This window comes from Argopecten irradians, chromosome 1, assembly GCF_041381155.1.
Source record: "Argopecten irradians isolate NY chromosome 1, Ai_NY, whole genome shotgun sequence".
In the NCBI taxonomy this organism is placed as follows: Eukaryota; Metazoa; Mollusca; class Bivalvia; order Pectinida; family Pectinidae; genus Argopecten; species Argopecten irradians.
This window is the reverse complement of record NC_091134.1, coordinates 38,392,583-38,507,387: the sequence shown is the minus strand read 5'-3', so window position 1 is coordinate 38,507,387 and position 114,805 is coordinate 38,392,583. Positions and strand designations below refer to the sequence as shown.

Below are 114,805 nucleotides of genomic sequence, written 5' to 3'. Positions count from 1 at the left end.
TGAAGAAATCAGTCGTTATAGTAATGGAAGATGCGATGTGGCGGCCACAGTGTCTGTCTTTAGGGTAGAATATCTCGATTCACCATTCTATAATTCTACACGACATTCTCTGTAGTATCAGTATAACAAACATGTCTTTAGCATGCCGAAGTCACGTGCATGTGGCCTGGACTTGTTGCTGACATTCCGTATGAATATGCCGATCTATTTATGCGACTCAATGACAAGTGATGCACGGAAACCCGTTTGTGCCGATGAACTAGTGCTAGATGGCTTATGATTTAGTATGGTTCATCATTTATTAACTTAAAATATGGACTGATACGGATCATTGCTTAGAATAAATTTCATATGACCTTTTTGTCTTTTCACAAGCGGAGCCTTTTTGTAAGATTCACAAAATGTGTAAATGACAATACCAATTGGTGTCATATAAATGTCATTGACTCTTTGAGAAGGAGAACGACTTTGTAAGTGGTTTCATTAGATGCACATATCTAATTAATTTGTAAGTAAGCTTGTATTCATATCTGTAAGGGAGGGGGGGGGCGTAAGTGATCGGGGTTTTCTGTTTTACAAACATCTTACGTTACATTTCACTATATATGTATACAGACATATTATGGTACTATCTCGATCATCCTATCTTAATTATAAATTACTGAAATTTGAATTGCATATGACTGCATTTTACCTTTCAATTTAGTGAAAGTGACTCCATCAAATAAATGTAAATTGTATATGGCCGCAACCGCAAACTAAATTTATTTCCATTCTCAATTTTTGAGTAATTTCGATATGTACATAAGCTAACCAATTAAATTGCAAAATTTTTAAATTAGAAGCTTCTTATGTTTATCCGCGAAATTATCCGGCTATGTGATATGTCAAAACGTTCAATTTCAAAATACCTATATAGATAACTTCGAAAACAATCGACATAGTGCCAATTGATCAACAATTTAATTTTATTTATCGGTAAGTTTTCGATTGATAGAAACCCCATCCTTCGTATGTTGTCTACAATATTGGTGATACATTCTCTAACAAAATTGTCATCACTATAGCTTCACGTTGTCCATAGTGGATTTGTTATTTACGAGTGACGACTGGTGCTTACAAAATCCATTGTTGTTCGCAAGTATAACAATGGGCCTTCAATTCTACTTACTTTAAGTCGTGTTTGTAGAACATACCACAATAGCTATACAATGTTATGTAACGTTGGTTTTACTAAATAAGATGTTAACTGGCCGACGTCTACGTAACATTAGCAGATATTGTGTAGAGGATTTAGACGTAAAGCAATGTAGTATATACTAAAGATTGGTCTGTCTATTGTTGCTGGAGAGTCACGGTACAAATATATTACGTGTATGTATAAAACCACAATTGTAGGTGAAATGGTGTCAAATCAACGATTGATCTTGTATTCAACATTTAATGCCAGATACTGGGATTTGGTGAGAAGGCAATAAAAACTAAAACAAAGTTAAAAGACATATTCAGTGTCAGCTTTGTCTACGAGATCTGTTTATCATCTTTGAAAAATAACTTAAAGTAGACTTCTTTCAGGATAAAAACGAATACAAAACAAAAACATCAGTGGTCAGAATATAATCTTTCCCGGTTAAAAATATCTTCTGTTATAAACTGTACATGTGGTCAAAATCAAGTCACCAAAAACTGCTAACCATCATTATCATGAGTCTATGGTTATGAGGTTGGGAGGCGTTGTGGCGTCACTGTGATGGCAATGCATATCTTCAGTGTGTAACATACCAACAGATTGGCATGCCTCGCGTATTGCTTGTTGTCAGCAACTTAATTAATATACACGCTGTGTCTGCGTCCTATAGAAGTTGTTAATCGTGATCACCATCATTTTACATAATGATACAAGACGTTCTAATACCAGACCTGTACCTCTTGTGGGCAAGTAGACGTCAGATGTTATACAACCGGCACTTGTATTATAATTAGTAGGTACTTTCGTACTTTCAATAAATAAATAACTGCAATGTGTATTATAAAATGACCTCCGACTTTCTCTGGATACATGTCATTAATGTGTTATGCTATACAATATCATAACTATAATTGTACAGCGTATGGAGACGTGATTTTACCGTGCAAACGTAAGAATGGTGAGAGTCAGTGGATACTAGGTCCACATATTTCAAGTATCTGCAACTGTAATTAATGGCCATGGCCAAATGACGCTTGCTCCTGTGGAGTGCCATTATAACTGCTCTGAATCGGGTCGAAAAGGTAGCTAGATTGGTATAGAACATACGACTGAAGTGTTCCCAGAACCTCTGTATTCGAGGCCTAACCTCCAAGTACTTGGAACAGAATGTGTTTTTCGCTAAAAATATACTTTCGGAAAATCGTTTTTCAACATACAAAAAAAATCACGAAAATAAAGGAAATCAGATATGTTACCATTTTGAAATTATTTTCCATTTATGGCAATATTTGAACTATATGAAATCATATACATGTACATATATTATAGTAAAACCAACTTTAGAAACGTATAATAATTTGAAATTGCTGTATTTTCAGTTTATTAAAGAAAAAATATCATTCATGTACTACGAAAATGGTTCTTAATATTTTGAACTTTGTCAGTAGCCAGTAGCACCTTTTCTTTTTAGATGCAAACATTTCTAAAATCTTACCCTAAACAATGTCAGCTTATGTTTTAACCTTGACATTGATGCATGACAGATACTACATTCACTATAAAAAATAAATCTGCAGGACAAAAATCTTAATTTTTAGACCTACTTTATAAAACTAGCAGTAAAACTAAGAAATTAAAGGTTTTGAGCAATCAAATTGAGATGGAAAATTCATCACACTTTACGATTGTACCTAAAATGTATCCTCCATCTGGTTCCTTTATGGAAAAAAATAAAAAATAACATTATCAAATTATGATCGAGGTGAAACTTCAATTTCTTTTCTTCGTTTAATATTTGCCGAAGGATTTCTCGATCCGATGAGTCACCAAATATATGCATTGTTGATGCTTCGTATTATGGACCAGTATCAAAAGTTAAATAAAATAAACCTTCAAACAAAACGAGTTTCGATATCTAAACACTAAATGGTATTACATAATTATAACTATATTTTGCATAAAGTAACATATCATTATGACTTCAAAATAGCCTTGAATAAGCCAGTGATCAACTTTGAGTAATCATGTAATATAGAGAGGGGAAGAAACTTTTTTTATTTTTAAATCATTTATTATCAAATCCCATTACAAAACATTTTACCAAAATGAGTATCAATTGTATTCTTGATCATCACAACCCAGCAAAATGGCTGTTACATGATCATAATTATGCAATATCCCTTTTTTCTGTGTGTTGATTTCAACTAATAATTTTTTTGCAATATGTGTAGTTCTCATAAAGTTCTTGTTAAACAGTAATAATATCAACAATTTTGGCTTCAAGGTTGGCCACTTAAGCAATAATTTTTATGTTTCTGATTATTGTGAGGGTCAAGAATAACTTTTCCCCAAATTTTGATTTCTAATAAAAACTTTTTCTTGTATAACACAAATTCACATCTGTTCGAAAAACAGAGAAAACACGTTATTGCAACTGTTTTGATTTAAACCCGCATTTACTGGACAATTTTACATGGTAACAAATTGCTACAGATTTGTTTATTTTTTAACGTTACTTTATTTACTTCTGAATTTCAATAATTTAACACGGAAATGCCGCCAAACCTTAATTTTAATAAGTAGTTTTTAAGCTAAAAAATCAAGATGGAAATTCAATCATGACCATAGGTGCAATATTTAAGTAAATACAAACAAACTGAAATGATACAGTTATATCAGCCTACTAAATGACTTTTGACGTTGGTCATTGCAAGATCACTTGGTCATTGTTCTTATACACGTAAACATTACATTGCTAATCTGACCACCATGAACATTTTCAGTTGATGACATTTTTGAAATGGCATTATATCCCATTAAACAACATACTTAATATGTTTATGTAGCAAACCTTTTGATAAATTATATTCTTATGTATGTACCTTTTTTAAAATCAGTATGGACATGTTTACATCATTCTCAACACCGAAAACCAAATTCATATCGACAAAAATCGAAATTCCACTTACATGCTTTGTCTGTAAAAAATATCACAAAATTAATGATTTCGAGAAAATAAACTGAAATTGAACATTCACTTTAATATTTTATTGAATGTTCAGTTACCCAATCCATTTTCACAAATCACAGCGGAAACATACACAAACGATTTTACAATCTAACGAGACATAAAGACATTTTTATAACTTATTTTTATTCAGTTTTTCATTTGCAATACATATCATATAATCATTCCCTTTTAATCATTCTCACTGTTACCATCCTCATACAAAGTACTATCTTCATCCTCAACATTTCATACATCTTCATATCATTATCAGATCTCCAAACCACATCCATCATTTGAATTCATTCACTCAGCACTCACATTATATCTTCATCCATTAATACCTCAGCACTAATATTACTGTGATCTTCACATTCAATCACCATTGTCATCTACCTTACACACTATCTTTCATTTTCACAATTATTTTTCTTTTTGTAAGGATTAAATGAAGATTTAAGTTATATATAACTTATGGTTTAAAAGTCGATAGATATGTTTATTGATAAAATAAATAAATGTGTATTGCACTTTTAATAGACAGGAAATGAAAACAAAGAAGGACAAAAAAAGATGAGAAGAAAATAGATAACAAGAGAGAAAAACAAAAGAGGGGAGGGTAGCCAAGGTTTTTTTCCTTGAAACATACTGATATTTACAATTGTATTGTTCAAACCTTGGGACTTGACCTATTTCGGTGGTTTTCGTGTACAATGTAATCGAATTTACACCAAACATATTGGAATGTAAGAATTACACCAACCTAACTTCTTTTATAGTTTTGAATATTTTAATCTATGAGTCACTTGTAAGAATGAATAACTGACATAGGAGATGACATAAAAACACTATCTCAAATTTTGATTTCTTGACAGGCGTTTTTCTGTTGGAACACAAACTAAAATCTGTGCATTAAATAATTATTCGAAAAACTACTAATCTATACTCGCTTGAAATCGGAAGACTTTGTATTGTACTTAGTGTTTACGATTAGATACAGGAGATCATTTTAGTCTATAAATAGCTGACAAGCACTGTCAGAAGTGCGTCACTCGTGCATCACTTATGTTAAGACATAATCTCTCGCTTGCTTGCTTCTTCTGACATTAAAATCTACTATTAGAGCTAACACAGAATTTTGCGGCCCCATACATTGTTGATTTCAGTCAAAGGGATGGACATGTTTGTTATATTGCAAGATAAAATCTTCTGGGGAAGCTACATTTAATATCGAACAGGTAGGTGTACCTATGATGGCCACGATCTAAATATATCTATTTACGTCATAGTCACGTTATAGTTAATACTGTTTTGTTTCTCCATAACAATAAGATAATCCAATACAGTGTGTGCAAATGTTAATAAATTTATGAATCATATATTTTGTAACGTTCTAAATGGTCGTTTAAAATGTCATGATGATCTTACAGAAATGTACTGCTGCAATCATGGTTTTAAACATCGAAATATCAAGCTACTATTTTTAAAAAAAATTATCGAATTAGCACATCAAAGTTTAACTTATTTTCTCAAAATGTCTCGAGTAAACATCTCAAAGGATAAATGATATGTAAATAAGCATAAAACGGTTATTTCCATTGATATTAGTTAGAATTTTTCAAGATATTACCTCGAAATAAAATACTTATATCCATGTAATTGTATGACCTTGGCCTAAGGATAAAATAAATGCATAAATATCTTTCATTTTTTCGGACGACAATTTGTTAATGAATAGATTTATTCCCACTCATTTACATGCCTGAACTATCTATGCAGTGCATAAAGTTCAACAGGTCAGCTTCGACTTGACCTAATCTCGGGTTTGGAGCCAATTATATCTGTTTAATCTGGTCTGTCAACCATTTACAGGCATGTTCAGTAGATTTACCAACTTTAGAGATATCGCGACTAAACAAATATAGGAGGTTATTTAGTTTAATATTCAAGACAAGTCTAATGTATTCCATGTCATTTACAAAAATTTACAAAATTTGTTGATGTGGAGTAATGAAGTTACTGTATTAAAGTAATATGGAACTTTACGTTTCAGAGTCAAGATATTAGGAACTTTGATTTAATTATTTAGTGCGTGATTTAAGAATATCTTACGGACATGTAATGTGGAACGAAAATTTTGATCAATAGCGCTGTATGTATTCACACGAATAGCCTTGGCCAGTATCAGGCTATGTGTATAGTAAATAGTGAGTGTCATGCCACTCTGGATAAATTATCGAAAGAAAGGATTGACCTAATTATGATTCAGTATACTGAGAAATCAATGAAACAGATTTCCTTTACGATCATAATTGTCGCTTCATTACATGTAAAGGTTTGGGTGAAGTCAATATTATTACGGGTAACAAGTTTTAAGTCTGGGGATTTTCATTCACTTTACACAGGTGGCTATATATAATGTCACCCGTAGTGCTAGCATAAGTGACGGATGGGCCTGCCAGTAGTCCCAACACACCAGTCTGTAATTTACTTATCAAAAGCCAGCAAGATGATGTTGGCCCCAATTATATAAAATTTTCAACGCAAAGCTATCATTATTTATCATTGATTTCATAATAATGACACTTATCACACTTTTGTCTTTGATAATGGACGTTTTGCCCATACTAAACTGGGGTTGTCCGCGCCGTCATATCACATTATGACGTCATAATTTGATGTCAGCCCGGGCCGATATCAAATTATGACGTCATAACGTGATATCAGCCCAGGCTGATATGAGTTATCGGCCCGAGCTGATATCACGTCATCCTGTTTTTCCATCCGGATCTTTTCCATTTGAAAATAGCTCGGATAAACGTATTGAGAAAGATATCAGAAATAAAATAAAAAAATAGTCTATTTCATGATGATTGGACATGAAATTTTGTCGGATTTTGTAGGATCAGTTCAAAACGAGTTATGTCCTCATTGTCGAAAACGAACCATCGCCATTTATGTTTTATTTGCTAAAATTCATATTCAAAATCGTTCATTTAACTGGTGATTATAAATTGTAAATATATATGTAATGAAACGCTTTCCACTATTTCAATATTAGATTACCTAAAGTTCGTGATGACCAGTTAAAATATCATTGTTAATTTTATTGAGGTAGAAACTGCTCAATCCGTTACAGTGTATAACAATTTTTTAAATTGTAAAAAAATATTAGGGCCTACTTCTTTTTTTTCAAAATGTGTGATAAAAAGGTCATGATATGACAATTTTGATATATCACTCTTTATCAGCCCTTGACCTGATATCAGCTCTCGGGCCTGCGGCCCTTGGGCTGATATTGCGGTTTCGGGCTGATAAAGGGTGCAATATCAAAATTGTCATATAATAACCTCTAATTCTTCAAAAATTGGGATTTGGTATTTATTAATAAATTGGTATTGGTATTTCAGTGAAATTGTAACTAAGGGTAACACTACATATAGCCACCAGTAAATGAAAATCTGCAGACTTAAAATTTGTTACCCATAATAGGTTTATTGTATTTAAGTTCCAATGACAGCATTGCTGTAACGAATGCTTGTGTTGTTGCTGTGTTGACCTCCAAGAAATATAAATGGCGTGGAAATGATTTGTTTGAGGAAAAAAACTGACCAAGGATATGGCCATTTCATTGCATAGGGCTCGGAATCTTACAAATCTAGACCAACACTTCATTCGAGCAAACTTGCCATCCATTTATTTATTTATATTTATATATATATATATATATACAATAGCACTTAGGCTATTTGGTTACCATTTTCCCCATCTGACCTAAGTTGGATATTAAAATTGAGAAAATCTTACAAATATCACAAAATAGAGATTGGGTTAAACACTAATCAGAACCTAATATTTCGACCAAAAGAATCACCATTTGTAACAGAAAACACTTCGGAGCTTGTGATACACCCACCAATGTTGGTAACATTTAGAGTACAGTGAGCGTATTATATGCCTCTATATGACAGTGATTTAAATTATCAGCAAGTGGGAGTGTAGCATATAATGAATCGAACGACAAACTTTGGTTCATGAAGCTAAATTTAAGTTTCCCGTAATAACGCTATTTTTTTTTCTTCCATCAAAATGGGCCCAATCGCCATTCGGCTTTCGTACAAATACATGTAGGTAAACAATAGGCTTGGAATTTGACTAACCTCGGCCTGTTTTGGGGCTACGATATGTACAGTAAATCATATTTATAATTTAACACGCGAGCTGCTTACAATATTAAGCAGAACGGTTTGACCGATACCTATCTAAATATGTCTTTGATTTATGTATGGATTCATATTAGTACATACGTAGACACAGTCAGCCTAACGTGGAACGAAGGGAAGGATTTTCTGACTGGTGACTATATAATGTAACCAGTAGTGTTAGCATAAGTGACGGGTGGGCGGGTATGGTAGTCCCCAAACAAGTCTAGCTGTAATAGCCAGCATAACAGTTCTCTGGTTTGACTGGCTACTATACCGAATTAAAAACGCAAACTAACCTAGTTTGTCCATTAACATGGACAGCTAGAAAAAGAGAAAGAGTGGGGGAGGGGGTTATCGAATCATCCTGGCGTTTGACGTGGTTGTTAATGTAAGCTTTTATGAAATCATCCTGGCGTTTGACGTGGTTTTATCAAATCACCCTATCGCTTGACGTTAAAAGAATTACCCTGGCGTTTGACGTTGTTTGTTAAGGTTTAAATGAATCACTCTGGCGTTTGACGTTGTTAGTTAAGGTTTAAATGAATCATCCTGATGTTTGACGTTGTTGGTTAAGGTTTAAATGAATCATCCTGGCGTTTGACGTTGTTGGTTAATGTTAAAATGAATCACCCTGGCGTTTGACATTGTTGGTTGAAGTTTAAATGAATCATCCTGGCGTTTGACGTTGTTGGTTAAGGTTTAAATGAATCATCCTTCTTGACGTTTGACATTGTTGGTTAAGGTTTAAATGAATCACCCTGGCGTTTGACGTTGTTGGTTACGGTTTAAATGAATCATCCTGGCGTTTGACGTTGTTTGGTAAGGTTTAAAAGAATCACACTGGCGTTTGACGTTGTTGGTTAAGGTTTAAATGAATCACCCTGGCATTCGACGTTGTTGGTGAAGGTTTAAATGAATCATCCTGGCGTTTGACGTTGTTGGTTAAGGTTTAAATGAATCACCCTGGCGTTTGACGTTGTTGGCTACAGTTGAAATGAATCATCCTGGCGTTTGACGTTGTTGGTTAAGGTTTAAATGAATCACTCTGGCGTTTGACGTTGTTGGTTAAGGTTTAAATGAATCATCCTGATGTTTGACGTTGTTGGTTAAGGTTTAAATGAATCATCCTGGCGTTTGACGTTGTTGGTTACGGTTTAAATGAATCATCCTGGCGTTTGACGTTGTTTGGTAAGGTTTAAAAGAATCACACTGGCGTTTGACGTTGTTGGTTAAGGTTTAAATGAATCACCCTGGCGTTTGACATTTTTGGTTGAAGTTTAAATGAATCATCCTGGCGTTTGACATTGTTGGTTAAGGTTTAAATGAATCATCCTTCTCGACGTTTGACGTTGTTGGTTAAGGTTTAAATGAATCACCCTGGCGTTTGATGTTGTTGGTTAAGGTTTAAATGAATCACCCTGGCGTTTGACGTTGTTTGGTAAGGTTTAAATGAATCACACTGGCGTTTGACGTTGTTGGTTAAGGTTTAAATGAATCATCCTAGCGTTTGACGTTGTTGATGAAGGTTTAAATGAATCATCCTAGCGTTTGACGTTGTTGGTTAAGGTTTAAATGAATCATCCTGATGTTTGACGTTGTTTGTTAAGGTTAAAATGAATCACCCTTGCGTTTGACGTTGTTGGTGAAGGTTTAAATGAATCATCCTAGCGTTTGACGTTGTTGGTTATGGTTTAAATGAATCACCCTGGCATTCGACGTTGTTGGTGAAGGTTTAAATGAATCACCCTGGCGTTTGACGTTGTTGGTTAAGGTTTAAATGAATTACCCTGGCATTCGACGTTGTTGATGAAGGTTTAAATGAATCACACTGGCGTTTGACGTTGTTGGTTAAGGTTTAAATGAATCACCCTGGCATTCGACGTTGTTGGTGAAGGTTTAAATTAATCATCCTGGCGTTTGACGTTGTTTGTTAAGGTTAAAATGAATCACCCTTGCGTTTGACGTTGTTGGTGAAGGTTTAAATGAATCATCCTGGCGTTTGACGTTGTTGGTTAAGGTTTAAATGAATCACCCTGGCGTTTGACGTTGTTGGCTACAGTTGAAATGAATCATCCTGGCGTTTGACGTTGTTGGTTAAGGTTTAAATGAATCATCCAGGCGTTTGACGTTGTTGGTTAAGGTTTAAATGAATCACCTTGGTGTTTGATGTTGTTTGGTAAGGTTTAAATGAATCACACTGGCGTTTGACGTTGTTGGTTAAGGTTTAAATGAATCACCCTGGTGTTGACGCTATTGGTTGAGGTCTTATCGAATATTGTGCTATGCTTTTATCCAGAACAACTAACAGATTTCTGCATTAATGCAAGATTTTCACTGATGTGAATTTGATTTTTTTTTCGAATAAAGTTACTTGACTCGTCACGAATGGTTTTACGAATTTTCATGGATAATCGGGCTTCTATTGTGAACAGACCACTTTCAATTTTTATTTATTTTCATTATCAATATCGCTTGTATTACATAGTGGCCATATGGATGATATGATATTATTATTTTTCAAACATCATGTATTATCACTGCAAGTTAGTATATATATATGCAAATGTTACGAGATTGGAAAGATTATATAAATGAATAAGTGAATACACAATGAGGTGGCGGTCGTATTTGAAATATAATAGCAATCTTGATAGAAAAAGACAACCTCGATAATTAATATTTTTGTTACACAAATGACTATTGATCTTGTATAGTGCATGTTTCATGTATATTCATGATAATTAAAACCTGGCTGTGATGTCATCTATTGTTATAGCTTGAGGTATAGTCGGAGCAAAGTCTACTATTATCACCTACTACTGTGGAATAGTTACCTTTTGCTGTGGACTTGTTTGTGAACTATTCCACGGGAAAAAAGTAACTATTCCACACTTGAAGGTGAATGCAGTGACTTAGGTACGGTGAACATAACTTAGCATGTAATCAGAAATACATCCTCATAAATTAAATCCTCGGAGAGTTGGATTAAAGATTAACCCATGTACTTGTCAACGTTGTGGTGATCGCAGTATTTGTAAACTTATTTTCATAATACCGATATACGTACATTTGGATATATATGTAGACAGTTTTCATCACTTCATTACAAAATGAATTTGATTGGTTCATTCACAGACACTTTATCCATAACCCAAAAAAGAATGCACTTGAACAAATCCAGAAGAGACAAGATTAAATCCCATGAGACAAATGCAGAATTTTTCAAAATGAAATTTTTCCATATTTGTATATAAGAGTCACTTCATATTCCTTAGAAATAGCATCAATCACACAAATTTACATCCCAACACCTTTCAAGAAGATAATAATTCCCAAGGAATACTTTCAAAAAACACACTCTTTTTGCAACATGATTTCACTATTTTGTGTATATATCCAAAACATTGTTTTAATTATCATGAATATACATGAAACATGCACTATACAAGATCAATATTCATATTTGTAATAAAAATATTAATTATGAAATTTTGTTGTTGTTTTCGTTGCATGGGAAAAGATTTTTACCCAAATCACTTCCAATTCATATCCAAAAATCATCACTACTGGATATACAGAGCTACGTATTTATGATCCTCCATGTTGAACAGCGAAAACTAAACTGAGTGAATGTTTCAGTGTGAGTACCATATAGTAACTGTGCATGGATCTTTCAAAAAAGCATGAAATCATGATTCTTGTTTTCCGAGTGAGGTAAATAAATAATAAATGAATCATGAATAGGTCTCAAGGTTTAAATAGCTAGTAATGGTTTACCTGGAGCTGTGGAATAGTTAAACAATACCCAGTGTAATAGTGAAGAGGACCAGTGACATTCAGTGCCATGTTTTAAGTATGAGAAACACCTCAAACTGTGGAATAGTCAAGATAATGAATAGTTGGATATGAATAGGAAGTGATTTGGGTGAAAATCTTTTCCCATGCAACGAAAAAAAATCATAATTAATATTTTTATTACACAAATGACTATTTATTTTGTATAGTGCATGTTTCATGTATATTCATGATAATTAAAACATGGCTATAATGTCATCTATTGTTAAAGCTTGAGGTATAGTCGGAGCAAAGTCTACTATCATCACTTACTACTGTGGAATTGTTACCTTTTGCTGTAGAATAGTTTGTGAACTATTCCACGGGAAAAGGTAACTATTCCACAATTGAAGGTAAATGTAGAGACTGGTGAACATTTTTTAGCAAGTACAATGTAGTCAGAAATACATCCTCATCTATTAAATTCACAACCCAGGTACTTGTCAACGTTGCCTGATGTATGATATATACAATTTTCATCATTTCATTCCAAAATAAATTTCATCATTTCTTTCAAAGCCACTGTATGAACAAATCCAAAAGACAGAATAAGATTAAATTCAATAAGACAAATACTGAATTTTCTGCCAAAATGATATTGCAGATGCTTGACATGATTTTTGAACATTATTTTCCCATATTTCTTATATCCAAATAACTTCATATTCCATAAAATGGCATATATCAATAGATAGAACATGCAAATAGGATAGAGTATTCCAAGACACAGCCAAGAGTCTAAATTATGTACCCTGTTGGTGTAAGTGGTGAAACGGCGTTATCTTAACAAATGACATTGATTTCTGTATAGCTACAGTAATCATTTTGAGAATTTCAATGTGTTCTAGAATAAAGTTTAGCTGCAAGTTGTAAAATGCTGATAGCCATAACAGTCGAGATTAATTTCTGCAGCAATATATTTTTACTGCGATGAATATGCACAATCAGTTTAACTTCTAAATGAGAAAATGCAGAATCGTGATAAGTTTAGATGCCAAGTGGAGTAAATGTACTAGGCTATAAAGGTTTTGGTTTAAGGTGAGAAACAACCATTACTGATTTCTGCATCAATGTTTGTTGTGGTGGATATATTTACATTTTCACTACACACCCACTATATTACTATACCAAACTAATGTGGTATCAACCACTGCCGTCTGCTCATTTTGACGTCGTGTCGTGTCAGTGGTCTCCATAGTTTAATAGTTTAAACGTATTGATTGTCAAAAACGTATGACAAGGAATTGGGTACTAGTTATTTTAAGACCTTTTCCCAAAATCCAACAAAGTGAATACATAAATATACGTGTGGCTTAGAGGGAAAAAAGGATAATTTTTTTTCTAAAACCTGCTACTGGACCCTATGTAATTTTGTACCTGAACAAATAAATTTTCATTAATTTCATCAGACAAGTTTTCGCTTTGATTAAACATTATATTTATATCAATGGAAACATTCACTTTTATCAAGAAGCCAGATTTTATAAGTTGTTTCTCTGTCTGGTATAAAGTAGACATTCGAAAAAGTAGTGAAAAGAATTTCAACATGGATATCCACATGGACAAGTTGGTTCTCCACTAGTCCTACCAGAAAAAGATCATACTGGAATGGATTACTTCGATGTCCGAGTCTGGTATGATTCAAATTTCGTTTGCCTACATATTTATTTATAGATATTTATGAGGGGGGTTTTGTCGGTTATGATCAGAGTAATGCTTGCTTAAATGACCGAAGTGTAGGAAGAGACTAAATCTAAATCATTTCATAAATGGAGTGTTGATGAAAGAAAAGAACAATTAGTTGATGATAGGCGATAAAAGGGTATTTCATGATCTTCACCATTTCTCGTTACATACTGACAATGCTGAGTAGACCTACTGTTGGTGGTAATAATGTGTATAAATATTCGGGAACAAGGTCATTATTCATTTTATATAAAAGAGAAAGTTTACGACGTTTTCGTCTGAAAGATAATTTTTCGAGACCGCTCTCAAAATATAAGAAATTGTTTCTAGTATACGATGGTAAACCAGTTATTATTCTGGCTGCTAGTAATTTAGTTTTTCTAGTCTTTCAGATTCTGAATTGGTACAACTGTCCCATAATTCACAGCCATACTCAATACTCATCAGGCAATATTAAATGTTTTATAAATTAAAAAAGTCACGATTTAACACGAGTCATTTTAAGTTTTCTCATGACATTTATTTTTTTGTTATATATTTTAAAATTTCGTCGATATCATCTCATTTCGCGTCAAAATTCAAAGATACGCCTAAGTACCTGTGTTTTTCAATGAAATCTAAAAAAGCTGTTGTCAAAAGACAATTCTATCACTTCGTCTACTTCATTAGAATTTGTAATAAAAAACACGCGTTAGCGCGTTGGTATTTAGCACGTTGGTAAGTCAAAGACCCAATATAGACTAATATATAGAGATAATATTAGTCTTTATAGTGGGTCTTTGACTTACCAGCGTACGTGCTAAACACCTATGGTTAGCCTACTTCATTATGTCACTTTCCAAGGCAACTTACTCCCATTGCCAACTGACACAGTTTAATGGTTAAATAGGATTTTACTGGTTTCTAAGTGAACATTAAAACACGAACTACTCTCGAGAACAATATGCTTTTGGTTATTTCATAATATTTCTTTTCATTTTTTTTTTTTTTGGCATTTCATTTTCCGTGTCAATTAAAACTGTATAGTGAAAGTTTTGATTATTTTCATATTTCAGAAGCTGAATGTTACCAGAGATTTTATTAGATCTCTGATGTCACACACATATAAAAACATTGTATGTCTTCCAACGTTGTTTATTAATGCGAATGTCATAGCGTGAATGAGGTCGAGGGGAACGTAAGATGCTTTTTAACAGTACATAATCGAAGGCCGCCCATGGGTTACTATCATTGTTCAAATGGAGACAGTTCTGATAGTCCAGGAGTGGATTTAACGACAGTTATACCCTTGGAATGTCGAGGATGATAATTGTATATAGGCCTTCGAAATAAAATAACTCATCAGCTAGTAGCTACGAATCATACATGTATATGACGCTGACATTTGGTATGTTGTTTTTTTTTGTTTTCTTCAATTTTCAACATCAAAAATCAAATCAACACATCAATTAACATTAATTCGATTTGTTTTATTCAACATACGATACACAATGAAGCACATGTGGAAATATAGAGTTTATATATCAGGTCGGTATTAAAATTATAATACTAGCATGCATAAATAACTTTGACTTGACTGCTTTTAAGATGTTGTCCGAAATTTCTTTGACATTTTTTGTTTTGTTTTATCTTTCACTTTCAAGTTTTGGTAGTTCAGCAAAGCACTTGGCCTTACATGTTGTATATGAGCTATATTAGACTAGAGTGAATTCGGTAGAAACCGGCTCAAACCGGCTGTCACTGCATGGTAGAGCCTATACGAAAAGCTATACCTTTTGCCTCCATTATAGAACATCGTTAAACAAATTTTAACTTAGATTTTGTTTTATAAGTCAGAAATGAAAAAAATGTAATATTGGCGGGTTACTGTATACAGAGATTTGCATTCATATACTGTACTTTGTGTAACAGACATGGCTTCATATATGTATTGTACTGGATTATAGATCTGAGTTAAGTCCTAAGTTATTATTTATCAATCCCAAAGATAACCGATTATAATTGTTTATCATGCTCATGGGTAACATAAGTAAACTGACCACTGGAATGCTCAAATATAGTTCGATATCGAGCTACAGAATAAATGTATCCGCAATCAGGCCTATAACAGGTTTGAGGACGATGCTGTTGCAGAGTATGATTGGAGATATATTACACATAAACAGTTTATTCAAATCATTAAAATTATTCAAGATGTTTAAGCTAATACAAAATCTTCGGAAACAAATTCGGTGTTTACGTGATCTCAACACGCGAGACGATGGATAAAATTTGGTATTTACAATACCACACGATATTCGATGGCAAAATAAACAGGTTTTCGAATATTGTCCCAACATTTTTCTAACGCCAGAAATATTTTGCTGATCTTTTTACATATATGACATTGTTTTCAAAACAATTTCTATGAAACTATTTAATTTCGTGGGAAATTATACTTTGGGTTCAACGCTAAATTTAGATCACAGATGCATTATGGGATATGGGTATATAAAGCTCCCGCTATCAACTTGTACAAGCCCTAAGCCACGATGAAGGTTGTTGACGATTACGAAACAACTTATACTATAAATGCTGCCATCACACAATTGGATAAGGACATATCAACAAAGCTTAAGGTATTTATTTGAATATGTTTCACTTTAATACCGTTTCTATTTGTTTACAATATTTTCTTTTTCGATTTTTTAATGCATGTTCACTGCCGGCTTTGTGCCTGGCTTGGAGACTGAGTCCCCGACAATGTCCAGTCTTCCAATCACAGATGTTCTGGTCGTATTTTCTTCGTCGAAACTCCATAATTTATCTAAATTCATCAATTTGATACAATCACGGTAACACATGTCCAACTTGAGCACCAGTTTGGTGAATTTTCACCGTTCAACTACTATGGCATGTGGAGTAGTGCGATAGATTGTGCGTTCCTGTCGACGGCTGAACTGGCAAGAAATCAAAAGTGGTGCGCAAAGGAATATATACCCTTGAATGACGTCATTTGTCTATTGCTAGCTTAGCCAATGATAGGTCGGACCACCTCCGCTCCACCAATGAAATTGGTTCTCATTGTATAGTCTATTTCATACAAGTCAGCTAGAATTTTTACTGTTATATAGTCTATTTCAGAATTATGATACTCTAAAGTAATTATACAAGGGAAATAATCTGATTTTACAGAAACATATATATATGTATACGTATCTGGTTTTTAATACACATTATACAATAAAATAGGTTAGAATATTAATGCATATTTTGTTAAATAAAAAATTACTTTAGAAAGTTATTATTACTATAGACTCACTAACATTAAAATTATATTTAAGAATTGAAATGAAATAAAGAAAAATAATTTATTGATAATTATATTGCTAAGCAAAATACTTACATATCTAAAATTACGCATATCTGAAATTGCGCACATCAACCATTATTCAGAGTTCTATGCACAGTTTAAAGTGAATAGTCGGGCAAAGAAAACCAGTCTAAATGCGTTCATTGGCCTTCCAAAAGTTCTCGCATATTAATACGACGGCCAAGTTCTGCTTACGTTTCCCAGTTCTGACCATTAAAGTAAAGAAAAGTTGAAAGCATTGAAAGCCAGGCTGCGTGTAAATGTAACCAAGGACATAGTCAGCCGGGAGGACATTTTAGAATTCCTATACTTTAAATTAATTTCTTCGTACGCAGACAGATTTTGGCGAGAGATTTTATTTTTCCATTTCATAAGAAATTATACTGGATACATTCACACCATTTTTACCGACTTTAGCCATCCTTGCCCGACTGTTCACTTTAAGGTTTTTGGTAACCTGGCAAAAGTCTTGTTATTTCATTTCCAAAATAAAGATGCATGTTTTTTCATCAATGAAAATAAATGTCTGATGTTGAACACTATATCTTTGCAATTTCATGTTTTAAAACAACAATTTTTTATCTGGATTTTTGAAAGAAAAAAAACACCAACTCTGTGATTGAAGGTTTTCGTTGTCTAAAAAAATTGGGTCACAGTAATATTTGATCTTGGGAGTCAATAGTTACCACGCTCCCGTACAAACAACAGCAAATCTCTCGGCAAAAATGAAAATAAAACCTTAACTATTGTAACTAACGTTAGAATAATCATTGGCTTGTCATAAATTTAAAAACAATTTAAAATGCTACAATTTTAGGTTAAAATTACTCTAGATTTTTACATTTTTCAACATTTTTTCAGATCCAAAATACTGGCCAGTATATTTTTTTAGTTTTATCCTGTTCATGTTACATCATTTTCCTAAGCCAATGCAGTTCATCGCAGGTTTAGACTGACCAAACCAATTGATTTGGATCTGTTTATATTTGGTTTTTATTATATAATAGTAATAATACCTTACAAAAAATTAACAGAGCTGTTTCTTTGTATGTATGTTACAGGTGAATGGCCACTATGATAAGAACACCAGACGCAAATCAGATGGAAACTGTTCTTCCTCTGGGACGTCTCCAAAACAGGGACGCAAATGTGGACGCCCTGCCAATCCTGTCCCACGACATAAGAGAGATTCCCACATCAAGGCAGAATATAAACGCAGAGACAAAATTCAGGTTTGCATCGTGCCAATTCGGCCGATATGCTTTTATCTTTCTTTGTATTATATGCTGGTTTAAAAAGTGATTTTGTATGGTTAAGTGTGATAGGTAGAAAATTGAAATAACAAGCTATTTCTCTTCCACTCTTTATTGGCGGGAGCGACGTCACATTAATGGTCTCTAAGGAAAAACTGAAGAGTGGTTGCTGCATATAAACACATTAGCTCATTTTCCAGCCTTTGGGCAATGCAAACAGGAAATTGAACCGGAATGATAGTTGATATGGTCACTCATTGGTCAGTGAGCCTGTTATCCTATGTAAGAAATTAAGTGCAAATGATGATTCAATCAGGTAGGTGAACAACAGGTGGGTCTACCAAAGAGTAATTAAAGACATCAGTATTTTGTTATTAAACTTTTATAAAGATTGATTAACCTTGTCAGATATTAAATTGTAATGGAGTGAGTCCGAGTGAATGAAAAACCTGTTTAAAATTATTCAATGGTTCGTTTGTTGACTGAAACAATTCTAACCCCACCAAAAAAAAAAAAGGCTAAAAAGTTTCATTTATTACATTATATAGCTATTGTTATCTTGTAATAGATGCATATAAATATATAAAACAGGGACTAGTCACTTATATTCCTTTCCTGAGGAATCATCAAAAAAAAATGGCAAACGTACTAGAGGAAGGTCGTCAAGTTTTATTATCATTTGACATTATTTGTCCACACGGTTGGAATTACTACTTTGTCCCATATTACCAATTTGATGTGATTCATATCCTACCCACTTGCGTTTGAAGGGATCCCGTGTCATATGGAAAATCCTGTTGATAATACTTCTTATGCACCACATGTTATTCTGATATATTTTACCGGACACTGTGAATTTATCTTGCAATTTTAATATATACACACATACACAAATTACTGAAATTAGTGGTACTCTACAATCGGAACACTTGGATTGTTTTAAACAGGTTTGTTTATTCTAGTCGCTTGTTGCATGAATTGTTGATAATACTGACAATATTTACCTATCTGGATAAATGTTTTATTGTGTTTTACCATTGTTGTTCATCTGGATAGTTGCTTTTTCTTACAGAAAGGATTTGATACCCTGAGAGAGTTGGTTCCAGCCCTGGAAGATTGTTCACCAAAAGAAAGCAAGTCGGCCATGCTGTGTAAAAGTAGGTAGCTTTTAGAATTCTTTTTTATTGTTTTTTTTTTTTTTTTTTTTAATGTTTTAGATAGTGTTTTAAGTTTTCCTGTTTCCCTAGAGTAGGGTCTGTTAGGGAATCAACAATACAATCATTGCAATCCTCTTTCCATGCCTCACGCCTGCATGATAATTCCTGTGCCAGAGTTAAGGGGAGGTAAATCCTTAGTAATGGGAGGTTACATTAAAACTTGGTATGAAAGAGAGGTAACTCCTCTGCAAGGGATAAAGTGAGGGAATTCTGGCATCTGTCACTGCCCTGTAGATGGCCTTGCTGCTGTGTTGTTGACTTGTGGAAAGAGAACTGTATGTGTTGTTTATTAGTCTAGATTAGGTATAAGTCGACACCCCCTGTTTGTGTGGGGGTGCCCTCACCCAAATTTCTGACACGTCTCCATATTGTAGCTGCCATGTACTGCTGCCAGGGTAGGGCCGAGTCTAAGGCTCGACAAGACGAGATCAGTGTCCTTCGGCAAGAAATACAAGCCTTGGGGTCTGACATTCAGTAAGTCCTGAAACTTTATAAATAATGTGTAAAGTTCGTCATCAAACCACATGATATTGTATTTTAGTGTAATGTTATTTTGAATAATCTTTTGATAGTAACTTCACTCTTCATTAATATTACAACCATTTCTTATCACTTTCAGGTAAACTTCAATCAAAGTGTTGGATTGGATCAACTTTAAATTTGAATTTACTTTAAATTCAGGTTTTCTTTTTCTAAACCATAAGTTTAGAAAATGCATGTAAAATGCTGTATTGGTTTATTTTCAGATTTGATAATTTTGAATTTATTGATTTGAAGGGAAATACGACATCAACAGTCATCTCTGTTGTCAGAAACTGTGGTAGGTTTCTATTGTAATATGTATTGTTTAAGTTGTTGCTTTGTTGTTTATTCTTTTGTTTCACTTACAGATTCATCAGGAAACTTATAATGGTAATTTGTATATGTGTTCACATTAATAATGATTTTCTCTTTAATAGGTTGTTACATGTGAATGTAATATTTATATATGTATATATATATCCTAATGCATTCCATATGCTTGTGTTTGTTTTATTTCAGAAACAAAGATATATCCTTTTAAAAAGTTTTTATTATTTATTAGTAAATTTTGTAGATGTGGCATGCTTACATACTCGTTTTGCTTTGAAGCTATATAGTTATGAGGAAATCCTACCACAGTTTTTCCGTAAATCAGTCTACATATATCCAACACTTTGGTAAACTCCAGTGATTCCTCATTACAGAGAGTTGTTTGTGTACATGAAAACGTGTATACAGAATCCAAATAAAAGATGACATGATCACATTTTTGATCTCAAAACATGATATACAAAACAAAACATCTTCTTAGAAAATGAGGAATCACTTTTCTTCGTTAGAGAATATTCTGTACAAATTGCTCAAAAATTGTCACATTGATAAAACATTTAAAATGTTCGAAACCTTTGAGGCTAGATTTGTTGTGATCAGGGTACACAGTACAGAATATTTGTGTAAAGAGTAAGCTTGATACATAAATGGACACATCTAAAACATCTAATGTTGTTATTTTGTAGTGCACTACAGAACCGTCTGCCAGCCGCAGGATTAGACAACCTGGAGACACCTAAGTATGATATGGACAAGCTGTATGCAGATTATGTTCGTGATCGCACCTCCAAGAACTGGAAATTTTGGATTGTATCCTTGTCTTGATTTCAGATCAATAATAAACTTGTAGCTTGTTAGTTAAGATAAACAGCAATCAAATTTGTAAAACTATTATATCAGTTAAAGCAGTTTAATAAATTATCTACCAGAGCACCACCTGGTGGCAATATAGCACTAGTAAGGGGAGGTCGTCGATCATACACAACTTAGACATTCGAACAAACTGGGTTTCATTTTGTGAAAGATATTCTTTAAGTATGATAAACCTAATCCACATAGCTAAGTCTGTTAATTTAGCAAAACCTTAGTACTTTCTTCATCAGATGCTATAATTATTGCTTCACAAACAAAGAATTTTGATGTTGATTATAAGAACTGCGGTAAGAGCATAGCATACATATAAGTTGGTTGCAGGTAATGTTATTGGCGAATCATAAAATTGGATTTGCTTTCAAGATGTTAAAAAAATAACCATTTGATTTTGATATAACAAGTGAAATTGATTTACAGAACTTAAATGACAACTATACAGTAAGTCTGGATAAGAATTTTACAAAGTTAATTAGTAATCACTTCAAAGATGCTCCACCAATGACAAATGGTATTTTTTCACTATCAAAATCAGGAGCAGACAACTTAGTATTTTTCAGTGAAGAAAGTTACTTACTTAACACCATTATCACCATTGAAAAGTTTGAGATTCTAATTTTACTTCAAGTTAAAAATATGGGGAAAAATAATTGCGTCCGGAAAAAATTCTGTGGCACTATATCCTTTATGGAACAAAGAACTGATTGCATATGAATAATTTTATATTATTTTTGTATAAATTAGACATATTTATACACTATTTAACACCAATTGTTGTTCAAATGATGAATACCATTTATGTTTTGTCGGTGTTGGAGCATCTTTAAATGGGTGAATTTGAAAACAAGTGACTCGGTGGATATTAAGATTTTTCGACACATTGCCACTTGTCATCCACTTCAGGGTCACAAGTTTGAATCCCATGTGGGGCAGTTGCCAGGTACTAACTACTGGTTAGTGACTTTTCAGATACTCCAGCTTTACAGCCCACCTCTCAAATCTGATCCCGGCTTTAACTAATCAAATCAAAGCATAAAATAGACCACTACCAGTTACTAAAAATGCTTTCCTTAAGTGTACACAGTTCAGCTTTATGATGGAACCGCTGTATAAGGCATACAAAAATATGACCGCCTCAGCCACCAGTGAGACACTTGTAAAGGCAGTGATGCAGTGGGCAACTGACCGTTTGTCCCTCACCAGTCTAAGACCAGGTTTGTATAGTGGATTAATCAGCAAACCTTTATATCAAATTTACTTATTAAAAACTGTCATATGGTTAAATTTCACTGTTTCATCCGTACACCCTACTTGATTGCATTAAAGTGTATCTCCTGACTTGCCTATTTAAGCTTCTGTGCTGTATTAAACCTCAAACGAAGTTAAAGGATTTGCTAATTTTTAGACACTGATCATGGTTGGGTGGTAAATATTGAAGAAACATGCACTAAAATTGTACAATGATGTTTTTCAGGAATTCTTAATTCCTTGACAAGCTTGTGTAAGAAGACCAGCATTATGACCAAACCTGAGTGCCTTAGAGAGGAAGCATTATCAATTTCACAGGGGATCCCCTTCTCTGCTCCGACAAGTCCATCAAAACCACTGACCCCAGTGTCCGCCCCAAGTCCAGCGGTATCTCCTGGTCCTGCTGTGGTACATCATTCATCCATCATGTCTGCACCAGCGATGCAAGATGGTATGGAAATGTGGAACTCACTGGACCATCAAGATCAACAGGATGACTCCACTGCTAGCATCATAGATACAATCATGGCTGAAAGTGAGATTCCTACATCTACTCACCTGACAATCGATCACATGTTGTGCGACAGTCTTCTTGACAGCCTGGCCAAGCAGGTTGACATTCCCGATAACTTACCTGACCTTGTTCACTTTCTGCCTTCCACCTCTTTAGACTCTCTAACGCCCTCGCACACCTTGGAAGGAGTTTTATCAACACAATCAATGAGCAGTACTGGGGTATCAAACCATCATTTCACACAGGCTGTGAACTTGGTAGAAATGTCCGAAGCTCTGTCGAGTATAAGCTATAGTGTGATGGACTCGTGCAGTATGGTGATGACATCAACCAGTGAGGTCTCTAGCATCAACTGTATGTCTACAGGGAAACAGTTATAAGTGTTGGCTGGGTGTTAGTTCAAACACCCTGGATGAGAGAGTTGTCTTAGAGAGATATGGAAGCATGATCAATTTATGGAAGTGAGATTGCAAGGCAAAAAAAGCTTATATTTTCCTGGTGAAAAGGTAGCTATAGAGTGAAGTATGGGTGAAATGCACAAATTGAGTTATATAAAAGAAAGAGTTTTATTTCTAGGAGAAAAAAAAGTATGCATTGAGAAAAACATACACATAGCTGAGCTTTAATGTAGTAAATATGAGGGAGAAAGTATGTTGTGGTACAAATGACGATGTGTGATTTCTGAGTGAAGACTTTTGTGAAAATACAGTATAATGAAACAACAGCATAGCATCAGGTGATGGTATTTATCCTCGAAATCAAATGATAAAACTATGTTTCTCATTATTGGTGATTATGTTTTAAGTGTTTAACAAACCGACGACAAATACCTTGGGCATTTTCGAGTAAAGCATACCTGGATCAATCAGTGTCACTAGTATAAGCTATATGGTTAGATCGTTTTTATAGCAGCTAAACTTTCTATAAGATGGATATTAAAATAATTATGCCTTATCAACTGTAAATTTATTTAAGCATTGCATGTTAAAACAGCATTTAAAGATATTAAACTGGATTTCGGGAAATGCGTGTAACTTATTGATGCAACGATCATGGAGAACAAATGGTATACATATAAGGATGCTTGTTGTAGATAATTGGTTGTATATATATGTAAATACACCAAAACCAGTGGCATTACAACTACATTGTAGTATTGTAGTACTTATGAAATTCGCATTAGAAAGGCATGTACCAAAAAACCTCTTGTGTTTGCTGTTTTTAACCTTGTTTTCAAGTTGTCCTTCAACTATATTTTGTTATCATACATGTATATGTAACTGTATAATTGTTAAAATACATCGTTTTTCTAAATGTTTTGTTTGTCTTATTTTTAAACTGAAATTAAATCTGTGAAAGAAAACGCTATCATATCTAACCTGTCTGTAATTTTAATACAAAGCTTATAAAGCCATGTGAGTGTGTAAGAATCTCATCAGACAACAATCACCTGTTCATAAGGCAAAAAATCAAATTGCTTTAGCATGGCAGATTGACTTGGAAAAATTCCACTTACAAATGAATGTCTTTATTTATTTTTTTATTTTTTAGCCCACCATCATCAGAAAAAAGAAGTTTAAGTTTGAAAAGTAGAGAAAATATTCCTCTTTCATTTCTCAGACAAAGATCAATCTTTGGTGGGCGCCAAGATCCCTCTTGGATCTCTTGTTGTTGTTGTTTTTTTTTTTTTTTCCCTCCGATCATTTAAACACTGTAAATTGCAGAGACTGTTGATAGAGTTTTACAGTCTGTATAGTAAGGGTTTCTCAATTTTTTTTGTCCTTTCATATATATAAAAAAAAATCCATAATGTAACTGACCAATTTTCAAACTGATGATGGGTTGGTCCATTTCAAACAGATTTTAAGGATGTGGCCTTAAATATTGACACCAATGCATTAATGTGCATGTATTACAAAATATAGATATTATTATACCAGTTAACCAGGCTGATGTGCTAGATTTGGCTGAAATCAAAATGATAATTCATTTGTAAATCTCTTGAGCAGGAATTACAAACACAATTTGATTTAGATGGGTCAAAAGAGAATTGTTAACCACTTTGTTCTAATATGGTATGCAAAACTAAACGCCATTAAATTTGGGTCTTACAATTGATCACACAGATAAGAAGTTTGACTATAAGACCTGGATCAGTATGTTAATGTTAGACTATTAAGACTATCGGTTGGCTGTAATTAGTCTGCCTAAAAAGACCAATATTTTTAAATATCAATAAATGCCCACAGATTGTAAAACCTAGCTTTATAAAACCACCTGTATAACACTAGTAGGTCTAATCTGTCTTTAAAAGCCATTAGCGGGTAAAACCTGTCTATAAAGACCACCTGTATGTACAGTCTGTCTATGAATACCAACAGTAGGTTAGCCTGTCTATTAAGGAAATCATTGTAAAACCTGTGTATAAAGACCATCAGAGGATGAAACCTTCAATCAATGAAGACATCTTAGAATATTATACTACCAGTATGTTAACCTGTCAATAAAGCCTGTCAGAGAGTGTAAACCTGTCTCAAAAAGACGACCAGAGGGTCAGATTGCCCACGTGTTGAAAGGTTGTCAGAGGGTAAAACCTTCAATCATGATAATAATGTATATATGCATACAGTCTGTCTATGTATAAACCAGAAGATTAAACTGTATTAGAGGGTAAAACCTGTTCATAAGATAAGTATATTATAGTAACCATAAAGATCACCAGTAAATAAAAGCAGATATATAGATCCAGCCACAAGCACAAATATATATATATAAGATTTAGTAGCTCAATTAGCAACACCTCTTTTTATACAACCTGGCTATAAAGACCACCATGGCAGTAGGTCAAGTCTTTCTTATAATGAGGAGACCATAATTATCAATTTATCTCTAAAGTGCATCATTCGGTTAAGTAATCAACAAAGATAATAAGCAAGTAATCTAACTGTAAAGACCACCTTTTCAGCTGAACCTGTCAAGTTAAAGATCACCGTGACCGGTAAGTGGTCGTGATAGACAGGTTCTCTACAATACAATGACGAAATGAGAAAACGATTATGTATTTTGTTTGCACAGAAGTTAAATAGCAATTTGGTGGAAAATATTACATTAGTAGACACAAAACATACTATTTGTGGACAAGACATTTTTAGTGGGAAACGTTACTTCGTTTTTACTGTGTACCGGAAGTTATAACGAGGTAGCCTCCCCTGAAAGAAACATGGCTGACAGCAAGAAATTGTAAACAAACTGAGAGTTTCAATAGGGCAAATTTGCTGCCCTGCACAGAAACACGATGTTTCAACCCGTGCAACTTAGATCTTATGGTTTCGGAGAAAAATCCAAGCTATACAATGCTGCGAAAGGTAAAATGTTCTTTCGAAGAATTATCAAAATCAGATGCAACTGCGTTTGTTGTTTTCTTCTAGACTTGTTGACATGCTGTATACTTCGCTGATACTTCGCTGATGGCGGCCTCGTTGAAAGTGTACACACTTGTAGAGAGGCATTGATGGTATTATAGATCTTGGTGGAGATAGGGGTTTTTCCCCCTCCTACACCGACTTTTGAGTTCCGGCAACGCACGCACAGATATTTAGTGTTATTTACAAATATTTAAAAGTATCACCATTAACAAAAAATAAAATATCTATAAATTCCAGTCATAAGGACTGAAAATATGTATCATTTTAAAATGTTGGTGTCAAATGAATTGAGGGTACCCTATGTGTATACGTACCAGTTAATAGATTTAGTTTCATAAAATTTTGATCTATCTATAGGGAAGATTGATACAATGATATATAATGGGGAACACTGATACAAGTGGCGGGGCAATCCCCAAACAACTTGTACCTACTTAATGGTAAATGAGTACATAAACCTGAATAGACTGGGGATTAGAATTGGTCTATAGGCTGCATAGGTGTTTTATAGAGTCTCTTTTGCAGTTTCCTTTGACCAAATCTATTTTAAAAGTTACACTACCGGCCTCACTAAGGATGTTCACTTAGGACAAACTTGTTATTGGTTTTCCAATATTTGTTTAGCTGAGTCTTAAAGCTGCTGATTGACTTTGCGTTGACTACCTTGTTTGGTAATGCATTCCAGTGATTGATGACTCTATTGGAGAAGGCATTTTTTGTTGTATTCAGCCTGACCTGTCTCTTGAACAGTTTGTGGGTATTTCCTCGGGTTGACTGGTATGGTCGACTACTGTGCTTCAATCTGATTAAAATCAGATCTTCGATTACGCTCTGATACTCTACGCTCCAGTATTGGAGCGCTGAGTATCAGAGCGTAATCGAAGATCTGATTTTAATTAGATTGGCTGTGCTTGTGCAACTATGTCAGACTGTCAGTCTGTAGCCTGCTTGAAACATCCTAATGACTTATCGACAATCGAGATTTTTTTTAGTAAAAAAGTGAATAATATGCATAGATCCAAATAAATCATATGCATATAAATACGCACAATATTATACATATGTTGACTGAGTTTGACTGTTTGTGGTTATTCATCTAACTACGACAACATCAGACAATAACATTCATTTACTTATCGACACATAGCTGCCACCGAAGGGTTTTAAACACTCATTTTTCTTAACACGTTATTAAAACGATGGAACAAAAACTCCTTCAATTGACTACAAAGCACTACACTATATTAGCTACAGGTTTTCAAGTCAAATATCCAAAAAGTAGGACTTGAAGACCTAAACCCAACTCCCTCAACGCCATACCATATTTTATTTAATAACTAAAAAACTAACAAAAATAAACTGCACCTTCAATTCACTGCACATAATTTTTTTCATATATAGGCAATAAAAACGCCTAATAATATACGCAGGTTTAGCAGACTAAACCTGTGCAAGCTCCTACATATCTCAGTCCTAAATGAAGCACTAGCCTATATATGTAAAAGATGTAAAACATCACCCCATTTTTATCAGAAAAGAACAAAAAAATCATTTAAATAATAGTTTCTGTGTTCAATCCAGTATATATTGCTGCATAAGCTTTAATTGATCGGTTCATTTTCAAAATCAATTTACTATGAACAATTTTCCACAAATCAAAATAAAAAATATGTTATTACAATTACCTGTTCATTGCAACTCCACTACATTTAACCTTATTTAATTATCAAACACAGACATTCACCACAGCAGGAAATGCCACCTGTTTATTTTGATGTCTTTATCGTTGAGACATCATTGTTTTACCACTGATCATGGAAAATGACCTTTCAAATAGCTGTTCCATCCTTGATATCATGATGAATTGTTTATTCATTATAGATGTAAAATCTCTTTGGATTTTATCATAAAATTGTTATCAAATATAAATACAAGCATTGAACTGCATTCATCTGGCAATTTTATAGGAGTATGAATGCCAACAAGACAGCAACAAATTCAACTTGAAGCACTAACTGAATGCAATTTAATGCTTAAATGACACTTCTGGATAGTAATTCAAAACATTTGTACTATACGTGGCAACCAACGTTAATTCCAGAGTCATGTTCCATTATATATATAGAGTTGTTTCTATCGCAATTGGTAAAGTATAACTGTATAATCTGTTATACATTTTTGATAGAATCACCATTTTCCTTTGTCTCTGATCATACATGTTTGCACAATTTGAACATTGAACATTTTATATTGACATTTATCATATAGTGATAATAACAGTCTTACATTACAGGAAATAAAGAGTTTGTGCAACGTCTGAAGTTGGAACGAAAGCTTGAGGCCCATACAGGATGTGTAAGTCTCTAGTACAATAATGAAAAAGATTACTGATTATGATGCTGAAAAGTTTCAATAAGAAATTTTCTACAATGTTTTTCTTTTAGTTCAATCAAAGGTGTGAACAATTATATAAGCTATGAGTATACTTTTTGTGGTACACAAAATTGAGTAATTAAAGTAAATATACAAGATATACACAGATATTGTATCAGGAAAGAGAAAGAAAGAAAAAACTTTGGTCAGTCTCGACTAATTATATAAATTGTCTGGGATTCAAGAGTTACCTCCCTTTGAATCATACGGGTATCACATCAAGTTCATATCAACAATACTATTATGGCATTTTTGTCTTTGATTTTTTATAATGTTGAACACTGAACTGTTACTTTATCTAATTAAAGAACTGACGATAAAACTGAGAGTGTTAGCACTTTAACAAGATTGAATGATTTTTATTTGAGCACTTCTGCAAAATATATATGCATAGATATGTACGTAAATAAATTTTTACCCAAGTTAATGTTGTGTATAGAGCCTCTACCATCCATGTTGGTCTTCTTAACTCTGTAAATCCATTACAGAACAATGGAATGACTAAAGCCATTATAAGCAAGATGTTCTCTGTAACCAGATGTAGGCATCTTAAATTTGTACACTGTCTTAATTTTGTTTTGTTTGACTTTCAGGTAAACACCATTTGCTGGAATAATACTGGACATACCATTCTGTCTGGATCTGATGACCAACATCTTGTTGTCACAGATCCATTTAACAATAAGGTAAAGTTCAATGTCTCTGTGTTAGAAATAACTGTATTGTTCTGAGCCATCAGAAGAAATATACCTTCAGTTTCATTCTGTCATGCATGTACATGCATTGATGTATAATTAAGTTCAATAGTGTGTGGCAATTTCATGATTGTGAGTTGTGACATCATGCAATTCTACCTGGAGGTGGTACTAATTAGACCCAATATTAAATAAGTACATGAATGTGTAAGGTTTCATAATTATGGCAATGTTACTTGCATTTAAGGAAGATATACATATTACATACCATGGTAAATAAAGTGGAATCCTCTTAATGTCATGTTCCATTTGTTAGACAAAACTATGATAAAAAGAGAAATATGATATTAACAATGGGAAGTATTTTCTGTCATTTTCATGTATCAAAGCAGGTGATGTCACCGTCATACCGTATTCGACCCAATAAGCACCTCTCCTCCTTCATGAGACCTCAATGTCAATTGCCTGCCATGGGCAAACAAAACTGTATAGGTTTCCAATAATTTCATCTTATTACTCACCTTTTCATTTTTTAGGTCACCTGAGATGAAGTCTCAAGTGACCTTTTCTAATCGTCGTCGTGCGTCGTCCGTCGTATGTCCGTAAACAATTTACATTTTCGACTTCTTCTCCAAAACTGCTGAAGCAAATTCAATGAAATTTTGCACAAACCTTCTAAGGCATATGGCCAATCAAAATTGTGAATTATATGGTCCCCACCCCCAGGGAGCTATGATAGGGGCCAAAAGGGGTAAAATTGACTAAAATTTCAAAAATTTTCTTCTCCACTCACAGATGTGATGGAATTAAATACTCTTCATAGATAAAAAGGTCCTAAGGTCCTTTACAAAAATTGTGAATTATATGACCCTGGGGTCTCAGGTTTCCCCCTGGGGAGGGGGTTAAGTTTACTATAGTTTATATAGAGAAAAAAACACATTTTTGAGTATTATTTGATCATTTGTAATAGGAAATGAATCAAATATTCTCAGAATTATCAGTATGAGATGGCCATTGAATCCTATTAACCAATTTTCCATGACTGACCCCCAGGGGCCTTAGGGGCGGGGTCAAAATTGGTCAAATAGGCTATAACTTCAAAAATCTTCTTCTGAAATTTTGGAAATGGTAGAATCACATACTCTTCATAGATGGAAAGGTCTTGAGGATTTTTACAAAAATTGTGAATTATACGACCCTGGAGTCTCAAGTTTTCCCCTGGGGAGTGGGTCAAGTTTACTAAAGTTTATAGGGAAAACACATTTATGAGCATTTTTTTCTCAATTTTCATAGGAAATGAGTCAAACTTGTTTGGAATTATAAGTCTGAGATAACATATTAATATCATATCTATATTGGTGTTGGTCAACCCCCTTGGGTCAGGGAGGTGGGGCCAAAAGGGGCAAATAGGCTAAAACTTTAAAAAAATCTTCTTCTTAAATACTGGAAATGGTAGAATCAAATACTTTTCATAGATGGACATTGTCTAAGGTGACGTCTCATGAAAATTGTGAATTATATGACCCTGGGGTCTTACGTTTCCCCCCTGGGGAGGGGTCAAGTTAACTATAGTTTATATAGGGAAAACAGATTTATGAGCATTTTTTGCTCAATTTTCATTGGAAATGAGTCAAACTTGTTTAGAATTATTAGCCTGAGATAACATTTTAATATTGTATCTATATTGGTCCTGGTTAACCCCCTCGGGGCAGAGGGGCGGGTCCAAAAGGGGCAAATAGGCTAAAACTTTAAAAATCTTCCTCTTAAATACTGGAAATGGTAGAATCAAATACTCTTCAAAGATGGACAGGTCATAAGGTGTTTTATGAAAATTGTGAATTATATGACCCTTAGGTCTCAGGTTTCCCCCTGGGGAGGGGGTTAAGTTTACTATAGTTTATGTAGGGAAAACACAATTTTGAGCATTATTTAGTCATTATAATAGGAAATTAGTCAATTGTAGTCGGAATTATCCCTATGTGATGGCTATTGAATCTTATTAACAAATTTTCCATGACTGATCCCCAGGGGCCTTAGGGGCGGGGCCAAAACGGGTAAAATTGGCTAAAACTTCAAAAATCTTCTTCTGAAATTCTGGAACTGGTAGAATCAAATACTCCTCATAGATGGAAAGATCTTACAGTCCTTTACAAAAATTGTGAATTATATGACCTTGGGTCTCATGTTTCCCCCTGGGGAGGGAGTCAAGTTTACTTTAGTTTATATAGGAAAAACATTTATGAACATAATTTGCCTATTTTTCATAGGAATTTAGTCAAACTGGGTTAGAATTATTAGCCTGAAATAGCATTTTAGCATCATATCCATATTGGTCATGGCCGACCCCCAGGGGCCAGAGGGGCGGAGCCAAAAGGGGTCAAAATGGTAATTTCAAAAATCTTTGTTTTGAATTCACAGATTTTATGGAACCAGATACTCTTGATAGATTGGAAGGACATAAGGCCCTTTACAAAATATTGTGAATATCATGGCCCTGGGATCTCCGATTTTCCCCTGGGGAGGGGGTCAAATTTACTATAGTTTATATAGGAAAAACACATTTAGGACCATTATTTGCTTAGTTTTCATAGGAAATTAGTCAACCTGGGTTAGAATTATTAGCCTGAGATAGCATTTTAACATCATATCCATATTGGTCCTGGCCGACCCCCAGGGGCCAGAGGGGTGGGGCCAAAAGGGGTGAAAAACTCAAAATGGATATCATTTCAAAAATCTTTCTTCTGAATTCACAGATTTGATGGAACCAAAATAATCTTCATAGATATTAAAAAGTCAAATTTATAAAATCACTGACTGACTTCAAGGGCCTGATGGGACAATATATAGTGTTTATATGCATGTCTTTGTTTCATTCTGTATCTGAACTCAGGTGACCGTTAAGGTCCATGGGCCTCTTGTTTAATTTTTTAAATGCCCTGGGCGCTTATTGGGTTGAATACGGTAATTCATGAAAAGTTACATAGGAAATGAAAGTTGGTTTAAATAAGAAAATCTTGGATAAAATTTGTACACGTACAGTCAAACCTGTCTATAGAGACCACTGAAGGAGTGACAGAAAAACGGTCACTATAGACAGGTTGCCTTTATTGACAGGTTGGGGCTTTCGTGCCAACCAGTGAGTCAGTAAATTAAACAGAATTATATTGATGCAAAACAGACCTGCTATTGGACATTTATATATTTATTACCATGCATTATTTAAAAACTAATTGTGTAAAAATCTTTGCGTGATTTGTGTTCGTTTTTTATTTTTAATGTTTGGATGAGGCTTTCAAATGCCCCATTTGATGTGTAAATCTGTCTAAATTAATCAATGTACTAATCAGTCTGACCGAGATATCAATGTTTCTATCCATGATGTGTTGTTCTTGTTAACAGAAAGTTCTGTCTATTCGCTCTGGTCACCGTGCCAATATATTCAGTGCTAAGTACTTGCCAACTTCTGGTGACAAACAGGTATGTTTAAAAAATATAGTTACATAATATATATACATTGTATTCTTTGAAATGTATATACAGGGTTTGTTACATTGTTCACTTCAAGATTTCAGAATAGGTTTCAACTTCTGGTACTTCTGAAGATTACAGAATTAGTTACACCCCTCCCGCTTATCAATATTTCAAAATTACACCTTATATCCCTCCCCTCCTCAAGATTTTAGAATCTTCAGAAAATACAGTAACTCTTAATTTAATTATCTAATCATTTGCCAAAACTAAAAACCTTTAGTTAATGGATATATTTCATAAGTGAAGGTGCAATGAAAAACATTTTACATTCACAATTAAAACAAAACTGTTATCCTTTGGGGCAGATTGTGAGTTGTTCTGGGGATGGAAAGATCTACCACACAGAGGTGGAGAGACCGGACTCCTACACCAGTAATTTGTTTGACTGTCACTTCGGTACAACATATGAGGTAACATAGAGGTTTCTACTCCATTAATCTGTTTTAAGCTGTGGAAATAGATACAAGGTAATACAAATATTCCTACTTCAGTAATCTGTTTTTAACTTTGATACACATGTACCAAAACTAACACACAGCAAGTCTAGTATATCAAAATTTTTCATAGCATGATATTTGAAATGATTATGAAAGTAGATGATGCTTGAAATAAATGTATTGTTTCTAAAGTTTATTGTTGTTCAGTGATTTTGATGGTTGTTTAGGTATTGGTGGTACCCAACGAGGCATCCCTGTTCTTATCCTGTGGGGAAGATGGTACGGTCCGCTGGTTCGATCTCCGAGCTAAGTCCAGCTGTACAAAGGAAGACTGTAAAGAGGTGGAACATTTTAATCTGTTAATGTTTAATGCTGTTAGAGCATGAAAATGAAATAAAAGTATTCAGGATCTGTTAAATCAACTTTTCATTTATATTATTTGTTCAGTATGACTAATCTTGTCAACACAGAATACAGAAATCTTTATCTAAATCTTAGAATACAATTTTAAGCCACTGATTACTCCTGTAGCTATGGCAACAGTAGGGATATGAAATACTTTAGCCCTTTCAGATATACAACAGATATTATTATTGATTTTATTTTTTTCAGGATGTGTTGATCAACTGTCACCGAGCAGTTACCTCCCTTGCAGTAAACCCTTTCGTACCCTATCACTTGGCTATTGCATGTTCTGACAGTTCTGTTCGCATTTTTGATCGACGGATGTTGGGAACACGAGCTACTGGTAAGGATGAGACACTTGTACTAAACTATCTTTCCATGGAATCTATGGTCTATATAGACGGTGAATATGCCTTCATTGTATAGTAAGAAGTAGATTGACCCTTTTTGACACAACATTACTATTAATCTTTAATGGATTTTTTTGTTGCTAGAAAGTTATGCTGGATGTATACCTTTACAATTTCTGTTGCTAGTCAATTAAATTTTTTGCATAAAAGCTGGGCGATATCTATTTTCTGCTGCTATGAAACGATATGGTGGAAATAAGACAGAAGTTCTACAGTACAGGTTTTCTGTTACTAGGTAACTATGCTGGCCGAAGTATTACGGGTATGCTGTGTCGCTTCACAGCTCCGACACTTTCTGGCCGTTCGTATAGAATCACATCCCTAAACTACAGTCCAGATGGCGAAGACGTACTCGTTAGCTATTCATCTGAATATATTTACCTATTCGGACATAAGGTAAGCTTGTTAGACAGTACTGGCCACTACTCTCTGTACCGATACAGCTAGATTTACATATCATGGCTGTCTATTGGTAGGACACTGATTATAAGTTTGTAATCAAAGGGGGACTACCTACTACCCTGGTACCAGAATCTGGCATGGGTCTTTCAAGTGGACAGGAATTCATGGATCTCATTATGAGTGTAAGATTTTGATTGGTCAACACCAGGCTTGCTAGCCACCATCTTACACAAGGGTTTAGATATTCATGGCCACTTGACAGACCCACGTTTGATCATTCTTTCCCCATGATGAAATTTCAGTTGTTACGAAACATTTTCGTTGCACCATCAGCCATCATCATTATGCATCAGTATTGATATGTATCGATGACGTCACATATTATCTAGCACCACAGGGGTCTGTCATAATATACAGGGGTGGGGGTGTCTAATTACTTCTACATTATATAAATTAAATATCATTAAATCAAGCTCTACTGTTTCTTTTATTGTGGTAGCTCTCTGTGTCTAGCACATATAATAGTCTTTTCCGTAACCTGAGTTATCTTTTCCATAACAATTGCATTGTTCATTAAAGATTGGAGAAATGGTGACCGAAAGAATTAATTTCCTGTTTTATATACAAAACTATATATTCTTATTTTTCAGGAAAACAAGTATAAATGCTTGGGGAAAAACTTACCATCAGAGTCCAAGTCTTCTAATCCTAGACACCAGAATATGGTAGGTTTATGTTTAACAGACTTCATGAAAATACTTTTTTTTTAAAATTAGGTTGATAACATGACAAAATGATTATTTGCTGATTGTAATAGCTTTACATGCACAATATGACTGACCTGTACAATAATTGCTGAAACTTATTCAGACTTATTGGATATTTCACAGACGGATGATAGTTTAGAGCCAGTAAAGTCAGCCTCAAAACAGTTACGCTCCACTGCATTTACCGGTGGCAACACCAACCAAGCAGAAACGGGGAATTCTGGGAGTGATAGCAAGGGAGGTGTAGGAAATAAAGAACAAAGTCATACATTCAAAAAGGTTGGGGAAGATGGAGGGTCAAAGGAGGGGAAAAATAATAGGGGCAAGGATGGGGCAAAAGGAAGCAAGGACAGTGGGAAGCTTGAGGGAGGAAAAAGGATTGGAATAGGTCTGGCAGAGGGCAGGAAGAAAGATGAAAGAGGGAAGGGTGGTGAAAGTAAGGAGGAGAAGTGTACATTTGATGAAGAGAGAAAAGAAAGTGAGAAGGATAAAGAAGATGTACAACCAAGTCAGAAAGAGGAAGAAAATAGTCAGTCTGAGGGTGGGGCAATTCCAAAGGAAGCAGGTGAAGAGGAAAGGGCGGGGAGTAGTGGGGTGGGACTCAACAGAGGGGGGAGGGGCGTGGATGCTGGTAGAGCTATGGGTGGAGCCCTACCAGGAGATGTGTCTGGGACATTAGGAGGAGTTATAGCTAGCTCCTCCTCCTCATCAACAGAAGCTTTAGAGGAGGCTGCTGCTGGTCATCCACCTATTAAACGTCTACGATTGCGTGGGGATTGGTCAGATACAGGCCCTAATGCCCGTCCAGAGAGTGAACGACAAGCCCAGGGCTCAGGTAATGTCATTATTACCTTAGTTGGTAATTGATAACTCATCTGAAATTTTATTACAAGATATATAAGTTAATTCTTCCAGACATACATGGAGTGTTTGCCTGGTACTGATAATCTTTATGTTGATAGTTGTTCTCTAGGTGATTCACCTTCCACGCCTGGTGTGACTCAAGCTGTAAATATATATCCCAATACATATAACCATATACTGATGGTTAATGTTTTGTTATGTATTTATTTATTGATATATCAATATATTTTATCATCATAATTCATTTGAATATCAGTTTAATCATTTAACACCTTCAGATTTAAATCAGTGTTTCAGCATTGTTACTTTTGATGATGTGTTTCTAACAGCAGAACAAAGGAGAAGCCCACACACCTCAATTATGCAGCGAATGTCTGACATGCTAACTCGCTGGCTGGATGGAAACTTAAGGAGGACAGAAGGTCAGGGTGAAAGTTCAGAAGGTCAAGGGGAAAGTGTGGAAGGTCAAGGGGAAGGTTCAGAATCTAGAGCTGAAGGTATAAGTCATGAAGATTCCAACCAGACCACTCAGGAGGGGCCCGTGGAAGTAACCTACATGCCCCAGGGTAGTGGTGTCGAAGAACCCATGTCCTCCAGAGATGGCACAGGGACAGAAGAAAGAAATGTGTCCAGTAAGATAATAGTTAACTTTACAAACTTTCCAGATCCTGTTGTCTAGCAAGTTCTCTTCATATTAATATTTTTGCTCGCACATAATGACCTTGGACTTTTCATATTGCATTTCATGCGCATCACTCACAGTACTATAGTTTTATGGGGAGAAACTTTTGTGGTTAGCGCGTGGAACAATGATATCAAATCATGTTTGAATTTGTATTATTTCTTTTATTTGCAGTTTCTAAGCAAACACAACAACAAATGGTTTTACACAACAAAAAGCTACTCGCAGTGTTCTGTTTCACTAATTGTCTTTTTTCCCCAGGAACTGCTGGAGATGTAGACGATGTAAACGATCCTGAGAGACCTAGAACTACAGAGGGAGCTCAGAGGTCAGATAGTGGTAGACAGTCCTCAACAACAGAATCTATAAATGAGGGTGGTGATGTGTCAGTAAGAGATAGGAATTCGGGACGACAGGATGCAACTGATAATGACCAGACTGGTCAAAGTTCATCAAGTGCAATATCTAGTGTGGTAGAAAGACCTAGTTCATCCCAAACAGTACTCACTGAGGAAGCTGTCCCGTCTACCTCGGGGTCAACGTCGGGTCAACAGCCAGCAGTTGTTGTTGGTGACCATGGTAATGAGGAGGCACCACTGTCCCCAGGACAAATGGAGCCAGTCATCAGCTTGCATTACTCCTCCGAGGGAACCACTAGCAGTACCATCAGGTTAGGATTTGCCAAGTTTGAAAACTTAGAGGCCGGCCTGCTACAGAGGAGTGCGGAGAATGCTTCGCTGGCTCCCCTTGTTAGGGACACTAGTCAATTTGAACGGGATGACAGCCATCCAGATCTGTTGTCTCAAATTGACAATAATAGAGACTTGGAAAGTTTTCAGAGTGATCCTGCCCAAAGTGAGAACAACCTTGACAGTAGTGTAACATCTCCTGATCATGACATTTCAGAGGATGCAGCAAGTCCTCAGATCCAAAGTAATTCTTTAAAACCACAAGATCCTAGTGATTCTGACATTCCTCATGGACTAAGTGATTCGGCCCTTCCTGATGGACAAAGGCATTCAGATGAACCTGAGGGTAGCACTGAGTCAGTGAGTCCCAGGAGACCTATTGAATCAGTCAGTCCTCGGGGACCGGATGTCTCAGTCAGTCCTGAGAAACCTATTGACTCAGCCAGTAGTTTAGAGATAGAAAGTCCTGTGTGTGTTAGTGAGGATTTAGACAGTGCAAGTGATAGTGAGTGTAAAATTGAACATGAACAGTTGATGGAGACAGAGGATTATCATACGGAATCTAGGGCATCTGGGGGTCACCCCGAGTGCTCTACAAGCAGAGTGGGTAATACAGAATCTAGTCATGCAGACCCTCAAGGTGGTGAGAGTGGAAAGGAGGGTGAGCTTGACCCAAAGGTCAATGAGAATTCTCCAGGGACATGTGTACTGAGTGTGGGGGCAGATGATCCAGAGGATGATCCAAATGATAGAGATAAGAAAAAGAAGGAACAAAAAGATCTAAAAGGTGTCAAACCTAGACTTTTCAAGTCTGATGAGTCATCATCAGACAAACAGAAATCCATGTCACAACCTGAGGAAGTTGCCGTTTCAAGTAAATCCACAGGATCAGAACCATCGACATCACAGGTGCCACAACCTTCAACGTCGCAAGTGTTACAACCGTCAACGTCACAAGTGTCTCAAGATGCATCGGGTGATGGTGATGGATCTGTAGCAACAGGTGGAGCAGAGGCTGAACTGAGTAAGTAGTAGTAGTAAAAGTTGTAATAGCAGTGGAAGTAAAATCCCTTATCTGGCAGGAGAACCAGCTGGTAACTAAGGCTGTAAATATATATCTCAATACACTATATATAATGATATACAGGTTCTCAAAGAAATAAGTAGTCAATCATTTCTACAATGAAATGAAATGAACTTTAGTCCATGAATGTGTATTTTCACGATGTGAATGTATTGTCTTGTAAGTTTTGATTTTACAGACTCTGAGAGTACAGCACAAGATTCAGCTCCAAATCCTGCTAGAGAGACAAGTACCCGGCAAAGACGGATAGGCCGAAGTGGCCCTCCGACAGGGAACTTCCAGCTGTCAACGGATGATGATAGCAGTGATGATGACACCACTACACCGCGCAGGAGGAGGTAACTCTATTTACTGCTTTTAATCATGTGATTTTGTGAATTTAATTGAACTTGGATGCACCTAAATATTCATTTGCTGGAATACCTGTGATATGCTTAATCAGTGCTCTTCAAATATCATTTTCCTCAGAGAAAACAGAGACACTCTTGAGCGTCACATCACAGCCATCCGACTGCAGGAATTGTACCGTAAACGACAGGAGGAACGAGAGAAAGAGGAAATGGAATTAAGAAATATACACCAACCAACCTTTACTTCAAAGTTTCGCGGACATAGGAATGCTCGCACAATGGTAAGGCTCCTAGCATTAATTTCAAGCTCTAGGGCTACACAAATGCTTGCACAATTCAATTCTTTATTTCTTAAAGAGGATTGCATAAATCCTAGAGACTACATACTAGATGCTCTCTCCACATGATGATAAGTCTGCTAGTATTACTTCGATGTGCTGGGGCTGTAAGAATGCTTGCACAATGGTAAGGATCCCTTTATCCACCTAAAAGTTCCATTGCTATAAGAATAAAATTCACATTAGGTTGTCCAAATAGATCTATTCATAATTCTACTTTTCATAATTTTACTATTAAAGATTTATAATTTACCAGCTCACCTTGTCCTGAACCTACCTAACTCGATATGCCCTCTTCTCTGTCTAGAATATAAATTCTGATTTGTTGCTCATCTGCTTCTGGAAGCTCTTCCATCTATACAATGGAAGTATACAGTATTACAATGCAAGTACTTTTGTTAATGAAAAACTGCAGACAGCAACTACAAACACATACTTTATGCAGTATAGCTCTTTGTTAAATAGCTGTGAATTTATTAAAAAAAAACCAAAAACGTTTTTATCATTGTTGGCAATTTCATCATTGTAAGAGTAATTAGCCAATTTTGTTTTGACAGATCAAGGAGGCGAACTTCTGGGGAAGTCAGTTTGTTATGAGTGGTTCAGATTGTGGTCACATCTTTATCTGGGATCGTTACACGTCTAAACTGGTCATGTTACTGGAAGGTGACCGGCATGTGGTCAACTGTCTCCAGCCCCATCCCTTTGACCCTAGTAAGTACGCAGAAACATTTTGATCTCTGATAGGACTAGACAAAAGACAATGTAATACCACATAGATGGAATTCCTTAGCCTAAAAATTCCTCATAGGAAAGCATTACAAAATTTAAAATCTTAGAGCTTCCTTAAATTCTGTAATGCTTTTCTATGGGAAGTTCAGGAACTGGAGCTGATCTCCAACTGTCTATGCTGGTTATTTTTGTGAAGATGATTTTACAAGGCTTTGTTGAAATGATATTTTATCAGTGAAAAATATTAATGATAGGTAAATGTACGGTAGGATACCCTTACATACATCATAAATGTTTCTCCTTTTAAAGCAAAATCATGTTTTGGACTCACTAAAATGACTGGCTCTACGATCAATGACTCATTATATTTATCAAGTGCCATCTTTTGTAATAATGTTGAGTTGTGATTTATAAAGTGATTCATGTGCTTGTGAATAGCATTATCACATAATAACGTAAATAATTTAGTTCTAGCCACCAGTGGAATTGATTATGATGTAAAGATCTGGTCCCCTATGGAGGAGAAGAGCTGTTTTGATGAGGAGAAAGCTAATGAGGTATCTAATATAATTTTACTTATATCCAGATATAGCAATGTCAGAACAGATATCAATTAACTTGACTTAACAGTACTAGACAAGCTATTTCTGTGACTGCTGATCAGCATTAGCATTTACTTTTTCTGTACTTACGATTTATTGTGGAGGGGGCATATTACCTTAACCTTCTTGTTGTATTTCATCATGTCACGTTGTGGAGCAGTTGTGAGATCCTGTTGTACTAATTAAAACCTCGGATTTTACAGATTATGAGGAGAAATGAGGTGATGCTGGAGGAGACCCGAGATACCATCACCGTTCCTGCTGCCTTTATGTTACGTGTACTGGCCTCACTCAACCAGATTCGATCGGGTAAAATAATCTTCTGCAAACATTACTCTCCAATTTATATTCCTGTATTTGCATATTACAGAGTATTTCCCTTGCGTGTAGGTATCCATTGTGACTTCATTGTTTTGTTAAAGGGACAATCCACTCAGGCTAATTCTTTTACATAACCAAAAACCAAAATATGGCATAAACGTATTGTTTAAGATTTCTTATGAAACATATAACATAAAATATTGACAAATTTCACGTCATTGGACATTGTTTAGTATTTTAATTGATAACGGTGTAATTACAAATCGTTGATTAATACGATTAAGCAGGTACAATATGTACGCTGCACCCATATCAGAGCCAAAGTCACGCAAGTTAAACAAATGAACTACATAACCACTGTGGATGTGATAAAATGAATTTTTTAGGCAAGACAATTCACCTAATAAGGAAAACACACTACTGTCAGAGCGATTTGAGCAGTTCTAGACAATATCATTACTCTAAGAGCAAGGGACAGGGTTCAGCATACAATATGTTTGACCACACTGTGTAATGGCGGAAAGTGAGCGAGTTTGAACATTTCATACGCATTTCAACACCATGGGCTTTTCTGGCATATCACAGTAAAACCGACTGATCTAATTTCCATTAGAACTGGGTTTTTTCTTATATATGTACAAATTTTAATGTTCTCTTAGAACACCCTTGGTGTGGTGGCATGTTTACATCTAGTAAGTTTTTTTTTTGACAATTCTCAAAAAACCATTTATATATCAATGTGAGACTGATAAATTCGGAATCACGTGTACCAAACGTCAGTATCCAAAAACATCTCAAAATTCAGATAATAGCTATGATCTTAGCTCTATTCAAATCCTGATTTTCTCTCTCTCGCTTCAAGGGGTACCTAGTTCCGGGGTCATAACCACACTGTGAGGTATTTCAATCAGTAGAGCATTCAGGGTTCCCTGGTTCAAATTCCAGTGCGGAAGCTACATTTTCTCCTCTCCTGTTTCATGTACAAATGGTTACATGATAATAAACCTTATTGTACATCTTTTATGAAATGTTTTCTAGGACGCTCGGCAAACTCAGAAAACCCAGTGGAGCAGGACTCCTCTTCGGATACAGACTGAACCTTGGAATCCCTACTCTGGACAGTAGAATTCATTCCATAGACCTGTCTTGGTCTATGATAGTTCAGAGATATTACTCACTTCTTCAATACTGCCCAGCCAGGATAATGCAAAGACTATATATGTGATATAAAATTGATCTGTTGGTTGATTCTCCTGGCAAAAATATTTTGTTCCATGAAATCCATTCATACGAATCAATGTACAAATTTGTGTGAAATCATGTATTTCTGAGTTCATCATTAATACAGTGTACAAATTAATTCTTCCCACAATATTCTTATGAAGGCGAGAATGGTTCTTAATTTGACAGAGAGATTAATAAGACTTGTTTCAGTAACAAAGGAAGAGATATTTTTATTCTACTTTTTACCGCACTGTTTTTATTTATTTCAAAAAGACGGTTTTAAAAATTGCTCTCCCACTTGATTTTCTTGGTGAGAACATGAAAAGGTATGTGTATGAGCAAGTGTTATTTCCAGGTAGTGAATGTGAATTGTTACTGAGATTTTGAATTGTTGTGAGTAAGTTTTATAGAGTGAACATTATACATGTAACTGATGTATGTGAACGTTTTAAATTATAAAATGTATATATAAATTAGTAGCTTCATAATAATTGTAAAAATGTGTCTGTATAAGGACATAATAAATTGCTCTTGCTATTCCATACAATATAACTTTATCGAAAGCTTCAGGAAAATCCTGAATTTTCAGAAGAAAAGATGTAATTGTTTTAAAAGAAAAAAAATTCATAGTTATCACCAAATAATTTCATCTAATCGGCTTATTATATCTGTCAGTTGTGCCGATATATTTATGAGAGGTTACTATGGCTGCCGTAGCTTTGAAAGCTCATCAGAATTAGTTAAAAAGTGGTTATATTTTGTTATTATTGATTGTTAATCTATAAATCATGATTATTTCCTGTCCGTTTAAAATATAAAATCATAGAGGCTATGTGAATAGAGGTCCCATTGCTTTACTGTTAAAGTGAAAAATGACTACTTTCGTCTCCTGTTGAATGATGTCATCGGATATATAGCCAATATGTTGGAGAGGACTTTAAGGAAAAAAACATGTCTGGCTTGTTGACTTGTAAACAGCTATTTTTAAAGAGTTATAAATAGCCATTTTTTCTCATTAAGGTGACACTGTTAACAATTGACTGTGATAGTCAATGTTACTACCATGTTAGATTATCATGTAGGAGGTAACAAGAGTTGTAAAATGGCCAGTTTAGCATTAGAGTTACCGAGGTGGTGTTTTGGTACCTTTCACAGAAATGTTGGGGACACTATATTATTTCCAGGCTGGTTGATGCATGTATCAATGTGACACTGTTTTTACAAGATTTATTTTCGCTGAGAAAGTCATTGGTTTAAAGATAATGACAGGCGTCAATACTCTCTCACAAGAGCAGATAACTCCATCATCAATATAACACTATGATAGCAAAACTACAGTTGTAACAGTATTGTATTGTATAATGATTGAGGCACAAAAGTAATGAATGATGTACAGCTGTGTAGTCACTTAGAATAATGGAATGCTAATACACTATTACATCATGCAGATCCATTACAGTATTATATTATATACTGTTTATGGGTGACCTAGTAGTGCTTAAAGCATTAATAGTTTCTGCTCATATCAATTATACATCTATTTGTTGTCCTCATTGCTAAATACACTATTGTTAATATCAGCCGAGACATGTATTACATTTCTGACACTGGGTTGCAAGAATTACAATTTGTTACATTTCTGACACTGGGTTGCAAGAATGACAATTTGTTACATTTCTGACAATGGGTTGCAAGAATGACAATTTGTTTAGTACAAACATGTAAAATGTAGACTTGCAAACAGCGATTTTTAAAGAGTTGCAAACAACTTTTTTCTCTCATTCAGGTGAAATTGTTCACAATTTACCTCTTGATTATCAATGTTGCTATCATGGCAGGTTATCCTATAGGGGGTCGATGTATAACTGAAGTAATCTTAGTCTTGTTAAAATGTGTATTTTATTGTAAATTTTGAAGAAAACTGAAATCCCGAAGTAGGACAGTCAATTACACCAATTTAGATGTTTGTAGATTCTTTAGGTTAAGACACGAGGGAGATTCTTGTAGAATAAAGATGAAGATTAAAATTTAAATTAATTCAAAAACTTTCTGAGAGTTGAGTGACAATAAAATGATGTGTGTGAAGGTTTGTTGTACGGACTGTTATATAACCCAATAACAGCGATATCCACATTACATTGGAGAGTTGACATTGCTTAGTCTTGTTGCTGTAATAAATCTTACTATACAGACTAATGCTCGTCTTTTTTTGTTCAAGTGTTTTGAATAATCAAGTAAAATACTGTAAACCAACTTTGGTTTCGTGGCGTGTTGAATAAAATTAATTTCTTGTCCAACGATATTTTCACAGCGATTTAATTTCGCGATTTACAAGTAAAACTCTATATAGTATAAGTAGTTGAATCTATTTACGAATTCTAATTAGCCGCAAAATAAAGTTTCTTTACAAAAGTATATGTTGACCAGAAACAGTTCATGTAAATAAGGAAGGCACACTTGTTGATCACCATTCCTATCAATAAGACAAGTTTGATGAACAGAAATAAAGTTTGTTATGACAATTTTTCAGTACAATTCGAATATTAACATCCTTTGAGTGCAATTGAAAAAACAACAAAACGTCATTTGGCAAGATATTAATCTTTATGTAGAAATATACAGTTATATTTATACGTTGGAATGTTACATTCAATTAGTGACTATATGAAGGTCACATGAAAGTGTTTCAAACAGTATGAATGATGTGCAAACAAATATTCTTGGTTCTCTCTTCAGTACTAGTTGAATTAATTAATTTGGAGGATTTACTCGTTAATTTGCCATGAGTTTTGATTCAACACATACCCTAATGATTTAAAACAAAGGAATGCCCCGTTAATTGAATTTTGCAAAAGTTCTGAAAGTAGCAGTATTTATTTCTTTGTGGTTATAATACGAAATTCATGAGATTTTCATTCTTTGAAGAAAAAATTAATGGAAATGACAAGAGGAGCATAGCTGTGTATTTGTAGAGAAGAACAGTATCACTAACAGTAGAATGAGTGAGTTCTCTGCACCAACAGTGAATGTCAAAAACAATCTCTGTCACAGCACAAAGCCCTGCATGCATGGTCTTCTTGCTACTGCATAATTTACAGTATTCATACGATCTATTTTGTTTCATTGTGTGAACTACAGTTACACAACAAAATTAGGTTGACCACATGCTAAACCTAAACAAGAGTAAGAGCTCAACAAACACCATATTGCCTGTTTTTGACTTGCAGGTCAGAAATAGTTCAAGCTATTTTACATTTTTTTTTGCAAATTAAGAAAAAGAAGCAAAAAGAAAAACGTGTTCATTTTGTGTACAGTAACATCTCAGATCTAACATGCCTTTTAGGCAAGGTAAAGGTCAGACCCACAGGAGACTCGCACCAACCTACAGGGGCTTATACCTGGGGAAAACAGGAGACTCTCGCACCAACCCACAGGAGGTTATATCTGGGGAAAACAGGAGACTCTCGCACCAACCCACAGGAGGTTATATCTGGGGAAAACAGGAGACTCTCGCACCAACCTACAGGGGCTTATACCTGGGGAAAACAGGAGACTCTCGCACCAACCCACAGGAGGTTATATCTGGGGAAAACAGGAGACTCTCGCACCAACCTACAGGGGCTTATACCTGGGGAAAACAGGAGACTCTCGCACCAACCCACAGGGGGTTATACCTGGGGAAAACAGACAAAATTTTCAAAAATAGATTCATAAAATGAAACATTGAATACCTGTCTGATTTCTATAGGTAACTGTGCAACGCTGTGCTATTGGAATATTTATTAAAGATCTAATATAGATATTATATATAGGTGGTATTTTAACATGTGCATAAACATGGCAGTACCATTGATATGTATTGCATCAATAATACTCCCTCATCTGTTAATAGTAAAAGATTGGTATAATATAACAACTCTTGCAGGAATTAAATAAATATTCTGCCAGCAAATTAGTAAAATAAATATCATAAAGCCTACTTTTTACAAAATAATGCTATAATTTCTTAAATGGTGACTGGTTAAGGATTTCTCCTACCTATCTAGCCTACAAAATATACAATTAATATACCAGGTATACAGCATATGTGAATCATACACTTGGAAGTCTGTCCTCATATCTACTTAACTTTCTTACTTTTTAGACTTGACATCATCTTTTTAAAAGGAAACCACATACTCCTATATATGTATAATTGACAGTGTCCTTTAAATTTATAGCGATTAAAAAATCTTACAAAAACATTTTAATGTTAGAAGGTCAATTTACTGAAAAATGACCTGAGCAATCATTACAATATCATTGGTACTAATATCATGTTATACAAAAGATTGCTAGAAATAGTTTTTCTATACTCCTATAGGATTTGTTCCAAATAATATATATTACAAGTTAGGTGTTACATCAGAGCTATTTATATACATGTATAACAAAGTATATTTTTCATTAATTGTTGATTTATCTTTATAAAGAAGGGTTTTGTGAAAACTCCCTAGGATACTTATATTACATTTGTATCTATTGTTTGTATTACCATGATTAATTGAGCACAATAAAGTGGAAACAATGGCTCTAACTTAGGTAATCCAGATTACTTTCACATAAAGTACCAGGTATGCATACACTTAATACACACTGTATATATGTAATATCCTAGATATACACAATATCTACTATTAAAATTAACATAATACATGTATCTATAATCGCCACCAACTTTTGAAACAAAGTTACACATTTATACCTGGTGGAATGGTTAGATTTTCATCATCCAAACATTTTCAGATCACATCACATTTTCACATCTTCAATTTATACCAGATCATAAACACATACAGAATTCATATACAAATAATTATATAAACATACAGTTGATATGAGATTTTCAACAATAATCTCGGTACAATTCCCTACACCACAGCTGAAATGTATGGCTATAAATAGACATTACACAGACTATAAAGTCTACAAATCTTTGTGAGTAATGTAATTGTATATTTATACTCTGTAAATATGATTTAATCTGACAATAGGTAGGTTTTTCATAGGTGAAATTCACAGTATTTCCCTTTCAATATAACTCGAGACTAAAAGAAAATTACATACAGAGCATCAGTGTTCTCCTTTAAGGATTTTTTCCTGCTGGTCCTAAGGACCGGCTGACCCTAAAAGTTACAGTTACTGGTCCTGACTGAAAGTTGCTGGTCCTTACAAAGTTACAATTCATCCTTGCAGTTTATATAATTACTAGCAAAGTAATAGTTTTACGAACAAAATATATCTGCATATCCAGATAAGTATCGTAGGCTCTCAACAAAGTTGACTAAAAACCAGAATATTACGAAAATTTGTTTTGTACAGTTTGATCTTCGACCTTTCTACAATTCTACTGCCATTTTTGTTTTGTATATATATATATATATATCTTCTATCTGGACCACAAGTTGCTAGTCAAAAGACCAGCTACACAGTAAAAATTGTCTGCATGACTATAAAATTGCCAGTCACGGGCAGACGGACAGGCATTAATTTTGAACGCTGCAGAGCATCCAAATTGTGTGTAACTGTATGTATATAGATACTTTATAATACTATATATACTATATAATACTTTTTTAGTGATTAATATATTTCAATCAATTGCAACTTTTTATTCTATTCAAAGTACTTTGATTCAATGTTCAGTGCATTTATAAATTCCATTGTGTTAGAAAAACCATAAAAGGACATATGAATATACTATTTTTTCGAGTGAAATGAGAATATCATATATGATATATAAATAGTTAGCACAATCATACTTTTGCACAATATTGTAGTTTCAATATAAGATATGCTAACTAAAGTAGGATTACTGCTAAATGTACAGTATCTGCAGCATAAACATCACAACACTGTTCTTATATAATGCAACAAAGTGAATAAATACAATTCATGTATAATACTTCTAACATGGACTTATTTGTAAATTGATATCTTATCGGACTCTGCGGAATACGAAGCATGGGAATGTAGAAGCTCAGTCTGACCCAACTAGGTAATTCATAAAGTTATATAATGAAATATAATTTCATTGATTTCTTGATTTCAGATTTTATACACTGGATGTTTCCAACATATCAAATGATTCTTACTATAAACAGATAAGAGAGGTTAAGACTACATAATAATAATAACGAAAACTTTTGATTTGGTATATTGAAATGGTTGAATAAATTGTTTTTTGCCTATTTGTATTTTAACAATTACCGGGTAAGGTGAAATTAAGTGGTGTATATATAGGTGGGAATTTTGGCTGTGTATCTGTTATACTGTTATACTTTAGTAGAATCAAGTAGGAGGAATTGAGGTGGTCAAGAAGCTTGTAAGCTTAAACAGACCAAAGATTATGATCAGGTAAATCAGGCCTAGGTCAATCTACCTCATACATTGCTATAAACTGACAACATAACCACTCAAGGCCCTTATTTCTCTGGTCAATTACTGGTCAAGGTCACTCACTGTAACATCCTTACCAGTAATGTCCCAAGGTTGCTCTGAAGTTCCTGTAGTCAATAGCAAGCAATGATCATTGTCAAAGACAATATAAGTTTCTGTAATAGATAATAAGCAATACATTTGAAGGTCACTATAAGTTTCCATACTTTGTATAACCAGCAATAATGCTACGTCAAGGTCACTTTAGTATTTACGCCAGTGACTTTGTACCAGGTTTCAGTTTCAACCCCCTCTGATAAAACACTTATAGGAATCAAGTTTCTTCTCGATCACACGCTGGCTTCTGGTCACACATACTCTGTTCATAGTTCTCCCATCCCATGTAACAAACTTTTCATATCAGTTCTAGATGAGTATCAAACTTTTGCATACAGATCATTTTCAACATATAGCTGTAGTTTTGTGGGCCAAAGATCTTGCCGTCGACTGAGTTCTGACACATTTCAGCAGGAATGGACCACAATCAGCACTTGGTATGCATCAACTATTTTAGCAGGCAACAGTAGAGCAGCACTGACCTGAATACACTCATCCTAACATACTCCTGAGAATCGGAAGAGAACACAGACACATTATCACACATGTGATTCAGTGAGCAGTTTACGAATTCTTTCCACCTCTACTTGTGTATTTAGTCTGATCTTCTTCTCCTCATCCACTTCTGCCATCAAGTCTTTTATCTGTCGCGATTGTTTATTTCTAATTTGCTCGACTTCCTTTCGTAACTTTTCGTTTTCACTCCTAAGTTCCTCCATTGCTGATTTGGAAACACTTGCGGCCCGTAACTCTCGCATTTCTTTCTTTAGTTCTTCTATGGCAGAGAGAAGCATTGCATTTCCTGGAGAAAGAGTATATCAAAGATTTCCAATCAAAGCAATTTTAATAGTTATGATCAAAGTCATTTGTTTAATATTCATTATGAGATCAATTATGCTTTTGTGATGTTAAAACTACATCATCTTTTCTGACAAAAGTATAGAAGGAAAGCTGATTTTTTAAACTTTGATGCACTGCTTAATTGCACCAGGGAAACACTTCTGTTATGAATACATATAAAATGGTTTGATGATAATTTGGCAGAAAAAGATGACATTGTAGCACACAAATTCTCATATATAATTTGACAATAAATAATCGTATTCTCATCACCCATGATTGTTGAATATGGTAATCATTTCTCACTCAAGTTATCTATTAAATGTTCTAAATACATTTGCTTAAGATTACGTCTTTGAAAAAATAACTTGTTAGTATGAGATAAATACCACTCAAAGTGAAATTATAACATTTCCTGATCAACAGGTTCATTTTGGGCATTATGAATAAATTGACAATTCCAAGAAGCATGGGTAAGGGAGAATTGATCAACTGATTCCACTAAACCTTAAAGGAACCATATGTGTTTAGAGTGTGTCATTGTACCTACCAGGTTGGGGGTCAGGAGGTCTAGCAGGAGCATGTGCTGGTTTGGCTGGCGGTGACTGAAGAATAAACAGAAGAAATTACCAACTCTCATATGGTGTTTGACATTGAAATTTTCAATAAAAATCATTATCTATTTTCATTCACTGAAAAGATTTACATCTATTTCAATTACATGCTGCCTATTTCAAATGTACAAAATTACATATTGTTAGAGAAACGTTTCAAAACTATGAACTGAATTTGATAGCCATAAATATTCTATTCTGTCTTTGTATATTACAGTTAACTCCCTTGCAGGTAGGTAACAATTGTGATGTCATTATTTTGGGAGTGAAAGACAGGTCTTTTTCTCCAAAAAATATGATGTTACCTAACACATAATGTCACAATCAATACCTCCCTGCAAGGACAGATAATTCTTTAATATGCAAAACTGAATAGTGAATAGAAGAACTCTTGTTGAAATGGAGCAGTAGATACAGGTGACAAAAGATTACCTCCTCCTTCATCTCTCGTTGTGGGGGACGTTTTGGTGGCTCCTTTGCTTCCTTTACAGATGGAATGTCCCCATTAACCTTCGTGTCCTCCTGTAATAGATAATATAGCATATATAGTAATATCACAGACAGGGTATGGTACCAACACAATGGTATACAGGAAAGACAAGAAGGACCACACCATCCTAAACGTTCTCTGATTCTATAATTATTTCATGTGTTATCCAATTATATCTCTACACAGATATGCATAAATACACACTATACAGACATTTATTCAATGTCTGAAAGTCTGGCCGAGTGGTTAAGATGTCCCGACATATTACCACAAGCCCCTCCACCTCTGGGATGCGGGTTCGAATCCCATGTGGGGCAGTTGCCAGGTACTGACCGCTGACCGGTGGTTTTTCTCCGGGTACTCCGGCTTTCCTCCACCAACAAACCTGGCACGTCCTTACATGACCCTGGCTGTTAATAGGACGTAAAACTAAACAAACCAAACCAAACCTAAAACAAAATCATTCAACACAATGTCCTATTTAGCAAGTTTAAACACGGAAACAGAGGGCTTAGGTATCAATCACTGTATGGAGCACCCTTAAATGTCCTTTTATATCACTGTTTATTTAGACAAGGCCAAACTAACTTGTCCATAAATACATTTGCACTGCACATTACCTATTGTTAATTCAGGTATATTATATTACAATGATAAAATGTAATTTGCTAAAATGGTTTATAAGTTGATGACAAGTTTTGAAAAGTACTTCAATGGTTTTAAAGGATTTGTGCAGTCAAAAATGATGATTTCAGTTTATGCTGGAAATGGCTTTATTAGCACGTGTAGAAACCTCTCCGTGCCGCACGCGACCGGAATAACCTGTAAGCCGTCGATATCGAGGTCAAATTTTCGGACCATCCGATTATGCATATTTTCTAGCTCTAAACTGTGTGACGTCATAATAGTCCGTGGCTTATAGCTGTACTATAATTGATGTACTATCACTTATATCGACGGTCACAGGAAAAGTCGATCAACGATTTTTTATGATTACTTTTGAGTGAAGTTAATCGTACAATAACTTTGGCTCGAATATAAATAACTAAAAGAGTGAAATTCGATGTTTCAAATACTCTAATTTATACTCTAATAGCAGGTATCTTCGTGTAATTATGAAAGAAAATCCGCACAGAAATAAAAGATTCGGATTTTTTTTTGTAGAGGAGTTCAGCAACGAATAACCTTTAACTAGATAATATTTTGCTGTAGTCTGTATCTTTGATCCATTGTGAATTGCAAAGTTTGTGACTGTAAAATGAAATTTTACGCAACAAGTAAAGAAATCCTTGATTAAAGCATCGAGGATATGATGCTTGACGTACGTAGACACCGATGATTGATCATTACAAACATTGTGTTGTGTGTTGCTAACCGAATAAATTGAGATACATTTATTACAATACCGTAATACGTTTCAACATGTGGTAGACAGAATTTGTTTTTGATATTATAAAAGATCAAAATTGCTAATCGATATATGAATAGATACACCGATATATAATTAGCCATGCCTTTGGTTTGATGGTTATGTAATACTGGGACCAGGATGTTGTTTACCTGTACACAACGCCATTCATCGAACTCACCTGTGATTACCTGGCCGCGGACAATTTGCTATTCAGTGGACTAAATCGGGTATTTGGTATTATCTTACTATCAATCAGGTAAGGACAGTGATTTGAAATATGGAAACATCGTACATCTATGCTCTAGGTTTTTTATTGTTACCTCCATTTTTAAAATGAAGATGTAAAAGCAAATGGAAATAAAATATCCCTGATCATACCTAGGAATATAAATTACATATATATATATATATATGTGTGTCGTACACAGGTAAAACAATTATTGAAGTTGACTTATTCAGAAACAAAAATGGTTCTAAGAACTTTTTCAGCTAAAGGTTTAACTTTAAAAATTATTCCAGTCAAGTAATGTAATAACGGAATCTTATAGCAATAGAGCAATCTTCCATAGTTTCTATGGTATTAGTAAGAATTCTATATAGGCATGTATTTTTACCGTTTCGAAACTACATGTACATGTACAGTCAAACAAGAAGGGTTACAGCATTACCACACTAAATATACTTATTTAAATATCACTAAGTATGTTCATATATCACACTATTTAAATCTCGGTATGATATACAAAAGGATCGACAATGAATAGGCTATTTTAAGGATTTAGTATAATTTTGAAATAATGATTTTTTTTTAATCTACACTTATACTGTAATTTAATATCATTGATATATTTCTGCTTTTTAGTAAACTTTCTGGATAAAGTTTCAAAGGCAACAATATAGATATACACATGTACATATTATTTTCGGTATAAGATCGGTACTGTTACAACAATATCACATAATTGACAACCGTCCACATTGCATTTTTACTCAAAAACTGTGCCGTGTTTGCATCGTTATGGCAGAAGTTTGAATTAAAAACATGTATTCTAGATATATCCATGCTTATTTTTGTGATTTTTCTCATAAAAAGATAGTGTTACATTATACTGTTTTTTTTATTACACATCATAATATGCTATCTAAATCTCAGTCCTGACTGATCCGATTTGATATCGCTATCAAATTGGACTGATTATCTAATCTAAAGTTAGATATATTCTTGTTTGAATGTTTGAAATGGTGTAAATGGAATGTTTTGAAACTGAAAATATCTACATCATAAAGCTAGAATAACCATTTACTCGAAAAACTCAAATTGTAGATTGTGTAGCAGTGGACTACTGTGACATCACAAGACCACGTGACCACCTAGCTCATTATCTCTGAACCGTAGTCGACACTACCTGTAAATCACGACCAAAACCAACCGATAGCGCTAAAAGCTAGGCAATTCGTTGGGTGGGACTTAATTTTTCATTCATCCAAAGCAATATACCGACGTATTATCAAAAAAAAATTTTTGGCTGCACAAATCCTTTAATTATGGTTTGAGACACCAAGCTACAGGAATTAATTTTAACCAATATACATTAACATTGAATCTAATAAACCAATTATAGGTGTCAATGTAATGATCCTTGATTTCCAACAGTTCCTGATGACAGATGTATATGCTAGGCCCATCTAAGTCTCCTACCACTGGTATTCTTAGCGCCATTAAAGAAATTCTGTCAAACAGATTAAGATTTTTGGTGCATACTTAAAATTTGGTTTCTATTCAAGATACTATAACCCTCTTATGCATTGCTTATGACAGAATATGTGTAGTAAGGAAATCACCAGAAATCAATTAAAGACATCCATCAAAGTGGAATGAAAATCGCCAATAGAAAGCAGCAAAGCAGAAAGTGCTTTATATTGTCCAAATGGTGAAGGTGGAATCAAAGTTATCATGCATGATAGTCTCAACTTGTTTACAACACTAAATACTCCTTACATTTTCAATTAAATTGTGTAAATTGTGCCAATTTTCATCCTTTTTTTAGTGGAATCACACACTTTGATCAGCTTCAGCATTAAATATAAATCACAAATCTGTAACTCCAACATCCAGAGCATAACATGCTGCTCTAGTTTCTTTAAGAATCTTACCATACATGCATGCTCATTAAAGATTTCTTTGCCATCAAAAACCTAAACACATGCAACATGCTAATCAGAAAATTTATATGAGAGGCTTCAGTAGTTTATGCTACATCAAACCAAGAGAGAAGATAAAGCCCAAAGCCACCCCCCCCCCCCCCACCCCAAAGGATATATATTCATTTCCAGTGCAAAATAAAATGTTTCGTGTATAGGGAATAAAGTCACGAAAGAAAGAGCGATTATATAGGGGTAAATGAAAATGAGATTATAATGAAAGAAAGTAGATATAATTTTAGCGAAAAGTAAACAACTGCTAGTAAACCTTCAGACTACAACTTTATACAGTATATATAAAGAAGATTTTCCTGTTTAACTAATATTTTCCTGTTTAACTAATATTTTATTGGTCATTATCATATCACCAAGGTTGCAATTGATTGTTTTATATTGTATTGTGGTTGATTTGATGTTAATTTCTGGTAAACAGAACAAATTTCTCTCTAAATGTCTGATCACCACTGTCACCAGTGTCTGTAAGTCTACGGGCAGTGAGGGCACAAAACCAAGCATACAAGCATGTCATGTAGAATAGGAATAGTTCATTCACTGTACTGGACATCAAACTAATCATCAAAACAAAAGGCGAAAGTATCCAGGACAACTGTCAACAACTTAGGAACACATAAAACAGTACAGATTCTGAATAATTATATCATGCAAGAATACATATTACACTCTTTTTAACAACACACAATGCTAATGGTTACATTAACCTTTTTCTTTGTGAACAGAAAATATGATAGTCTAACAGAATGTATTATTCAAAAGATAAATATATAACAATTAATAATAACCCCAATATTATTCTACATAATACAGTCACAGGTGGTAGTGTAACTATTGAGATAGCCTGAAAATCAAAATGTTGCTATTCTAATTTAGTAAAGGTAGATTTATCTTAAAATGATCCGATATATTATGGCAAATATACCTCCCATGTCCAGTACAATGAAGTGATCACCGAGAACATTTTATAACACAAACTATGCCTAGCAGCTAAAACATATTAGCAATACCTGAAAAATGCGCATGTTGTTTTTATGCTTCTGCAACCAAAGAAAAATACAGTCATGCACTACAAAAATACAAAGGTCAAACCACATGCCATTAAGGGAACTCAAATCTACTGTACCATTTAAGATTGACCATAAAATTCTTAACATGGTTCAAGACAAAAATTCTATTTTTGTTTTTAATTTGTTAAAGAAAAATATTGTATTTCAATAAACCTTTTTGATAGATATATTATCTGATTTTCATTATCTTGTATAAGAACAAGAGGCCCAAAGGGCCTTAACGGTCATCTGACTACCTTGGCAATAGTAAAATTAATTATATGGTGTCACTTTGTCAGGACCATGTCAGGATCATTTTCAATTTCTTTCAACAAATTTTATTTCAAACAAGAGGCCCAAGGGCCTTAACATATAGGAAATTAATTAGATATAGTGTCATGGTAGCCATCTTCGATTTGTGATCAACCAGAGATGTAACAATATTTTGTTGGGACCATGTCAGGATCATTTCATGCAAGTTTCAGCCAAATTGCAACGGTAAAACTTGATAAGAAGTTCGAAATATGTTTTCAAGATGGCGGTTGTGGCAGCCATCTTGGATTTTGGATCAACCCGAAAAATAACAACACTTTGTTGGGACCATATCAGGATCATTTCATGCAAGCTTCAGCCAAATCGCACTGGTAGAACTTGAGAAGAAGTTCAAAATGTGTTTTCAAGATGACGGCTGTGGCAGCCATCTTGGGTTTCGGATCAACCTAACAAATAACAACACTTTGTCAGGACCATGTCAGGATCATTTCATGCAAGTTTCAGTCAAATCGCACCGGTAGAACTAGAGAAGAAGTTCAAAATGTGTTTTCAAGATGGCGGCTGTGGCAGCCATCTTGGATTTCGGATGGACCTGAAAAATAACAACACTTTGTCGGGACCATGTCAGGATCATTTCATGCAAGTTTCAGCCAAATCGCACTGGTAGAACTTGAGAAGAAGTTCAAAATGTGTTTTCAAGATGGCAGCTGTGGCGGCCATCTTGGATTTCGGATCGAACCGAAAAATAACAACACTTTGCCGGGACCATGTCAGGATCATTTCATGCAAGTTTCAGTCAAATCGCACCGGGAGAACTTGAGAAGAAGTTCGAAATATGTTTTCAAGATGGCGGCTGTGGCGGCCATCTTGGATTTTGGATCAACCCGAAAAATAACAACACTTTGTTGGGACCATATCAGGATCATTTCATGCAAGTTTCAGTCAAATCGCACCAGTAGAACTTGAGAAGAAGTTCAAAATGTGTTTTCAAGATGGCGGCTGTGGCGGCCATCCTGGATTTTGGATCGACCCGAAAAAAACAACACTTTGTTGGGACCATGTCAGGATTATTTCATGCAAGTTTCAGCCAAATCGCACCGGTAGAACTTGAGAAGAAGTTCCAAATGTGTTTTCAAGATGGCGGCCATCTTGGATTTCGGATCGACCCGAAAAATAACAACACTTTGTCGGGACCATGTCAGGATCATTTCATGCAAGTTTCAGTCAAATCGCACCGGTAGAACTTGAGAAGAAGTTCAAAATGTGTTTTCAAGATGGCGGCTGTGGCGGCCATCTTGGATTTCGGATCGACCCGAAAAATAACAACACTTTGTCGGGACCATGTCAGGATCATTTCATGCAAGTTTCAGCCAAATTGCACCGGTAGAACTTGAGAAGAAGTTCAAAATGTGAAAAGTTAACGCACGGCGGACGGCGGACGGCGCACGACGGACGAAACATGATGACTATAGGTCATCCTGACCCTTTGGGTCAGATGACCTAAAAACTACATGTTCACTGTTCCCTCGTATTTCAATGAAGTTTAATTTCTATCACATGCAATGACAATAATTGATATATGATATCTCCAATGGCAGTTAACTCTTTTAAAAATTGTCTGAATAACATTTTAGTTCATGCTTGAATCTAAGTATGTATTATCATACTGACATAAAGTTTAAGAATAATGTGTTGTAAATATGTTTCGGCACTACTCTCCATTTCTGGAATCTAAAACATGGACCTGGCCATATGTGTGATTTTTTTTCTTCAAATTTCCCCCCCATTTTTCTTTTATTTCTCTCTCTTCTTTCATCTAATGGAACACTATATAAATGACTTATCTGTATATCATATACATGTTGCAAATAAGTGATGTAGAAATGAGATCCCTTCAATCAATGAATACACAACAATCAATTTTAATTACAACAAATTACATTCCCTTTTCTTAGAATAAGGTTACAACACTCACATGCAGCCTATATATCATCCAGATCTTGAATAATAATCTCGTTGAAATTTCTAACTACATTTTGTATTACCGGGTACCGATATATTGATATAAGAATGACTCACTAAATAAAGTCCAATTTTCTTGTTATCAACCAATACAACTACATGGAATTCTAACTCATGTTCACAAAGTGTAAAGTTTTAGATTTTGATATTTAAATTATCTTTTTTTTTTCATGCATAAAGCCTTTCATACAGATTCACTTCAAATATTTATCATTATCAATCATATAAAACCCTATGCTAATGGTTATACTAAAGTGACATGGTAAGATTTTGAAATTTATTCAAATTAACAGCTTTCAAACCACACAAAATAAATTTGATTATTTGATAAATTATTGATTTGATATCCGAGTATCATGGATACAATATAAACACAACAAATCATTGCAAAAACTCAATTATGAAGGTTAACACACAGTAATGAAAATTAAAATATAATGAAATAAATCACTAAATGTGTATTAATATTAGGTCTGTATATAAGTAAGTTGGAGTCCCCTTGGTTACAAAGCAAATAGCATCAGTATAATTAATACAGAGTTAATTTTAATGTGCAAAATCTACATAGATTTATTACTGTTACATGTTTACTGGGAGCTGGGTTTAATGAATTAGCTTTTAGCCAAAGTTAAGGTCAGCACTATTTGATGATGATATTACAAAAGTGTATAATGGCCTTTGGACTGCTGTGGTTTTCACAATGCCCAACTAATAAATGTACCAAATTTCTTTCAAATCCCACAATATGGCAATTTTGATGAAACCAAAGCCTCATTTCGGTAGCACTCGGAACTTTTGTTTTTCTTATGAAAGCTATCCCTTCTATTATCACCAATAATTTTAGTAAGAGAACAAAAGGTATTAAACAGCTGGATATGTTTACAGCTACTCAGAAACCATGGTGGCCATGTTTGATTTAGTAAAACAAAAAAAAAAGTGTACAGAGAAACATAATGATTGTGACATAAGTAGTTAAGTGAAGCTGGTTTTATCAAAGCAGGACAGGATAGACAGTTATTTGTAAATATTTTATGGTGCAGGCAAATAAAAGATACTGACAAATCACAATTGACCTATCAGAGCAATATAACAACACTTGTCAAAGACCATGAGACATGTTTTGTTGAAATTGGCAGAAATACACAGCAAAAGCATTGCTGATTAGATTCTTCCTCACATCACATACAGTATAACCCCTCTAACTCGAACCCGGATTCCTCGAAATACCCCCTATTCATCGAACTGGTCGTACAGTCTCGACCGTGTCCCTATATAATCTATGTAACAAAACCCCGGATAGCTCGAACAACTATTCATCGAATACCCCTTATTCCTCGAACAGAAATATGTCCCTGTTTTATCAAATACATAGTATTTACCCATGTATTTGTCGAACTGGTGTTCGCCCCTTGAGATTTTTTACCTGTGTCACACCTGTTTGCACCGACCGACATGCATAATTGATCTCTATCTTGTGTTTACACAGGTAAGCCATTAGGTAATTCAGGGATTAACAGTGTCATTATTACCTACCGACACGATCGCAAGTTGTTGTTTGAAGCTAATTTTATTTGAACATTTAAGAAAAGGATGTTTCTCTCGTTATAATATCTGCTGTAAATATACGAAAATATGGAAATTGTTCATCCGTGTTAATAGAAAGTACGCATTGTGAAATGACAAAAGAGGCGGAAGATATTGCTGACGTCCGCCTAATTAAATAAGTTCATTTAAAAAAAAAATTTCTTTGTTGTTTTCATTCAACAGGCTAACACAATTTTATTTATCAAAAGATGTAAACGATATCAAAGATATGCAAAGTACATTTTATCAGTGCGTTCCGTATCTTTCCCCGTAAATTGTAACTTTACTTGTAACCATATGTAACCTAACGTTACGCTTCATCTATAGATATCGTTTCTTATGTCCGTAATTATGCTGGTTAATAACTTTATTTATTGTGAGTATGTATTTTATAAATGTTTCGCTTACTCTGCTGTGAATGACATTTGATTTAGGGCTGTCGATCGTGACCAACCTCGGATGAGTCGAATACCCAGTTTTCCTCAAACTGGTCCCCTGCTGTTCGAGTTATAGAGGTTTTACTGTACTACATACACTAATGGAAAAATATGTAAATACATCAAATCTGATGAATCTTGATTTCCCTTCAAATCCTAAATTCTCTGGCTTTTGTAAGACAGTGAAAATCATCACCTGAAGCTATAGTTTGCATGAGAAACTTTGATATTACTTGGCACGACAAATGTTAGAAATACTGTACATCAGTATTAACAAACACACTAGAGTGATTCTTCATAAACCAAGGACGAAGGTAAGGCATTGCCAAGGAAGACATGAGATTAACAGATAGAGTGATGGGCATCTTTATCTAGAGTGATAAAGATGAAGGGTCCTCTTCATTAGAGGAAATTTTATACAAGGATTGTACACATACATGTAATAGACTACAGCACATTTCCAGTTCTTATTCTCACTACCACAAAAAGACTTAGAAAACATCATTCAGTATATACTACAACTGATATCATAATTCCAGTTAATGGAGATTTCAATCAGCTCTATACTGAAATCTTCCATGGAGCATTATCATCAAAGTATATAAGATCTTTATTATTTTCTAGACATGCAAAATACATACAGATGCCTTTCAAAAGACAAAACCCAGGGCCAGCCATTTCTCTCAAAGCTTGTGAATTGTCTTGTTTTCTTAGTTATCAAGGTATTAACTGAATTCCTATCTTTGCTTTATTTGTCAATCAATTTATTACATAAAGCACAGTAATATCAATAATTTTTTTCTCTTTTTTTCTTGTTTGTTCAAAGATGCTTTATCTACAGTTATTCACAAACTTTGACACAGCTGGTCCAGATGTGAGGCTGAGCAATGGTTAGAGATCGGGGACTCACATTATGGAACATTACTTGTGAAGGTGGTCGTTTGCTTGGACCCTTCGCTCGGCTGGCGGTCAGGTGGGTCAATCTGTCTGATGTTTGCAAGTTGTCAAATGAATCTGAAACAGCAATATATCTCAAATGCAAAATCACAAAAATTCCTACAGGAAACACTGAACTTCACATCAACAATCATCATACAATATGATTAAGAATTAGTATTTTTTTAAAGTTACTTCCATTTCTAAATTCCATCTGAAGTAACAAATTAGAACATTAATTTCTATTACAACGCATAAGACATATATGAAGACCCGATACAACAATATGATTCATGAGAAATCACATCCTTGATATTCCAGGGTTTCAATCCCAGTCCTGGAAAATTTTAAAGCAAAACTGAAGGCTTTTTGTGCGAACAAAGATGAGAATGTAGTTTAGTCCTGGTTGACTGTGTGGCTTTGAAGTCACTGTCTCTGGAATATTTAAAGGAAGTCTCTGATCTGTGATTGGTCAGTGCTTTTCTCCTGAGCAGCGTTCAGTTTTGCTATAAAATTTCCCCAGAGGTGGATATTATGACATCGATAGTAACCCCTAGAGTATTGAGAATGGAGAAAACAGTGAGCTAAACATGTGGATCCTAAAACAATTTGTGGTATACTAATACATGTACATGTTATACCATTCATTTTGGATGTGACCCTGATCTTACCACCGCTTGTCTCTTTCTTCTCCTCCTTAATATGTACAGGTTTGGGCTCCTCCTTAGGAACAGACACTGATGGTTTGGGCTCAGCAGGCTTGGGTTGCATGGGTTTTCTTCCAACCGGAGGTGGAACACTGGGCTTCTTGGAAGATATGGATGGGGGGTGGTGCTTCTCTGTCTCTGTAATGGTATATTGATATAAGTTATGGACAGTGTAACCAGATAAATAATCTTGTGACGATCAGCAATTATTCAGGATTTTGTAGAAGTAGCCAGAATGCTAATTTTGTTGAGTCCCAGAACAAGAAGTTGCAAGTGTATTCTTAAACTTTTGATGAGTTCCGCAGTAAAAACTGAGTCCTGTAAATCACTAGGTGACTACCTAGGTAATATGACAGCTATATTTTTCCAATTGGTATTCATAAAAGGCAGGGACAAGCAAAAGGATAACATATCAAAACATCTCAAGAAATGTAAAATTTTACTCCTGGTATGTTATCATATTGAATGAGTTTACAACATGATTATCATAATTACGTTTAAAAAATTGATTGGTTTGTTGATTGAATCATTGAATAATGATGTGCTCTATAGTGGGTTCTCTAATTACACTTGTAGAGTTAACTGTAATGATCTAGTGGTGTGTGCAGCTTTGGATTAGGATTACTGCATGTGCATGTTAATCTGATAGGGACTGTATTCAGCCTAGAGTCAATATACTAACCTTTTTTAATCTTTTCGATACTAGTTGGTTCTGGGGGGAGAGGCTTGTCATGTTTGTCATGTTTCTCATGCTTCACTGCATCAGAAACTGGTGCCTTTTCTGGAAGTTTTGGAGCCTGCTTTGTGGACCCTGGGGGTGGAGGCTTCTTGGGACGTGGCTAAAACATAGACAAGGGTAAAGGTCAACTATTTGGGTTTAACTGAGACAAAGTGGTACATGTGCCTGAAGTTCTGAAGGTAAATAAAGTATTCTCATTTTGTATAGTAAGAGCAACATAAAACATGCCAAAAAAACAGCCAAGTTCACAGCCAGCCTAAAATTATTGCCAGGCTAACACTGAAATATTTCACAGAAACTTGTGAAGGCCACAATTGTGAATTCACAGGGTGAATGTAATGAGGATGTTCACACAAAAATCAATGGGGTGTACATGCCTGGTGAAACTAAGAATTACCCTTAAAGCTTCCTACTAATGGCAATTTTAGTTTTTCTGAAATCTATGCTAATATTTTGAGTTAACTGAAATTTCTTATTAACAGATATTGATGAAAATCTAGCAACATGAAAAGGGAGAACATGAAAAGAGAGGTTAATTACCCATCAAAATATTGATTATCTTGTAGTTCTATCCGGAACATAAAAAAGTGCTCTTGATAAATCACGACACATACCCAGTTGGTCTTGGCTGCCTTCAGTACACAGAAAGTTTTTCATATTGCGCTTTTGTGCAATCAATTGTCCCTATCTGTGTTTAATCATCATCAACAACCAAAATAACAATGGAGTGTACACCCAAGATTATTCTTGCTGTAATGCTACATATTCAAAAGGTATGAAGAAAACAAACTGTCAATAACACCATTTCAGTGCCCACCCATTCCAGGGTAATTACCATTTATCTACAGACTTACTGTTGTGCCCTATATCATAATGAAAAGTAAAAGTCAAAATCATTTCAAAACATCAGTATAGGGTAAAATCATTGACACAATTTAACAGAAATATATATATATAATCTAAATACATCAACAGAGTCAGAGAGGGGTGCTTATCAATGCAAATATGGTAATTAAACAGACAACCTTTAATGAGAAAGTAGGCATATTCAAATTGAGTAACATTTCATCATTAATGCCTATATAGAGGTAAGAGATACAACCGGTCTGGAAGGTGACGGGCTGGATTCATCACTGGACATTGTTATATTCTTGTTGATCCAAAAGCATTCCTCAAGGTGTCTCTATAAATGGAGGCTAACACATATTGATGCCATACATCACAGGTCAATTACTAGGAACCCTTGGAATCCAATAGATCACTTCCTGGTGACTTTGTCTCCGGCTTGCTAGAGCGACGTATACACAGATCCTCACACTAAACAGTCTTGAGCCGTCTCCTGACACTCATGGGCCCCCAGCAATGCTAATTCTGGCCGGCTCTACACATGGAATAAACTAATTCTAACTGAATATAGCCTGGAGAGTGAATCATTTCTGTCTTCTGACTCCTACAATCTGATCATGACAACATGCCTCAGTCAAATCATTATCAAACTCTCCTGATTGGCAGTAGTTTTTCTTGTTCATACTTTAGGTTCCATAATATATGAACACCATCAACTTTTTGGAATCAACTGTCTAATTATAAAAGGCAGCGAACAAACTTCTTGAAATAGTCTCCCAACTTGAGTCTTCGGTGTTTTAAACTTGAAAGAGCACAGATCTACATTCTATAGAGTCGACAACACTAATCCTGTGACATCATACCACAGCTAACAGTACGTATACTCTGCACACCACAATCTTAGTTAAGCTCCGATATCACATTCAAACAGGAACAAAATCCACAACTGTATCCTTTATCATCACCTCTCATTTTCCTGATAGAGATTTAGACAATTGAGACAGTGTCACTCCCCCTTTACATATATTTGTCCTCTGGTCCGGATAAGCCTGCAGCAATTAGGCTGTACACCTAACTACTTGAATGTATACATGTACAGTGAAATGTAGGCCAGGCTGATGCAGGACAGCCCAGTAGATACAATATGGTCTTTATTAAAACACTTGTTTAGACTAACTCTAGCATGATGGGTCAAAGGTTAATCAAATACCCTCCTCCCCCAACACTCAGGGATGTCCATGTTATACACATATACAATGTATATATATCATTCATCATTTATATCATGCCACTTCCCTATTATGACTATAATAGGACTGGTACTTAATTGCTATAATTATGAACCATAGAGTTGTTTTTTTTTCGATAAGAAATTTTAATGAAAACTGCTAGAGTTTGTGTAACTATGTTTAAAGAGCATAAATTATTAAGGGGGAGATAACTACATATGTCTTATTACTAAATACATTAATAGAAACATGAAGACAACAATCAAATCAAGAAAGATTGATAGTATCTGTCACCTAGCTAACAATTGAGAAATTGTTTGTCAACAAATCCTTATTCATTATCTAATTTTACAAACATCAAACACTTTTAATTATATACATAGTACATCAGGTATATCCCATATATTCCAAAAATATTGTATATGAAGTTATCTACTAATTTTAAAGTACATCAATTATTAAAAGTGATTAAATTTACACATTCATACACAACAATCTTCTGAAAATTTAACAACCAATTAATATTTTTTTTTTTAAATCAACTCGTCTATGTAAGTGATTGACATACCAAATTATAAATGATAAGCATCCTTTCACGTAACTTACAGCACAACAAATAATGCAATCTAATAATATCACGCAACAATGAAGCAGGTAATTTGCATGCAATATTATAGCTATTAGAGGAACACATCTACAACAACGTAAGTTTAACATGCTAATCCTGTAGAACAAGGGAGATAGACCAGAAACATTTTATGATTTCAAAGATTCAAATATTTATACATTAATATAACAGGCTGATATGTATGAAATATGACATATAATATAAAGATTTTTAAGATCCTGACCCCAATATATAATCAATCTCACAATCCAAATACTCAAATATAGCCAAGGTCCCACTAACTCTGATTATGATGTAACCAGCTTGATCATAGTAGAATTTGATAATAACATTGTTTGGTACAATAAGATTTTTTTTCACACTTACTCCATACCATTAATGACATCTAGCTACACATGAAGTAACTAGAGATCCTAGTGATACTTAAATGCTAGGGAATAAATCTCCTATATACTTGAGCATCTCTCATTGCCTATCATATGGTGACATGGACTTTGGACATCAACAATTATATAGCCTCCCCCATAGTTTACATTAAATCCAATGAAATTTCAAGGAGAGAGTGTAGATCACTATAGTATGGACTATACATCATCTGAAATAGAACAACTATTTAAACAAAAGTTCACACTACAGCTTTATAAGTGTTCTCAGAAGTCCATGTATTTGTGACCAGGAGAACTACATGTGATTCATATAACCTTTTGTGTGATGATATAGGGGTCTGTGATAAAGTTACTCACATTATTCTTACAGCAGAACCCACCCAAGAATTTAAGGTAAGCTGTCTAAAATCCTGCTTTTTCACCATGATATTGTAAACTGCATTTCTTTGTAGATTACTTCTGTAGATCACTATCATGTTATATGTATATTTATATAGATTTACAATAATTATAAGATAATTAAAAGTAGGCTGTAGAGTAGATGCATGTCACAATATTCACAAGAAAATAATAAAGAGGTAAGATATAGGCACAATGCTACAATAGGTATCACCCAGGTATGTAAGACTTGAGTCATTTACTCAAAGAATTTTGTAGAGAGCCATAGAATTCCAGATAGTATAATGTCTTTGTGCTACTTACTTTTTTGCAATACTGTAGATTGAAATGACACCTGAACATTTTAGATATCTGATTGACATAACTAGGGATGGGATTATCACAACATGCCGTCTTAAAATAAGACTTTGAGGTTACATCTATAAGGGAAATTATTGGAAAGACAGAATACCTGAAAGTGGAAACACCAGTGAAGATAAGAAAATATCTTCTTGAAGCACACGACACCAAACAATACTAAAATAGGTCTCAATTGAGTCTGCCTACATCTAAATCATGGGATATTATCATTGTGTTATTGTGTAATTCTGCCTAAATCATGGCATATTGCCACTAACTATTATTGTAACACAAAATATAACAATGTATGAGTCTGACTAAATTATGGTAATTTGTCAAATTATGTGCAAATTACATACCACTATATTTAGTACACATCTACATAGCTACCCAGGTCACAACTATCTAGTTGTACTACACTTAGAACTACATATAAATGTCCAGATGACATGAATCTTAGTCTTTAAAAGTAATCCAACACATTTACAAGCAAATTACAGCATTATTGATCCCTTTTCTCTGAAAATTACTCAATATATATATTTCTTATAATAATTAATACTAAGAAGGTTATTTTGTTTGGTCCTAAATTTTCCAAAAGCTTACATATGTTACAGCATTTTATTCTGGTTAATCATTGTCCCATGATTCCATTGTTAATACTTATCATGTTAAGGTTAATACATATTATAAACCATTAACATGCTTTTATTATGTACATGTGACCTTTAGTTAGGGTCAGCAATTGCTTTTGACATTTGTTGGCTAGGTTAATTGAGAATGCCACTGACCTTTGTTGCTGTCAACATCGATTAGTTCTTATCTTTGCTGTCTTTGACCTTTGTTAGGGACAGTGAGTGCCTTTGACCTTTAGTTAGGGACAGTGAATGCCTTTCACCTTTAGTTAGGGACAGTGAGTGCCTTTGACCTTTGCTAGGGACAGTGAATGCCTTTGACCTTAAGTTAGGGACAGTGAGTGCCTTTGACCTTTAGTTAGGGACAGTGAGTGCCTTTGACCTTTGCTAGGGACAGTGAGTGCTTTTGACCTTTGCTAGGGAGAGTGAGTGCCTCTGACCATTGCTAGCTAGGGACAGTGAGTACCTTTGACCTTTGGACAATAAGTGCCTTTGACCTTTGTTAGGGACAGTGAGTACCTTTGACCTTTGCTATGAATAGTGAGTGCCTTTGACCTTTGCTATGAACAGTGAGTGCCTTTGACCTTTGTAAGCACAACAAGTGTATTTGACCTTTCATTTCATTTCAACATATTTTATTGATAACAGGCATGCCTATATAAGTCTTTTCAGGTAAGGCAAGGCACAAGTGACATCTAACATTTGCTAGAGTAACTTTTAAGTGCTATAAGAATGTTTAAAAAGTCCAGGATATGTGCCTGGGTGAAATTCCGGTAATAATGGATGTTACAAAATCAAGTCAGACATGGAATATAACACAGAAAACGTAAAATAAACATACTTGTGGTGGCATTTGGTTGTGATGCACTGAAGATGGCTTTGAGATGCTGCCAGACTGAAATATTAAACCATTGACAAACGATATAACCCTCCAATTTCCATTACCTGGTAACTTCATACCCATTTTTGCCAATTAAGCAAAAGTCCGACCAATCTATGTATTCAATAGCGAAAAGTCCACAATTATTTTAATTTTTCTAAATTCATATTGACCACATATATCTAACAATATAGTGTTAGATTTATGTGTTTTTACATCTCCCTCAAATGCCATTCTTCATGATAAAATATGGACACACCAAAACATAACTGCAAACCAGTGTAATAATGGTTGTGACTTTTCTCCAAATCAAAACTGATGTTTTTATAAAGTACATCATTCAGAAGTGAGGTGAAAATGCACAGCAATTTGATAACATCAAACTTTTATCATCATAAGCATGCTTACATGTGGGAGTTATTAAAAAAAATCATGACTTTCAAAAGCAAAGATTCATTCAAAAGGGTATATTTTGGCTTGCAAAAGCAAAGTTTCATTAGATTCATAAGGCTATATTTTAGCTGTCAAAAGCAAACTTTCATTCATATAGATCTGATACCATCTGTCACATTTCTGACATCAGAAGACATTATGTTATAATCAATTGTGATTTCAAACAAATTTAGTAAGCTATATAAAACAATGAAACTGATGCAATTTTTTTTTACCTTACATGAATATATCATTGTCTAAGATAACTTTGAACTTTGTACAATACATGCACATTCTTTTCTTAAACAGGTTTTACTTTACCATCAATAATTTGTTGAAGAATATATCATGAAGCTACCATTGTAGATAACAAGCAGTAAACATATTCAAATAATTAAAATATACTATTAACTTCCAGTCACTTCAAACTGTTGAATAGATATGTTTGAAAAATAATTTTGACATCAATGTTATGAAAATAAGACATGAGATTGATGAGAAACACTATATTCCATATTTGACAGCCATGGCATGAAAATTAAAGTCATTATCTAAGATGGTTTCCAACTTCTTTTTTTGAATTTTCTTTATATTATTTGATATTTCATTGTAACTGACTTAAGATGAACACATACAGCAAACAATTTAAGCCAAATTAGCAACCTGTTATATGACGCCTCAAAGCTAACCCATGATTTAAGTATAGCTTGGTTCATGACAGCATTAGATTTTAGCGCTACTAATAAACACAAATAGCCCTATACTTGTCCCTTGTGCGACCATGTTAATCCACACAAACATTTCCCCCTGAACAATAACCCTATCTATCATAAACACTGGCCTATTTAGTACAAGTTAAAACATTTGAGGTGTTATGTTATACATGTACATGGTTCGTGGGTAAAAACAAATCTACTAACCTCCTCTACTGGTAGATCCTCCACAAAGTTATCAGGAAATACACCAACTCGCCCGTTGACTTCACCCTTCCACCATCCCGCATCCTCTAATTCCCTGTCGAGGATGGTGATTATCTCCCCTTCCTTTAGAGTTAGCTCATCATCATTGTCAGCTGTGTAAGAATAGCGCACCACTGCCCTTTCAACTGCAATAAACAAATTATTGATATGAAGCTCTGTTGACACATATATCCTGACTTAAGATAAAATATATATAAGATTTTAGATAATATTATATAAAGATAACATGATTTACTTCAAATTTATATTTCTAATCATTATATCATTACAGTAAATGTCTACATAACTTGCAATTGGCATTGCTGTAATAACAATCGTTCTGCAAAAAGCCTATACACAAGTACCCCAGTAACAATTACTGGGAGCTGGACTGGTATATCTTCAAACTAACAATAGGTTCACAATATTATTCATCAAGAGAACGAAAATACCAAGGCAAAAATATTTGTACAGTCATCAATTATACAGATATCCAATAATACCTGGATTGATAGCTAGCTACATGGTATACAGCTCATTTGAGCCCTTATATTACCGAGTCAGTAACCCAATCACAGGTAGTAATTCAATCCAATATTACAAATTATACAAAACTTAATGATCGCTGACTCAGTAACTCAATTTCTAAAATCATAACTCAAAACAGAATTGTACACAATTTATTAGTAGGTATTAAATAACATTATAACAAAATAAAACAAACAGGGAATCTGTAACATCATGCAAGAAAAAAAAAATGGAAATTCTATTACACATAATATCATTGATGCTAGTATGGTTTTATTAGACAACACTCATTCAATTTACATGTCAGCTCAGTTTAATGGCCACCTGCTTAATAAGTCTACTTTTTTGAGATTACAAATATCAATTTTAACACAATTTGACCTTTTTGACCTTTACTAATAATAGATGAAACTTAAAAAGGTCTCTACACATCAAATCTACTCATGCATAGCTTTTCTAAACTAATCTGAAGTGAGATTCAGTCACAATGAAAATTTGACCCGTGTGTAAATATCATTAATAAGACCAGTCACCCTGTCTCTTTGACGTTCCTTATAGACAGGTTGTACAATTATTTACAGGACAAGCTATTATGTTAACATGCCTCTACAGTATGTAAGTAAATCAATAACGATATGGAATCTGTACACAGAGGTGACTAACAGAGCTTAGTGTATTCCAAGTAAATACCACAACAGAAAAATGAACCAGTGCTATCAACTAGCATTAACAAGGAAGTCCTAGTATGCACCTTAAATACACCATAGTGACTTTTATAATAACTGAATATACAAAAAATGTAGTAATTTAAGAAATTATTCAACCGAAAGTTTTTTTCTTTGAGTATTAAGACATGTTAAAGTTACCCAAAACCCCCAAAATAAATACCAGTATATAAACTTCAAATGCTGGTGTCTCTATGTTAAACCTTAACCGGGCAGTATATATGGTAGAATTTGGGGGCAGCACATTAGAGACAAGACAGAAATGATGGTATAAAGATTTGTGTATGTTTTGAGGTGTACAAGCCAGTATTGAACGAGAGAGAGAGAGAGAAGAGGTGGTATAGCCTGATAAGCCCCCTAGCTGGGGAACTCCTATAATGAATTAGGAATATTGATCAAACACATCTACGAAACACTTCTCCCAACATCTGAGTAAAGCTATTTTCCTACACACACTACTGCACTTTTTAATCAAGTTTATTTTGACATGAATAGGATATACTGCCTGTATGTTTAATCAAGATGTTAGTTTATTTAGGTCAAAGTAAATTGACAGAAAGAGAAGCAGGAAGTCACCTATCTACATAGGACATTCCTAGTACAGCTCTTAAAACAGAATGTACATTAGAATTGCATGTATATTAACAGCAAACTTACATTAGCTAAGTGACTTTACAAAAATAAGAGTCTCATCATTTACATTTATATTTTCACAGTACTACGCAAGTGAAATATGAAACTTGATGTTGAATATGACAGAATGATTACTGGCAAATCAATGATGACTTGTCTGGAATCAAAGATGCAGGTATACATACATGTACTAGAAACAAAATCACTACATCTGATTCATTAGTTTTCAGCATTGTTAGATTTCAAAAATAACAACAATGTAAGTTTTAGAGCTATGTGAGGAAATCCTATCTCATATTTGTATTTATTTAATGTAAGGTTTTGAGACACTCACAATGGCTGTCAATAATGAAAATTTCAACGACCCAATATAGATAAGAACAATATGAGGCCAAGTACCACTTTCTGAGGATATTATAAAGTTGAACTGAATAAATACAAAATGTGTATGAAACAAGAACTGTAGTAAATGATAAACATAACAATAAACATGTAACTTCACTTACCATTTCTAGACCGGGGGCGGGGCTTTACCTCCATGATTATCACATAAGCATAAACCTACACAGGTGTGTATAAATATCCTGGTACAGGTAAAATCTATGTACACTATAGGTTAGATACAGTCAGTCTAGTACAACAAACTATTTAGACTGGAATATATATGGTCCTCTAACAAGACCTCACAGTAGACGGGTCTACCAACACACAGTAATACAGTATCTGAAAATCACACTGTGCTACTAATATAATCAATGAAGATATCTAGGTAGCAGATGCTGCCCACTCGAGTATTGTGTTCAATATTCCAGTGGGGTAGGCTATTGTTTCTATAGCTGTCGATGAACATCAATTAAGCACTGGTCTGGCCAGCTAGCCTCTCTCTTCTGTACAGATGTTCACTTTTTTTCTATAGGAAAGACAGCAAGGCCAATTGTTTGGCTAGTAATTCCAGTCTCTAAGGACAAGGCTTCATTCTCTTGGACATTAAACCACCATCAATAGTAGGACTAAATTTCCTTCGACTTTTCCAAGATAAAATTTTCTCTATGGACAGTCCAGTAGCAGGCTTTGTCCCAGAAATAGATCTATTGTTGCTGCACTCCAACATTCAAATCTCTGGACCTGTTTCTCACTTCCTCTTGCTTTCCGTTCTGATCAGTTTCTTGTAGTATACTATTCTGTTTTGACATTCTGGCCTGTCTTCACTGTTACAAAAGTATATCCATCCAATTGCAGAATTGATCTATAACCTGCTAATGACCACAGCATGTACATTTGTCTTGCTCTAGTTATACCCAACTCTGTGTATGTTTGCTCAAGCCTGGCCAGTTTATTTATCATCATATTCATGACAATGAAACCTAATGGCCCTCAAGATTTAATTTCCCTTTTATTATTTTATAACCTTCACTTTATTTCCGTATTTACATATCATATGAAAATACTTAAGAAAGTACTTTTGTAAATTTTTTATATATTAGCTTTCTTTATTTCCAGGAAGGAGAACAAATTACAAGTTATGATATGGTCAGGGTCATCTGTATTCATGCATCCATAGGTCAGGAAATAAAACTGCGTTCAACAGTCTGGTTTCCTGTTTGACATTTATACAGGAAATTCAACGCTGCATGATGGTACAGGAATTGTCACTAGCTAAATATGCAGAATCCGTCAAATCCTGCAGTCCAAGTAAGTAATCTTATGGAAAAATAAATAATGCATGCCGCTAATTAATCACTTTGACAGTATTCGATTTAAATATGTACAATACAAAATCTCTCTTTTAAATTTATGAATAGAGTGACATATTTATCAATATTGTTGAAGATACATGAGAAGTGTACAGAGAAAGATATACAAGTGAAAGCACAAGTAAGATTCCACAACATCAACATGAAGTGATTGTATGTTAGCTAGAATGTGTTTGTACAATGTAAAGGTGAGGGTGTGGTTACACATGTACATATGTAAATTTCTTAACTTTATAACATGGCCTAATAAATCGCCTCAACCTGTGTAGAGAGATGATATAAACTCTGTCCTGTTATAGTGTCACACTCGGGTATACATTGTATATAACAGTACTCTATAACCCTGTAAACTATCTATATCATCCCATATAAACTGTTGTCTCTATACTAGGGTCATCCTAAAGAATGTCTCAGTCCCTTAGTTACAAGTGTAATGAGTCATGGAATGTGTAATTTAATTCAGTTTTTATTACAAGGACATAACAGAACTCTGCATAATCTATACTGCATACAGTTGAGTATTAAGCAAACCCTCCTCAATATCCCCAGATAAAATATATTGCTCAATCATCTTGATGAAATATCAATATAACTGGAACTTCAGTTTTAGTCCCAAAAATACCCGAAACAGTTTAAATCATGTTTTTAATCTCTATCCATGTTATCTGACTGCAGCAGATGCAAAGAGCAACTTGAGTTTCAATTCAATATTGGATGTGATTAACTTTGTCAAAGTGTAATGAAAATTGTCAATATTATATTTTTTTTTAACTATTTAAATCATTGCCTTTGATAAGTTATTCAATTTCTGGTACGTGAACCACTTATACTATTAATAAAACCAAGAAGATTGGTCATCGTAAAATGATTTTAATTGAATATAAACTGTCTTATTTTTTGTCAAAGTAAAAATAGACTTTTGTTTTAACACAGACAAACACTTAAAATTAAACTATAAAACTTAAACCAACAATTTTATCACTGGTCCAACTAGCAACATCGCATTTACACAGAAAGCAAGAAGGACATGATTATCAAAAAAAATGTTTTTCACGTCATAATAAAAACTAAATTTCTGATCTGTAATAATTCTATATAACATTTAAATTTTTTTTATAATAAGCTAGAAACTATGTACACGTAAATCAAATACAGAAGCTATATATATATTATAGGTGTATCACTTAAATGTTTTAAACTCTGAAATATGACAAGTTGAAGTCAACCATAAAATACAGCAAAGAGAAAAACATTAAAGAAATAGGCATGCATTGTGATCATTGCTATAACATTGACATGAAAATGATATTCATACACCTGTAAACGATTACAAAACCTGATAATAGTACAAGATAATAGAAGTTATCATGATTCAGTGATAGGTGCTACACCAGATAATCCATAAATAAGTATTACTCGGTAAGATAAATTAAAATAAATGCATTGTTAGATAAAAAGTGACAATAATCTTATCATTCATATCAATGTGGTGATGTTTACTTGACATAGATTATTATATATGAAGTATATGTACGATAATATTTAAGCCAAACATTGATAACTAATGATAAATAAGAACACGCTGCATTGTCTGGAGTTTGTGAATCAGAATATTTGACTTTACACATCATGGTTTGTTCAACATAGTTTAAAAGCTTACTCAACCAAACATCCACTTAAATTTGCCAATATAATGAAAAAGATTATAAAAGCACTGAAAATATATATGTTATGATGAGATAAGAGGTTATTCATTGAATACTTATATGCATTCATTGTTTGGATTCACTCATGAATGGTAATAGATGTTCATTTCATTGAAGATCACACATAAATATTATATTCAGGTTCATCATCCTGTTCCAGTTGAATTATTTTAGAATTTTACATTGCTAAATTTTACAAATTCAAAAGGCGATACAAGTTACATTGCAAAAATAAACCCATTAATAACCACACATTTTCAATCTAGAGACTACAGATCATTAATTGCCATATATTTCATGCTGCTTAGGCTCACCCCTTACACATCAAAGTTAGCACACCGTGCAAGTGGTCATAAATGTTACCCGAGCTTGTGTCCATAGTTCATGTCCGCAACTCACATGTGAACAAGAATGTTTTCTAGAGTTCTACACTTGTGTAACCAGAGTTCACACATTATATCTTATGAATACAGTTCACACGGGATTCAAGTTGTGTTTTAAACAAGTCTGAGAGAGAGTTCACAAACTCAAGATCAGATGTTGATATGTTCATAAATGCATGCATGCAAGTGACAAGGGAAATTATTCCTCATCAGTTTTCTAGAGTTCACAACTTCACACAATTATTTCATTAATGCAATTCACATCTTATCGTGAATTCCATTGTGTTTTCCAAATTGAATGTAAATTAACCTATGTTTTCCAGATTTCACATATTGATGTATAATTTTATGAAAGAAGCTTGCATGTGAATTAAGCTATGTCTTCTTGAGTTCACACATTGTTAAGGACATTTCATCAATTCAGTTCAAATGCATATTAAGTCACATTTTCACACATTAATGGTGCTGGAGGAGTTATCTGGACTGGAGCCAAATGACAACAGAAGACCGCTATCACTAAGTCCATCCTCTGCTAACGGTTCTGGTCCGACAAAGCTGTAGCTAGAGCGTCCTCTATCTTCTTGTTCCATTGGTCCCTGTTCTTCTAATGTAGGTAGAGCGCATGCCCCTTTTGTGGTACCCTCATGGTGAGCAGGAGTGCTATGCATGTAATCACTCATGAAGGAAGGGATCCTCTCGGTGTCTGATCCATACATAAGGTACGATTCGTCACACTTCGTGCTGTCCTGGAAACTTGGGATATCTAACCCTGATGAATCATTGGATGACCGATCTAAAGAATACTCCACCTCAATGACTTCCTCAATTTCCTCGCTCTCGTCTACGGAGGCAGCATCCTTGTCTGTGACTTTGTGACTTTCTTCCTCGCTGTCCGAGCTCTCGAAAGTATCCTCATAGTCATAAAGTCCCTCAGCACTGCTGCTCAGATTGGATGATGCTACCTCCTTCTCCAATGAAACTGGACTTGACTCCTCCACAGTACTAGCCTTAGTATCTTCTCCAACAAAAGTAAAACTTGGATACCTTTCCACATTTTCATTTGCTGACACGTTACGAGGGGTGGTCTCTGGTGTTAGTTGTGGAGTATTCTGTGGAGTGTCTTTCAGCTCAGGAGAGCCCAGTTCCTCCTTAAATTTCTTTTCAAGACTCAAAACATACTCCAGTGATAGGTTGCTAGTATCGGACTGATAGTTGTATTCTGTTGACAGTTCATCCCCTTGTCCATGAGGGACATTCTGTGGTTTATATAGGGAGTCATCCTTATACATTGTCATGATGTTTTCCATAGATGGGGAGATATATGTAAAACCGGGATACTTTTCAGGTGTTTCTGACATACAATGGGTAAAAACACGTCCATCAAGTCGTGGAGTATCTTCATCTTCTAGCTCAACACCTTCTGATGATTCGTCCAGTAAGTCATCAATGGGGCGTAATGCTTCCTGCAGAAATTAGTCCAGGTTGACCTCTGGCGAGTCCGGAGTGGTGATCACGTTGTTCCTGATGGCGATGGCGAAACTTGGACTGATGTTAGGGGAGTCCAGTGACACACCCTCACTGTCCCCTTCATCATCACTATACTCCTTAGGTAGGGACGTCTCTAGTCGCAAAGGACTACTGTTGTGTGTGGTTTGTACAGTACCATGTGAGAGTATCCTCTGACCATGGATGTGAAGGTCGCTAAGGTCACACTGTTCACACTGTTCCTTGGTATCCCGAACCATGTTAATTCTTGCTTGTTCCTCCTCCTCATCTATCTCCATGTCTCACAGACTGTATTTCTCAATGTCTGATTCCTCTTCATCATTGATACTATCGTGAATCAGGTTGTCGGTAACTGGTTCCTGACTTGACTTGGAACCATGTCTGCTATCTTCATGAATTCTATAAAGACTGAGGTTGATGCTTTGTTCGTGTGAGAAGAAGGTCTCCACAGTATTTAGGTCCTCAGAGAAAGGCCTGGTTTTATAGATGATTATTGGATTGACTTGATCTGGCTGGTTCTCACACACAGCATTATTACTACAGTCAGCTGGTATGGTTGCGTTAGATTCCATTGCAACATCATCTTTGGTGACTTGAGGAATTACTGAGTCTTTAATCAGATCTTCCTCCATTTCTTTGTCTGAACGCCTCCTGAAGGATACCAAAACAGCAGGTTCCTTGGGTTTGGAGTGAAACATTTTCTTCCAGGAGAAGCGCTTACGTCTTTTCTCTGTACAGTCACTCACATCAAAAGTCTTGCCAGTATTTACATCTTGAGATGAAGTTTTAGATTTTTTACTTTTGTCATTTTGAGAAAGAGAAATTACTTCGGCCTGGTGGTCACTTGTTTCATCCAGTTTTCTTTTGCTCTGCCGATCTTCTTCCTCCTCATATGTTTTAATAGGAGAGCTGGAGTACCGCGGCCTCACTTTGGCTGGTGTTACCACAACAGATGTATCCAAACTATCCTCTAGTGTTGTGTCGTAACTTAACAGCTCCTTGATTGGAGATGACGCTCTGTCCTCTGTTTTACCACCAAATGATTTATTTCTTGGTGTGTCATCATCAGAGGTTGCTCGATTGACCATCTCTGGGGTCTGGGTACCAATGCTACAGCGTGGAGTATACAGACGGCAGTCAGGACTGTCGTGGAAACCTGTATCCTTCCTAGGACATGCTCCTAGGCCGATTCTCAGTCGTGTATTAACAGGGGAGACCCATGGACCATCCATATTCTTCTGCTCTGACAGTACTGGATTTTCACACATCATAGGTTTTGAATGGCAGCTGTAACGGCCATTATAATAGGACAGCTGTTCTGGTAGATCTACATACTCCCCAGATGCATTTAATGTTGGTTGCTCTTTTGTGTCTAGTCCGGAAATGTCACTGTCAAGGTCAGCATTGGAGAGGAAGGACACTACATAGGAACCATCAGTATCCATGTCCGATACTGCTGTGGCATAATCTGTGTCAGCAACATCTGTAACAGCTGAGTAAAGAGAATCCTCAATCTGACTCTTCTGACAAATTTTACTGCTCTCAACATGGCCGTCATCACTTTCTGAAGAAATATCACCATCTGATATCTTTGGAGTTAAAATCTCACCTTCAGATCCGTCAACATATATCTCTGAATCTGAGGGGGTTATCTCCCCTACTGACCTTTGACAGTCTGAGATATTGGTTCCAATGTACTCATTTATCAATCGTCGTCGTAACTCTGGATGATGTCCTAATGATCCCAACTCCTCTATGCACTGTTCCAGACACAGGCCATGCATCGTTTGCTCAATCACCTGATCGACCAGCTCATTTACATAAATGTGTTCATAGTGTAATACCTTCTCCCTCACAGAGCCAGGTGGTAACACATTATAACTGGACAGCACTGAAGATTCCTTGTTGTGGTGATCATCCTCAATAGGTGGAGTAATGGAGGCTACACCTTCCTCAGCAACTGGACTTACACTCGTCTGTTCATCTGGATGTATGTTTTCTGCAGAACTGCCATACAAATCCAGATGGCCAGGTCCATCCATGTAGCCCTCTTTCCACTTTTGTGTTTCTGGATCAAACAAATGGTACCGACTGGCTATCATCCTTATAAAGGGAGACAACTGACCAGTCCGGTTGAGAGATCCCAAGTAGGAATCCTTTGCTATCTTATCACTAGTGTCATCTCTGGATCTTTGGAGAGAGTCGGCCTCTGTGTGTTTGTCTACTCTAGAACAGTCATTACCATCATCCTCTCGTCCCATCAGAAGGTTCAGCAGTGATTCATCATCATCATCATCATCAGAGCAAAACTGATAAATGGCATTCATCCTTTTTTCATGAGCTGTTTCAACACTCCCTCCAGCACTTTCAAGGGAATCTACTGACACTTCAAAGGCACCTGATGACTGATCAGGGTCATATCTCTGATTCAGATGTGTAGCAGTGATCTCCATAAGTGGTGTCCGTCCAGGAGCTGTAAGATCAGACTTCAGAATGATCCTGCAGAGCTCTGCTAATGATGGCACTCTCTGTGTTAACTTTCCGTTTGTTTCCTTTTCAATGAAAGGCATCACCGATTTAGAGCGTTTGCGAAACATATCCAGCTTCATGACACGTTTAAACAGTGATTCCTTTCTCTTTCCATGGGCAGTTGATGGTTGAACTTCCTTTGAGAGCCAGCTTTCTACCCTGGAGTTTTTCAAAGGATTCTCTGTTTTCTGCTTTTCTATGTTTAACCGGAAACTGTCAATGGACCTTGATTGTACCTTGAGATCCTCTGAACTGTTATTGTTACTGGAATTGTGATTATGTGTTGTACCCAGAACTGATGTGCGACTCCCCGTATTCCCTAGTGAGGCTATGGCAGACACACATTTCCTCTCTAACATCACATTCTCCTTGTTCTCTTCATCGACTTCCACATCAGCATACTCTATCAGATTCTCCTCAATCATATCCTTCTGATCCATTAACTGCATCCCTGAAAGCTTATCAAGGCCAGTGAGGATTGTGTAGGAAGGAAGCTGCTGACTTCTGATTGGTATCAATGCATCTTTCCTGTTTTGGTCCGAATCTAGATCCAGTACAATCTGAACTTCTTCATTAGAGATTCCATCATCTGAATCCTGGTCACCAAACAGAACACTGACCCAGCTATCTTCCGACTTCGGCATATCCCTTCCGACCAGATCAGAGTAGGAACTGTCTTCACTGGCCAGGTGACAGGAACTTCCATCTTGGCGATTTGAGGTGGAAGATTTGCTGGTCTGAGGGATTGGGGTACATGCTTGGGATAGGCGAGGGGTAGGAATTGGGGTCGTACATGCAAACCTGTGGAGCAAAGCAAACATGCAAGCTATACAGACCTACACTACTGGGTACCCATCACCATCACTGGTCATGCAGCTTCTCCTATAATGTCTCAGCCTGTCAACCTGACCAAACATGTTAGTACAGTGTTATGACAGTACACAGTGGGGCTCTGTGAAGGGGTTATGATTGATGATTTAGTGAAGACTGATAGATGCAGAGAAGAGAGGATGTATTCATGGTAAATCTAAAACATTAAGGAGAACCTGCAAAACCCTTCAGCACAAACACAAGTCCTTTTTCTCCCGTGACACATTGCAGACATGTTAACCCTACCGATTCTGGTGGAAGTCTACCGCTTCTTAGGCTGATATTCCGTCTACCGATTTAATATCCAAATATTCCGATTTCTGCAAAACATCGTCTTAATTTTTTTCTTCCGATTTCTGAATGTTTTACAGTCTGTTGGGGCTGCTATGGCGGCTTCAAAATGCATACCAGACTGAGTAGGGGGACTGGCTTCATAATTAAGTCAGCAAAGGAGGTGTGAACACTCCCGCCTTTTCAATAAATTTTGTGCTTAAAACTATTTAGCATTGTTTCAAAAACAAACACTACTTATAATTGAAATGATTTACTCACGTTTTAAAAGTAAAATAGGCGTATAGTGTCGGCTGAAAGTCATAAACTTTGCAATCGTAATGGCCGCCATTTTGGAATTGGGTGATTCTAATAAAGGAGCCAGATTTTGGTATATTTTTTCAGGATATCACTAAAAAAATTATAATTTTTTTTCAGGAGGATTATTTCTCTAGAATACTGATGTAAATTTTAGAAACAAATATTTGTATTTTTTCTTGAATAAATCGAAAGAAAATGAGTCCAGTTTGTATTACAAAAAAAAAAACAAAAAAGTGAAAGAAAAATAAAACAAGTACAGTAGACAAAATGTATATTAAAAAAGGTGAGAAACAGCATTGAAATAATACAATGTATTTATTGGCATTTTTCATCTTCTAAATGTAAAGTAAGCCTTAATTAACATTTAAAAAATGCAAAATGGGCCACCAATACAAGGCCTATGGTGATAATCAAAGTTAAAACATTCATGTAATTTGTTAACAAAATATGTTTTTGTAATTATTTTGCATATTATTGATATTTATATATCTCTGACGCGTCGTGATAAATGCCGCGTGCAAAAATCTACCTCTTTTTGGTCACCAAAGGTTAACATGTCTGCACATTGAAACGTACTGCCTTTAAGGTATTTTCTTAGTTTAACGTAAAGAATCAAAAGTGTCATTATAGTTTGATTTCTTTGGTATCTAGTTCGATTTATCTTAAATTCAAAACATGAGCTTTCTTTGGTGTTAGCATTCACCAAATTTTGATTAAAACAAGGATTCAAATAAGATGATACAAAAATATTCCATTCAACTTATTTACTTTTCAATTCAAAGTGAATTTTCTTTCTGTCACAGGAGAAATAGGTCATTTGAAAAAGCACATTTTTCTCTTGTTATAACTAGTTTTAACAAGGTTGCAAATAAGAGTATAGTAAGTTGCAAAACAAGCTCTAGATTACAATTCTTCCTTAGAAGAATCTGGAACTGTCAGACAAGGTAAATTCAACAATTTTGAGAAAAATGTGTTTTTGGTTAAAGACAGAAGTAAAAATGTTAATGATACAAGATCAATAAAATATTAAGTGCTATTACCATCTAATAGAGAAGTCTGTCAGTGCATACTAGAAAGATGTCAGCTAGAAACAGATAAAGACTTACCAGGCTTCTCCCTTTTGGTGACTGCATGAGATTTTTCCTCCTCTATGTGTCTGACCACTGGATCAGGGGGTGAGTGTGAAGCCTGGATAAATAAATCCAGAAAAGGGTCAAATTACACAGAAACCTATAACCAATACCTAACTCTAAACATTATTGTGTAGAATGGTCAATCATATTTAAAGCAAAGTATGTAACCTTAGCTATCTTGCAAACTTTTTTCAGGTCAGGGTCAAATACATGGAAATCTATCCTAAAACTTCAGGATTGAGTGTCAAAAAAATCAGGTTAAGGCCAAAAAAAATTAATTCTTAGTTTCTCAGGTCCCGCCGCATCGACATTTACCCCCCGCACCAACGTTTTTATGCGCCATAACTTAAAAATTAAAATCGAGACCGCCTGTATCGCTCACCTGGTTTTTTGTTAGTAATTATCACAAGAATCTGACAATTAGAAAAATAAGCAAATTGACTCCCAAAGTTTAATTTTGAATCACAACCATACAATGATGCTATTGATACCATACAAACATGCTATCCAATACATAGGTTCACAGACAAAGTAATTTATATGAAAATAGTAGCCTAATTGACCTTTTGACCTCGCATCTATTGCCGTCTAAGGCCCCGGGGGTCAGCCCTATCATTTGTACAATTTCAAATCCCAGCCCTATAAGGATGCTACCATTGCATTATAAGTGCTCTTCCATTCTTAGTTGCAGAGAAGAAGTCGTTTATATGGAAATAGCTAAATTGACACCTTTTGACCCCACCCTTCAGGCCCCCGGGCGGTCAGCCCCATCATTTGCAAAATTTTAAATCCAAACCCTATAAGGATGTAACCATTGCATTATGAGCGTAATCCCATGTTAAGTTGCAGAGAAAAAGTCATTTATATGGAAATTGACCACTTTTGACCCCGCCCCTCAGGCCCCCGGGGGGTTAGCCCTATCATTTGCACAATTTTGAATCCCCACACTATAAGGATACTACCATTGTATTATGGGTGCTATACCGTGCTTAGTTTCAGAGAAGAAGTCGTTTATATGGAAAGAGCCAAATTGGCCACTTTCGACCCCGCCCCTCAGGCCCCCTGGGGGTCAGCCCCATCATTTGCACAATTTTGAATCCCCACCCTATAAAGATGCTACCATTGCATTATGGGTGCTATACCATGCTTAGTTTCAGAGAAGAAGTCGTTTATATGGAAATAGCCAAATTGGCCCCTTTTGACCCCGCCCCTCAGGCCCCCCGGGGGTCAGCCCCATCATTTGTACAATTTTGAATCCCCAACCTATAAAGATACTACCATTGCATTATGAGTGCTATCTCATGCTTAGTTTCAGAGAAGAAGTCGTTTATATGGAAATAGCCAAATTGACCCCATTTGACACCGCCCCTCAGGCCCCCGGGGGGTCAGCCCCATCATTTGTACAATTTTGAATCCCCACCCTATAAGGATGCTACCATTGCATTATGGGTGCTATCCAATGCTTGGTTTCAGAGAAGAAGTCGTTTATATGGAAATAGCCAAATTGACCCCATTTGACCCCGCCCCTCAGGCCCCCGGGGGGTCAGCCACATCATTTGTACAATTTTTTATCCCTACCCTATAACGATACTACCATTGCATTATGAGTGCTATCTCATGCTTAGTTTCAGAGAAGAAGTCGTTTATATGGAAATAGCCAAATTGACCCCATTTGACCCCGCCCCTCAGGCCCCCGGGGGGTCAGCCCCATCATTTGTACAATTTTGAATCCCCACCCTATAAGGATGCTACCCTATCATTATGGGTGCTATCCCATGCTTGGTTTCAGAGAAGAAGTCGTTTATATGGAAATAGCCAAATTGACCCCATTTGACCCCGCCCCTCAGGCCCCCGGGGGGTCAGCCCCATCATTTGTACAATTTTGAATCCCCACCCTATAAGGATGCTACCATTGCATTATGGGTGCTATCCCATGCTTGGTTTCAGAGAAGAAGTCGTTTATATGGAAATAGCCAAATTGACCCCTTTTGGCCCTGCCTCTCAGGCCCCTGGGGGGTCAGCCCCATCATTTGTACAATTTTCAGTTAGTAGCCCATAAGGATGCTACCAGTCAAATTTTGTTGAAATCCGACCAGCGGTTATGGAGAAGAAGTCGATTGTTGACGGACGGACGGACGGACGGACGACGGACGACGGACGACGGACGACGGACGACGGACGACGGACGCCGGACGCCGGACGCCACGGTATGGCATAAGCTCACCTTGGTCCTTCGGACCAGGTGAGCTAAAAATTAAAATCGAGACCGCCGCATTGAACGCACCCCAAATTTCCATTCGAACTCGCCCAAAATTTCCATTCGAAAACGCACCCAGAATTGGCTCCAATTTTAGTATGCACCTTTCATTTCCGGTAAAAAATGGCTACCAATGTCAGCATTTGCTCAAAACGGAATGTTTCCTCCCAGGATTATGTATTTTCAACGGGCTTTCTTTGGATATAGTGACGATTGAGATATTTAAAAGCTGTTCTTAAAGACTGAGTAAGAATTTACATTTTCTACCCGTGTTTTCATTGATTTTCATGTCCTTCAAGTGAGAAAAAAAATAAAATGTTATCTGCCGCATTTGTTTTCAGAGAAATAAAAAATAAAAAATATTCCCGCCGCCCGCACTGACTTTTTAAAAAAGTGGCCTGCGAAACTAACAATTAATTTTTTTGGCCTAAGATTAAATCACACAGAAAACATTTAATTAATTAGAAAGAATACACATACCCAGCCTACTATACCTTTAAGTCGAGTACGAATTGGTCGCTATGTGTATTAGTGGAGCACTGCCTCCGAAAATCACTCGGGCACAGTTTTCTATACTTTTCTGTAGGTTTCATATTATTTTATGCGTTAACATGCATTTACTTATTATTTTTGTCTGAAACCAACATAACCACCATTCTTAATATCTACCGCACCCGTCACAAGACGTCAAAGTAACAATTTGTGGACTTGCCGTATAAATTCCCCTCAGAAAGACCTTTATATACATTATGTAAAAAATAATGTCTCGATGAGAATTTGATATTTCATGTGGTTCAGTTTTATTGCCTAGAAGGTAAGCGATATCAAACAAGTACGATTAAATGCAAACAAACGTTTTATAATGGTTTGCATAATAATTTCTTTGCTTCATTAGCAGTAATTGGCACCAATTGTTGCTCTAAAGACAACACCATTTTCTGTCTAAAAATCTTTTGAGCTACAATATTGCAGCTAATAATTAATATGGACAAAACTCTTGAACAAAGTAAAACTTGTAAATACCTCAGAATTGGAGAAGGAGTGATTAAATAACAAAATCATTCTTGGATTTGAGTAAATGACATAAAGAATACCAAACTAGAGAAACACTCATCTTAAAAACCAACTTAAAGCACAATCTCGTACATTATATTAGAATCTTAATATTGGCATGATTGAATGCATGCAAAAGACTAGATTCATCAATTTTTTGTAAAGCAGTTATCACTTGTTGGATCAAGTCAGATCAAAGCAAAAGAAACAAAATCAAAATTATTGCTTCTAGTTCCATCAAAAGGCCAAGGTGGATCAGTACACACCCTTATCCGTGGGTCAGATGACCTAACAATAGTAAATACTCTGATCACCCACCTTATCTGTGTTTTTTAGATTTGTGGATTTGAGTTTTATTGGTCCTCCTTCAAATATATTGCCTAAGCCTACTCCTCCTATCACCTTCTTCTTGCCTTCTACAGGTGCTTCACTAGGTTTCTCCTCTGCAACACAAGTCATTTATCACAGAATATGCATCAAAAATCGAAACACATGTGACTTTCATTATTAATGATTTTTTTTGACAAATCTGTCACAACAGTTAAAGGGAGATAACCCACTGTAAGACATGGCAATGTTATCTTTTAAAAAATAGGATATTTTTGCATGATTTTGCATGTTTGTTTGTGTGATTATTCACATATACATTTATTAAAACTACAACATAAAAGTCTTGTTGAAATAATGTGAATGATTTTCAGTAGTTTTGACGATTGTTTTAATGGTAATGTGAAAGAGAGTAGTGCAGCAAGCCCTAAGCTTTAATACTGATCTACCACTCAATCAACTGAGTAATTGAAATACATCCCATTGTAAAGCCTGAAAGCCACCATACCACTGTGTACAGTATATACAATTAAAACATGGTCTGTATTCCAATTTGATAGATTACCAGGAGTTTTTTCTGGCTCTGATTCTTCTATTTCTTCCACAAAGTTGGAAGGGAACACTCCGACTTTTCCATCTAAACTGCCTTCCCACCAGCCTTCTTCTTCCTGTAACAAGCCATTACCTTATTTCAAATTTGAAAAAGAACTCATCTTTAAAAGAATGAAATACACAAGAAATGTTTTCACTAGAAGTATTATAATCCTCTAAATTGTGTATTAGAAACAGTGATTCTGTGAAATAGAATAGTTTGAGATAAGTTGGATTTACATATAGGTAAAGGTTCAACAACAAGGTAATTTTCATGTATTAGAAAGATTTTCAAAAGTAATCCATTTAAACACTATGTAGCAAAAAGATGCTAGGTTAGTAACTTTCAGATCTTAATTTCCAACAGAACAAAACCTTCGAAGTTTCACTAAAAAGGTGAACTGAAATTTTGAAACATTTTGAAGAGATTTCTGTAACTACTCTTAAAACTATGCATGTTCAAATAAATCCTTCCAGTAATAAAACGTTAAAAATACAATAACCCACTTCTTAAAGACATTGAATTTTAAAAACTAATCCGAGTGACTTCAGCTGCTGTTGTCTCAATTCTGCACTTTATGGCAATAAGCTTAAAAGTTGTATGGTCCAAAACTTGTTCTCATTATGTTATAGAAAAAGCATTTAAAAGTGTTCTACATATTTTTCATTTAAACTTCCCATATACTGAGTTTTGTAAAGTTTGTATAAATTTTAGCAAAACTATTAAATAATTGAATTTAAATATTGATTTTCGACAGTTTAAATTAGCTCGGATATCTCTGAATTGTTCCGATCTATTCCAATCTATACAGGTATTGTCGATGTTGGTCATGTGATAAAAGTATTTTAAAACTCAGGAGGTTCTGATCAGATCTATACAGGTGTTGCCAATGTTGGTCATTAATCAATCAATTTTTCCAAAAGAAGTTACAAATGAGCACATTGTAGTATCTACCACTCTACCATGTTTTATACCTACCTGCTTTAAAACCTCTACAATATTCCCAACTTCTAACTTTAGTTCATCAGCATTTTCTGGTTCATAAGAAAATACCACTTTTGCCTTTTTTCTTTTGGTGTTTTGCTGTGTTTCTGAAACAGAAATAAAATTTCTGTAAAACTAAAATACAACTGCTTCCATATGAAAATGGGAGCAGATATGACAAAGCAGTACAGAAACAGGTAATACTAATACCCCCCTCCACAATCTCATGGCTGAGGCATAAATATGGTACATTTTGCATGAGCTTCAAGTTACAGAACTCATTAACACTTGTTTTTTCCTAATATTATAAATCGATAGATAATTTTGCTTACTGTTGAGAAGATGAGTTCTTTTATAAAATTTAAATATACATGCAGCTGAAAAATGAAAACAGATCTATAATTACAAGAGATCCCAGAGGGATCTTGGCGCCCACCAAAGAATGATCTATGTCTGACAATGGAAAGAGGGATCTTTTCTCTGCTTTTCAAACTTTTGCAAACATACTACATATAAAATTTGAGACAGATCGCTTCAGTGCTTTCTGAGAAATAGCAGCAACAAACTTCAACTATCAAAATCCAAGATGGCTCCTTGGCGGCCATCTTGTTGATCGATCAGTCCCAAATCGAAATATGCACAACTTTGGCCCTAGGGGAACCTATATATGAAATTTGAGACAGATTCATTCAATGCTTTCTGAGAAATAGCGATAACAAACTTTAACTATCAAAATCCAAGATGGCAGCCTGGCGGCCATCTTGTTGACTGATTGGTCCCAAAACGCAATATGCACAACAAGGGCCCTAGGGAAACCTACATACAAAATTTGAGAAAAATCCCTTCAGTACTTTCTGAGAAATAGCGATAACAAACTTTAACTATCAAAATCCAAGATGGCTGCCTGCGACCATCTTGTTGACCGATTGGTCCCAAAATACAATATGCACAACTATGGCCCTAGGGGAACCTACATATGAAATTTGAGACAGATCCCTTCAGTACTTTCTGAGAAATAGCGATAACAATCTTTAACTATCAAAATCCAAGATGGCTGCCTGGCGGCCATCTTGTTGACTGATTGGTCCAAAAACGCATTATGCACAACTAGAGCCCTAGGGGAACCAACATATGAAATTTGAGAAAGATTCCTTCAGTACTTTGTGAGAAATAGCAATAACAATCTTTAACTATCAAAATCCAAGATGGCTGCCTGGCGGCCATCTTGTTGACCGATTGGTCCCAAAACGCAATATGCACAACAAGGGCCCTAGGGAAACCTACATATGAAATTTGAGAAAAATCCCTTCAGTACTTTCTGAGAAATAGCGATAACAAACTTTAACTATCAAAATCCAAGATGGCTGCCTGCGACCATCTTGTTGACCGATTGGTCCCAAAATACAATATGCACAACTATGGCCCTAGGGGAACCTACATATGAAATTTGAGACAGATCCCTTCAGTACTTTCTGAGAAATAGCGATAACAAGAATTGTTAATGGACGGACGGACGGAAGGACGGACGGAAGGACGGACGGAAGGACGGACGGACGACAGACCACGGACAAATAGCGATTTGAATAGCCCACCATCTGATGATGGTGGGCTAACAAGTGGATATTGAGTTATGTCCTTATGCTTAAATCATTGTTTTCCTGAAGTTAAGAGGGGTTTGACCTGATATTAATATGCTATAATTATAATGAGTTTGATCAATACTTCAAATTTGGCTCCATGACTTACCTCGGTATCTGTGATACTGTGTAAATAGTTTTATATTTGTGTTTAGTAAAAGCTCTATATATAGGGTATTATCCTGGTATATATGATTCATATCAATGTTGATAAGATCACTTCCTGGTAGTTTTCTATTAAAATTGACAGGTTGCATTGAGATATATTAAAGTATTTGTAAGGTAACAGAATATTGCAACAAATTTGAAATACGGTTGCAACATTCAGGATGTGCAGATTTTTCCCCACAAAAAAAGGTTTCTTGTAAAAAAATGTCACATGAATACAGAACATGTAGCCAATAGGGCTTCTAGACAGAGAAAAACTGCTTGCAGCCCAAACCATAAAAAAGCATGCTTGTATATGGATACCATTAATTAGTCTAAAGCCTTAGCTTGACTCTTAACATTTGATATTAATTTATTATATATTTACGCATAGACCAGTGTTCTCATATATATGTATTGGAAATAAATGTTTTTAACACAAATGCTGTGGCTATTTCTAGAATACCCATCAATTCAGTTTCAGTAGACAATGCGACATGGCTGAATGGACACCAGCTTAAGTAGCATGTCCATCTATTCACCTTTCTTTTTGGGTGCTCCCATTCCTACGTGTACATCATCTTTGATCTTACTGGCCAGCTCACGCACGGATGCCCCTCTATGTTTGTTGATATCTTTTTTAGGAGCTGCAGGTTGGTCTTCCTTTACCTTCGTGGGTTTTGGCTTTTCTATCACCTAAAAATAACAAAACACATGTTTTGAATACTTATTGATTATATAAATATAATATAAGCATGTACCAGATATACAAATCTGCCCAAGTGACTTGCCACCATCTCCATATATATCCATCCACTAATTACTAAATAAATAGTGCCTGCATTAAAATGATTATAAACTGATCATGATTTCCTGACATCGCCTGAATTTTTCAATAATGACATAAGTATACACATGGTTTCAAATCAACTTTTAATGAATTAAGGAATTATGAATTGAAGTATTTGAATCTTTTGAGTATCTGTCTTCTTCGTTTAAAATTTTAATTTGACCAAGCTTTCCTCTCTGTTGGTGGTACTTATTGTACTGTAATTCAGCTAGGAAGATTACTAAATCATATGAGCAGGTTATGCTATCTAGCACTGACATTATGTAAATTATATAAATTAGGTCAGGACTATAAACAGAACAAATTGAAATAACACTACGGGTCTTTTTAAAAGGGAATGAAGAATGATAAATCATCTTAAAGAATGTTGTGTGTAAATGGATAAATAAAAGTTTTATAAATGATAAATCATGAAGAAATGGACACTTCCTGGCTAAATTTTAGCTTATAAATTAAATGGTCCATGTCAATTCTTCTGTGTTATATGTTTACATACATACAACTTAGTATGAACTTACAAGTCAAAATATGATTATCAGTCTGATAAAATGCCAACATCTGATGATCATGATCATGATCTAGTATTACCTTGACAAAATTGTCAGGGAACATGCCAACTTTGCTATTGAGTTCCCCCTCCCACCAGCCTCCTTCAGACATAGTGACATTTTTGATGATATCTCCAACTTTTATGTTGAGCTCATCTTCCTGTTCAGCAGCATACTCAAATGTCACTTCCACATCCACTGCAATAATGTTAGTTAATCATTATAAAATTGTACTTTTGGAACGTAACAAAAGTAATATGCAGACATGCATTATCAGTTTGGGGTGGGGTAGGCAGGGTTTTCATTATCTTTCAGGAGAGGCGGTACAAATTACAATTTCAGGGGGTACTTTTCTATACCATCTGTATGCTATCTGATGTAATTTAGCCCAAATCAGGCCGTACCACAGCCAGGTTTAACTGGCAAAAAGTACTGGGTACCGCCTGATATTGTAGGGTGGGGTTGGAGGCTTTGTTTGTTTGATTATTTTAACGTCCTATTAACAGCCAGGGTCATGGAAGGACGGCGGTCAGGAGCTGGGATGTACCTCCGAGTCCATGACCTGAAACTTTCAGACTTCAAATACTTAAATCAATACCACACATATTTTCCAATCATTTAGGACAAGGCGAAAGCGATTCATTAATAAATTAATTACCATAATCACTAATGTTTGTTCAACGTAAATTTTACCTAAAACAGTTTTTGATTTAGAAGATATGTTTCTATTAAAATTGACACTTGTAACTGAGAGTCTATAATATGGAACTGTGCTACGTAACCGAACCCCCAGATTATTACACATAGGAAGAAATACACCGGTACTTCATCAATCATCTTGATGTCACCTGTACATCACCACATGTAAGATTTGTTAGTAGTTATGTTCAGTGTTTAGTTATGGTATCTTATTACGAAACCAGAATATTTATGAGATGCTTACATATAACACAATTCAAACAATTTTCAATCAGATCAGAAGTTTATTTAGGAAAATATTTTCAGGAACTTCCTGTCAAAACATGAAAGTCCCACCGCCCCAAAGTATTTTTGAGAGCCTTTACGAATGAGTCATGTTTGTAATGTAATGTCAAAACATCAGAGGACAGTCTTGAAATACAATGCATATATTACATGGAAATAATAACTGTATTTCCCTTTTATTAATCTCATTTTATGGATATTCAGGTAATCCGATAATTAGCGAACTTCTGCGGAAGTGTCATAAAATCTGTGTCAACATCGACAGGTCAGCGGGTCACCAAACAGGAAACGTGTGTACCTGTACTACGGTATAAACACACGTAGAGACACATTTATCACTTAAATGGAAGTTTCATTCCATACTCATAACATGCACATGCAATGTGTTTGACCAATACTCACCCATTGTGATCCTACTTGACGATTCCAAGTTGTCAAATCCTCATCTTCTATAAATGACTTCCAAAATGGCGCCTAGTCATGTGACTTGTCAGATCTCAACTTCACTCTCTTAGCTATAGTCCGTTTCAAGAAAACTAGAGTTGTTTGCTCACTTGATCCTCAAGGCACCCTATATAAGTCTACATGGATAAAATTATTTGCGGTCGTTTCTCACCTTTTGGTGTGTATTTTTAATCTTGAAGACGGTTAAGATATATTTATGATTTACGAAATATCGCAATATTATTTGATATTTACATTTTCACTGCAGTCCCACTATGTAACCTTACCAAGCGCAGTCAATAGGCTATGAACTTCAATCGCTTATGATGACGTCATTATCATTGTGACGTCACAATTGTCGTGCCAGCGATCACGGGAGGCGGCTGTTCAAATGACTGTTCCATCCATGACGATAACTAATGATTAATACATTACAGATGCAAAATTCCTTGTTATTTCAACATAAAATTGTAACCAAATGTAAATATAAGTATTGAACGTCTTTCAGTTGGCATTCATAGCCAATATGAATGCCAATTGGACAAAGACAAATCCAACATGAAGCGCTAGTAACCGCAAATGTGACGTCAGATAATTATATCAAAATATGACGACACAAGGTACTTAACCAACGTCGAAATTGTTATCTCTAAACCCCTGCAATGTCGAGGAATGTGTTCATATTTTATATCAAGTAAATGAAGTAATCAATTATGTAGTCCGCTAAACCGGCCTATTTTATACTACAAAACAAACAACAACAACAACAACTAAACCTAAGAATATACATGTAGACAGGTTTATCAATGAGGTATAAATGATAATGACGATGATGATACCTCATTGATAGTCCGTTAAACCTGTTTATATTATAACCAACTCCCCTCCCCATATGCAAGCATGTATACAAAAAACTAATAATATACATTTGTAAGTAGGTTTCAACGGACTATCAATCGTCATCATCTTATTAATTTACAATGTAAACTAATACAAATTAATCCATATATTATTAGATCAAATAAAATTGAGAATACAATGGGTTTTTTTTTGAGAGAGAAAACGTTTCTTTTTACGGTGAAAAATATTATTACCAGAAATATACGTATATTACTAATATATGTCAATGATATTATTACAGATGCCCCACTTATTGTACTTTTGGGACTTTATATATGTCTTTATATTTAAAGAGACAATTTAGTCTAAGAGAACATTACAATTTGTACATATATCAGAAAAAAATCAAGTTCTAAAGGAAATTAGATCAGCCGGTTTTACTGTGATATGCCAGAAAAGCCCATGGTGGTGAAATGCGTGTGAAATGTGCAAACTCGCTCGCTGTCCGCCATTCTAATTATGGTCAAACATCTTGTATGCCGAACCCTGTCCCTTGCTCGTAGAGTAATGCTACTTTTGTCTAGAACTGCTCGAATCGCTCTGACAGTAGTGTGTTTACCTTATTAGGTGAATTATCTTGCCTAAAAATCATTTTATCACCTCAAACGTGGCTATGTAGTTCATTTGCTTAACGTGCGTGACTTTGGCTTGGATATGGGTACAGCGTACATCTTGTACCTGCTTAATCGTGTTGATCAACGATTTGTAATTACAATGGTATCAATTAAAATACTAAACATTGACGTGGAATTTGTCAATAATTTATGTCATATGTTTCATAAGAAATGTAGAACTACCGATTAATTTATGTGAGAGATTATTATTTCTGAGGACTGTACCTTGCTTGCATAATACCACAATAATGCAATAAGTGAGGATAGATAAATATATATATATGACTAAATTAAGATATAGAGTGTTAACATTTTTGGCTTTAAAAGCAACAACTTAATAAACGACAGTTTAATTTTTACGTGCAAATTTATTATCTTTACTGGCTGGTGACATATATATAAAATTATCTTGATTTTGATTGACGGGGCATGACCAAATGCGACTCTGAACCGGAATTGCACTAGCCCGTTATTGGTTAAAAAATTACTAAAGCTCACTGGTATTTTCGTATAATGATGCAGTTTGTTTTACATATACGAATATACTTGGCATACTTTCTTACCATACGGCGAAAATAGAGAGAATTTGCTGCTTTTTTATCGACAATAATCGTATTGATTTAAAATACAAATATTATGAAAATACGAAACTAAAATGTAATCCGTGTTGCTAGTCAAAACAAATATGGTGGACGAGCATCTGCAGATTCTAGTTTTTGGATGAAAATCAGGTTGATTACTAAGTAAAGAAATCACAGTCAATCACTAAGATAGAAGAACAAGTAAGAACCATATTGGATGTTAAAATGTTACACAATGTGTTTAAAATACTTTCTAAAATCGTAATAACTACCACACTTTGTCGACTACAACAAAACCCGGTTTCAAAAAATGGTTTAGTAAGACTTTACATTGTCATTCATTGAAATCAAGTGACGGGTACTTTCATACAAAGTTCAAGTTTGCAAACAAGTTTAACTAAGTATTGTTGTGCGTATGTGCTTTCCATATATACATGTCCCTTTCAGAACGTTCACAAAAAATTCTAAGAAAAATCCATGCTAGGGGAAAGTAGTCAAATTTCGGACGGAATCAAATTTCGGACAGTAATTAGAAAATACTTAAAAACTCATAATCGAGTTTCAAGTGATAAATGCAAGAAAAGAAAATTCTCTTTCTGCTCATACCTCAGTTATGGGGGTATGTGGATAGGTTTCAAGCATACAAAGGTTTTACTATTAAGGTGTCCAAAATGTGACTACTTTCCCCTAATTTTCAGCCAAAGCGATTTGTGAAACACAGATGGTTACTCTATACAGCATAGACACAACGGTTCATTCAATCACAAAATTATTGTGTGTTTTTTTTTCTGTTTTTAGGATTGCTTTATAGCTTCTGCAGGGAGTTTATTCAACAAACAAAATGGGGAAAAAGAAAGGCAAGAAGGGAAAAAAGGGAGGTGGAAAGAAGGGAGGCAAGAAAAAGGAAGCACAAATGACAGCCAAGGAAGCGATTCTAGCATACCAGTATGTACATGTTTTGTATGTAGCAGAAGTTTTTAAAGCACCATCATCATTCTTTTTCTCCCAATTTGATTATGTGTTATAGAGTTTAGTGCAAACAAGAACGAAGCGGTAAAATGTTCGTGTAGCAATACAGCCAAAGCAGTCCGATTATCATACCAGTGTTGATAGTTTTTGAAATATTATACTTGTTGCCTTCAACACACACATATGTAGATGTCCTTTTCAGCTATTGTGATCAAAAGGAAAATATATCAGTCACACTTACGTCAACTTCTTTATCAAGCATTAAGAGAATATAAAGGACAAATGAAATTAAAACAGATATAAATACAATGTATAATTAACCTTACCTAAATAACATAGGACTTTTTATAGGGTAAAGCTAATAATTAAATCAATTAATATATATTTTTCTCAAATTTACATCTATTGACTGAAGACATTAATCTTTCCAGGGTTGGAATCACAAAGAATTTTTTTTAACATTTACATCTATTGACTGATGACATTAATCTTTCCAGGATTGGAATCATTGAGAAAAAATTGGAGGATGTCATGTTTGAGTCCAGAGGATGGGAAGATAAAAATCATAGACACGAAGAAAGGGTAAGATTAATAATTGATGCATTACTGTATGTCAAAGGTGAAGCCAAGGAATGAAGCACTGTAGCCAATGTCACCGGGGCGTAGCAAATATAACCAGAGACAAAAGTTCAGTTGATCATCTTTTATTACCAAGTGGTAGGAAATATTACAAAGACAAACAAAAAACAGTCACTCACCATGTCTTTTCATATCGAACACAGAAGTGAGATGACGTAGACAGGTGTGAGAACGCAACAAGCATGCAAAGTAGGTGCGAGTGTTAATTGCTGAGTTGCGTTCCTGCTGATGTCCATGTCACGTCGGACTGGTCCGGCCACTTTGTGCACATACCTCACATTCCACAGGACATGTACATTGACAGGGTCACATGTAAACAACACGCCACATACACAGGGACTTGACGCACACAGTACATAATTGGTATATAACACCTAGGTTACACCAATGATAGAACATATTGTATAGTGAATCAGTCACATTTTCCTATGTAAATTGTGTTTGTACTTTGTAGTAGAAATTATGTTTTAAGTATTTACTTGTTTTAAAAATTCTTACAAGTATTTATTTCTATTTTCAGAATGAGAAGCTACTCTCAGAACAAGAACTCTTAATCAAACATTTGCTGAAGCAGGCAAAAGAAGTGGAAAAGTACTTTGAAAATGAAGAAGTGAAAACACGTGATGATGTTATAATGACAATGAAAGATAAATGGGGACGCCAGCGGCATAAGGAAAATGAACTTGCTGGTAAGTGAGTTAAGGTAAAATGATGACTTGTTTTAGGTATGAAAATAATAAGCAATTACATGTGTAAGTACAATGTACTTTCACTTATTAAAAAGTTTAATGTACATTGATGCACATTTTGCTCTGTTGCAGATTTAAAGAAACAAATTGCTGAGACAGAGGCACAAATTAGTCTGGAGGAGAAAGAAGTAGACATATGGCTAACATTTCGTGACAAAGGTGACATGGATCAGAAAAAACAAATCCAGCTACTAAAAGATGAACTTGTGGATATGGAGGCCAGCTTTGGTGACATGAAGAGTAAGAGCTTTTGTTTGTATTTTTTAAATTATAAAGATGGGAAAAACATTTTTTTTTTTAAATCATTATAGCTGCCATCTTTTGGTCACCTGAGTTGAGGGCTTATCCGCATTGTAATTGACAGATACAGTATATGACAAAATTAACTAAAACTTTTAAGAGCACAATTCATCACTGTGTTCAAAAATATACCATAACAAAGGTGACTACTAAGACTTATCAGTCTCTGATTTTATTTCATTGTAAAATTAAATTGTCTTAATTATTTAAAGATCACTTGGAGCGATCACAAGAAAAAGCAACAGCTGAAATTAACAAGCACACAGAAGAAACAGTGGATAAACAGAAATACCTGGCTTCTGAGGTTTGTCTGTTGTATTATATCATACCCTACTCTGTAGATTAAATTGTACAAGACAGGTGTATACATATCAGTAATTCTATCATCAATTTGCACCAAATTGCTTTGAACATATGGGTGCTATCGCATGGTCACAATGTACTGGCACTGCACATATATTTGTATTTTCTTCTAAATCCTATTAAAAGCCCCTTTTTGAAACCAGTTTTGTGCCAAGACACTAATTATGATTAATATTTGATGGGTACATGTGTTTGCTAATATATATGGACTAGGCTAGACTGGCCATCAGACCCTAAGTTGTTGATAAGACTTTCTCAGCAGTGTTCTTTACAAGGTTACCTCCCCCTAGTTTGAAACCTGGAATCAGATAGGTAGTAGAGACAAAAATAATCAATTCAAATTTAATTGATTTTTTACAATATTTTAGAGACTGGTGGCCAGTCTAGGACTAGGCAATCACTAAGTTACATGAGTTTCTGTACTATGATTGGAACCAGTTGGTTTATTCAATACCACATCTAGTCAGAATTCTTCTGCCTTTCTATATTTTTTATATGTAAAGACAGAATAATTTAGATAATATCACATCTCACTATTTGAGGTGCAGGTAGTAATTTAACATAAAAAAAGCAAGATTACGATTTCAACTTCATTCTTTTTACAGAAAGCCATTGGTCAGCTGGACAAGTACAGTCGTCAGGAGGTTCTAGACAATGATTGGCTCCGAAGAGAGGTAAAGATATATAATGATAAGATAGTCAATTGAGCTTCATCATCTGAGACTCATGTAAACTTAACACCCTATTTACATTAAACGTGTATTTCTTGGTTGGCATATAATTCAAAAGGTATTTGAAATCAACAAATGCTTCTCTCTTTATCTAATTCTGACTTTGGAAGCAAATGTATGTGTATATAAAATTGATAGGGGTTACAAGATTGTCTGCCCCTTAGTAGTTTGAATTTTAGGTAGAACTTCTCAGCTCAATTCTTATACTAGATTATCTCCCCTTAATTTAAATTTTAGGACATAGACATAGAGACAACAACAATCATCAATTCAAGTTCTATCAATGAAAATTTTTGATATTCTAGAAACTGGTTTTGAGTCTATAGATGGACACATTAATAATTGATGACGATGAATTAATAACCTGTTTTCTAAAGCCACACTATTGTGACCCCCTTGTATTAAAGATAGTGATGTAAAATAATAAGTTTTACAAACAGGTGGAGATCCACAAAGCTGAGTCTGCAGATCTGAGAAAGGAGGTAGAAGATTTAGAGAAGGCTAACCTCCTGATCATGGCTGATTTATTTGAGTGTAAAATTGACGATCTAAAGGTGTCAAGGTCAGTGGTAGCATATTGGATACAGGCCAAGGTCACAGTTAAATGTGAAGTAAATGTAGTAAAAGTTTCGAGATAAATGAATGGTGTACTTATTAACACTGAGTATCACTGCCAGTTGGAACCAATTTGTTTTTAGTGTCTTCACTAGCCAAGGGTATTCAGTATGATGCTCTTCCTGAGTATCATTTTAAGGAGAGAATTGTACTGAATGCCCTTGGCTAGCAAAGATGTTTTTGCCCTTAATTTTTAGAAAAAATGCCATTTTGTGAAGTTTCTTTATTTAAAAGAAAATGTTACAAAGACGAAAAAATAGTAGTGACAGTTCAATGAATTTGCTATTCTATTACTTGTTATGTTTCATTATTCATGTAATAAATACTTTGGCCTTGCTGAAGTGTATGATTGTTTAATGACACATTATTATTCTTTCTTCTGCCAGGAACTTTTTCCTGACTCAGTTCGAGGAGGGTGGTGAGAATCTGGATCAAACAGGAATCCTAGAGATGGACCTAGCACAAATATCAATTAATGACACTAGTACAGATGACAACACAACCTTAGCCATCAAAGAAGCAGGGGAGACAATCCCAGGTATGATGAGAGGACTCCTTTCATTATAGTGAATTAAAAACGATGTACATGCATGTATAATTGTGGGTCTTTTGTCTGTTCATTTGACCTGAAGTATAGTGACTTACCAACAGTCAATCGAACAGTCCTAGCTGGTATACAAATGTTGTTTGTGTCTAAATAAGTGATCATTTATATTTAGTATATTTGCTTTGACACTGTACGTGTCCAGACAGGGCCCTAGCTAAATATTGTAATTAACTTCATGTTAACGGTTATTGGATATTAACTTGAGTTAAGTGATACAGGCTATCTGGATCTTTTGTTTGATACTGCTTCACTTTTTTTGCTGCAGGGAGATGTGGCAGTGCTACACAGAGGGCAGTAGAAAAGAAAGTGTTCTCTATGGCTGCGCCGCCCTTCATAGAACATGATGGAGACAGTTCATCAGAGGATGGTAAGGGCTTACCACACAGATCTGTATTTGGAACACTGTAAACGCAATGTTAACATGTGTTTATCATTAAATTAAACATGCGTGAAAATACCCACGTTTACAATGTCACTGTTGTTACTGGAATGATACTTGATCAAGTTTTTTAAGTACATGTATTCATATGCTCCCTAACTAGAACCGTTGTAAGAAATTTTTGTTAAACAAATAAAGACAAATATTACAAAGGGAAATCAATATTTAGATGTTGAGAGGCAGATTTCTTTGAGTTTGCTTCTTAATTACATGTAGTAGTATTTTGTCAGCTTTTGAAACTTTCCCATTGGAAATACACATTGGTATTCTGTTTAGTTTTTCCCTAGTTTTATGATTAAAAGTTTTTTAAATGAAACATCAAGTACCATATTTTCCCTGTTAAGAGCGCCTCCTTTAATAAGTGCTCCCCGTATGTTTTGCTGAAAAAACCCCATATCATTTCAAACAATTTTTGTGGTAGATTGTAACGATTTTTCGTTGCCATTGTTAATGAAATACTGTTTCACATTAGTTTGGTGCTTAAGATATCTATATCATCTTGTATAAGAAATAAATTTATTGTATTGGACATTTTTGCCGATTGTTTACGCATAGAAACAGCGAGATCGCCATAGCTTAAATCTGCAAATAAAAATTAAAGTGTCAGATGCTATGAATTTATCTGTGGTTATTTTGTTATCTTTTTACTCCTTTATCATACCATGGAGACTGATATGGATGACAATTTTGTTTTTACAGATGAGAGTGTAGATACAGACCTGTTGGATAATATGTATTTCGAAGAAGAAGACTTTTCTGTAAGTAGATCACGATATAATGAATAACGGTGTCACTCTTCAAACCCTAAGCATGTACCCATGTATGAAAGCGATTGCATGACAAATTGAGTATATTAATATTTTTTTATATATTTGTAACAGGATTACCTAAAGCTTGGACCGTTGGAAATGAAGTTACTGAATGTATCAGGGACACAGATGCCAATCCATGTACCACAGGCTCTAAGTGCTGAGGAGGCCGCAGCTAAGGACTGTAAGCCCGACAGCTGGCCTGTCACTCATCCGATGCTGAGGGGCGTGTCCAAGCCTTAAAAATTTTATTGTTGAGGGGTATGGCCAAGCTATAATTATTCGACCTGTTGGGAGCATTTGCTAAACCACTGATATTCCACTATTGAGGGGCGTGGCCAAGTGATAGATATTCCATTTGCTGAGGGGCGTGGCCAACCAATGACAGTTAAAATGTATCTACCTATTAAGGAGTACATTTCATTCCTTTTACTCTGCTGATGGCATTGGTATTTGACTTTGTTACATTTATGCTAGGTCGACACATGAGTACTGTTGTGTACCGGCCTGAACACAGTACAAGCAAAGGGTAATCCGAGACAAAAGATGATTATCATTAAATATGGCCTAAATGGTTTACAAGTGTGTTGATAAATATATAACATTATATTTCTGATTGAGTGTAAGTTTGATTGAGGAAGTATTTTACCTGTAATAAATCATTATTGCCCAGCCACCAGTGATTTCAAAGCTAGTGTTAATGATGTAAGGGGTACATGTAGGTTGGTGTTTTTTCTTCAAGGCACTCCAGCTTTTTTCCTTTTACAAAATCTTGCATATATATGTCCTTAAATGACCCTGGTACCAGGTATTTGTTTGGGGGCATAAATCCAAACCAAACAAAAAAAAAATTCTTAATTAACTTAAATTATTCCCTTCTTTGTCCTATGCAGTTCTTACTTATTTATACAGTGGTATTTAAATGTTTATTTTTATCAAGGTTTAATTTTATTAGCATATCATGATGATGTTATTTCAGTGAGAGAATAAGAAAACAAGAGAAGAAAACATCCATTTGTTATATCACTGGCACAGATATATCAATTGATTGTGGGTGTCTCATTTACTTAATCCGTCCAATATATTTTAATTTATATCGAATTTGATACATTTTGAGTAAATGTAATTAAGATCTTTAGCTGTTTCAACAATCCTAGTGACCACTGTGCTAGATAGTCAATAAGAATCAAATTTTTTCAATATCCTTGATTGTCTCATGTTGAATCAAATTGTCCTTGTTATGGTAACTTATTCACCCCTGAAAATTGATAATGAACTACTCCAGTCTTTGAATCAAAAGAGTTCAAATGTGTCATCAGAGGTGAATGAATCAATGGTCCTCTGCTCTAAGTGCCCACCATTGTTACTGTTACCAGGGATGTATATGTAGTGTACATACTACAGTACTAGACTATCAAAGCATTCGGATGAGTAAATAGTTTAAACTTTACAGTTTTGTGACTAAAAACTGAGTCTTAGAGGATTTGGGAGATGGACAAAAACAATAGTGTGCTTAGTATGTATATTAAGGAATGCTTGAGAGTGTGTCTTTGTGAGAGAGGTATTAACAATGACAAATCACTAAGGAATTTTATCTACAATCTATATAGATTTTCTTTCTTTTATGTTGTAATTATATTTCGTTGTTTATTACTTAAGGACTATTTTTGATGATAATTTTGTTTGCAATATTTGAATAAAATTGCTACATGTAAATTTGATTTTGTCATCCTATCAACCTGAGAGAAAACAACAATAATATGATATCTAAATCTATAATGTCTCTTTGTGCTTACCGTTATTTAAACAATTTACTCCAGTCTAATTGCATTCATAGTCCTTTACTTACCCCTTCTTTAAATATTGCTCACAGTTATTCCATAACATATTGTGAACCAGTTTTAAAAATACATGAGTGGAACAAGCACAAATAAAGATGCTCCCCCGCTGACATATTAGTTTTTTTTCACTTTCAAAAACAGGAGCAGACGATTTAGTATTTTTCTTAAGTTACAAAAGTTACCTTACTTACTTTACACCATTACAACCATCGTAAAGTTTGAGTTTCTTATTATACTTCAAGTTAAAAATATGAAAAATAATTAATTGTATCCCGAAAAAAATCCTTGATACTATATCCTATATGTACTGATTGCGGCTTGCACCAAAGGCAAAACGAATTATTTTATATCATTTTTGTGTTAATTAGACAGATATTTACACGATTAAACACCAATTATTGTTCAAATAATTAATATCATGTATGCTCTGTCGGTGTCGGCGGTGGAGCATCTTTAATGGTAAAGATGAAATTAATGGAGACTGAAAAAAAAACCCATATCGGTACTCTCCAAGAATGATGTACAAACTAAGAAGTTCGCTTTTTAGGGAAGCTAATTTTCTTGATTGTGTTAGCAATTACAGAAATATCACGTTCTGTCTATATGTAAGCTTGTTTCCAAGAATCTTTAAAGTTCCATTTCAGGTCTCGGGTAAAGGACATATATAGTAGTGTATAATATTTATTATAATTATAGTTAGTGAATGTTAATCAAGACCACTTGAACGCAAGGGAAAATGGTATTATACTAGGTATCCATTCCTCTATATATTAGCTGTCTTTCAGTAGAATAAGCGACAACGAACAAGCTTTTTTTTATTAGATTAAATGTTTGAATCATAATGAGAAAACGGAAGCTTTGCTAAATGGTTTTGCCAATTTTCATCTTTATTATGAAAAAAAAAAAAAAAAAAAAAAAATCTGCCAAATTATAGTCATTTATTAGAATTGTAAATCTGCAATGTTTGGATTGAAATGTGAATCAGAATTTGATAGCCGCGAAGTAAGCATCTTATGGTCAAATAACACAAGAAAAGATATGTGGATTTATGCACTTTTAAAAAAATCATAATGAGCGCAAAACATGTGAACATGTACACAGGGACCTGGCACGATTTTTTTGAACTAACAGTATACATATATATATTATATTATCAAGGATACTATAATATGTATATGTATATTATTGGTTAAAAATATTCGTGCCAGGTCCCTGTGAACATGTATTAACAAACCATCAAATGATATTTTTCTCTCTTTTTCTCTCCTTTTTTCTTTGTTATAGTTTTTTTTTACAATATGTCTAAGCGTTTTGAAAATTACTTTTTGTACATGAGGATAAATGCAATTGATTACAGTTATACTTAATTGTTATGTCTTGTGTTTTTATCTCTTAATTTTGATTGTTCAACTTCTCGAAATTGGTGATTGTTATGCGTTTCATGAGGGACAAAATCAATAAAATAATGTTCTTTTTTTTTTCAATTTCAATTCAATTTCATTTTATTCCGTATGCAACAGCACAAAAGCCACACACATTTCATAGGTTGGGAGAATATAAAGTCAGTGTTCCCTCTAAACCATAACAAATTAAAACCAAAGTTATAATAGGCATACAGCGTTGCCTCCCTTGATTTAGGCGACGTTGACGTAATTTAACGAGTTTTACCGGAAATTGCCGAGTTAATGTTTACAATCTATCTGCGCAGAAGGTGAACACAGCTGACATTTGTGTCTCGTAGAAATTCCACAGTAAGCAGTCGATCAACCGATCGCAGCACTATCACGGTACGTTCAGAGCTTCATTTGTATTTCAAGTACAATACCATTATGTATTTGATAGTAATTTGTTAAAATATATGCAGAAAATCATGATTGTCTCAGTGTTTACATTTTTGTCACGGTCGAATGCATCTGACAGCTGGGCTCTCTGTGTATTGTATACGTGTGGCGATCACGTGATCTCACTGTGTATTGCCCTTATGATACATAGTCTCTTTGTTTGCTGACATAAGATATAAATAGATTTGGTCTCCATGAAGGGCAGTAGTCTATGCGCATTGATCAAATCAAGTAACTATTAATGACTTCGAATATTCTGCAGTTTTAATTAGCAGATTTAGTCTAAATCAGCGGATTCTAGAAAGATAGCTGTAAGCATAATATACAAAGTTTTAAAGCTAGTTAGTTGGCCATACAGCCAGCTGTGTATTCAAGTGGGCTGGGTGGTGACGTTCGGTTATTTTTGAATAAATATATAATCTGGAAGTATTAAGTTACATCTCTCTTTTTCAGGACTGTTTATATCTTTTATTATATTGATAGCACAAAGGCGTTCTATTGCTGAAATTAATTAATATATATTTAAAATAAACTGTATAATTCCATATGGCAATAATTCAATGAAAATATACAGCTAGTCAGGCCTCGAAGTCGATGGAACAAGAAATAACACTTCGAGTTATCGGATAGTTCGAGTTAAATTATTGAAAACGTAAATATATATATATATGTAAAGCTAGTTAGTTGGCCATACAGCCAGCTGTGTATTCAAGTGGGTTGGGTGGTGACGTTCGATTATTTTTGAATAAATATATCATCTGGAATTATTAAGTTACATCTCTCTTTTTCAGGACTAGCTGTTTATATCTTTTATTATATTGATAGCACAAAGGCGTTCTATTGCTGAAATTAGTTAATATTATTTAAAATTAACTGTATAATTCCATATGGCAATAATTCAATGAAAATACAGCTAGTCAGGCCTCGAAGTCGATGGAACAAGAAATAACACTTCGAGTTATCGGATAGTTCGAGTTAAATTATTGAAAATGTAAATATATATATATATATTTGTAATAGTAAGCCTAGTCGATATCGACAGAAAAATTCAAATTAATTAAACAGGGTCTTCGAGATAACAAAGTTACTGTATTTAAAACAAATATCGTTCTTTTCACCTTCAGTGCTAATTATTCTTTTGGTATATTTGGTATACATGACATATTTATTAAATTTGATCTTCTCAATATTGAATACACTTTAAAATCTTGAAAAGCTAAAAATGCAGCGAGAGAAATAACTCAAGTTTTATCAATTATTCTTATTCAAACAAAACCATTATCTAAAATTCCCAAACAATTTGAGAAAATATGCCATACTGGAAAGTCACGGACATGGAATGTTACTGAAATACTTTACATATGCATACACAAGTATTAGTTAGTAAATCGTAATCTGACATATTGCATGTGTCATCGCTAACGGTGAACGAGTCTAGCAAAGAGGATGTATACATCAGTGTATTTGTTGCACATATGTTGTATATATATACAGCATGTTATTACATATTATGGTCTCCAGACATAACTGGCCATATTTCACCAAATTTGATCAAAGAAGTAAACAAATATGATGCAGTCATTGCTACATTGCTGTTCATGCTGAAAAACAATGATAATAAAAAACCTCCAGTCTGCTTCAAGAAAATTCCGGCAATTGTCTTAAACTAAACAAAATGTCGACCTTGAATTCTCAAGGTCATATATTTAAGATTTGTAAATTCGACGTAATACTGTAAATGCTTTAAAATTAAAAAAAAATCTTTTGCATGGTTGTCCTTGACCAGCACGCATGAAGAGACTAATCTTCCAAAAAAAGGTATGCTTTGTTCTATCTTTGTTCTAACTTTTATATTCCAGTTGAAAGCAGTATGCCTAGTCAGGGATCTCACCAGGGTGGCTTTGTCTTCAACAATGACCACAGGGCTCCATGGCAACAAGGTATGCCGATAATGGACGACCGGTTCCCAGGACAACAGATGCAGATGGCGCCACCGCAATTTCAGCAAAATGCACATATACCCGGATACAGGTCCAACTGGGGACCAAACAACTTTCACCACCCGCCACCATTCAATAACTACCAATCCCGCTTCTGGAACCGTAACCACAACAATGCTGGCTCGTCCCGCTCCTCCAGTAGCTCCCCAAGGAGCTCCTCATCTTCATCCTCATCCTCTTCTCGTCGAGGAGAAAACGAGTCCGACATGTGCTTCATATGCAGGGACCTGATGCAGAACTGTGACCAGTTGGGGGTCCATTTGTGTGACGGTGGCAAAACTAACAAATCGGAACAGGCCTGTGAAATCAATGCCAGACTAGGTAAGATGGGTATCTCAGTATCTATGCTAACTTTTCTTGTTGCATTTGCCTAATTATTTGTTGATACAAATATTGTGATATTTTTATAAGCTTAAAGCGCCGAGAAAAGTCTTATTTTAGATTTCAAATTTGGTCTGCCTGCTTTAGAATTCAAAATTTGACCAACATTTCTCAAATCCAGGTTTTACGATGATACAAAAACTACAAATTATGCATATTGCCGAAATAATTCATTTTTTTCTCTTTTATGCATATTTTTGTACAGAGAAGGCTTTGGATGAAATCAAGGCTAGCCTGAAGGACAAGCACGATAGCCTCACTGAGGCCATTGAAGAGCACGTGAGTACGAGAATTGGGGAGATAGAGACGATCCACCAGCACGCCATGGACAAGAAAGCGACGCTCATCAGTCTGAAGCAACAGCTGGAGACTAGAACGGCCGAACTGGAAAAGATGGAAAAAGAAGTCAGAGAAAAGGAGAAAAAGCTGGAACAGGAAAAGGACAAGTTCGATAAGGACATGCACAAGGAAAAAGAAGAGATCTGTCGCCAATGGCAACAGTTGAGGGATGAGCTTGCCCGTATGGAAGAAATGCATGACGTTCAAAAGGTATATCACGTCTCTATGAGTAACTTTTCTCAGAAACGTGATAGTATCTACTTTGAGAAAAATAATAAATTTGGCGTGAAAGATTTTTTATATGTATTGGTTTGCGCAGAAATGGCTTGGTCAGTTTGTAAGAATACGTACTGAAAAGGTAAGTCGATATTGGGAATATTACTTATGTCCAGGGAGCGTATTATCTAAATCAGAAGTGTAATAATTTTTTGTAATACATTTTGTTAGAAAGGATACATGTACATACAGTTATTTTTTAAAGAAAATTTATAAATGTAAATGCCTTTCATATTGATGAGAGTTTCCAAATCAAATATTTGACATTCAAACTGTAATCGCACGAGGAAGGTAGGTACACAGAGAAACTCCTGTTTCATGGTAAGTACTTTGATTGGACTCTGGGCATCGGTAGAGTAGCAGATTCTTCTTTAAAGCTACAACAAACAAAAGTCTGACCACCCGAAAGACTGAGCCAAAGGCTTAAGGCGATTCGTTACAACCTAGTCCGTCCTTGGAATAATATCTCCACCTAAATAAAAATGGTTCCTTTTGTGACAAAGTTCGTGGATTTAAATAACAGACGTCTTCAGTTCACACAGATTAATTACTTCGGAGAACTGTGAGAGGAAAATGTGATATAAAGGTTTCGTGGAGTTTAACCTTCTGAGATATGACTAGTTTCTATAGAAACACGTGTTAAATTTTAGCAGTAATTAAAAATACACACACTTTCTGGAACATTTGTTTCCCTGGAACAAATTACATGTTTTTATTTAAACAGAAGTAGATGACCCCCAAAATGTCAAGGATAAATTACACCAAAGAGTACCCTGTTTCTGAGCAAATTACGAATTCTTAAAATTTTCTTAATTTGCAATCATGGTAAGTATGTTCCTGTTATCTCAATAAGAGAGTAAATACGTTCAAATTATCTCTTTTAGAAGAATCATAATGATAAACCAATAATAGAATGTTTTAATTATGTAATACTGTATTACTTATAAATAGATATGAAAAGCATGAACAATATTTAAAGCTGCACATTGATCGAGATCTACAAACTTTCGATTCAAGATAGAAGTATTTGTAAACGTCAAATGAAATATATTGTTTCTAAACGATTTAGCATTGCTAAGTTAGAAGTAAAATTAAGGTTTCGTGTTAAGCTTGAAAACAATGAATATTAATAATACAGTAAAACGTTGATGAAAGTTTGCATTCAAGTTTGTTAGAGTAAAGAGTTAGAAGAAAGGACCATTTTAAACGTAGTCGGTGTATGTCTCGAATTCTCCTGACCCACAATGCAGCTTTAAATAGGGCCAATACACATCGCCCCAATTTCCCATGCTATTGATAAATTGTATACTTTTTATCAACTTGACGAAATCATAATAATTTGAAACCCACTTCAAGGCAATTCAGTTAATTTGTTACTCTATGGATTAAAGATAAATTTATTTGCCCATTGTTATATTAAGTCAGCATTCAATTTGTTCACTGTATAACTATGTAGATAATTTGTTTGCCCTATGCCGGGTATTTGTTTCAGGCGAGGTTTTATTTTATAACTATCTACCCGATGACGTCACACAGTCCCACACGTTCTTGCTAGTTGTCCACCAGATTCGGGCTCTAAGATTTTTAATGAAGAGAAAGAAGTTTTTTCACAACACGACCTACCTATATAGGCCATCGAATGTAAGGGTAGAGACCAGTCTCTGAAAGGGGGTTTGATAGAATAATAATCATTAGAAAAGAGTTTTCATCTGTTGTTAAATATACTGAATTTATACTAGTTCTAGAATATATGGGGAAATTCTTTTAATTGATTGTACAAAACAGCAACTTTGGAATTCCCCATGATGTTACTTCGGATTTGAAGACACGAGATTTAGTAGTTTAATCTATCCAAGATTTACTATTTGTCATACAATAAAACACAATACGTTATCAACATACACGTACTTCACAGAAAAATAAACTTTACATAGATTAAGGCTGGGAATTTCAAGCTTGCTGGAATTTTAAATATAAGCAATATTTACCATTCGATAATCTTTATCATAAGTATGACGTTACACATCCATCAATAAAAATAAGACATTATCGTTTGGTTTTAGGCTGAGGCTGATATTGGATTTTGTTTTTGTGCGATTTGACGTGATGCTTATGTTACATGTTTTGGTTTTTCTTTCTTTATAACGCACCTCTCCAATAGACAATGCGTTTTGATAGTTTCCACCTGAGTTAATGACGAGATAGGTGAGCTCTCACCTAGATTTGGGAAGAAGTTCACCCCTAGTTACTGGTGACCCTGGTACTCTGGTATAACAATGAAGAATTATAATTCCACGATATACTGTGGGTAAAACAACACGAGTTGTAGAATTCGGTAGCAAGGTAAACACTTTGTAACATGATTTATTACTTACACGATTTTGATTTTACGTTTCTGATTGAAACCCGTCCATGTAGGGTATCCGCTTGCTTACTCGAGCCAGTGTGTGTTTATGGCATCGAGGGAAACCCAAACTTCGGATACATGATTTTCAGTAGTCTTCTTTTAGTCCTACTTATTTTCATACGCATCCATTTGATATGTAACTCGAATAACAGACGATGAAAAAAAATAATTGTGAAATGTTTTGATGATGATTAACTTTTGTAATAGTTAATGTTAAATATATTTTGACAACATTTCAGTAGTTACTTTATAAATATATTTTGACCAACATTTTATTTGTTATTAAAGATTTTACGTGTATGATATGACGCTATTCGCCGATAAAGCTTACTATTCCTTACCCTCAGTGTGTCTGATTTCAGGGAAGGATCCGCTTAGATATTGGCGGGAATATATTTACCACGTCACGTCTGACCTTGACCCAAGATCCTGAGTCTATGCTGGCTGCCATGTTCAGCGGACGTCACAATATCTGCACGGAAACGGACGGGACTGTCTTCATCGACCGAGATGGCACACATTTCCGGTACATCCTGAACTACCTGCGTGACGGGCGACTGAACACTGACGGTCTCCCTAGGAACAGACAAGTTTTGCGGGAACTGAGAAACGAGGCAACTTATTACCAGCTTCATAGTATGCTTCAAGAGATTGAGAAACTTTTCTGAAGTGATGATTGACACCGTGTCTAATCATATTCAGTAAACTGCCGTAAGAAAACGTCTATTGTGTGAAGCATAAAGGCATGCGTGTTCCGAAGGTTTCTGTGGTGTTACGAGCGAGCATTTAGCACGAGATCGGAGTAAATTTGATCATGTGTTTATGTATGTTACCATATCCTTATGTAGATGTACAACGCTCTAACGAAGATATGCTAACTGACGTATAGTCTTTTGTGGAATAGTCGATGCTATTTACTTGTTAGCTCCCCTGGTATATGAAGAGATGGTGTTTAATGATTTTGCACTTCCACCTTGTATATAGTGGTTTGTAAGAATGAGAATGTTTCTATTCCACAGTATGGTGTCTCCCTTTGGTATGGTGCATGCTTTTAGACGGCGCTTTGACTTGTGATTATCGGTAAAGGGTTCTCACTATCTTTAACAAGATATGTGTTAGTGTATGCTGTGGCCTGTTGCTTCGTGCCCAATTGTAAACTACGTTGCCGGTGTTACTGTGTAGGGTTTCGATCCTTTGCTCAGTGTTAGAATTTGAGTATTGAATAAAAAAACGCGTCATGTCGTAGAAATAATTAACCTGTTTGATTTCCAGATGACCTCGTCTGTGACAAGTTTGTAAAACGCATTACAGATATTGACGACATGGTGCCCCAGTGAAAGGATATTCAGTATTTGTGTTGTATGGGGGTTCAAGGCCACCAGGACGTCCAATTGTTACTGTTAGTGGTTCTTTACCACGACTATTAACCTGTGGATGTACATGACCATCGTGGCATTGATTTGGGGCTACTGACAACGTGTTAGAAATGCTCGGTCACCATATTGCCATTGGTTGGGGTTTCTCGAATTCCATTGTTTTGGGGAATCTGTGCCATTAGAATGTCCACGTGTTCAGGATTCTTGAGCATTAACATGTCATTGTTTGGGGTTCGTGGCATCATCATTTCACTGATTGGGGGAATCCTGGCTAAGTGAATCCCGGTCACTGGAATATCACTGTGATGGGGATACAGTATACATGGCCATCAGAATGCCATTAATTTGGGTTTTTGACCATCTAAATCCTACTGATTTGGGTTCTAGCCCATCAGAATATCCTTGATTCTGGGGGATATGGACTATCAATTTTCATTGCATGGGATTTGCGACTATCGGAATCCTATTGATTGGGGGTCTTGCCCATCAGAATGCCCTTCTTGGGGTTTTCGACTATGAAGATATCATTGTGTGGGATTTCCGACTATCGGAATCCTTTTAATTGGGGTCTTGCCCATCAGAATGCCCTTGCATTTGGGGGTTCTTGTCCATCAGAATGTCGCTGTTTGGGGTTTCTGGATCATCAGAATGGTTTGAGGTTGTTTGTCATTCGACGTCTGTCGTTTGGGATTGTCGATTATCACACTTATATATGCTGAGAGTCTTTAGCTTTCCACGCTTATCTCAGGAACTTATATATTCAGGGACTATCTAATGCATATGTTCATATCATAGGATTTATGGTGTAATTCTTTCTCTTTTCCTTTAGCAATATTGCATTATGCCTGGGTGATGGTCACAAAAGATCGGGTGACTTAAACTAGATGTCCACACTATTAAATGTATGTTTTCTTTACCTGTGATAAATCATCGATAAATCTTATTGTGAGCATTAAAGCGCGTGTGAGATGCTGTAAATGTTTGGAAGTAGATGTAACTTCAATGCTTGTTACATTATCCACAACAAATTCTCAGACTTATAAATTTTGCTTGAGTGAAATTTGTTATTATAATGTCGCATGTTAAAATGTTCTTTATTCTACTACTAAAAGCAAGTAGACATTTAAGTCACCAGTGTTGACGCCTTGATATACCTCTTTCTGGAATTGAGAGTATCTTCCATAACAAATCCGTTTCTGGTGAACCAATTTTGACTGTAAGCTATTATTTGGTGCTACAATAATGCGATAAAATATTTAATAGAATTTTTCTTTGCTTTCTGCAAAACCATATATCATTTTACGTTAATAATTGAAAGAATAATTATATACCATTTTTCGTAAATAATGTAAACCAATCTACGTAAATAATATACTTTAAAAGAAAATATTATTTCCAAAGCCAATTAAAAGAATACTTGCGGCTATACATGTATGTGACACATCGTTCCCCAATGAGTTACATATAACACTATAACTAGACTTGATATAAATTATTTGGTATTGTTAATCTACAGGCACATGTGAATGGTATTTACTAGCAGATATTTCCCCAATAAGCATTGGAACTATGGACCAAGCATTCTATTTGTTGAACTGTATTCCGTTTTTTGTCACCACTTGATTTTTGGAAGTGATGTTATCTTTAATTCATTTTGACGATTTAAGTGCTTTTTTATATTGACCATGCATACTAGGATAACGAATCTGTGTTTATTATAACCTTTTCTGTTATTATAATTAGCTTGTTCTAATTTTATTGTAATCCCTTCCTAATTTAGTGGTTTGGATAGGAATTTTAGCTTCTACAACCGCTTTCTCAGACTAACTGTGGTAGTTTTTAATCATAAGATTTAATACATGTATATTTACACCAGATATCCCGCATGTACTATTTATATGGATGCGTTTTATTCATACTCATTAGTGACAATGTCATTGGTTTATCACATTGCCTGCCTATTGGTTTGTGCAAAAGGACGTATTTGAATTAGAACAGTTGTTGCTCAAAGCTGGTGTGTGTCTTTGTAAGAGTTTAAAGGTTTATTGTGTGTGGATGCATACTTATTTGTGTGTTTGTAAGAATACAGTTTGCTGCGAGAAAGGGGAAGAAACAGAGAGAAAGAGAGAGAGAGAAGGAAGGAGAGATGTGTTGTTTTGTGGACATCAGAGTGTGTCACATGAGTGAGGCAGGTATTTGGTTATCAGAACAGCGCGTTGTGCATTGTTTTCTTCCACTGCAGTTGCCATCAATTCACTATATATAATTACTTATTAAATCATGTTATGTTTGTTGCTGCACTTTAACCCTTAGATGTTAGATATATATATATATATATTTATGTATTCGATGTTCACATTATTCCCTCCCTTTATTCAAGGTTATTTTTATGAAGTCTGTTACTCTGTTAGGTGTCTGAATAGTGATACACCTGTATACACAAACTAGATGTAATATCATCATTGCCATTTTAATTGTTTGACAAAGGGCAGATACGTTCAAAACCAAATTTTAGTGAAAGTAAACATCAACTTATAAACGATATTTCCGAAAAGAATGAGTGAATTAGTTCAAGAGGTTAATGATTCGTAGAAAGTATCATAAGATTTCTTGTGTTTTTGAAATAGATAATGTACTAGCTCGAATCTTAACGACTTTAGTATTACCCAAGATACATTGCTTCAATTGTATAATTCAATTATGATTTTTCATTAATATCGTTAATAACCTGATATAGAGTATTCAGTTATTTTTTTTATTAAATGACGGTTTGCAAAAATTCCATGTATTTACCTACCTTTAATATTACATAGTATGATGACTAATCATGCAGATTTATTTCCGTTTAAGTTTAATGTAACATACTGAATAAATTATACTTTAATGGAAATGTTTTATCTTGGTGCCGGATATTCAGCTCGTTAGACTATATGTTAGAGCACAAATAATTCATTATGAATGATAATAATTATTATGTGATTGCAGAGTAGTAATGTACATTATTCTTGAGTTCATCCATATAGTAATGTTAGCCTTTATTACTTACACTTTAAAATGTGAGAATGGTTCTATCCGATAGATTGTTCGGTCAAAATCAAAATACTGCATGCTAAACTTTAAAAAGAATTTGTACTTTTAAAACATATCGACAAATATCGAGATTCACTTTAAGGTTTTCCCATTTGATAACAATATTTATTTGCTATTCTATATAATATATATTTATATAAATATAGAAAAGCGGGGTATTAAAGACATCACGTCCACTATCACTTTCTCATACTAACTGCAGTATTTTGAATGCCAATATTTCACCTTCCTTGTCACCATGAAACTTTATTATGCCATCTGACCAAAAAGGTCCAGATGACCTACATTCATCGTGCTTCGTCTGTCGTCGTCCGTCGTGCGCCGTCCGCCTTCAACGCTTCGTATTTTAAACTTCTTTTCAAGTTTAACCAGTGGATATAATCCTTACATGGTCCCAATTAAGATTTGTTATCTTTCGGCTCGATCTGAAATCGAAAATGACCGCCACAGCCGTCATCTTTAAACTACATTTTGAACTGTTTTTCTGATCCAAGATGGTCACTAAAATCACAATATTGAAAAGCTTTATTTACTTTTTTTCTAGTCAACTGATGCCAATACTCTCAGATGACCGTTAAGGTCTTTGGGTCTCTTGCTTGTTAAAAAGTGAAGATTCGGTTCAAGTAAAAGATACTATTGGGCCTACGATCCTATTGGGCCTACATCCTTCATCGCTGATAGTTGTGTTCCAAAGCCTTACTGCTGTCATATATTCTATAATGAGACAAAGATGATAATTGTTTTTGCCTGATCGATACGCATTAAGTTTTTGAGTATACATGTAATACTTTTAAGTAACTTTTTTTCTATAATGTTGACTTGGTTCATCGACTGAATTGCATATTCTTCAGGTGTAGTTTCCTTAGCTACATTATCCACTTCTCACAGCGGAATATTGACATCTATCTTATCAATGTTGTCAATTCATAAAGCTTATTGATAGACCTTATAGATATGTATTTGCATGATAATGATAATTTAAATATAAAATCGATATCCCCGTATTTGTACACAGGTAATAGACAATAAATGGGTAATGTGAAAACAGTTGTTTTTTTTGTGTCCTCCTCTATTTACATTTTCAACCTTGGAATAACGGAAATATCACAAAAGGACATCCATAGATTCTACATGTCAAAGTTTTAAAGATTGATTAAACATGTTGTTACTTATTATCGATACCTTGGATGTTTCCACAACTGGTAAAAGGGAACTTTATGGAGATCTTTCTTTGATATAAAAATAAGATCCATATATTATGCGATTTAATAATGTGATATATGTTTTTGAAAAATGAGAAATAAATAGTTTTCAAAACATTTGTTTCCATGGTGACCAAAGCCTCACAAACAAATTGACCACTGTGGATGATGTTAGTTTTTCATTGGATGATGCACGAAATGTCATTCGGATACAATGGCTTCAACACCCCCGGATACTCCGACCGTAAGGTAGTGTATGCTGATAACGTGGGTAACCGATGTGGTTTCAAATGATTGGTATAGGGAGTATTTATGAATAATTAGCTTACAGCTTTATGCTGTAACCTATAGAAC

At 35.0% G+C, this 114,805-nt stretch overlaps 6 protein-coding genes across 14 annotated transcripts; 4 read left to right on the top strand and 2 right to left on the bottom strand.

The window, feature by feature from the left end:
• Positions 1-16,382: 16,382 nt before the first annotated feature.
• LOC138327099 (uncharacterized) lies at positions 16,383-24,919 on the top strand. The gene is made up of 7 exons (XM_069273086.1): positions 16,383-16,539; positions 18,335-18,505; positions 19,599-19,683; positions 20,118-20,217; positions 21,282-21,405; positions 22,550-22,679; positions 22,940-24,919. The coding sequence occupies exons 1-7, from the start codon at positions 16,453-16,455 to the stop codon at positions 23,605-23,607; spliced, it is 1,365 nt and encodes a 454-aa protein (XP_069129187.1). The 5' UTR covers positions 16,383-16,452; the 3' UTR covers positions 23,608-24,919.
• A 1,521-nt stretch (positions 24,920-26,440) lies between these two features.
• On the top strand, positions 26,441-44,810 carry LOC138327019 (DDB1- and CUL4-associated factor 6-like). Of its 2 annotated transcripts, none has more exons than XM_069273001.1 (18): positions 26,441-26,592; positions 28,946-29,007; positions 29,679-29,771; positions 33,180-33,257; positions 33,617-33,721; positions 33,976-34,089; positions 34,361-34,496; positions 34,799-34,959; positions 35,616-35,690; positions 35,856-36,567; positions 36,929-37,228; positions 37,540-38,991; positions 39,230-39,389; positions 39,520-39,682; positions 40,297-40,453; positions 40,940-41,028; positions 41,277-41,382; positions 42,433-44,810. In XM_069273001.1, the coding sequence occupies exons 1-18, from the start codon at positions 26,523-26,525 to the stop codon at positions 42,489-42,491; spliced, it is 4,092 nt and encodes a 1,363-aa protein (XP_069129102.1). In that variant the 5' UTR covers positions 26,441-26,522; the 3' UTR covers positions 42,492-44,810. The 2 variants fall into 2 exon arrangements, with proteins under 2 accessions (XP_069129102.1, XP_069129092.1); XM_069272991.1 differs by having other exon boundaries at positions 36,926-37,228.
• Positions 44,811-45,203: 393 nt separating this feature from the next.
• LOC138327030 (SH3 domain-containing kinase-binding protein 1-like) lies at positions 45,204-91,494 on the bottom strand. 6 transcript variants are annotated; one of them, XM_069273030.1, is made up of 16 exons: positions 91,341-91,494; positions 89,995-90,152; positions 89,099-89,252; positions 86,763-86,879; positions 85,762-85,860; positions 85,188-85,312; positions 81,533-81,614; positions 69,163-69,347; positions 67,772-67,825; positions 62,412-62,568; positions 61,694-61,867; positions 60,997-61,100; positions 55,732-55,761; positions 51,039-51,128; positions 50,543-50,597; positions 45,204-49,954 (listed from the first exon to the last, which is right to left on the bottom strand). In XM_069273030.1, the coding sequence occupies exons 1-16, from the start codon at positions 91,342-91,344 to the stop codon at positions 49,692-49,694; spliced, it is 1,851 nt and encodes a 616-aa protein (XP_069129131.1). In that variant the 5' UTR covers positions 91,345-91,494; the 3' UTR covers positions 45,204-49,691. The 6 variants fall into 6 exon arrangements, with proteins under 6 accessions (XP_069129131.1, XP_069129126.1, XP_069129134.1 ...); XM_069273025.1 differs by having other exon boundaries at positions 85,762-85,864; positions 86,767-86,879; XM_069273033.1 differs by having other exon boundaries at positions 61,012-61,100; positions 85,762-85,864; positions 86,767-86,879.
• Positions 65,720-101,414, top strand: LOC138327067 (coiled-coil domain-containing protein 83-like). 3 transcript variants are annotated; one of them, XM_069273061.1, is made up of 13 exons: positions 65,721-65,950; positions 72,588-72,779; positions 94,276-94,422; positions 94,944-95,028; positions 95,606-95,774; positions 95,907-96,074; positions 96,347-96,438; positions 97,103-97,171; positions 97,669-97,790; positions 98,230-98,381; positions 98,716-98,817; positions 99,589-99,647; positions 99,771-101,414. In XM_069273061.1, the coding sequence occupies exons 3-13, from the start codon at positions 94,319-94,321 to the stop codon at positions 99,939-99,941; spliced, it is 1,293 nt and encodes a 430-aa protein (XP_069129162.1). In that variant the 5' UTR covers positions 65,721-65,950; positions 72,588-72,779; positions 94,276-94,318; the 3' UTR covers positions 99,942-101,414. The 3 variants fall into 3 exon arrangements, with proteins under 3 accessions (XP_069129171.1, XP_069129162.1, XP_069129156.1); XM_069273070.1 differs by lacking the exon at positions 72,588-72,779 and having other exon boundaries at positions 65,720-65,950; XM_069273055.1 differs by lacking the exons at positions 65,721-65,950; positions 72,588-72,779 and adding an exon at positions 93,546-93,678.
• On the bottom strand, positions 76,718-79,821 carry LOC138327025 (uncharacterized). Its single transcript, XM_069273017.1, has one exon. The coding sequence runs from the start codon at positions 79,784-79,786 to the stop codon at positions 76,718-76,720; it is 3,069 nt and encodes a 1,022-aa protein (XP_069129118.1). The 5' UTR covers positions 79,787-79,821.
• A 1,774-nt stretch (positions 101,415-103,188) lies between the features above and the next one.
• Positions 103,189-114,294, top strand: LOC138327090 (uncharacterized). Its single transcript, XM_069273075.1, has 4 exons — positions 103,189-103,326; positions 105,240-105,701; positions 105,967-106,310; positions 109,146-114,294. Exons 2-4 carry the CDS (start codon positions 105,251-105,253, stop codon positions 109,449-109,451), a joined length of 1,101 nt encoding a protein of 366 aa, XP_069129176.1. The 5' UTR covers positions 103,189-103,326; positions 105,240-105,250; the 3' UTR covers positions 109,452-114,294.
• The last annotated feature ends 511 nt before the right edge of the window (positions 114,295-114,805 follow it).

Coding starts and splice junctions, on each gene's coding strand:
- LOC138327099 (XM_069273086.1), top strand. CDS start 16,453: ATGAAGGTTGTTGACGATTACGAAACAACTTATACTATAAATGCTGCC. Junction 19,684..20,117: donor GTCGGCCATGCTGTGTAAAA/GTAGGTAGCTTT, acceptor TCCATATTGTAG/CTGCCATGTACTGCTGCCAG. Junction 22,680..22,939: donor CCTCACCAGTCTAAGACCAG/GTTTGTATAGTG, acceptor GATGTTTTTCAG/GAATTCTTAATTCCTTGACA.
- LOC138327019 (XM_069272991.1), top strand. CDS start 26,523: ATGTTTCAACCCGTGCAACTTAGATCTTATGGTTTCGGAGAAAAATCC. Junction 33,258..33,616: donor CAACTTCTGGTGACAAACAG/GTATGTTTAAAA, acceptor CCTTTGGGGCAG/ATTGTGAGTTGTTCTGGGGA. Junction 37,229..37,539: donor AGAAGAAAGAAATGTGTCCA/GTAAGATAATAG, acceptor TTTTTTCCCCAG/GAACTGCTGGAGATGTAGAC.
- LOC138327025 (XM_069273017.1), bottom strand. CDS start 79,786: ATGTTTGCTTTGCTCCACAGGTTTGCATGTACGACCCCAATTCCTACC.
- LOC138327030 (XM_069273030.1), bottom strand. Junction 62,569..67,771: donor ACAACCAAATGCCACCACAA/GTATGTTTATTT, acceptor TCTATGTTTTAG/CCACGTCCCAAGAAGCCTCC. Junction 49,955..50,542: donor ACCTCCTGACCCCCAACCTG/GTAGGTACAATG, acceptor CTCTTTCTCCAG/GAAATGCAATGCTTCTCTCT.
- LOC138327067 (XM_069273070.1), top strand. CDS start 94,319: ATGGGGAAAAAGAAAGGCAAGAAGGGAAAAAAGGGAGGTGGAAAGAAG. Junction 98,382..98,715: donor AGCAGGGGAGACAATCCCAG/GTATGATGAGAG, acceptor TTTTTGCTGCAG/GGAGATGTGGCAGTGCTACA. Junction 98,818..99,588: donor AGACAGTTCATCAGAGGATG/GTAAGGGCTTAC, acceptor TTGTTTTTACAG/ATGAGAGTGTAGATACAGAC.
- LOC138327090 (XM_069273075.1), top strand. CDS start 105,251: ATGCCTAGTCAGGGATCTCACCAGGGTGGCTTTGTCTTCAACAATGAC. Junction 105,702..105,966: donor TGAAATCAATGCCAGACTAG/GTAAGATGGGTA, acceptor ATTTTTGTACAG/AGAAGGCTTTGGATGAAATC. Junction 106,311..109,145: donor AAATGCATGACGTTCAAAAG/GTATATCACGTC, acceptor GTCTGATTTCAG/GGAAGGATCCGCTTAGATAT.